The sequence below is a fragment of the Channa argus genome, chromosome 19 (assembly GCF_033026475.1).
Source record: "Channa argus isolate prfri chromosome 19, Channa argus male v1.0, whole genome shotgun sequence".
Taxonomy (NCBI): domain Eukaryota; kingdom Metazoa; phylum Chordata; class Actinopteri; order Anabantiformes; family Channidae; genus Channa; species Channa argus.
In genome coordinates, this window is record NC_090215.1 from 12,841,665 (window position 1) to 12,985,843 (window position 144,179).

The 144,179-nt window shown below is 39.9% G+C and overlaps 6 protein-coding genes across 9 annotated transcripts; 2 read left to right on the forward strand and 4 right to left on the reverse strand.

Moving 5' to 3' along the window:
• Nucleotides 1-10,765: 10,765 nt before the first annotated feature.
• slc35g2b (solute carrier family 35 member G2b) lies at nt 10,766-14,001 on the forward strand. Its single transcript, XM_067485832.1, has 2 exons — nt 10,766-11,232; nt 12,258-14,001. Exon 2 carries the CDS (start codon nt 12,285-12,287, stop codon nt 13,533-13,535), a length of 1,251 nt encoding a protein of 416 aa, XP_067341933.1. The 5' UTR covers nt 10,766-11,232; nt 12,258-12,284; the 3' UTR covers nt 13,536-14,001.
• Nucleotides 14,002-16,943: 2,942 nt separating this feature from the next.
• On the forward strand, nt 16,944-46,824 carry nck1b (NCK adaptor protein 1b). Of its 3 annotated transcripts, XM_067485833.1 has the most exons (5): nt 16,944-17,191; nt 30,061-30,113; nt 32,319-32,559; nt 42,019-42,776; nt 42,907-46,824. In XM_067485833.1, exons 3-5 carry the CDS (start codon nt 32,334-32,336, stop codon nt 43,105-43,107), a joined length of 1,185 nt encoding a protein of 394 aa, XP_067341934.1. In that variant the 5' UTR covers nt 16,944-17,191; nt 30,061-30,113; nt 32,319-32,333; the 3' UTR covers nt 43,108-46,824. The 3 variants fall into 3 exon arrangements, with proteins under 3 accessions (XP_067341934.1, XP_067341935.1, XP_067341936.1); XM_067485834.1 differs by lacking the exon at nt 30,061-30,113; XM_067485835.1 differs by lacking the exons at nt 16,944-17,191; nt 30,061-30,113; nt 32,319-32,559 and adding an exon at nt 35,540-35,779.
• Nucleotides 46,825-46,940: 116 nt separating this feature from the next.
• Nucleotides 46,941-50,812, reverse strand: bdh1 (3-hydroxybutyrate dehydrogenase, type 1). Its single transcript, XM_067485836.1, has 6 exons — nt 50,227-50,812; nt 49,777-49,887; nt 49,177-49,318; nt 48,927-49,079; nt 47,899-48,383; nt 46,941-47,617 (listed from the first exon to the last, which is right to left on the reverse strand). Exons 1-5 carry the CDS (start codon nt 50,437-50,439, stop codon nt 47,917-47,919), a joined length of 1,086 nt encoding a protein of 361 aa, XP_067341937.1. The 5' UTR covers nt 50,440-50,812; the 3' UTR covers nt 46,941-47,617; nt 47,899-47,916.
• Nucleotides 50,813-51,385: 573 nt separating this feature from the next.
• On the reverse strand, nt 51,386-64,409 carry gyg1b (glycogenin 1b). 2 transcript variants are annotated; one of them, XM_067486597.1, is made up of 8 exons: nt 64,258-64,409; nt 60,819-60,954; nt 60,518-60,692; nt 60,260-60,422; nt 55,244-55,370; nt 53,988-54,204; nt 53,405-53,443; nt 51,386-52,255 (listed from the first exon to the last, which is right to left on the reverse strand). In XM_067486597.1, exons 1-8 carry the CDS (start codon nt 64,262-64,264, stop codon nt 52,106-52,108), a joined length of 1,014 nt encoding a protein of 337 aa, XP_067342698.1. In that variant the 5' UTR covers nt 64,265-64,409; the 3' UTR covers nt 51,386-52,105. The 2 variants fall into 2 exon arrangements, with proteins under 2 accessions (XP_067342698.1, XP_067342699.1); XM_067486598.1 differs by lacking the exon at nt 53,405-53,443.
• A 1,613-nt stretch (nt 64,410-66,022) lies between these two features.
• cpb1 (carboxypeptidase B1 (tissue)) lies at nt 66,023-70,170 on the reverse strand. The gene is made up of 11 exons (XM_067486596.1): nt 70,020-70,170; nt 69,456-69,531; nt 69,055-69,179; nt 68,826-68,925; nt 68,651-68,752; nt 68,420-68,524; nt 68,221-68,331; nt 68,012-68,102; nt 67,470-67,672; nt 66,642-66,726; nt 66,023-66,391 (listed from the first exon to the last, which is right to left on the reverse strand). The coding sequence occupies exons 1-11, from the start codon at nt 70,082-70,084 to the stop codon at nt 66,204-66,206; spliced, it is 1,251 nt and encodes a 416-aa protein (XP_067342697.1). The 5' UTR covers nt 70,085-70,170; the 3' UTR covers nt 66,023-66,203.
• Nucleotides 70,171-70,451: 281 nt separating this feature from the next.
• On the reverse strand, nt 70,452-77,774 carry agtr1b (angiotensin II receptor, type 1b). Its single transcript, XM_067486892.1, has 2 exons — nt 77,478-77,774; nt 70,452-72,424 (listed from the first exon to the last, which is right to left on the reverse strand). The coding sequence occupies exon 2, from the start codon at nt 72,317-72,319 to the stop codon at nt 71,228-71,230; it is 1,092 nt and encodes a 363-aa protein (XP_067342993.1). The 5' UTR covers nt 72,320-72,424; nt 77,478-77,774; the 3' UTR covers nt 70,452-71,227.
• Between the last annotated feature and the right edge of the window lie 66,405 nt (nt 77,775-144,179).

The window sequence follows — 144,179 nt, forward strand, 5'->3', positions numbered from 1 at the left end:
CTCTCCGCTTCTGGACTCTTGGAGAAAGAACCGTCAGTCCTGTCACTATGAGAGTTATATTTACTGAAAGAAGACAAAAATACCTACATTCTGATGTATAGTTTGTTTATGTAAGATTAAAGTTGATTGAAGGAAAGAAGGAAAAGAAGGAAAAAAGTTGCTAAAAGTGGAAGCTGAAAAGTTAGAGTGCGTGTGATGTCACCCACTCTAGCTGCTCCAACATTCCGCAATACACACTAATGGAAAAGTTGAAAAAGCTCCAAAAGTTGCCTAAAACTAAAACTGCGATTATTCAAAAAGTATAAAAGATACAAAGAAGCTGATCCACCCAGAAAAAGTTGAAAGGATCTAGACCCGTATAAAGTTTAAATGAAGTTTCTACTCCAAAGTATGATGACACAAGAGGCAGATGAAAAGTGGCAAGTTTAGGGGAAGTTTTAAGTGGCTTCCATTCATTTTCAATGGGAAAAAAAGTTGATAAAAAGTGAAATATAATAAAAAGTATAAAAGTTATTAATAAGAAAAGTAATAGCATAGATCTCCTAAAAGAGACCTACGTTTAGGAAGTGGAACGAAGTTTCTACGACAAACCGTCTAGGAGGAGATAGTGACCGAAAAACGGCGAAATAATAATAATAATAAAGAAAAGGATCTCATAAGTGTGAGAGCTGTGCTTACAGCTCTCCCACTAATGAGAGCTGTGCTTACAGCTCTCCCACTAATGAGAGCTGTGCTTACAGCTCTCCCACTAATTATGAAGGGATTTGCTCCCAGACAGCCTAAAGAAAAATGTAACAAATTTAATTCTCAATGAAAAAAAACTAGAAGATGAAGATGTTTCATTTTTAGCAGGAATTAATATAGTGTATAATACACAGACCCCATTGCTTTAGTGATGAGTGATGTCATTACTCTCATTTCTACAGAAGAATAAAACAGGGATTCTCAACCGGACAATCTGACGCCTTGGTGCAAACTGCCCATTTATGTCACAAGGTTCCGACTTTCCAGTGGGGTGACATTTCCTGTAAGTGCACCTCATTTGAACATGTAATAATTGCACTGCCTAGTTCCATAGAGCCAGCAAGCTCCTCCCCCTCGCTCCATGGGATATCAGGCATCTCTTCATGGTCCATCTGTTCACATGAAGAAGGTGTATGAGGTTGTACTGTGTCCCAGTGCTGTCTGGTTCCATCTGGTAACAAGGCAATAAAGGTAATGGCCACCGGGAGAGCCAGTCACTAAGGGCTGTAGCTTGTTCTGTGGGTCAATGAGTTGAGGCAGAGGAATGGGAGCAATGACAAACGGTGGCCCTTCAGTGACTTGTACTAACCCTATGTTAAAAATATTCATTGCTGGAGGGCTCTAGTGTGGTTATTCACATCCATGTGTTTGGATATTGATAAATCTTGTGACACCTTCATTTCAACTGCAGTTTCAAATCTGCAAGACAACCAGGAGGGAATCAGTTAGGCATATGGAAGGTGTTGAGATGCCTATTTTTAGTCCCATTAAATGTACTGGCAGATATACTGTAGTGTCCCTGGAGTTTTATATAACATGCAGAAACTTTGTCAAAGTATTTTTTTCTCTGTGCCGGAAAACCTAATTATTAATTCTTTATTAAGCTTTTGACATTTCCTAAGTATGATTTTTGTCCTTCTTCTCCTGACATTACTCATTTAAATTCAGCGGTGCGCAAATTAATTTTAATCTGTTTCGGCTTGATACAGCGATGACATTTGTGGCTGAGTTTTATTACGCTGTGCTATGCTTTCAGCTTCCCTGATAAAACAGATGTTACACATTCCTGCCATGCCTGTTTGAATTGTACCTGTTTACACTAGCACTATTGTCACACATCCTTTCCTTCCTCCACTCGTTCTCATTGTTTGATACTTGTCAGCCTTTTCAGTACAAATGCAAATTTAACTTGGCAACGCTTTTTATGTCTTAGCAACTGTGTTTGCAGAGATAAATGTAATGGGCTCACCTGGCTGCTGCTTTTCCTGCAATGAGGAGTGTTTGAAAAAAATGTTCCATTCAACCAAAATCAAAACAGCCCAGTTCATAGTCCAAAACATCAACAGAGCATGTTGATGGGCATTTTAAGGAGGCACTTTGAGAGCATAATGGAAAATGCAGGCTGGCTTTAAATGTTAAATCGAAAATGCGTGTAGCTAGGGGAGATGAAGAAATGGCCTGCTACAGCCATCTCTTTATTTTTCCTAAAAGACAAATTGCATCTGAAGATTGAGCTAACAGAGAAGAAGGTCATGTTTTTTCAGTTGTAGCTACTGTTCTTTTACTAATTTCTCTTAAATCTTTTTCACTTAAATCTCTTAAAATTTCTAAAGACGTTTCAAGAAAAAAAAAACAATTCAATTGTTTTTTAAAGGCTCAGTTTTTTTAAAACAGCTGGAAAATGTACTTTTTAGCCAACATTACTCAAACTAGGGTACAGTTTAAAGGGCATTTATTAGGAACTATTTTCAGGCGTGGATTGATACACATTTGGTGTGCTGACTGTTTCAGGCACCAGGACAGTGGGACATAGACAGTGCACGAACATGCCACATGGTTGTGTCACTTATTTAATTTAATCAGAGCTAGTAACATACCTCCTCTACCAGACAGTCATGCCCTTTTCTAGATGAACAGCAATAACTGTTTTTATTACCTAACTTTTCATCTCCTGCAGTGCCATCATCAGCTCAGACATTTTGTTTCTTAAAAAGCTCTTTTTAAAGCAAAAGGTTGTACTGCTAATTGAATGTCAAGTGTCTGCATGCTAACCTTCTAAACCCGGATGGTAACCAGCATATCGCTATATTTAGAGAATGTTTGTATGTTGAGCCCACAGCTTCAGAGAGCCACTTCTATGGCTGAAGAATCGATGTATGAGTTTTGGACAACAGTGTAGTTCTCTGGCAAAAAGTAATTGGCAAATCATGCCTATGCTATACAGTATGTTAAAACAATCAGTTCTTAGTTGATTATGTTGTTTGCATGCAATTTGTTGATAATTCCATCCATCTATTCAATGTCCGTTATCCTGTTAAGTGTTGCAAAGGGGCTGGAACAGATCCCACCAATTTGGAGAGAGGCTGGGTAAACCCTGGACAGGTGATCAGTCTATCAATAGGCTGACACACAGAAAACGACAACCACTGAAGCTCACACTTACAGCTACAGGCAAATTAGAGTCACTAATTAACCTAACTGCATGCCTTTGGACTGTGGGAGGAAATGAAAGTACCCAGAGGAAACCAAGACAGGCACAGCGAGTACATGCAAACTCAACACAGAAAAGAAACGCTGACTGGTTGGTCCTCAGTGAGTCAGGAGTTCAAACCCCATCTCAACTGTGCTGCCTTGTTGACACTTAGAGATGTATTATTATCAGCAATACGTATAATAACACCAGGCGTATTCCTACAAATCAAGCAAAAATAGGAAAAAAAAATACTGTACAGATAACAAGCATCTTCAGTAGTAAGGCTGGCTTTTCATTCCTCATGAAAAACTTCTTCATCAATATAAAGTCTGTATAAATATGTAACCATACAACTATTTTATGAAGTAGCAACATCAGCAAATGCATGCAATAATGAAAATGACGATTTTGATCTGAGTGTCACTTTCACATCTAAATCTACTGTAATAAACAACCGTGCTCTCTGACCTTCCTCACTCCTACTGCTCCATCTTTGGACCATACGGTTACGATGCATCTGATGATTAATTCTCTAACTAATAATGGCCCATGCACCTCTGATAAGCTGACCTCAAATTACACTGTAATTACTGATGTGTATCGCAGTGCTTTCATTGCAGTGATAGGCCAGTTCATGAGAGGAGTCATCACATCACAACAACCTCCTTTCTCTTCACTCCTCCTCCTACTATCCAAACAGGATGCACATCAGATACTGAATTTTATAACCGTATCCAAGTTTTTTTTTCTTTTGTAGTGTACTACACAAAGGGACAGTTATTCTCATGTGCTGCCGTCAATTTGATTTCCATTTGTGTTCATTTCAGATTGATTTTTTCAGGCCCTCTGTTGGTTGTGTACACCTCAGTGGACTTTCTGTGGACTTACTGGATCTACATGCTATTGATCAATTTTGCTCTTGAATTACTTTGTACAAGGCCTGCAGTATAGAGATACTTCTCTTTCATTTGTGGTACTAAAGTAGTAGGTTAAAAGCTTCCTTTGTGTTGATCATAGTTCAAATCCATTCAAACAGGACACAAAAAAAGTAATGCAGTACACAGCAGCACTGCAGCCCTTTGAACGTAAGCAATGGAGGTAAAAGGCAGACTTTATGCTATGAAGTTAAATTAGTTTTGTTTAGTAATTTTTATAATGTAAAAATTCCTGTTCCTGTTCCTCCCCACAATATATAGAAAGAGTAAAAAGTGTCTGTAATCATTGTAATGGACATATCAACAAAAGCACTGCAAGGGTATATGTGCTGCTGATGTGCTAAATGCTAAAACTGTGAGAAAAATAAAATGTTAAAAATAGTCTAACGCAATCTGCTGTGTCCCTCAGCTTTACATAAAATAATGACCGCTCAGACAGAAAAAAATCCACTTCTAAAAAATGGATGACTAAAGAACAGGCTGCTGTCTGGTGTGTGAAATGTTCTCATCAAATCTGTTTACATATCATTCACATGAGTTTTTTTTTCCAAGTCAAGAAATCAAATCAATGTGGGTGCAACATTCTCACAAAATCTTTAGCGTTAGAGATAAAAGGACAGAAATCACATTAATATTATTTATGAGATGTCTGATATTCTTTTAACAACTATGTTGGTAATTTATCAATCTCTCACTTGTAAAGTGCAAAATCCAAAGTGTGTTGTTTCCTACTACAGTGGGCATTGGGCATACAAATGCTGCAATTTCCCACAAATGACAAGCTGAATGAGTGAAACCTGCTTGAAGTTAAAGGCCTGCGAGAAGCCTTTCCAATTAAGCACCTTTACATTTGTACTTGAAATGTGTCCAATGCCAGAGTATACGTAAATTTAATTGAATCTTCAACATAAAACCTATGTTTGACCTGATCCACATGTAATCCAGAGATGGAGCAGAAGATGAAGATGCACTAATGCAGCCTTTTAAAATGCAATAATTGTAAGATGTTAACTCCTAAATTTGATATTTGTTTTAACAACCTCGGCGTTTCTACTCATTTGTGTGTTTGATCCCTTTTCTTGAATGCATATGGTTGCTGTAGATGCATGTAGTTTGAACTGCAGATGTGAGGTGCTGATTTACAACATCACACTAAAGCTTTTGCAGCCCCTACTGTCATAAAACACTTTGATCAGTGTTGTTATGTTTCTGTGTTTTTCTGCAGGCTGTACTGCTCTCTCAAACATTGAGAGTGTGATTTATTCAGTTGCAGTTTGGTTCATGTTTCACCTCATAATTTGACTGTACCATCCTTCGTGCTCTCCATGATGGATGCATAATTTCCAACAGGCTGTTAAAGTTGCTGTACTGTGATGACAATATAAACAACACAGCCACCTCTTGTGCTTGCACACTGTCTACAGTCAGTATCCAGATCTAAACTTTATGCTTGAAAACAGGCAGGACTTTCAATAAAGTAACATCCATGGCAGCATGATGATCTATTAAGACATTTGCATAATTTTAAATCTAATAAGCTGCCCAGAACATTTTTGTCAATTGGGATCAAAGGAGAAGATGTAAGATTTTAATGGGCAGGCAGATGCAAAGAAATGAGCATTCTCATGAGATGAGGCTTCTAGTCAAGAGTGTCACATGTATTATGGATCAGCACGCACAACTCACGCACAAAGGCTGCTGGATCAGGCCTTGAGGCAGAGGCCATTTAGAAATCACAAATGTCTTAATCACTGACTGATGTAAGGTTACACCACCAGAGGCAAGACTATATGTTCCAAATGGTCTTTCCTCTGTCATTTAAAGATGGAGAAAAAGAAGAAGAGTTCTTTTTGACTACAGTACTGCATATAGCCTTACTGTGATGTTAAATGTTCCCACTTTCTAAATGTTCACAAAAGATTCATCCTGTTGAACAAGCCCAGAGGAACAAGCTCACATGTTTGATTTGACTTTATTGTGTCTGGTGACAACTGAAAACGTCTCATCCACTTGAATACTCTCATATGATGCTTTTCAAGCTGTGGAGTTGGGTTTGTCCAGCCCACTCACAACATCTCGGCCCACTGTAACTCCAAGCCTCTCTACCTCACTTCAAAATCTCAGTGCAGCAGAGCCTTTTCAGCTCAAATGTCAGACAAAAACATACTGCAGGCGATGTGGTATGCAGCGTGAGTCTGAAGTGCATGCAGTCACCTTAACAGATTTTTCACCAGGGTTATAGTCCTATACTGATGTGAACACTACTGGTTTACTCCATAACCTCGAATTAAATAATTTACCAGAAGACAGTTTAAAAGCAAAATGAAGTGTGGGTTGGACATCTCTTGGTCCATCTCTGTCCAGCCATATTCATTTCAGAATCTCAGGGTACAGCCACAAGCCGACATCAGAAAATAATGACAGTCCCCACCAAATTTCTCCCAAGTAATACAGTGAAATTTACTCAGAAACAAATGAAACGTTTTACTGACTATTAGTTTCTCACAGGCACAGTGAAGTGTCACAGTAGGACAGACCAAAAAAAATAAAATAAAAGAGACCAACCTAAAATAAAGACATTTAATTGCTGCTGGAGCTTAGGATCCAATTATGCTTGGCTTTCCCTGCTCTGAGCAACTGATAATATCACAGTAAGGGGAAAAAAAAGATGTGTTGAACTCATCATCAGCTGCAGCGGGAACAAGTTTGATCAGGAGTGTGGAGAAGTTGTTGCAAAACTGGAAAACTGCTTTAATGAGAAGCTTGTCATAGTCTAAATACATTGATACTTTTAGGTTACGTTTAGGATAAATAATTGATAAATATTTTTGAGAATTATTGTTATATTTGATTTAAAATTTTTCAACTGACATGTCTGTCAGAGGTAGACTATATGTTTTCCATCAATGTCAGATTCAAACAAACAGGCCCTATGGTCAGCTGACTTCTCGAAGTGATGTCATCCAGTGGTGTATGTTTAGGGTGATGAGTTAATACAGTACTGGAATAGAGTATTTTGGGTTATAGTTATAGTGATGTTTAGTGATCACCACCTGGATTTAACTGAGCAATTAGTTAAGAGCCTTCCATTGAATAATTAGTGCAGTAATTATCATTTCAGCTGGCAACACATTTTTCAACACTAACTGATTCAGTGAGTACCTGAATATACTGAATGACCAGGTTTTCTTATCCATTGATTTACCTTTTCCCCCCCTGATGGCTTCCGTGTGTTTCAAGATGACAATACCAGTATTCATGGTGTTCGAATTATGAGACAGTGGTTCAGAGAGCATCAGACCTCATTTTCACACACTCGAAGGTCACCTGAACCCTACTGAGAATCTTTGGGGTGTCCTGGAGAAGAGTCTGACTAGTGTCTTAAAGTTTAAAGTGAAACAGTTTGTGAAACTCTGGATGGAAATAAATGGATGGAAATTAAAAATTGGTGAAGTTGCCCTTTAACTTGAAATATACTTTAACTTGCAGCAATGCACTTTTGAAAACTATGTCGTCCCTCTGTTCAAACCAAATGCCAGCAGATGGGTCATTCAATTTCAGAAAAAGGTCAACTGTCAACTGAACTGGATTGATGAATTGCACCAGGATATTTTACTACAAGTTTTCCCAGCAGACGAAGCACCTTTTTGTGAATTGCTTCCTCCCACTGGTGTAATAGTGTTATTGCCTTGTTTATTGCTGCTGTACTTGATTTTTTTAAGTTAGCTTCACTAAAAAACAGTCACTAAATAGGTTTGTTTACCCTGCAATTACTGCTAACTTGATGAAAACTAGTAAGAAGTGTATATTTTTACTAACTGAGTGAAGTAAATAATGTACGTTAGGACCGCTATTGGACTTTGCTATTGGGAAATGTTCTATGCACCTCATTAGTTGATGCAGGGAAATTATTGTTTAGTTTTATACTGTTTCCTTTTGGGTCAGCGTGGAAGAGAATATCAAAAAGACAAGAAGCTCCCCTTCGGGATAGTAGAAATTCTCTTCTTCTCCTACATAATTAAAAAGGCTCTATTTAGAACAAACTGCTGAGTTGGCCCATTTAAGATTCATGTAAGTATGAGGCACTATTTGATTTTGGGTTCAGCAGATAGAGAGAAAACACAAGTACCACGGTGTTGCCAGTGGGGAGAAACTATTCTCAGAGCAATGTTTGCAGGTAGCATCATGCTGGTCTTTCACAACTTTCTGAACATTAACTATGGGTTTTCTCAGCCTTCAGCTTTCCCTCAACTAGCCTTGATCCGGGATTCAGTGACAATCCACTGGAATTTACATTTACAAGAAGAATCAACATAATATGCATTGTAAAATTACTGTTAATATGTATATAGATGTTATAAATTTTACATTATCCATATAGAGAGTTATCACTGATCTTGCTGTAAACAAGGAAAATGTCATGTGTGCCTGATCATATCTTCCCCCTAACACTGAAAAAAACAAGAACCGCATCTATTCTTTCACCACCCACACACAAATTGCCAATTTACAATAGGACACCATCTTCCATTTATACCACTTTATTTACTACGTGGCAGAGACAAGCTGAGCTCTCACCTTCCCTATTTTCCAAATCATATATAACTGTATAAGCCTGTCAGTCAATGTACCAGTAGAAAGAATGCTAGTCTGTTGTTTTCTGCTGCCCAGCCAATACAACAAAGATATAACTGCCTAATCGATGACAGATGACCTAAGCCACAGATGGAAGATAAATGTGCAACATGTCCATTGTAAAAGCCTTTTAAAAAGACAAGACACACGGGGGGGAAAAAACACAAGTGATCAATGCAAAACACAACACAGGGCTCTCAGATTTTCTGCAGTATGCTTTTTGCTAATCACTCCACAACCTTAAGATTATAATAAGTAGTAAAAAGGTTTGCACTTGATGCATTAGATTGCATAGTAACAAATGTGACCTACTGTTGACAGTAATTCCTTTATATTGCCATTGTTTACTCAGTAAGCTCAATTTAGAAGAATCATGGTAATGTGCGATGTGCACTGAGCTACATGGTATAGCCTACTTAGTGTTTGTGCATAAAAAGTGCAATATGCTTTTATTGTAAGGTTGGAATTTGCTAGTGTAGCCTCTGCTGTAGCTGCCTGACATATTGTAAAATGGATCTAGTAATGATTAGGGAAGCTTAATGCATGGCTATCTCTGTAGAGATGTTTAATAGAGCATATGCAGTCCCCTATTAAGTGAGATAATTAAAAAAAAACTCTTCAACATTTCATTTCCTTGAACTCCTCTTCGACAGATTCTTCAAGTAAATCATTAAAACCCTTCATGAATTTCTAATGGCAAGATTATTCACTCTAGATGGTCAAATGAAGCAAGATAGCTTTATTGATTCTCAGTTTCATTGTGGTCCAGCATTTTAGAGTTTACAATGTTTTTATTTCCTTTCACTTATTCCCATGGGGAAAAAAGTGGGTGTTCACACACACCCCAGCAGTCACTCTGGAGTTTTGCCTGTAGTAAAAATCCATTATCTTCTCCATTGTTTCCATTATCCATTGTTAAGATAATGAGACTCAACTGCAACTTTTGCTCACCAGTAGGTCAAATATATCCCTTAAAGTTTACATTGCCTTCTGGCCAATTTATGATGTCTATAAATAGGTAATTGCCACTGCATCACAACTCACCATCCGTAGTGCTCTGTACCAATTAAATCACAGTCATATTATAAAGGCAGTGGCATTGCCTGGGGGGAGCTAAATGCAAAAATGTACTTTGAGTGCTATGTTTAAGTGAAATACATGCCTGCCTTTCATCAACCTGCAGTCAGTAACATCCCCACCCCCCACCTTTAATTTTGTTTGAGGTTGTTTACATCAGCATTGACTCCAGCTGACTTCCTTTAGGCATTGTATTTGGCGTTTGTAAGTGATGGATTTCCCTAAAAACAGAGCAAAGTATTGTTCTTAGGAACAAGGACAAGTAGTGAAATCAGCATTATACTCAAGAGAGAGCAATTGGTCTCATGAGAGCCTTCGTGAAACAAATGAGGATCCCAGAGAGGATTATGGGATTGAAAGACTTCAATATGTGACACCAAATTAAATAAATAATATGCATTGTTGCAATGATGCAAGCGCGGCTAAATTAGGAGTGTCGCAGGAGGTAAAGCCCACCCTTCAAACCCGACTTACATTATTGTTATAAGAAAGGTAAGGTGCAAATTAAACCGATTTGTGTTGAAGATGGAAAACAGACCCGTTGTTACATCATTACAGCATAATTAACTCAGAAAGGAAAATCAAATCTTCCTCTTAAAGTGGGGATTGAGGCACATGTTTTCCCCTCTGAGAGATGGAGAATATGAGTGGCTCTGGGTGGTGTAAGGGTAAAATGTAGAAATGTTCATTTTTGAGATTGTGAATCTTCTGTACATGAAGTTGATGTGTTTTTCTGCTGTTATTGTGCTCAAAGTGGTGACTTGGTCAAATGCCATATTAAACAGTCCTTATTACTATGGACAATTCTCCTTTATGTTACCACATGACTGTTTGTCTCATGGTATATGTGTGGTGTAAGCCTCCTCATAAATACCAGCATGCTTCTCTGCCATTTAGGTGTTGACTGTGATCATTGGAGAATGCTGCGTTTCCCCCCACCGATCAATCCAAGAAGGCAACAGTTGACTCTGATCTTTATTTATTTAATATTCCCACCTCAGTGGGAAGCAGCGGTGGGAGGAGGAGCATGAGGAGCAACCCCTGGCTGGAACAGTGATAGTCGTTTATCTCCATCTTTCTCCTCATTTCAGCTTCATCGTCGTCGTCTTCATCATCATCATCGGGCTCAGCTACAGCAGCTTCAGCTTCATCAGATGCAGAAGAGGAGGGAGCAGGAGCAGCGTCCGTCGACAGCGCGGAGGGCTAATAAACAGCACGCATCTTCAGGAGGCGCTCCACTCCAAGGGGAAGATGGGGAAATGGCAGTTGCAGCTGACCAAATGTAAAGATCAACAATTCAAACGAAATCTTCATTTATGACATAGACCTGGGTTTATGTAACAATAAGAGATATTGAAAAAACAAAAGGTAAGATATTTTCCGATGTTTTATGTATTTTTCTTGCTGCATTCATTTAGGCTATTAGGCTGCTGTAACGTAAATGACTCATAGGCTGTAGGAGCGTCCGTTTTAACCCAAATTAAAATCGATTTAATAAAAACAACAAAAAGCTACTTTTAAAAAATAAAAGAGATGTAATCTCTTATTTCGGTTTCATCCGAAAAATAAGAATTTACCTTGTCCCCCCCACCCTCCCTCTATTTTTTTCTTTTTTGTTGAGGTAAAAATATCAGACCATCGTTAATTTGGTCATAAGCTTTTAAACACGCTTTTCCGTCAGTATAAACAAGGACCAAGTTATATTATTTTGGGTTTTGAAAAGGAGGCGCAGTTGCTGCAAATAAGTGTGTCTATCTGCCCCCTTGTGGTTTTGGATTCATGCATTGTCTTAAGGGATTGCCGTAATCTGAAAATTATTTTGAATTATTTTTAAAATAACAGCAATGGTGTTTTTTTTAATAAATGTTTTTATAATTTAAATGTTATTTTCTCAGTCTTAAATCCACTCACATATCTCTTCTGCAATCCAAACCCCACTGCTTTATAAAGCATCAGAAATATTTGATGTGACTAAAGCAACCTTTCAGCAATAATTTCTTTTAAGCTGAATTTTTTTCTAATTTATGGCGTGCAACTCCATTCTTATCATCAGTGGCCCACATTCATGTCTTGTCCCCTCTGTGGTTCTCTGTTATGTAATTTCATTCCCATCAGACTGCATCAGCCTCAGAATGTGGCTCCTGCTTTGCTTATATGAGCTCGCATGGGATAAATATAGAAGTAACAAAACATGAGTGTGAGGCTCGGCAGAGTAAAACGCTAAGTAAGATAAGTCTTATAAGTGTGTGCTTGTTATGTCCATGCATTATGCACAGAGAACCTCTTATTGGGAAAAAACACAGGAAACCACAGAAAATCAGACCACAGGTCAATAATGCTCGAATGTTGTTTAAGCTCAGTTCCACTGTAATTACTTTGATTTCATTTTTCAGATTTTCCCCTCTGACACCTCAAGGAACATGGATGTATCTTCATCCTCCCTTCAGTACGGATCAAAAAAGCGGGTTAAGATTCACCCAAACACAGTGACAGTAAAATATGCCACTCACTTCCCTCAGCCTGGTGATGAAGGGTATGATGACGCGCCCTCTTTCGAGGACTTTGGCACCTTTGCAGAAGCCAATGTGGGAAAGAGACTGGTATCAGACAGCAAAGGTGGCAGGACTTTATTTGGAACTCTGGAGACCCAGCCTAAGCAGCCAAGTGTGCAAAGAGACAAGGGGGTTGGTGGCCAGCTGGCCAGCTTTGGTGAGGCGAATGTATTGGCCTCTAGGGTGACCTGGATGGCCCTATTTGGAGCCGCGGTAGCTCATGGGTGCGTGGCCCTGATTACTCGTTTAGCAGCCGATCGTTCTAAAGTGCCATCCCTTGAGCTACTGTTCATCCGCTCTGTGATCCAAGTGCTGTCCATCCTGGTTGTCTTCTATTACCACGAGGCCCCATTTGGCCCTGCAGGCTACCGCATGCGTCTTTTCTTCTATGGTGTCTGCAACGTAATCTCTATCACCTGCGCCTACACCTCTTTTGCCATAGTACCACCCAGCAATGGCACCATTATGTGGCGTGCCTCAACCACAGTCTTTAGTGCAATACTGGCCTTTCTGCTACTGGATGAAAGGCTGTGCTACACAGATGTGGTCACAGTGGTGGGCAGCGTATTTGGTCTGTGCCTGGTCATGGTGCCAAATGTAGCAGATAATGACAAGTCCAGGCTGGGCTTTTGGAAGGAGGCCTTTGGTTACACAATGACAGTGATGGCCGGTTTAACAGCTGCCCTCTCCATGATCGTCTACAGAGCCATTAAGGAGCGTGTCAGCATGTGGACGGCACTCTTTACTTTCGGCTGGACAGGCACAGTGTGGGGTGCCTCCACCATGTTCATCATGCAGGAGCCCATCATTCCTCTAGATGCGGAGACCTGGGGCTATTTAATTGGAATCTGTATCTGCTCCACCGTGGCATTCCTGGGAGTGTACTATGCTCTAAACAAGTTCCATCCAGCCTTAGTTAGCACAGTGCAGCACCTAGAAATAGTGGTTGCCATGTTCCTCCAGCTCATTGTTCTGAGGATGATCCCATCTGTCTACGACGTCATTGGAGGCCTGGTCATCATGATCAGCGTGTTCACGCTGACAGGAGTCAAGCTGTACAGGGTGAGCAGGGCCATTCGGCAGGATTATCAAGAGATCCTAGACTCACCCATCAAATGATTTTACATATGTCAGTCTATTTGTTTACATTGTTGCTTGGTTGTACAGATCAAAGAATGTCTGAATCTTCAACTAATGATTTGTGTTGTTGTGGTGTGGAAGAATGCCAGTTGTGTAGCTGTCTTAATAGTTGTGTGTGAAATAAAAGACAAATGTTATATGGTGACAATTTCCCAATGATAATACTGCTTTGTGTCACAGACCAAAATGTCAGCAAAAAAAAATAATTAAAAATGTGTTTGATTTTGTGATTTATTTTTCTCCAATATTTTAAATCTGGTTCTGTGAGCGACATTGTAAGACAATTAGTTGATGATATGCACCTTTAATATTAACAAGGTACATCGTATCCCTCTGTTGTTACACTGCCACACTTGTAACACTGTTTAAATGTCAGCTAAGAAATCGTTCATACATACTGGGAAAACAAGAATAAAAATAAGTACAGCCACATTTCATAAAACAACTGGTATTGATTTTCTTAGCCTCCATTTTTTGGTTGCCAATATGGCATAATTGATTTTCAAATAAAATGTTGTTTTGGTGGTCGGCACAGGAACATGAAAAAGGAACGTGAAAAAGAACATGCTGAACTAATTTGTTTCATTTCTGCATAAATGTGTCTTAAAACATGATTAGATTTTCATAAAACTAAAACAAGCCCAGTCAAACAACAGCGGTAACACAAAATATACTTATTTATTTATTGTAGAAAGTTATAAAAGCTGAAATTAACAAGGCAGAAGGCCAATAAAAAAACATGTATGGGTGACTGAGATCAAGGTTGAACTTTTTGGCTTTAAATAGAAATTTTATGTTTGATAACAACCAAACACTGTACTCTCAGTACACAATACTACACAGTACTCTAACATGAGTATTTTACCCCACATGCTGGTGACAATATTGTAATTTAGGCCTGTTTTGCTGTCACTGCAACAAAACAGCTTAACATGAGAAATGAATTCTAAATTGTAAAAGGAAATCCTCCAGGAAAATGTCACCGTATCCATGCTTAAACTAAAATGCTGAAATGTGGAAATGCTGTAGAAACACCCTGAAGGCAATCACGCAACAGTTGAGGCTGTTCTGCTAGGAGAGATGGGTTAAACTATCCCCAAGCCAATTTGCAGCGGTGAAAACTGGAAATGTTTACAGTTACAGAAAGATATTACAACACAAGGGGCTCATGCAAGTTAGTGAAGGCACTGAAGGGTTTTGCCACACACAAATATTTGAGATTGGATACTTTTCAATAATAAATAAACAAATAAGTGTGCCTTTTCGTCTCATTTATTTAATTGGGTTAGAGTTTGCATGAAAATCTGATCACATTTTATGTTATACGCAGAAAGAGAAAGGGGTTCCTAAACTTAAAGTACCACTGCATAGAGGGTTTTATTTATCAGGATAGACGCGTGACAAATATACATTTTGACTTTATTAAAACTGAATAAAAATTTGCAAACAAAAGTTTCTGGGACATCAGATATTCTACAGTATCTTAATAATACTCTTTAAAAAAAATCACATACACTATTTTCCCCCAATAATATTTTTGTTTAATATTTTCTCACTGCCTCTGACGCATGTTCTGACACCAGCAGCTGGCTGATATGTAGCACTAGTGATTAGTACATCCCTGGACACTGCTTCTGTTTACTTTCAGACGCATATCAAACCAAAGCCTAGAGGCAGGTACACTGTATTGAATTAAAGTTCCCTTTAACAACACAATACCATTAGCTTTTTCTGCAGTGGAGGATTCAGTGGCTTAACCAGCAACGTTTCCTTTCTCTGTGACTGATGCAGTCAGTGTTTGTGATTTCCCTTTGGCAAAGCAACACTGATGGAATGAAATAAGGGTATAATACTGATGCAGAGTGGATGAAGGACAATGTGTGGCATATTCAAAAGTGACACATCATGTATGTTTCACAATCAGCCCAGCAGGTGGCATTCACAAGCCACCTAATTCCTTAGCCAGAGAGCAGAAGTGATACTTGATATAATGAATGTAATTGGTGGTTTATCTTGTGGTTAACTACAGTCAGCTGAGAATATTTCTTAGATAAAAATTATTTTACCACATGAACTAACACCCTTCTCTCTTTTCACTGCAAAAGAAAAAATATTAAAGTTACCGTTGACTACACAACCAGAAGTATGATAAAACTGCTGAATGTAATCATATCACATAGGATATAAACACAAATGCTCTACAATACTATGTGTTATCATCACACATATGACACTAGTACTGAAACCACACACCATCAGTCCATCACCAATATTCACAGGAAATATATAAGTGCCTTTCATTTACAACAACAACTACCATAAAACAATGATAAAGTTAGCCAGAAAGCTAGAATTTGCATAACACAAATGAAATTTTGTTAAATAGTGCTCAATGTTGAGTAATAACAATGACTGAATTGAATTTATTTTAAATTATCATTCACAATTATCAGGATAGACACAAGATGGTTAGAGTTTTATCATCTTCCCTGCATCAGTTGTACGCAAAAAGACAAATTATCACATTTTTGAGAGAAAGAAAAAAAAATACCCATTTTAAGCTGAGCTTTCTGAGTATTATTTTTATTGGGGGGAGGGGGGGGTTATACCATTTCAAACACTGTTCAATAGCCAAAGTTTATTTTTAAACTAAACAGTTGTATAAACTCAGATAGGAATTTTAATTCCCACTGTGCATGTTGTATTGCAGTGTTGTTTTGACATGGGGTTTTGTGTGCAGAAAGTAGAATGCATGTTGGTGAGGGCCATCTGTTTAAGCAGGAAACAGATTGCATCCTGCAGCAAGCTACTACAACCTTCCAACTTACAGTACCAACGTTTGCCATTTGCAGGGCCTGAATGGAATTTGATGATGACTTATTGTAGGCTTATATATGTTGACTGGTGGTGCAGATGACTGGGCACTTTTAGGAATGCTTAGAAACACCAGAAGAGAAGGACACCTAGACTTTTCCTATTTAAAATATATTTACATTTTCACTTTTATGACCTTAATATCATAATGAAATAAAGGTATAATAATAGTAAATTATATGAAATAAGGCCTGAGTGAATCGTAAGTTCCAGTCAGTAAACCTTACAGTGCAAGTTTTCTTTTGGGCAATTGATGATGAACAATTAGTTTAACAGCACTACTCCGGTGTGAAGGCATCTCTTTTTATGTAAGAATACTCTTTTGAAAACACGATTACTGTATATTAGCCATTCGGTTCATTCTTTAGAGTGACAACGCGAAAAACACGATGGATCATTATGGAAACGCAAAACATCAGCAGCTGCAGTGTGATAGACTGACATGGTGTATTGACCAATCAAAAGAAAGTCTCGCATCTGATAGGCATGTCCAGCCTATCAGATGCGAGACGTGGAGTCTGGACGGCTTGTGAAGCTGCTAGTTAGCCTAGCCGTGCTGCCGAGCAATGACATGCTCTCATACAGAAATGCAGATCCAGCGGCGCACACCATCTCCTCAGCTAGGCTAGCTTGGTGGAGAGGGACATTATCTGCCTGCTAGCTAGGATTCTGGACATCATTTGTGTGCGTCGGCTTCTGTGACGCTTCTATACATCAAATATTCCTTAAAGGAGATAGGAACAGGTGGCCTTAACTACCAGGTAAGACATTGAATGAACGTGATATGAAAGTGAGCTGCCACTGACGGCGAAGCCGTCTGACACAGGCTCCAGGTCTAACGTTTCTCAGCAGAGCTACAGGCTAGCTTCATCCCGACTCACCGAGCAACGCCAAAACTCACGTCGGCTAACTGCTAACTGTGAACCATAGACAAAACCAGTCTGTCGCCTTGCCAACATGGCCAACATGGCCAACATACCCCGACCCAGGTGGCTAACTGTTAGTTTGACTGCAATGTTAACCGAGATTTTGTTACAATTAAATTAAATTAAAGCACATTTTCCTTTTTATAGCCGATTTAACGTCAGCTAAGTTGGGATACACGTTGTCACGCTTAAGGTAACGTTAAAACATGAAAGCTAAAAGAAATCTGTTGCTCAGTAATTAAACGTTGCTAACACTTTAAATGCATATGGCTCAATGCCCCATATTTTGTCTGAAACTCCGAACGGAGAGGCGCCTTAGAGGCAGCCACTGTAAACGATTTACCTTCTAATTTAGTCGCTGCCAGCACACTGCCTTATTATATTTAGTGACTGTGTTTTATGAAACTACGTAAAACTAGTTCGGTGTTGTCCACCGACTGGACCTAGCTTTGTCACGGTCACAGTGTTGGCATTCCTTAACATTAACGCCAACTCCCTTTAATTTTGCTAAACGGGGATGCAGTGGCATTGGGGATTGTATGGTTTTTACATACGTTACTAGTTATGTTTTTAAAATGGACTATTGAGAATGAAATGAAAACAAGGTTGATAGTCAAATGTTTGGATTTGTTGCCAATTACTCTTATGTTAATCAGCTGTCCTTTAAACAGAGTTGAGTAAACTACTGTATAGTAGTAAGAAAATATCTGAACGTTCATCATTTGACAGTTTTAAATCTTTTTTCTTTACTCTCCTAATATTGTTTCTACGTCACAAAGCCAGACTTAATGTCATGCTTTTCAGTAGCACAGTCTATGATGGGTCTGTCCAGTTGTTGGCAAACTGGTCTAACTTATGTTTGTGTGGTTTGTTAAAGTGGTGCAAGACAATCAGCAGATTTAATATGGCTCAAGTATTTCATTGCACTAATCGAAACATATGGGGTTGGTTAGATTAAAATGATTTAAGGGGGTGGCATGTGTGACTTTCCAAATGCCAAAGGAGGGTCTTTTGCAGCTGCTGCATGGCACAGTTTCTGTAATTATTGTGATGCTGACTGACCTATTCGCAGTCTCTCATTAAGGTTGTAGGGAGGTGAGAGGGGGAGAGAGAGGCATTTGGTCTGCTCTAGCTTTTTCTTGGTGGGAGTCAGAGGGAGGGTAGCCACAGTTTGCAGGAAGAGCAGTGGTGTTGCCTACCATCATAATTTGCCTGAAGGCTGATGTATATTTTTCTAATGACAGTTGAGACTAATTTCTAGGTTGTGATAATGGGCAGTAGACAAGCAAGATCAACAACTTTTGGCTTGTCCCTCCAGGGTTTGCGACAGCAAAACGTGTTCTGCACGTTGATTTGGCATGACTTTTTACACTGGATACACTCCCATTTTAATCTAGGCTCGGGAATGGCACCAAGGTGGCACTTGGTGGCTGGGCCGGGCCACGCCTGGTGGGGTGGGATTTGACCCAGCCGCCTTCTGCATCCCAGCCCGATGTTCTACCCATTGAGCCACCAGCCCCCCCCAATGGCCAATGGACAAGCAATGGAGAAAAATCTTTGGCGATCAGCCACCAGGAGCTTGCATTCAGGACTGAGGACTCTCCTTGAAATAAAGCTTTTGAATACTAAGCATTGCACGTTAATGTTGCAGTGGTGTAGCCCTGTTTATTTAATCTGTATACTCTCTAACAACAATCTTATGTCAAAATTATGACAGCATATTTTATCGATATGCAGCAATGAGCTATTTATGTATAAGGTCCTACCCTTGTCTCCTTCTTTGTGACTGGCTATGTGATGCCAGTTGCTTTGAGCTGCCAAATCTGTCCACACAGCCTAGGGGAAAATGCCAACTGTGCATTTTCATGTTGGCCAAAAAATTAATGTGGCTGAAAATGCCCTGGTCAAATAACAAACTTGGGAATTTAGCCTGTTAAGAGGCATTAGACTTCTAATGAAGTTGAAGTGGAAATGTTATTCTGCATGTCTCATATCTCTCTTCACATCTCTCTAATCGAAGTTTTTGCACAAGCTCTCTTCCATTTCCTCATTTTCTTATAATTAATTTTTTTTTTTCTGTCCATGTTTTCTTTTGACTGCCCATGCATTTACACATCTGTGAAGAGTCAATAACAAAAGTGTTATCTATATTTTAACATAAGGCCCCAAGTAGAAAAGGGAACTTTACTCTTTTTTTTCAAGCGCAAAGAGCAGGAGCAATGAGTAGAATGTGAAGGGTGCCTCGTTTGACTGTGATTTTGTTTTCTTTGCTTTTTTTAAAAAAAAAAAAAGCTGTTATTGCATGCAAATGCAAGTGATTGAGCACTGCACAGTTAATGGTGATAACACTTTACAGAAGTAGGGATGGTATCTGTGGTCAAAACATTTGCCAACTGTTTTCATTTAGTAAGTGATTTGACTTCCTCAAAGAGAAAACAACTGCAGTTTCAGTGGTGTTTTCCTTTTATTAGTTCATAATAGTTTAGGGTTTTTGGTTTAGTGGGTTTGGCAGTGGAAAATGAGGATCTATGTACTGTACCCAATGCTGCAGCCTTCAGTGTGTTGACAGTGGTTAGTATGTACCTATGACTAAAAAAGCAATATTGTGCAAATGGGTATTTTAGAATACAGACCTTCGTCTTTATGAAAGTAGACCTTTGAAGCGTAGCCACATCTTTACTGTCATACACCGAAGCTATATTTAATTCGCCCACTTCCAGATATTTTAAGTAAATTTGTTGAAACAACAGACTAGGTATCTTACAAGTCTGTTTCACTGTAGATAGCTAAACTGTCTGTTTTACAACGAAATGTTTAAGCAAGAGAGTATTAAGCTGTGGTCTTGTCATTAACATCAGCAGTCATGTGTGGAGATTCAGCTAAAAACCTGGACGGTGTGTGATACTAGGCCAATTCTATGTCGTACGTATGGCTGGGGCCCTTTTTCCAAACACATACTTCTGTTGCACATGTATAGGTTGAGAAAAATCTTATCCCTATGTGGCATTTGGGAACCTGTATTACAGAACGCTAAAACTGAATAATCATTCACACTTACAGCATTTGACGTGCATATGCAGTAATATCAAAACAAGCTTACTGCAGTTTAACAATATTTTGATAGCTTCCAGTTGGGAAATTGGGCTGTGGACTGGTTAAATTACAAGACAGTTGACCAAAATCTATCACTACAAACAGAATGAAAGCTGTGTGATTGAATTAGACAGATGTTGTGACATCCCTAAAATATACCCCAGCTGAACTTAAATCAGACTTGCGCTGTCTGCTTTAAAATGTTATTCGTTTATCATTACAAAATCATTATTTTAATGAAAACAAATCTTAGTCCCAGTGTTTGTAGCTTTTACACAGCTTCTTGGTAGAAATTGGTTTAGCCTTAGTGTGAACCCTAGCATATTAATGATGGTGGCACAAATTGAATATCTGGAAAGTGTAAATATTAAACATTGTTGTATACCAGTGTCCTGTTCGACAGTATTCCTTAAAGGTACCAAAGTAAAATGGCACAAACACATAATACTGTCAATATATTGTAGAACTCTTACTTTCATAGGTAACATATCTCCCAGGGGTTAAAATGTGTGTGGACAGTGCTGCGGGATTCTAAAGAAAATGTTTTGTTTTTGTCTGTCTCCTATCAATTATCTTGTTAATATGAAACAGTCTTCTTTTCCTTTGGGCTGTTCCCTTTCAGGGGTCGCCACAGCGAATCATGTGCCTCCATCTTACCCTGTCCTCTGCATCCTCTTCTCTCACACCAACTAACTTTATGTCCCCTCACTAAGTCTCCTCTTTGGTCCTCCTCTAGACCTCATGCCTGGCAGGTCCAGTCTCTGAATGCTTCTACCGATATATTCAGAGTCTCTCCTCTGAACATGTCTATACCACCTCAATCTGGCCTCTCTGACTTTATCTCCAAAACATCTAACATGAGCTGTCCCTTTGTACTTATTTCTGATCCTGTCCATCCTTATCAGTCACAACCAATCTCAAAATCATAAAGCTCTGCTACCTCCAGCTCTGCCTCCTGTCTCTTCTTCAATGCCACGGTCTCTAAGCCGTACAACATCGCTGGTCTCAACATCGTCTTGAACACCTTTCCTTTCATTCTCGCTGATACTCTTTTTATCACACAACACTCTTGACACTTTTCTCCACCCGTTCCTACCTGCTTGTATTCGCCTCTTCAACTCTTTTCCACACTCCATTGCTCTGAACCGTTGACCCTAAGTACTTAAAGTCCTGCACCTTCTTCACCTCTGCTCTATGTAACCTCACCGTTTTAATTGTGTCCCTCTCAGTGACACACATGTATTCTGTCTTACTGCAGCTAAGCTTCATTCCTCTGTTTTCCAGAGCAGACCTCCACCTCTCTAGATTTTCCTCCACCTACTCTCTGTTCTCACTACAAATCACAATGCCATCTGCAAACATCATAGTCCATGGAGATTCCAGTCTAGCCTCATCTGTTAGCCTGTCCATCACCAGATCAAACAAGAACGGCACACAACCAATCCTTAATGTAGACCCACCTCCACCTTGAACTCCTCTGTCACACCCAGAGCACAGCTCGCCACGGTCTTACAGCTCTCATACAAGTCCTGCATCACTCTAACATACTTCTCTGCCACTCCAGACTTCCTCATACAATACCACAGCTCCTCTCTCGGCACCTTGTCATACACTTCCTCTAAATCTATGAAGACACAATGCAACTCACTATGATCTTCACTGTACTTCTCCATCAGCATCCTCAAAGCAAATGCTGCATCTGTTGTTCTCCTTCTAGGTATTAAGCCATATTGCTGCTCACAAATGCTCACCTCTGCTCTTAGCTTAGCTTCCACTACTCTTTCCCACAACTTCATTGTTTCGCTCATCAACTGTATTCTTCTGTAGCACAGCTCTGAACATCTCCTTTTGTTTATAAAAATTTGGCACCTATACACTTCTCCTCCATTCCTCGGGCATCCTCTCACTCTCCAAAATCTTGGTAAACAAACTAGTCAGAAACACTACTGCTACCTCTCCCAGACACTTCCATACCTCCACATGTATGTCACCAGGACCACCTGCCTTTCCACTCTGTCAACACATTTCCATCCTTATCTTTAATCCCCCTAACATGCTGCACATCCTTCCCATCAGTATCTCTTTGCCTCGCCAACCTGTACAATTCCACCTCTCCCTCCCAACCTAGCATACAAGTCCTCATATGCTCTTTGCAGCTCCTAAATTGTGTGGCATCGCCATGCAATCTGGAATGCCTCCTGGCCTCAGGATGCTTGCACACAAGTTCCAACACGTGGCTGTACCAATCTTCTGTCCCAAGTGGCTTCTTTAGCCCTATTATGACATCAACATAAGGCTCATGTTTGCTAGGATATACAACGACAAAGAGGAAGCCAGTATATCCCTTTCATCTCTTTGACAAAGACTGTTTGGATTATTATCTTGTGGTTTACAAATTATTTGCTATTTTGACTGTAACAATAGCTTTTCCGTAAGGCTTTAGCAGCAACAAGTGTTCAGCTACAGTACAATGTGTGGCCAGATAGAGTTTTTATGAGGATCATCTCTTTTACTGACTGCTTAATGCTACTAGTTGTTTTAAGTATCCCAACAGCACACAAAACCAAACCACAAACAGCTTTATCATACTGTAGTACTTGATGTTAGGAATCCTCCTGCTTTGTAAATTTGGATTAGTCATTGGGAAATCCCCCTTGAGCTTGTACAGTTAGTGAAGTAACTGAAGGTTTATTTGACTATTGCCTTGATCCCATTTTGCTTAGGCGTGACCATCATTGGACCTGGTAGCTATAAGCAAATAGGCCACCCAGAACAACAATTGGCACTTGTTGGGTGTGGATATGGATGTGTAGGCTCTGCTATTGTAGGTGGAGTCTGAGAAATACATGCTTTCTTACGCAGAGGTATTATGTTCAGATGGGTATCTGCTTATAAAAAGATCCAAATATTTTCATAGTCTAATGCTTCTGGCTAAGGCCAGTTGTAGACAGTTCATTTACTGTAAATAACAATAGGTAATAATTTAATAACCCGAGTCTGGCTTACATTCACTTTGGTCTTTCAAATAAGCATTGACATTGGTTATAAGTTTTAAGTCTGTTTTACAACATTGTAGGATTCCTACAGAGACTTTGCTTATGTAATTTGCTCCCAGGGCTGGTGTTGATTGAAAGCACACTACTTATGTCTTTTTATTTTATTTTTTTTTTTTATTTTTTTTTTTTGTCTCTCTTTTTCTTATTTTGCTAGTTTCACCGTTACACGCCTAATATAAACAATTTGTTTTTAGAAGCAGGTGATTTTAGGCAACAGTGTCATTTTGCCATTACCATTTCTTTCTGCGGGCTAGATGGTTACATTAAGCCTTGTACTCTGGTCGGCAATATGTAGCCGTAACAAAGGGGGAAGTGAAAATAGGGAAGTGAAAACACTTGAAGGTAATTTACCCTTATCTATTTCATGATCATGTGATATGTTAAATTGCTATCAATAGCCTCTGATGTGAGCATGTTCAGTCTTTCAGAATACTTACAACCATAGATTTGTTTAAGAAACGGTTTCTGATCAAAGTTAATTACATTTTGCTCTAGAGTGATAATTATGTATATTGGATTATACGTAATTATTTTGATAAAATTCCCTTTTTAGCTTCATAAATATGGCTCTCGTCTTATTTTTAAGAAATTTGTACAGTCCATTACAGGGGCCTGGCTCAAATTCACAAGGCATTCGCATTTTGTGTCTCAATCGCTGTAAAATATAATTTAAACACGTAAGTGTGTGTTTGCTTCTCACACATTTGTTTTGAGTGGACCCTTTGATGTGAAGCTTGCCTGAAAGCCCGAAACTTCTAGTGTTGGTTGTTGCTATGAGAGTAAATTTCTGGTAATTCTCAAAGGACATGAGCCACAATCTATTTTTGGCCATTCCCAACTGCTGAGGGGGATCCCGCGGGTAGGAGAACCAACTGCTTTCACACAGTTCATGAGCCTATATGGTTAGTCCAAAACACTGGAGGCCCCTCTGTCCTTAATTAAGTTTTAATGACACTGAAACCGTACCGTTTTATAGTTTAGAGAAATGTGCATTTTCCAGTAACAAGTGTGTCAAAACTGGTTGTAGACATCTCCGCCACCATCTCATCTCTTTAATGAGGTACATTACAGGCATCAGTGCAAAGCAAAGATGTTATCTGAACTCATCTGAAATCAAGGGTCAGGTCTGCACTCTGTCAGATTGCATCATTTTCCCATCATCCGGTCACCCTTGTGTCCACACTTCCTGTCTCACAGCTGGCCTGCCAAGTCTCCCATGACCCCTTGCTGATATGCTGCTATTTTGTTTTGAGAGAATTTAGGACAGCTGGGATGAGATGCAGTCTCATGGGTTATTGTTGCTGTGGTTCGATGTGAAAAAGGGTACAAGCATGTATTCATCGGCACGTTGCTTTCCGGCACGGTCTGTTTGTAAAGAAGACCTAGCCTTTGGCTAAAATATAAGTTTTGGTGTTGGTTGGCGGAAGTGTAGCAGTGCCAGAGGGGCTGAGTGAGCAGCAAGCATACAGAGTACATTCCTGAAGGCAGCAGAGCCCTGTGATTTTAGCAGGCTGTCACAGGGATTAGGTTACTCTGTCTGCCTCTGAGCTCATGCTGTTGCTGTCGCAGTGCCTCAGCATTCCTGCTGAGCATTGGTACATTATTTGCCCGCTCGGTGAAGAAGATTGTACTCTTGGTGTTGTCTACTGTGGTGTTGTCACTCCATTTTTACTCTGGAGCTCAATCTGTCTGGTGAATGAAGACTGACATTAGTGAATGAAGTTTTAGTCACTGGATACTAACATTATTCAACTTCTCTTCTCAAGTACACTGTATGTCTAATATTGTTTCTCTATGTCATGCGGTATCACTTGGGCCACTAGGTGTGCTGTTTGACTAGATCTCCAATTTAATTTTTCATTGCAGGGACAAAAGGGTATTGGCAGCAGCTGTAGACTGCAGGATGTGGTGAACTCATCAGGACTGTTTTGTAGGTACAAAAGAACTCGCAAAGTTGCACTTTGCATCTCTATCACACCACTGATGTGCAGTTGTTGTGGTTTGTCTGCTGCTTTAGTTTTAGTGACTAGTAAAAAAAAAAATAACTATAGAGAATCACTACTACTTTGCTTTGTACAAATTTTACAATTTAAAAAGTACCAGATTTACATTATTGGTCTGTTGCTAATGTGAACAGTGTTGGCACTCTTCAACATGAGTGAGTTACTAATAGTAATGCGTGTTGACCTGCCAGTGAACCACATTTGCTGCTATAAAGTAGATAAGATGGATCCACTATATCAGCTTGGTGTTGGTAATTAACAGTAGTGTGGATTATACATTCTCAGATGGGTTGACCTCTTATTTGTATCCTATTAAGTCTCACACTCACTCACAATATGTGTAATCCCAAAATTAAAAAATTGGAAGGAAGTTGCATGATAATGTCTGTATCCTATAATGTGATCTGTTAATGTTAAGACAGCATTGATACAAGTGTAATTACTTTTGTTGTTATTCTAGTTTGCTGGTGAACTACTGGAATGTTCTTATTATGAAGCACCTGAAGCAGGTTACATGACTTATTTTTTTTGATCAGTTACGAGAAGAAGCTTTATCTTTACTGAGTAAATGTACATTTACATGTGCATTTTGCAATAGAATTTGCATTCCTCTGCATTTAAACAGTGGGAAGCCACCAGTGGCACCTGGGGAGCTAGCTTTTAAGTGTTTAACTCAAGAACACACCTGGTGTGTGGACTGGGATTTGGGCATGCAGTTATTGCTCTACTGTCAGTAGATCACTTTAAAATATTGAGAGAAAGAAATTGTTTAAGCTGTAGTACAGTAGCTGCATGGAATTGGGAAACACATGCACTTTCTGCTCGCTACAAGATTTGACTACCTGTCTACTATTCCATGTGGTCTGGCCGCCCTTGTTGACAGCCACAAACCTGTCAAAGTTTGGTACACACAATATTTTCAGACTTGCCCTCACTTCTTCAAAGACTTAATAATACTTTTTACTCATTATTAAGGTCATACACTATTTGACTGGTAGCGGTGATCCATTATGTCACTGCATCGGTAATGCCCCTTGTAAATGGTAAATTGTCTGCAGTTATATAGCGCTTTTTTACCTATTGGCACTCATAGCACTTTACACTGCTTCTTATTCACTCATTCGTACTTACAATCTCACACACACACAAACACACACACACCGATGGGAGAGCTGCTATGCAGCTGGCCAACCGGGAGCAACTAAGTTGGGGTTCAGTGTCTTGCTCAAGGACATGTGACCAAAAGAACCAAGGATCAAACTAACAATTGCGGGATTGGTGGATGACTGCTCCTGTGCCACAGTTGCCTCTTTGTCTCTTCTCCTCTGCATGTGTTTTAGAATCGTTACTATACTATTATTGCTGATGCTGTTACTGATCCATCTCACTTTACAATAAGAAGATAGTCCCACACTTGTACCACATTAGTCTGAATTTGGTCTGTACTTCTAATCATAAAACTAGAGAGGAGGCTGCTGATTCCAACATGCTGGTATTGTCAGAAGTGTGGTGCATTTTTAAATGTTTTATTTCATAATAATTGAAAATAATTGAAACACTATCTATTGTGTATATATATATATATAGATTTAGAAAGTCAAAAGTAAATGAGTGGAAGCAAAAAAATGCATCGGACTTGGATGTGATTTGTTGAGATATGCTCTTTAACATTAAAATGGTTAGGGAGTGGGCTACCTGTTAATTCTGCCTGGCAGCAGGGTAAGTAGAGATCCGCATTAGACATGAATGTGACACCATTTGACCAGTTTGACCTGTCTGACATTGTGTTTGGTTAAGAGGCGAGTGGCCCAGGCTCAGTCTGTAGCTGTACGATTAGCAGCATCTGTTGCCTAACTTTTTGATCCTCCCTCACATCTGTCGTAACTCACTGTGGTGTTAATGTGCACTTGGTGCTTAGCACCCTAAGCGGGAACTGAACCTGGGAGAGTAGAAAGTTGGTAAAAAGATGGTTAGGGAACAGTGTTGTAAATGGAGAGGGAGTTCGTATACACACATGTCAGCCTCTTTGGCAGACAGTTATCCAGCCCAACCCAGGGAGTGGAGAGATTGTTGCCTTTGTCTTCGTGAAAGAGGCAGCACTTGAGGAGAGTAAATCAGCTCTTTGTTTTTCTTTGCAGCTCTAACATATCTCCCAGTGTTCATTAATTTAATTAAAGATGGAAAGGAGCGGGCAATAACATGCTATGAGATAAAACCACATTATACACTGTAATGTTTTTGGGTAAATGAAGTCAACAAGAACCTTCATCAGGAATTAAACCCAGACCGCAGATATCCCCCCGGTTACATTTTAATATAAACTACATGAATGACAATGCTGGTTTGAGATCTTTAAGTCACAGTCCATATTGTCTTATAGTCTTTATTCTCCTGTAGACAGTGATCTCTTAAAGGATAATCCATTGCGTCAACAACTGAAACAAAGAGGGTATTTTTTTTCACTGTTTACTTATTTTACACATCTTGTTGTAGTTGGAATGGTTCTCTAGCCAGCTTGTTTGCCTAAGATCAGGTTCTGGGCCTATCTGAAGGCCAGCTGCAGCTGAAACCTAGACACCTGTTCTTTAAATAAAAAAAAAAAAAGAAAAAAAAAAGACAGCTTTCGATCAATGTGTATAGTGTCTGGTCCCTAAAGTTAGTCAAAGGGAGGAAAGTGAAACTCTACCCACTCCCATGTTTTCAGAATTGGGCTCACTTTCTTAAAACCTTGGTATTATCCATCCGTCAATGCAGCTGTCATTGGGCAAAAGGCAGAGCACACCCTGGGCAGGTTGCCAGCCTTTCTCAGGGCCAACAAAGAGGAATGTACACAGACAGACAACCATTCACTGTCACTTTCACACCTACAGGCAATTTTGAATTACCAGGTAACCGAACATGCATGTCACTGAACTGTGGGAGCAAACTGATGCAACACGAGAAAACCCACGTAAGCATGGGGAGAACATGCAAACACCACCATTCCACCACCTTGCTACCACCTTGGTACTGCTATTTACTCATTATAAAGGCCATACCAGTGTTCAATATTATATCTTAGATTGTGAATCGATTCACTTAGGTTAAAAATAGATTTTTGTAATAATTTTGAAACTCCAGCTTCAGAGAAAACATTTGAGCCAGTTCATTGGCTTGATAATAAGCAAGGTGTTGTTGAAGGATTTATGAAAATAACGTGTAAACTATCACCTGCAGACAACAAAGCAGACCCACTGCTTGATTATATAATTTCAGCGTTTTCATTGTGATGTGCGTACATGCAATATTCTCAATGTAGGACCTGCAATATCAGGTGGACAAATTAATAGCGTCTGTAATTATTTCGGAAACAAAATTAACCTCAAACAGTTACTTTGTCAATTTTTTCATGTTGAGTAAACAAACTTGTTAAACCACTTTATTTCCCCCTCTGAAGTCACTTCAGAAGAGTAATCATAGCGCTCACCTGCTTATGTGAAAGGTGAGCTGAGATCCATTGCATAGCCAGTTTTGTGCATGGATGCGCTTCAAAAGCATTGTTTATTGAACTTGCACATTTTTTTTGCACGTGAAAGGCAAAACTTTGTTTACCCGGTGTGTGTCTCGACACACTCAGTCAGCCACAAGAATGGGGGCAAAGGATCAATGGTTTGGCGCACACACAAAACTCCATCCACTCCCATGAGACCAGAGCAGCTAAGAGGCTGCTTCTGTAGTGCCTTGCTTTGTCAGTGTTGACCCAAGTATCTGCAGTAATAACCGAAACACAGCCTGACTGTGCTGATGGCTAGATTGGTCATAAGACCAATTGTTGTGAATGTGCTCATTGTTGCACATGAACAAATTGTGATTGTGGATTACAGTACTCCAAAATTATAATTGTAGATGCCTGGGGAACTTGAAAGTTCTTGTGATAAGCATCATTACAACAATGAAGCTTAATTTGTGTATAGTTCACATTTGCATAGTCTGCATACTTAGAAATATTTATAGGCCAGTGCTAAACCTAAAATAATATCCTACATCATTAGCACTCAGTGAGGGCTTCACTTCCTGATGTAGACACACTGCTGACGCACAGTGCCCCTTTTCTTTACTTCCCCTTTACAATAATCTTTGCCATCTTCCTGGCTCCCAGGTTCATGCCTAATACAATAGACAATCGTTGGACTGCTGCTAAAAGGAAATCATCCTCCCTGTAAATTTACGAAGAATGTGAATACTGAGAGATTTGCTCTATGCTGTGGCAGATGTTAGTGTTAAAGACTGAAAGGACAACTTATGTTCTTTCAACAATACAATTGGTGGGGGGAAAGTTATATCTGAAGAGACTAAACTGTGGAAATCTTAGCTGGCATTCTGTCGGGGTTCTGGCTCAGCTGTATTTGAATAACATTGTCCATTTTTTGGCATGAATATACTATTAGGATATTTCTAAATTGGCACTACCTGAGTTTTGTTCAATAGTTAACACGGTTGAGAACATGGAACATGTTGAAGAATGAATTTATATTTGGGTTTTTTGTTTTTTTTTTTTGTTTTTTTTTCCTAGGTCTACAGAGAACTATCAGAGCCCTTCAAGTTCTCAGCTTTGATGCAGTGCAGGTACAGCGATCTATTTCCAAAAGATGTGTATGAATGCTCGACAGAGAGGTAGCTTAGTCCTATTGTCCATAGTTTGACTAGATATGTTGGATATATGTATTAAAAAATTGGATTTAAAGTAAAGTAGTAGTAGTAGTAGTAGTAGTAGTAGTAGTAGTAGTAGTAGTAGTAGTAGTAGTAGTAGGTTTTTTTTTTTTCTTGATTTGTTTTTTTATCTCGATTAAATGCTTTTTTTGTCACTGTTTCAAAAAAGCACAAAAAGTTCAGCATTACACAATAGCTACACTTACCAGCTTCTTGGGGGAAAGCCTGGATGAGAACTAGAGCAGAAGTGTGTCATCATGATATTCTCATCATTGTAGTAGCTGGTAGAACTATTCATAAAGTTGTATTTCTATTCACAGTATTATACACACACACACACACACACACACACACACACACACACACACACACACACACACACACACACACACACACACACACACACACAGTTTATTTGTACAAATTTCAGTAGACTTTTGTAAACCACTTGGCCTTAAGGGAAGTACCTGAGATGTTTTACTTCCCTGATAGCCAAACTAGTCGAAAATGTTGGCCTATTAAATGATAAATAAAAGAAATAGGGATTTGGACAATTATTATTCTATTACCATAAAAACATAAAATTAGGAGGTAATGTAAATGTTGAAGTAGCTCAGCTGGTAGAAAGGGTTGTCGACTGATATCAGGATAATTGTGACTAAGGAATTTTAGTACACCATACATTTAACAAGCTGATTAATTTAAATACTGGAGGTTTGTTCCAAACATATTAGGTTTTGCAACTTGAAACACTGACGCTACATCAATGGGGCTTCTTCATGAATATTTTCTATACTTTGGTAACAAAACGGATCATTTGCCTCTTTCACACCGTTTAAATTACTGTAGTAGCTCATGTCTGCAGCTGCCAGTCAAATTTTTAGTGTGTGACACAGGTGGCTTAAGGAAGTTGATGTAAGTTACATACAATATAACACACGATGAACACTTGGTTTGTAGTGTCGATCAATGTTATTAACGCTTTGTAAAGTTAGTTAACGGATAGGACCGTGTTGAATAAAAAATATGATCCGGTCTCTGGTTCACCTGAAATGAGAGCTCATGAATACTTTAATAGCAAGCATAGCGCAGATGTACAGGGAAATACAATTTATACTGATCTGTGGTGGGGCAGCACACATAAATCAGTGTAAATCAGACTGTCATTGTTTTTCACTTGCCATATCGAGCAAGTGCATGACACATTTCACTTGCCCAAACATAAAGTTTACTTTTCCCCAGGCAAGCAGACAAGTGTTAAAGTCGAGCCATCTTTAAGTTTTGGGGAGTTGACAAAGATCATGTTTCAGAGAGCTGCTGTGCTTTGGTCATCAATTCTTCTCACATTGAGGCAACATTTTCTGTTACAATTTGCTAGTTAGCCTATTGGTGATACTAAAATTATTTTAATCTAGTAGTGGGTATTTTATTAATGGTGAGAAAAGACCTATTACTCATTAACATTAACTGCGGCACATCTATACTGCTGTGGCAGTTTAAGAAAAAATGTTCAGACAGCTGGAACTGTGGCAGGGTTTGGTCTCTCAGATGGGAGAAGTTTAAAGACTGTTTGTCAGTGCACCTTTCAGTTCTGTTTTAACCAGAGATGGCATCAATAAGCATTAAACAATCAGCAAAATATGAAGTTACTTTGATAACAACACAGAAATTTTGCCACATTATTACTTTGATAAACCCAAGCTGCAGCTAATGACTAAAAAAGGTGCTGAAGGCCACGTCACTGCACAAAGACATGCTATAAAATATAGCTCTACAATGAAACTAGTTTATGATTGTGTGTGTGTTTTTCAGTATGTGGAGGTCAATGCTAACATTTTGGCAGGGCAACACAAATGAATCAATGTTTGGCAATGCAGTCAATCACATTTATTTTTCACTTTCTTAATTGGGCAACTCCACGACGTTGACTTTACTTGTCCCGGGAAAGCGGGCAAGTGTTAAAAGTCAAGGCCTGGCTACTACTGCTGCACATAAGTTTACATTGGCCCTAATGACATTGTGTGGTAGACTGTTTGCTCAGTATTTGGTTATAATGGTAATGTGAACTGTTTATTTTATGACATCTGATGTCTTTTTGTTCTCCCCCTCTCTCTAAATTAGTTTACCTTGTGCAAGATGACGGAAGAGGTCATTGTCATCGCCAAGTTTGACTACATGGCTCAGCAGGACCAGGAGCTGGACATTAAGAAAAACGAGCGTCTCTGGCTTCTCGATGACTCAAAGTCCTGGTGGAGGGTTCGAAATGCCACCAACAAAACAGGCTTTGTGCCATCCAACTATGTGGAAAGGAAAAACAGTGCCAGGAAAGCTTCTATTGTCAAGAATCTTAAAGACACACTTGGTAAAGAAAATTATGTCATACTTTGTTTCAGTATTGAATCCCACATGTAATAGTTTAATAATTAAAGCCCAGAAACCATGTTCAAATCTACACTACCCAAAGTTATTATTTGTTATAAAAGCTCACAAGATTCAAGTTAATATGCATAGATATTTTCACTCCAAACATTTGTATCTTCACTCATATCTTTTTTTAAGTTTATGTAAACTCACTTAAGTTTGTGCTTTATACAAAGTTGATTGATGTTGTTTAAGCCAAACAAAGTTGAGTCACCAAGTATCATTTATCTAGGTCAGGTAAACCCCAGTTTGTTTTTGACCACATTGCTGTGGTATCTAATGTACTGCATGTCTTTCTACGTAGGAAGATGGTCTCAGACTGATGCCTGATTGGCTGGAATGCTGTGAGCTACTTTTTCTCACAGCTTACTTAAAGAGTTAGTATCTGGCTGAGTGTCTTTAGTATAGTATCTTGTGTAAGGTTGTGATTTCTCCCTCTACTTTGAAGATTAGTTCAGGTAAGGTAGTAACATTTTTTGGGGGATTTCAAAGAATTTGTGGAACTTTGGACAACTAGATGATCTGTTGTATGTTATCGGTTGCCTCCTCATTCTGTTTGTGTGTAAGCATTGACAGTAGGGTTTCCTTAGCTCTTATCACCCCTGATATTGACACAGCACGTGTGTTGTCTCTACTGTTAACACAATGGCAATATTTCTGGGCACTGCCATTTGCCAAAGGCCTTGTGCTAAGCCAAATGTATCTGTGTATTTAAGCCAAGGTTACCATTTCTCTTCACTTAATTCTTCTTGATGACAACCGTCCAGAAAACATTGGAATACACATTCTGACCACTGGCATCCAGCCTGGATCACAGCCAGATAGCTTGGCATTTGTTTTTGCATATAATATTACTCTTGTGGTTTCATAAAATGTGATACTCATGGGTCATGGTATTTGAAGTCTCCTTTCAGAAGCTAAAATTCTAAATGTGATGAAGAGTCTATTCTCTTTTTTTTTTTAATTTAAAAAGCAAAAGTGAAACTCTGAAAAACAATTTCATTTCCTTTAATTTACTTTCACACATTAGAAAACTGCAAGAAAAAAAAACAGGAAAATGGCCGTTATTTAACTGGTCTAACTAGATTTTTATATGAATCTGAGAGTTTACTTGTCGGATATGTATAGAAAATCATGCAACTTATTGATAGATCCTGTCAGATCTTGTCTCAGTGGCTCTAATGGTTATCAGTCATTGATATGTAATAAAGTCACCACTGTTGCCCTAAGTGTGCGAATGTGTACCGCAACTGTCAGAAGTGCTCATGAACTCTGTTAATTCTGTTACTCATCTATTCTGCTATTCTCCTCCAATTTAAGTACCATTGATTGCCTCTAATTCCAATAAATATAAAATGTTAAGATGTCTGCTGAATCAAACATTTTAGATTTCTCTTTTGTCTGTCTAAAAAGGAAACTTCAGATACCAAAAAATATGACCGCTGCCAAAATTTTTGTTATGAAGCTTTTCATTTTTTTTAATCTTCACCCTATTTTGCTCTGCAGTGAGCAACACTGTCAAGCAAAGAACATGCTGGAATAACATTGTCTGTCGGTTTGGCCTGTGTTATTTTGATGTTTAATCCTGTTGATTGGTTTAACATGGGCTATGCGATTGTTGTGATGGGAACTGTAGTATTAAGATTCTATTGTATCATATGTATTGTTGGGTTTGGATTTGTAGTTAAGCTTAACACCTGCTCTTTATGGACCATTTTGACAGCAACACAACAGCAAACCACGCTTGTGAGACTGACAAAAGATGTGGCCTTGTATTCTTTGCCTGTCTGTGATGTGGCGATAACATGCTATAGCATGGGTTGACCTCCGTCAAAAAGGACTGAAAGAATGGGTGTGTTCAACTTCTATTGTAACTAGAAGTGCCATCAATTTTGTAACTATCGTACATGCTACAATGCAAAAGACTGAAACTCTTGGGCATGTGAACTGTGTCTTCCTGTTAGCAGCTCAGTAGGGTTTGGGTTTGTGTTGCGGCGAGAAGAGAATGGTGACATTCTGCAAACCCATGTGATCAAATGCTTTGAAAGTTGGTATAAGAACTGATAAAATATAACCACAAGTCTGTCTAGCTTGCTTTGCCCTAAACTGTGTAAGTTTATCTGGCTGTTACATGTTAGGCGTATCCATGTGTCAGCGTTTTGAGTGGGAGAATGTATTTTCATACACCATAGACATGAGCTCTCCCAACTTCCCACCTGTCACTACAGCCATTGATCAAATGACAAATAATAATGTCTCAAACAAACCCGTGGGCTCAGGTCTCACATACACATGTCCAGGAAAATAAAACTGTCCAAACAGGTGTGAATACTGCCCTTGATGTGTTGTAGTTTATGATCTACATAAGCAGATTTGGGACCTTTTACCTTTTCACAAGGAGATTGTGTTGAGATGTTTTTTTATTGGACATGTGTGAAGGAGAACAATAAGAGAAGCAGCTTGATGGCCACTAAATTATGTGGGTGGAAGAATTTATTGTTTTTTTTTTTTTTTTTTTTTTTTTTTTTTTTTTATTGAAGGCTGTTGCTGGGTGTGTAGTGGTGTCATCATTTGAAAAAATGTGAGGGTATGATCCATCTGCTGATGGCTGTGTTTAGCCGTGTGCGCTGGTGTTTCTATGTATGTTTGACGACTCATGTTTCCCGGGCTTGTTGTAACGTTATGAGTTTGTCTCTACAAAGAAATGCAGTCATGTGACACTGAGCACTCACTGACTCACTTAGCTATTGCACTGTCCCCACTGATCCCTACTTTTATTTAATTTTTTTAAGAACAGTACGCTATTACAAATATCACTATGACACTCAATTGTGTTTAAATAACTTCTTCACTTTCCTATTGCTCTCGTCTTTCATCTCTGTTCTTCCTTTGGGTCTGAGATTCCCCCCCTCTCCTTCCTTCTCTCCATGAGGCCTCTGTACTCTGCCTTCCTAAACTGGACTGGAGGCCTCTGTGCCCCACTCTCATTGGCTAGCTGTGACCACATGGTCAAGGAGTGGGCTCCTCCGCCCAGCTCTTTGGGTGTTCACATGGAATAACTCTACAGCTGCAGTGAGAACGGAGCAGGGGCCGGGGAAGAGAGAGGGGGAGAGACAGCAAGCCCAAAATGGACATGGCTAACCTATTCAAACATTTCTTTCGTGAGTTTTCTACTTTCCAAGTCTTTTGTTGAACCTTAAACTGTTGTTTTCCAATGCCGTAGTGTTCTTTTGAAGTTTGAGCAGTTCTTTTCTCTCTGGCTGTCCTCGAGCACTTGGGGTTTTTTTTTGTTTTGTTTTTTTACATTTTTTCTTTTTTCCGTCTTCTAATTTTTCGCATTTGGTAGCAAGTCTGTTTTATCTTTACATTAGCCAAATGATGTCATATTTTAAACAGGCAGAAACTGATTTTTTTTTTTTTTTTTTTTTTTTTTTTTTTTTTGTACCAACATGTTGTGCTGGTTGAGAGAGGGAGGGGGGTGTCTTAACAGCTTTTGAGGCTGTGTCTGTGTGAGCGACTGCAAAGACTGGGTGGAAATGCTTTTGAAAATCCTTCTGCTGTGCCGAAGCCTGTAATTGCCTCAGCAATCCCTCTTTCTTTTAAAGACACATACACACAGTAATCCTGCTTTTAGTTTTTTGTGTGTTTTTCCTAGAATTTGTCCTAGTGAGTGGGCTGCAACTCAGTAGATGACATTATCATGCCTAAAGAGACCCTGTCCAGCAAGTGTAGAAATATCTCCTACATAGCCAAAGTCTGTTTCCTTTAATGCTACCTTCAGGGCAAGCTCATTCACTGTGGGAGGGTCCACCCCAATGTCAGTCATGAGCTACAGTTGAAGGGATGTGGGGTTCTCATGTTGAACACTGTAGTCATTGTACTGAGAGGAGGAAAGGGTCTCGGATTGACGTGACAATCTCCTGCACCTCAGTCACTTATCAGAGGAATGTCATTCCTTAATCAGGCGGCTCGGTGGGTCACAGAGACTTTACATTCACATTGACACATTTTTTTACATTTTATTTATTTTTTTGCCCTGGCAGAAATGAAAGTTATAATCTCATTGTAACTGTTGACTGGTATCTTCTGTGTGTGTGTGTTAATGTCAGCCAGCTGGCTTTCTTGCACTTCCAGAGAACACAGACGCGAGCTAACAAACCTTTTTCTCGTTTAAACTGAGAGCTGTTAAACGGGGAGAGAGAGGAGAGACTGTTTTCCGGTTTCTTAGCCTCCCCAGCAAGCGGAAACTCTAATTTGAGCCACATTTCTCCCTGAGCTTTGGAAACATGCAGACCAGAGAGGAAGTGAGAAGTTGGGAGGAAGTTGAATCATTGTGTAGGGTCTGTCTTTTGGACTTTCTGGCCGTCTCTGTCACTCACTCCCTCTTTCCCAACTCTCGCTTCCTATGTCTAAACCACTGTTTACTGTTCACTGACCAGAGAAGCAAAAGACATAATCATAATTAAGAGATTGGTTTGGGAGTTGTCAACGTCACTTAGGCCTAAGATGTGTTTTTTTTTTTTTTTTTTTTTTCTATACCTCTATCTTTGCTTAAGATTAAGTGAACAGTGGTCTGCTCTTGTCAATGAGTAGCCAGCACTGTAAACATGTTAGTAGAAGCTGAAACTAGATATCTATCGCACTTCTCCATTATATTTAAAGATGTAGGGGTGCAACTTTTGTTTTACTATCAGCCAACGCAGGGATAATATTCAGTCTGACCTGTAATGTCAAGTAGAGCTAGATCCCAATGCATTATGTACAGTTTGGTATGGACCATTCTTTCTGTTGTACCAACCATTGTAAACGGTTGTCAGTTGCCTTACATTTTGGGTAGATGTTAGAAAAAAGTGTGTGAAATTAACGTCCAAAAGCATTTTTGCGGGATAAATAAATATCCTAAACATTTTACAATCATATTGCCACCTGTATGTTTTCCTATCAGAGCTGGATTACCTTGGCTTAGCCCCCACATTAGGCCTTGCATTGTCCAAACTTGTAAAGACCAAATAAGTGCCATCTCCTTCAGCTCTGCTCCATCACAGAAACTGATGGCTTCCTGCTTTTGATGTCTCAGACAGCTGAGGTTGACAGAGCTCTGCATATTTCCTGCAAAGCTATCAGTCAGACATGTGACCAGCTTGATGGAAGACTTGCTCTTAAAAATGAGCTTCAGACCATCCCTCCTGACGAACACAGCAACTCACAGTTGTATGCGTCCCTTTTAGTTCCTTTAGAACCTTTAGTTCCTCTTAACTATAAAACCTAGTAATACACTATATGGCTTGACAGTTTGCTTTATGTTGTATACATAACACAAGTGGGTTAAAATGGCAAGCAGGATATTCTAGTGAATTATGAGAGTTTTTGTGATGCACTTGGCTTACTACCATCAATTTTACACACACTTAGCTCTAAACTGTTGGAGTTTCCCTTTGTCGCCTAGCCAACTATTTTACTAATGCAAAATGTGTTCCAGTGATCATGTACAAGTAGGGGGACGTTCATACACTGTCAGACAGCCTGACGCGGGGTGTTGTCGTCCACAGAGGAAGAGCCCTGGAATGGAGGGAAGCTGAGGGGTCGAAAGGGCCCTGGCAGACAATGGACAGCCAGCCAGTGTAGGGAGCTCAGAGTTAAAAACAAAACTAGTTCCTGCTTGTCATTTTTACCGTAACCAACTCGTGGGTACTTTCTTCTACTGCTGCACCTCATCTGAAACCAAAAGTTTCTTCTTCATTATTTGCTGTGACTTACTGCCATCCAGTGCAAAATGATTTCCTTTCTCAGCATCCTTTTCTCAGGAAATGCACAGGAAAAAGCACGTGACGTTGAAATGGAGAACAATTTCTAGTACATGGTATATTTTTGTCTTCCTGTGTTATGGGCTTTTTTAATGCAAAGCTAGGTAGCAGCATAGTCTGTGGGTTTCAGAGGAAGCATTGAGTTGCCACATCTGCATATGCTCCTGCTAACTTCGTGTAGTATTTAGGGTTCGTGTGTGTGTGTGTTATCTCAGCTAGGAAAGAGATGAGGGAGTCCCCGTAGGGAAGGCAAGATGTTGTATGCTTTTAGTTTTTAATCTACTACTTTTACTTCCCTTTATTTTATTTCATTTTGAGCAGAATGTTTTTCACTTGTCATTGATTAAATATTTACTCATCCAATTCTGCCCTTACTCACATGGGTGTGTTGAGATAAGGACCCATAATTAGAGATTCCCCCCTTCAGCCTCATAAGAACTAGTGACATCTCTGTAAAAACAAACAGCTGTGTTCTGTTTGAAGTTCTTGATCATCAGACTACAGTTCTTTAATTTATTTTATACCATATACACATACCATTGAAATTTAACAAGGTTTGACTTTTGACAGAATAGAAATTAATTTTAGCTGGCTGCAAACATTCCTGCATAATTGTAAACTGATGAATAACTCTGTTTTAAAGCCTCATTGATAAGGTGATTAAACTGATGGAAGTTTAAAAAAAAATGGATCAGTTTATTATAGTAACCCATTTTTAAAAATATATTTTTTTTAATGGATTTATGACAAATGGCTTCCTAAATCTGAATATCTTTATCTTTTGAACCGTTTGATGGACATTTATTGAGAAAATGACTGATTATTTTAATGGATGGAAATAATTATTTGAGATGCTTCACACTTTTATTTATCTGTGGTTTGGCATTGTATGCCACTTGGACCTCCACATTTGAACTTTACCCTTGGAGATGGCTGTTACATTAATCCTCTTGGGTCAGTACTAGAATACCACCAGACATGCTTCATACAACTCTACTTATTTAAAAGGTCAGAAGCTTGTACCAAATGTTAAGCTGCATTGAAGTCAGGCCTGGCTGAAAAACACGACAAAACCAAAAGGAACTCCACCAAAATCAGTAACCATCGGTGGAGCAGAAGTCAACAGTCTCCAGCAGTGAAAATATGAAAGTGGCCTTATTTTAAGCAGGACCGAGCTTGTGTTTTCGGCGTGAAAGCGTGGTAAGATAAGAGTCTCAGCTAAATTGTAAAAGGAAGCACAAACTCACTTCTGCAACTCAATACTTGACCACACTACAACAGCATGACAGACACGCTCTTAGGGGGGAACGTGCATGCAACAACGACCCCTAATCTGCTCCCAGGATCATCTGCCTATAGCTGTACTGGAAAACCCCAACTGCCCTTTGGCTTAAATTGTCAGATGCAGAGGTCTTGGGCTTTGGTTTTTCTAATACAAAGCTTGCATGTGACTAGCTGGAGCAGTACATTAGAGTCCTGACAGGGACACTGATAAGTGCTGTCACCTGACCAGAAAGATAAAATATAACCTCAGTTGTTGCTGTTTTTAGCTGGAGCGAAAATATCCTTCAATTTTGCAGGTTGACCTCTAACGTTTGTTTTGAGTAAACCAGATTATTTCCAACTATGTAGAAGACACCTCCTGGGGCATGCACCTGCACAACCCCCCCCCCCACCCCCACCCCCACCCCCGACATGCACATGCGATGTTTTAGGTGTTGTGGATCTAGATTGTCATCCTTGAATTGTTTGAAACATTAAAGAAATTCAAGATGTTGCTGTTGATGTGGATTCATACTTTTAAGATGTCAAAATGAACTTAAAACCCAGACTTATCCTAGCTAATTAGACAATTTCATACACACATATTAAAAAAAAAAAATTATATATATATATATATTTTTTTTTCTTCCTTGACTTGAGCTGTTAAGACTGTACAGGGCCATAACTAGACATCACCACCTCCAGATGACAGCTCTTAGCACCCTGTCTGGAGTCTATAGTTACGTACAGTGGTGTGACTAATGACGGGTTCTGCCGAGAAGCAATTTGATGTTGACTCTCAGCTCTACCATGAAATTTGTCTACACTCTTTGAGTCACAGACACCTTTCGGTAACAATTTATCCGTGGTAAAACATATTCAGTGTGGCATTGTAACACATTAGTCACGTTCCTGGCTCAGAAAATAAACACACACACACACACACACTGCTCCAGTACTGTCCTGAGGACTACACCCTGCCTCAATGTATAATTTTACACTGCTGACTTTTGATTTTGCAAGCAAGTAGCCTTGCAAACGTAATCAGAAATAGTAACCACTCCATTGTATCTGGTATCGGGGCAGTCTCAACTTCTGTCTGGTTTGCCTACATCATAATCATCAGACCATAGATCTTGTGATGATAACAGTAATGTCCTACTGTATTAGCTTTGCAAGAACTAGCAGAATGGTGGATTGTTATGTAACGTATTTCCATAGTACAATATAATGTAGCAAGAGACCAAGAGTTGGAGCTGCTTACTGGTAGAAAGAAGGTGTGATCTCACCACTGACTTCTGGTAGCTATGCATGTGTTTCATACAGCTGGAAGCATGACTGGCTGCCAAGTGGAAATTCTTGTCCAATAAGACGATGACCGTGGGCCTGCCAAAGCTCAGCTTCTGGGCTCCATAACCCAGGAAAAGCTAAATGTCCTGGTAATCCCCCTTGGCTTTTGAGATGCTGCCATCAAATGCACATCTTACACTATGCCAAGAGATTGACTACATGTTAAGATGTGGTCATGTGGAAAAGCTAGTTCACTGCTAAACCACAACTGTTAAACTCTTGATAAATATGTTGTTAATCAGCACCACATTACATTGCAGTCAAATGGTCAACTCTGAGTTGATGGGGTTAGGAGGGGTGAGGGTGTGGAGAGTTTGTGGAGGCAGAGGAGAGGAATGACAAAGTGTTGGCAGAAATGGGATGGAATTTGGTATTCAGTTGCAGAGGATGCAATGTAACCGAGGTGAATAACAACAATGAAATGACCTGAATGATCTTTTGTAATTTCTTTTCTGGATGTATAGGTCCATGAAAAAACAGGTTTTCATCCTACTTAGATTTTCTTTCCTACTACAAATTTTTTGTTTCCTCAGCCTCTAGACCTAACCAGCAAGAATGTATTTGGATTTGAAGTGTGAGGTCAGTGCACTGTAATATGCAAAAGGAATGATATTCAGCCCTGCATACCCAGCCTCCCTGTGTTTCAGCACAACTCCTAATGCTTATAATCGCTGCCTGGTATTTGTGTGGGATTTTTTTTCTTCGCCCTTACATTTTTAGATGAGTGTTTTTTTTTGTTTGTTTGTTTTTTTTTTAGGTGTGTTTTTTGTTTTTCTGTTGAGACATGTTCCTCATCAGTGGAATGATGTGAAATTTTAAATTTTTTAAATATACCAAAAAAAGAAACCGAAGCTCATATTTGCCAAAATCTACATGTCATTTGCCTTGTAATGTAAAGTTTTAAATTAAATTCACTTATGTTCAGTGTATGATTAAGTTGTTTCTGTAAACTCTTACACTTTTTCTGGACTTCTTTTGTTTAGGAATTGGGAAGGTAAAGAGCAGAAAGGGGGGAATGAGAGACACAGCCTCCAACGCAGACGCAGACATGATTGCAGATAACGGCGAGCGGCTGTATGACCTTAACCTGCCTGCCCTGGTCAAGTTCAGCTACACAGCAGAGCGTGAGGATGAGCTGTCTCTGGTAAAAGGCACACGGGTGGTGGTGATGGAGAAGTGCAGCGATGGCTGGTGGCGCGGCAGTTACAACGGACGGTCTGGCTGGTTTCCATCAAACTACGTGACTGAGGATGTAGATGGGACAGCAGGGGGAGGGGGCATGGGTGGGTTCGGAGACCTGGCCGGATCACTAACGGAGAAGCTAGCAGCTGTGGTGAACAGTACCACGAATGGAAACAGAGTGCTGCACACAGTTCAGGCCCTCTACCCTTTCAGCTCAGGCAATGACGAGGAGCTGAACTTTGAGAAGGGCGAGGTGATGGAGGTTGTTGAGAAGCCGGAGAACGACCCAGAGTGGTGGAAATGCCGTAAAGCGGACGGACAGCTGGGCTTGGTGCCTAAGAACTACGTCACTGTGCTGGACTCCACCTCCTATAAACCTACAGCAGCAGGACCTGCTGGACCACCCACACCTGACTGTGACTACATCTCGCCCTCAGGCAGTGGGCGCTTCGCGGGGAAGGAATGGTACTATGGAAAGGTGACGCGCCACCAAGCCGAGGTGGCCCTTAATCAGAGAGGCTCAGAAGGAGACTTTCTCATCAGAGACAGCGAGTCATCGGTCAGTTGCATTTACTTACTCATGAAACAGCCATTGATTTGCTGTTGGTGTTGCTTTGAAACACAGTCTGAACACTGATAACCCACACTTGTTTTTGTTTCCTGTTTTTTTTGCTTGCTTGTTTTGACAGCCAAACGACTTCTCCATCTCCCTGAAGGCGCAGAGCAAGAACAAGCATTTCAAGGTGCAGCTAAAGGACAACCTTTACTGCATTGGACAGCGCAAGTTCAATTCTATGGAAGAGCTTGTTGAACACTACAAAAAAGCGCCCATCTTCACCAGTGAGCAGGGAGACAAACTGTACCTGATCAAGGCCCTAGCTGCCTCCTGATCCCTCTGTTCCAAAACTGCACTCACACACAGACACACACCTACACATTGTTACCTGCATCCATATATCTATATACAAATATATTTACACGTACAGACTCCTACGCCAGAACACACACTAACATTTAAACTCCAAGCCTGAAGTCTTAACACATCATCAGGACTTAAATGCCCAAGTTGTGAGCATTCCAAGAGGTGGTATGGAAGCAAATGCATAGGAGAGGAGGAGGAGGAGGGAGACAAAAAGGACTATAGACTCATGAGAGTTGACTACAGACCTCTTGGTCACTTATTTTAAATTATCCAGATGTGTTAGGTCATAGGCGATGCCATGTATTTCCACCTTGATATCTATTAGTGTTGCATTTAGTTTCCTTTTTTTTTTGTTTTTGTTGATAATGCATAATCTCTTATCTTTTTAAAAATTGATGATTTTGTTTTTGTTTTTTTGTTTTTTTTTTTTAAACTGTATCCAACACACAACAACCAACTATTCTCAGCAATTTTCAGATTTTGGCAGAGTCAAGAGTCTAGCGTAGAGGTCTACCTTGTCTGTCTTAATTGTTCTCTATGGTTGTGGATTCACTAATCCACGACTTCTCGTAACTGCTAATCATGAATGAAAATTAAGTGACCAAAATATATTTATTGATACAATCCTGGTAGGATTATGGTTCTAGAGACTCACCTTTCAAACTGTGCATATGCTTTTTCTTCTTTTTGTGCAAGATCAAACTAGATATTCATCTTCCTTTTTGTACAAAACAACTGCTTGTCTCACATATTGCTGTATCCATATCATGTGAATGTTACAAAGCGCGTAGGGAGAGTAGGGGCTTTGCATGCAAACGGAACAGTATCACACTTTAATCGCATCTCACAGAGATTGACAGAGTTTAACTTGTCTGAAGGTCATATGAAGAGTCAAAGTATTTTTCCTCACAGTGTGAAGCCTTCCTCAGTGCAGAGTCGTCTCTCCCCTTTGCTTAAGTGTGACTGATGGCTGATGTGTCCTCAAAGTGTTGCCAAAAAGGACATTTCTCAAGATGAGGGGAGAGGAGGGCAAAGGGGTGAGGTGGGAGTAATAATGGTGGCAGTAGTGCAGCCTCCATTTCTGTGTAGCTGGGAGGTGAATTGGAGGACCAGTTTACAGAATGTCACTGCTCCTGAGTTAGTAATCACAAGAGGGAATAGAGGAGTGAAGGGTCACACAGGGGTCATGTTTGTGTGGTTGGAGAGCATAGACATTTTGAGCCAGGAGGCATCCTCTTCCTCAAGGAGGCACAGGATCTTCAGAAAGCAGTTTCTAACGTCGAAGTACAGCTGAAAAGAACATTTGGAAATGTATTACATCAGAAATGTATGTGAGAGCAGTTTTAAGTGTTGGTAAAGTCTGCTTGTTTTTCCACACGTGTGGTCATTGTCAAGTTCGAATATGTGCATCTAAATGTGTTGCGCACACTTGATTGACTTTATATGTTGGTATACACTATGGGTATTTCTCAAGCAAAAATGCAACAAGTAGTGTTTGAATTTTGGGCAGCTAGTACCAGTGCTTGCAATGAAATGTGCAGTGGTGTTGACAGGGAGCCAGTCCAGCAGTGGGCTCATGGAGATGATGATCATAATGCCTGTGGTGATGAGTTCTCCAGCTGTGGCCAGTTGGACACGAGCACAGAGAGAGAGAGTGAGAGAGAGTGAGAGCAGAGAAGTGGATGAGGGATTTAACAAAATGGGAATGGAAAAATGGACCCTTAAACAAAAGCAATGCATTGGGATGTAGGAAGGAGACGTGGATAATCTGTTCCACTGGATGTGAGTAACTGGAATACTGCTCCCAGTCACAGTCGATCGAGGATTGCGGAAAAGATTGTGGATGGGAGTATTTTGGGAAAGCTTTTAGGAGCTAGTCTGTCCAAGCATTGAAGAAGAAAAGAAAAAGAAATCGGTCATGCCACAAAGAGCACAAAACATGGGTGTGAACCTTTGGTTTTTTGTTTTTTTTTTTCCATTCCCCAGGTGACTGACAGAGCTGTTCATATGAAAACTGTGTTACAGCAGTGTTTTCTATTTTGGAGCAGAAACAGATTGGAAATGTATTTGTTTAATGTTTAGAACTATTAAATTTAAGAGGGGTTAAATGGCTTGTTCTTGTTTTACACCTACAGCACCAGTCAGAATCTCTTCAGTGTTTATACAAGTGAAACAGGTTTTGTTCGATAAGGAAACCGTCCATGATGAAATCTCATCAGGGTTGAATAAATTTGACTACACGCCTGAAGAGAAAATGACTATTGTGTCTCATATGACTTGATTTGTTAATTTAGTTCATAAAATCAAACTTGTTTAAATTACACTTAATACCATTAGTCCAGCGTGTGGGATATTTGTGTCACGTATTACACTTGCTCTCTGCTTGTTGTATCGGTGCCACGGTGCTGACACATTATGTTTAAGTGTTTTCCTGCAGTCGATCAACTGCTGTTATTTGTATGAAATTTTGTCCCTCACTTTTAGTCCTACATGAATCTTCAGTGCTACACAGCATTAAAGTGATATTACGCCAACGCAATGTGCCCCAGTTTGAAGGAGATTTGAAAGTAGGAGATTTTAAATGTGCCTTCACAGCTTTCTGTCAACCAAAGGTTCAGCGTCCCTTTTTTTTCCCCTCTTTATCCTGTTCTTCCTACTCCTCTTGTCACTGTTGCATCTCATTTGGTTAAAGCTTTGCATGAGCATCAGTCGAGTCTGATTACTGATTTGCTGGGGTGTCTGAAAACACCCTTGTTGGGTCGGGTATGTCCTCATTTAGCACTCACTTTGTCGTCGTAGGTTGCAAATGTCATTGTTGATACTGTGTGTAGTTTCAAGTGACCTTACCATAGCTGATCTCATCAAGTATAACCTCTTCAGTGAACAGTGAACGCCTACATGTACAGTATAAAATATGTGCTGATGATCATTCAGAAACATAGGCCCAGGTGTGATGTAATCATGACCTGAATCTCATGTATGAGCACCTCAAGTAACGGTATCACATATTGTTGGTTGTGAAGAAAAGGTCATGGTTTGCAAGCAAGGTTTTTTTTTTTGTCTTTATGCATTTCATATAAGAATAGTGTAAGACATTCACTTTTGCAGTTTAACTACTTAAATATGTTTAAAAAAATCTTAAATGTCTCTATTTAAAATACAAACTACAGTATCTCTCTGCATTAATGTGTAGTAAACTGGGATCTCCTTCATTTTACGTCACTGAAGGCTGCATGAGTCCGAGCCTTGTTTTAAATTTGCTTAAAAGGACACCCAAGTCAGTTGCGAGATATTATCAAGAGATTGTTTATCAAACTATTTTCCATGATCAAGAACTACAGTGCAAGCTGGATCTCTTTTGTTTCCTGACTGCTAAACTAGCCTGAGAAAAACCCTGAAATTTTTAAGATTTCTTGATAATATTCGGAGCAAATTGTCCATGTTTTAACTTTGGTGCTTTTGTACTGCTTCTATTTCTATGGTGTTCCTTGTTTCACAAAGCTTTGTTCTGTTATGAGAGACCGTGAAGAAAACAGACCCATGCTGTGGAATGACAAAAGGCAGTGCTGTGAAATTTTGTTGTCATGTTCTTAATACTGTTTTTATGGAGGGGAGATTGTCTTCAGGTGTAATAATTTAGAGAGTTTATTAGTGTTCAAAAGATGTAATAAACATCGAAAAATGATACTGTCTGCTTTTATTTTAATTTTCCTTTTTCGTTTTGTTTTCAAATCTGCCACTGTTCCAGAAATAATTGTTAAATGTTTCACTTTTATTTTGTTCAGACATGTTTGCTGGATGTTTTTTTTTTTTTTTTTTTTTTTTTAATCCAGAAAGTGGATAAAATGTTTAATAGACAAGGCCATACCTTTTCTCTTCAAGTCCTAAATGTAAGAATAATCACTGGTACGTTTCCCTGGGCTTTAGGCTTTGCTGTAATGTGATTATGATACAGCTTAAATTGGAACAATAACATTGTCTCATAGACAGCTGATGATTCATGCATAAGCAAGGGGTGTATGGTGATGCTTGTGCACCACCTGGTGGTCTTTTGGATCTTTTTACACTTACATACAAATCTCATGCTAAACACAAACACATTTTGGTCCCTTTATTTGAAATCATTGTTGAGCAATGATTGATTGTACTGTTTTCAAAATAAAATGCTCTATTCATTGACATTCATTCTGTATACAAAATACTCCTTCCACAGAGTTGGGCCTAACAACCTTTCTGTTCAAACATGATCGTTTATCAATCAGCCGCACTGTCCTGAGTAGCACACAGGGTCTCATGGAGCTAATGACACAAAGTGACAGTGTGTAACTTTGGTGTCAATTGAGCCAAATATCACCACAGACCTACAGTTGCTGACCTTGGTTTGTTCCGGTACCAGCCACAACAGAACAGCATGAGCCTTCTCTAGAGCTCTACCAGCTTTGCTCCACATGCCAGTGGGGCCCCGGAGGATTCCCATACTGCAAAAATCACAAGTATTAGTATTTGTAACCTTGTATCTTTTTTATTTACTAACTATTTTAAAGATAATAACACAGCAAGCAATAAAGATGCAATGCTTATAGCTATGTTTGCATCATAGCCCTGCTGACTTCCAACACAAACTAGTTGGGCTTGATCAGATTTCAAAGTGCTGAAGAATACGTGGCAGAGACCCTCTGTAGTCTGTAGGGCTGCGTAGCGATATACAGTTGAAAAATGTGCTATCTATGATCTGAAGGTAAAAATGGAGGGAGCTAACCCAGGAAGAGCTTCTCTTTTAGAAATACAGTAAATCGGATATGGCGGCAGGCAGGTGGGTCATCAGCTGCACTCTGATCCACCAGTGTGGCTCCGTGGGGTTGTATCGTGTGTATGGATGCTTGGACATGATGGCATCCGAGATGTCGTCTAGAACAGGGGCCACATCCTTCTGTCCACTGTTGCAGTATGAGCGCATCAGAGCCATGTGGTGCTCAAAGTGGGTTATCCCATAGTCCTCCTTCACGTCCGAAGGGGCTTTACTCCAGAGCTCGTTGGAAGTGGTAGCTACAATGTCACGGGTCAGGATACCTGTGGCCACAATAAAGTTCCCCGGCTCAATTATGGACACTTTTACTCCCCAGGCCTTCATCTCATAGCGAAGGCAATCAGAAAAAGCTTCCACACCATATTTGGAGATACAGTAAGGAGACCGCAAGACATTTCCCATCCGCCCGTACATGCTGGCCAAGTTCACAACGCGGCCTGCAGACAGAAATGCAAGGCATTAAAATGTGCTCAAATTGTTATACTCTGGCAACCAATGCTCTCAGGATCTGTAAATAGTACATTAAAGTTAATGCAGTGCCATTAGCAACAAAGAATTGTAAAATCAAATGAATGGTCCTTGTTGTGGCTTTAAACTCAAAAAGCCTATTAAGCCTGCAGATCCACAGTTCAACTGTCTTCAGAGAAATTCTTAACGAGAACATGGCTCAGAGCAGCTAAGCAAATAATTTACTCACATCACTGTTTCTCAATGAGTCACTCATTACCATCTTATTAACAGCAAGACACCACAGATGTTCTGTTGGCTATTGTTTATCATTTTCAAAAGAACATGCAAGACATCAGCTTTTAACTAATCTGTTTGTTTTAAACAGTAACAGAGTTTTTATTGTAGCCAAGCTGTAAAAAAAACTAACCAAGTTTTTAAACTGGCTTTAAAATAACTTTATGAAATATTTCTCTGTCTAACATATCTTCTTTGAGCACTTGTGAATATGTTAACCAGTGACAGCTGCTTACCTTTAGCCCTGCGAATTAATGGCAGAACAGCTTTGGTGACCCTGATAGTGCCCCAAAGGTTGACCTCTGACACCTGTTTGTAGGTGTCCATGGAGGTGAACTCCACTTCTCCAAATGTTGAGATGCCAGCATTGTTTACCACAGCCCACAGACCTAGGTCAGAAACAGAGAGTAAGTCACAGAAGATACAAGTTCCTGGATAAGCACAAGCTAAAGTACTTTATTAGGACTGGTGCTGATGCTGTTTTACCTCTTTCTGAGTCCTCCAGGTTGTCTTTGATATATTGTACGGCCTTGTTAACCTGCTCCTCACTGCAGACATCCAGCTGGACAACCTTCATGCGATCTGAATGGAACTCCTCCAGTTCCTTTGCACCCTCTCCACCTTTGTCCTGCAAGGATGACAAGTCTACAACTACCTGCTATACTCAGTTTGTACATTTAAAAGTACACAGCAGCCTCCAAAACAAGGTAACTATACAAGCCTCTTCACTTGCAGCCATGCTGACAAACTAATGAGTGCACTCAATAGTTGCTACTTTATTAGGTAGGCCTAGCTAAACCTAATAATGTTGAATCTTGCAAATTAACTCTATGCCCATACAGTCAACATTATTGTCTTTTTGAAAAAAGTAGTTTATGGTGTTTAACTTATTTCATTACATCAAAGTTCAACCAATGACTCTTGTTACAATACAACTAGAGCGAAGACAGTGGCCTTAAGTTAAAACACCTCTGTGATACAGTAACACCATCCCTGGTAGCATTTATTGGCGTGTTGTCTGTTTGCAGGGCTGCATTGCTGTTACGTGGGGACACGTGGTGGCTGCATGCATTTTTTAACCCATACCTTTAGAAAACATCCAGCAAAGACTGTGAAGCCCAGCTTGTGCAGATGTTTGGCAAGTGCATGACCAAAACCACTGTCACAACCTGTAATAAACACAGCTTTCCCTGTCACCTACAGAGAAGGACAATGAGGACAAAGAACAAACACATGAATGCAATTTTATACAAGATTGAGACAAGATAGGTATCCATTGGTACTTTTAACAATACCCACAGTATTACCCAAACAGCCTTAATCAACTGTTTCCAGAAATGTTTACTACATAATAGGCGTATTCACTATGACAGCATCATGTTTCCTCCACGTTACTAGTTTTATCCTTATACATCTAAGTGCCATATACAAACTATACTAGGTTGCTCACAACTTTATTAAATGGGTCCTATGACTGCATATGAAACACTTTATTTCCATGTTACAAAATACAATGCATGCTGTATTTGTCATTACCTCCACCAGCCCTCTGGGAATTCGAGGCGTCGCAATATATACCACAAAAAGTAAATAGAGAACAACTATGCACTCGGTTACAGTGGCCTCCGCGAATCCCAACATCACCATCACTGCGTTGAGCAGAGAAGGCAGCCCGAAACCCAACACAACTGTCAGAAGAACAGAAAAAGTGACGAGCACGGCCGCTCGGATCGCGGGGAGCGAGGCCATCTTGACGGAATGGTGTGTTTACTTTCCTGGCGAAGCGGTTTTGCATCACCGACCCGCGCGGCCACGACACGCCCCTCTGGACCCAGGACGCGCTCGGGTTAACGGAAAAAGCTAACGGCGTGTTGGGAAACGCGTCTTCCGAGAGTATAAGCTGTAAAAGTCGTTCAGTTGTTGCTTTCGAGCGCAAATAAAATTGTTATGGCATTTGTCAAATGACTGCTGTGGTTTTTAGCGGTGAAGCGGCGGTTAATGCTGGAATCTGGACTGCACTTAACTGGCCTAAACTAGCTTTAACTAGCTAGCAGCGTTCAACCGTCACGTTTAAGGGCTAATCTCAGAATGTGTGACCATATTTCGGTTTATGTCCTAGACTTGAATACATTTAATTATCTCTTATAGGCACGATTCTGTTAGGAATCCGGATGGTTTGCTAACCTGATTGACACGAAACCGGAAGTAATCAGGGGTGAACCCTCCAATCGCTTAATGTAGCTACATTTATTCATTTTTTAAAATTGTTTTTGCTAATCAGCTACTGTTATTATTGTTTTATTAAATAGTAGCTCTTTGTTACCAACGTGAGCATGTATTAAAGTTACACAAACGCAGGTTATAACACTAAAAGTTATGTGCTATTGTATACAGACTAGAAACTTGTTCCGTTGACTGCAAGAACTAGAACAGAACTCAAAGAGAAATACCGGAAGTCAAACACGTTACTGTGTAAATTAAAACCTTTTATTCTGGCACTGTCCTTATGCTCACTAGTCAAGCAGCGCCTCTACTTCTCTGTTCCATCTATAATGTCAATCTGTGTTACATGCATCATTTTGATCTCAGGTATAAAACAAGAATACCGAATATAATGTAAAACAGACTATTTTCTGCCTTTAGATAAGCAGGTAGACCTCACAAATGTTAACGAAAAAACACTTGAGGAAATCCAAACTGTTTAATATTTTTAATATTTCCACATGAAAGATTTGTGGTACAGCCAACATCATGGTCATGTAAAATATAATAAAGCCATAAATATAATGACCTACCGAAAAGCTGGGGATCTAGTGTATTAATGTATGACCAAGCTATGGCCTTTAGAAGTGCTGTAAACATGTTGTACATCTATGTTAAAAAAAAAAACATGGACAGTCCAAAAGCAAGAGAAATCAACTTAAAATAAAATATTAATTCTCTGTAGACATCGAGATGACTGCGTAGTAGGAAAAGACAAAAAAGAAAGAATGTACATATAAGTGACTGCAAATCTAACTTGGGAACATTGATACAAATGGCCCAGTTTAGTCTCTTTTTTTACAGAAAGAGCATTGAGATGAAAAAATGTTTGCAGTTTTTAATACAAGTATCTTCAAAAAGGCAAATTTATAAATCTTTCCTGACTTTATTCACAGCGTAGCAGATACCTGTGGCATGATAAACTGAATCACAGTCTTGCACATAATAGATTGAAGCCGGAAATATTAAACTTTTAATTCTGTATTTACTCTGACACTGTCTTTGGAGGGGATACTAGTAATGGAAGAGATGCAACTCATTTGTAGTTGAAAATTGGGTAAAAAGAAAAAATGAAATTTTTTTCTTGAAAAGCTCTATGGTGACAGTTTGTTAAACTGCAAGTACTCCTTTTATATGACATTTTATTTCTCCTTTACTTGAGAAAAGTATCAAGCTTTTTCTTTATATTTTCAAACGAGTCCATTCCCATGTAGTCTGCCTGACCTTGCTCCCATTTCTCCTTTCGCTCTTCTGAGGACAGCTGTGGTTGCATTACTTGTGCATGTGAAGACAGGCTCTCACCCTGAACAAAATATAACATAATACACAATAATCAAACAAAGAGAAGGAAAACAGAAATTGAGGGACTGCAGAGAACACACACTTGTGCTTGCTGTTTTTTGAAAGCGCTGAAATTAAAGGAATAGTTTGGCATTTTTGAAGCTGGTATAAATACAGTATTGGGGTGCAGATACGTGACAACAGGTCCTGGAAACTACTGCTGTCTCTGTTTTGCCCAAACATGTAGTATTTTGCCCAGAACACAATCCTGATGAGATGCAATAACAGCTAATAGCAGTCAATAAATACACCGTTTTCAGAGACAGTTACATGGGAAGCATGTTTTCCAGAGAACATCTACCACTGTAGGAGACATACTTTGAGTAGGCGGCTTAGAAGGCGGCACAGCTGCACCAACAAACAGCTGATGAGACGTAGAGTAAGTGCAAACACATACATGCATTTATCAATCAGCTAATTAAAGATTAAAAGGCTGCAACAATTACGTTACCATCATTAGCTCAACTAAGGCTACAGTGTAACAATATATTTCACTCAGCTTTGCAGAAACAAATGTTAGCGTATGCCAAGCAACATCACGGAAACCTTTATTCTACCTTTTATATGCGTGTTTTCTGGTTCATACTGTACATGTATGCATTGCTATACAATTTGAATTCCTCCTAACTGTACTAATTGTACTGCATTTTTATTTACTCTGTAACAACGAAACCAGTAGAAGATATGACTCTGCTTCAGCTCTGCAATAACCAACAAAAACAGGAACGAGAGGGAAATTTGTCATAAATACATAGTAACCTTGAAAGACACTGAGTTAATTTAGCTTGGAGGGACTACTGAAGTTTCATAAGTCCTAACTGAAGTTAGGGGAGTGCATTTTGCACAGTATGAGGGCTTTTTATTCTGTCCATCATTTTTAAAGCTGTTCCTAGTTAAATGTAGCACAGAGTCTGGGCAGAACAGAAACAACTGAAGCTACTAAGACTTATTATCAAGTGCATATAAGCACCTCTATACTGTATTAAGACATACCTTTAATGGCCACAGGCAAACACATGCGGAGGCTTGATTTTAGAGTTAAACCAGGTGCCAGCAAACCGTTTTTGACAGTAAAGGTATATAAAATGAGCACAAATCCTTTACTCCATACCTGTTTACTCTCAAAAGTGACAGTGTCACTGTACTGGAACTTTATGAGATAAAGAGGAAGACAGAGAAGAGGTACATCATTCAGAACCATATCAGAGAAAAACAAAATACTGTAAGTAAAATGTAAGGTTGTAAAAATATACAAGTGTCAGCAAAATAGAGCTATTTATATAAATATGCAACAACCCATTTCCAAATATACTTAGATAGTAGACAACTAGAAACCTCCGGTCAGTATGTCAATGGTAAACACAACTGTCTTCTATAAAAAATTGGTTTTGTCACACTTTGGGAATCGTAAGGAGACGGGCTCTGGGTTTGTGCAGGTTGTGCAACACTATGACTTTGACAGGGTACAGCTCTTAATCAATGCTGTTAATCTTCTTCCAAGATAGCCATGTAGTTGCTTTCTGCAGGTAAATCCAGCATAAAAAAGCACAATTTCACACTTATAAACCTTGAATTTGGAACTTGTAACTCGTGTGTATTATTGTGTATTATCTCTTTAAATAAGCTGACACATCAACCTGTTTACAGTGTAAATTAAGCCTGTAGGTCCTGTAAGACAAAATGTGTTCATTCACCTCCACACATCCAGAGTGGAAAGGCTGGTCTCCGTATTGCTCCTGCAGCATGGGCACCACAGCACTGGAGTACAGGGTCCACCAGTCCAGGAGGAAGGTGGGATGTGTGGTGGCCTCATGCACACTTCCGGTAATCTGTTTGCCTTTGGGGTCAAATGTGTAACTCCATGGCTTGGTCTTTCCTAGGAAATGGACCACCTTGGCATTGCCACCATATCTGAAATCAGTCATATAGTAAATGAGGATCAAAATGTGGAAGCATGAATGCTTTATTTTGGACGCTTTATTCAGGGAAGATTTAATCAGTTGTAATTGTTAGTTAATACATTATTATGAACTGTTCTTCAAACTGTAGCTTGTGACTCATTCAGAAAATATTTTTTTATATTAAATTGCTGCTTTTCAGTTTTCAGATGACTACAGATATAACTGTAGGGGGTCTAAATGTTGCCTGCTTAATTAAATTTATGGTGATTGACAGTATGTTAGCATCACAACCCTTAGATGCTTTTATAATTGCACATTTGCCTGAAATTGAGAAATACGCCTGCCTCAACCTGTAATGTGTATTGGATTTAGCAAGATTGAAACAAAACATGAGCCGAGTGTCACAGGCATTTGTACACAAATAAAACTAAGTCTGTCCCTGTGTAATTTGTTTTGCTGCGTTTGCCAGACCTCTAAGCACTACTGCTAACAACTACCAACAACTCAGTACATGTTTATCACCCTTGTCCTAAGGCTGCCAGGAAATGCCACTCCAAAGAGCTTGTTGATGAAGTTTGTTTCTATGAGGGCACAGAGAGATGGGAGGGGGGCTTAAGATGTAGCACACAATGACCAGTCCAAGAGGTAAACATAAAGGTCTTTAAATAAACCACTCTATTTTAAGATTTGTATCAGCTGTTGGAAGCTCAGGGTGCATATCCAACCCAGAGCTGGGGCCTGCACCAGGATGCATGGGCAGAGCTGCTGGAATCTTATGTCTCATCTTGCTCGTAACCTGATGTCATGTCGTGATGTGACTACACGTTCATGTGATAGAGTGTCTGCTTACACCTTGGCGTTGCATCCCGTACATAAGAATTCAGCCACACTGATAGACTCTCTGCTGTTTTACAATACAACTGACTCATGCAAGGAAGAAAATGCAATTAAAACAAAGAAACAAATAACAACAAGAGCAAAATCATATCTCTAACTACCTGCAATGTGAATGTGTCAGAAATTTGACCTTCTAGTGTGTGAACACTTACTGCTTGAATGCTGGAAGGTAAGTGTAGATGGCTATGCTGCTGAGGTTGTATATGAACGGGAGGTGTTTGGATATATCGGCTGTTGCCCAATTACTGAAGAAGCCATTCAAAACACCTTGGTCTCCTCCTGCAACAAAGATGGGAAACGTGTCCTAGTCACAAGGTGTTTACAGCCCAAATTTACGTGGATCAAGAAAGCACTTTTATATAAAACTTGATTATATAAAGTGGCATATCCATTGAAAGATATTGAATCACAACACAAATTAACAAAGATTATTGTGATTCAATCAGGTATAGGAGTAAAAAGGTATTTGTCATGCATTTGTCAATCGAAGACAATTTTTAGTTTTCAGGAATGGAGGAGGGTGTAGAAATATGTGTTTTCTGTAATGTATTTTTAATGATAATGTGGACATGATATGAGATGGGGGTACAGCCAACGTAGCTTATGAAATGAGTTGACTCAACAGCTTTACTTTAGCATGACTACATGAATTAATAGCTCCTAATAACTGAACAGGAGAGCAGTCAAATGACCACACCTGTGACAGCCGGAATAATTAATGGAAATGACTTGGCAACAATTAGTCTTTCCAATTGTGCTGTGGTGCATAGTCAGCAATCAACTAAGATAAGTCTAAACAAGCAGTGAAAGAAATGCTCCCAAACATTCAGAACAGAGCTAAATGCCCTTCTTTTATAAACTGCTGCAGTTATTTGAAATACAATTATATGTCTTGCTACAAGGTAAAGGCAGACCTGAACATATTTCATTAAAACTCTGGTTTCCGTGCTCTATTGTGCAAATCCTTCATATTTTTATCCCTTTAACATGTACAGGACGTAAAGCTCTGGATGTGGGAAATACACAGGAACTACATATGAAATGTAAGCTACTACCTGCGCTACCTGTTCATTAATTATTTGCAGTTTGTATACCTTAGTTAGATTAGTTAAACCTAGATGTCCCTAATAAACAGACAACTACGCGTTTATTAATTAACAGGCTCTGTGCTTTAAGGTTAATTAAAACTAAAAGAGTCCAGTTGATGTCAAACACAGTCTGTATACATCCGCATCATTCGAAGAAAAGGGATAAACCTGCAGATGTGAAAACAACAGTGTCGGTGCAGTAAATTAGTTTTATTCCATAAAAAGCCTTTGTAAATAAAAATATTGTACATTTCTCAAAGTAAGATATAAAAACGACATGAATCATTGTGGTACTGAAGTTCAGGTATCATATCTGCACCAGTATTGAGTATTTTCCACTGACAGCCCTATTCCTGATCAGTCAACTTTAAATAACACAAATAGACATGAGTATTTAAAATGGTTTGTCTCTCTCGCTGTGTGCTGGTGATGTGAATTAACATAGCCCGCTGGGTCAACACTCATATTAAAGTTTGCACTTGAGTTGCCTCCTGTCCTAGGGGCCCGATTGGAGGGATAAACAGCCACTCGCTCTCGCTCAATTTGGGAAATTCAGAACTGGGGCAGGCCTTGTCATAGCCGTGGCTTACGTAAACACAGAACACACTCAGGGGCAACAGATTGGAGGGCAGGGGATACATTTGATGGTAAGTAGGTCAGTTGAACTTCCAGTACCAAAATATCAAATTTAACCAGAAAAACCAAACAAAGTGAAACTTGTCCAACCTATAAGGCATTGAACATCACCTCTGTTACGTCATTAAGTCTGTCTCTGACCAGGTGTTTTGAAACCAAGTAAAATCATGACACAAACTCATTGACTATTCACCCTGAATTGCTTCACCTACTAGGTCAATAGACTAACTCTGGCACAAGGTGAGATGCTGGCTGTTAGCATGTAGCTCCTAAAAAGCACAGAACTGTCTGTGAAACTGCAGACTGCCTCCGTTTAAAATAACACATAGCTGCTGTTTATCCAAACCCCCAACCTCCACCGGGGATTTCAAAACTTAATATAGGGCTGAGTATCTTCATTTTGAGGGGATGAGCAGGGCTCAACAAGAATGTGCATCTAACTCTGCCAGTTTGTCTTGGCAGCAGATAACACTAGAAGCACAGATGCAGAGATAGGGCCTCTGGGTTTAACCACAGAAAATGTTTTCCTGCCATCTTTCCTCGGCAATTAAAAAATAGGATCAATGATCTGCAGAGAGACGGAAAAGTGCATGTGTACATCATGTATGTCTCACAGAAGTGTGGACCTGACACAGCAAAGGGCAAAGTGCCTTCAACTCATGCCCCAGTGCACGAGAATGGCTATAAATAAGTTTTACTCATTAGCATGCCATCAAGCACACAGATGGAGACATCACATCAGAATGTTGCATATAAAATTATAAATAGCATAACACTAAATATTACAGTAACCATTGATGAGGGGGAACATTTAGGACAGTTATGCCTTTTGTCTGGGTTGTGATGAAAAGAAATTCCTGCCAAACAGACAAAAGCAGTCGCCAATTGAAAGCACTGGCGACTATTAGGCAAACTAATTGGTGTTTCCACTAAGCTGTCCCTGATGGAATCTGATTCACTGTATCACAAGCAAAAACGTAATATATTGTTACAAACCATTTGCACCCTGTTTAATTTATTCCACCACTGTCCACGTTGTTAAGTAACATTTCTGAGGTCACAGCGCTAAAAAGAAACCCCAATGTTGTTTACAGTTTGATTGTTATGTTGGCAGCGCTGCTGTTAACCCATCTATAACACGTTATAAGCATGAAAGTAGTTTAGATCACTTGCTAGCTTTAACTGGATGTTTTGACTCATTTCATGGTCATAAACTCTGAATGGATCGGCCATAGCGTTGTGATCACATGGTTGTCATGTAGATCACAAGTGGTTATAACTCCATTACAAAAGGTGAGTCTTTTTTTTTTTAATTATGTGTTAAAATACAACATGCATGTGTTTACAGTATGTTGTTCCCTAAGTAACAAAAAATTATACTGCAGCTATATCAAAGGTATGTGACATATGGTAAGTAAACTGCAATGTTTCCTGTTCACTATACAGTTAATATTCTATGTGTATCCTTTTCCATATTATAGTTCTTCTCAAAAACATATGATAGATATATTTCAACTTTAGAACGATGGCATCAGTATCACAAAGCTAGAATCGGTTGGCTTTATTGACTCAAGACACCAACATTCACAAATTTCCCTTTAATCAATTCTTCCCTGTATGTAGTAAATATGTAATAAATACTGTATGTATTGCGTGTGTTAAAGATCCGGATTCTGGTTTTAAATGTTCCTGCATTGTTGGGTAAAAAACCGCCATGTAGGTCAACATACCGCTGTGTGTGAGAGTTGAAATATATAGTATAATAATGTATAGTGTACTTAAAGGTTTGGAGTAGGAGACGATATTAACAAAGCCTACCACTAGTGAATGTTTTGTCATGCTAAAATGTGTTCTGAATAAACTTGTAAAAAATGTTTTGACTGATTCAGGATTTTTTTTTTCCTAGAAAGCAAAAACCACGATCCTGCAGTATATAGACACCACACTACTCTACGAATGGGGACCTTTGACCTTTCCAAGTGATGATCTGAGAAAAGCTCTTCAACAACCCAGTTATTGAGCCAACAGAACCACCACCATACAGTATGTATCATGAAGAAGAGTTGCTGAATGTCAACCAGTGCTCTGTGCAAAACAGGGCCTCTCAAATTTAAACTCCACCCCACCCCATTGAGCCCCTGAGAATAACTCTAGCAAAGCTACATGGTCAGTGAGTGGAGAGCCTTGTGTCGATCACCGGGCTCAATAAAGGCCTCACTTAGAACAGAAGGTAAACAAGCTCAGTTTAACTGCATGATACCAAGAAATTCATGCTATTCAAGTGGATCAAAACCTTGAGTACGACCGGAAAAAAACAAATTGAAGACTAGTGGCAAACTAGAAATATTTGAAATTCTCAACATATTAAACTCTTTCTTGTATTTGGCACTGAAATGTGAAAAGAAAAGTGTGACATATGACATAAACAAACATCCTCTAATGCCATCTAAAAGTGTACAAATACATTTTAAAAATTGCTCATTTAAACTGGTAATGAAAATATTACATGAAGGGAACATTTAATAAGTACTTTTATTTGCTTTCTTCCAAATATTTAGGTATTAAGTATAAAAGCAATAATGTCCTTTATAAGCTGAACGTTTTGAAGTTTGAATGTTGTTTCTAGCTGAAAGTAAGCTGAAGTAGTTAGGCACCAAAAATGTACGAAAGACAGAAGTCACAATAATAATAATAATAATAATAAATATTATAATATCATTACTGTAAATACTAAAGCTTTCACAGTCAATTATTTATTAAGCTACCAAGTATTTCATGGTTCATTCATTCAATTAACAAAAAAGGAAAAATGCTCATGATATGTTCCCAGGGTTGCCCAGGTGATGTCTTCAAATTGTTTTGTCTAACTATCAGTCCAGAAACCAAAAGTACTTTGTTTACATTGATGATACTAGAGAGGCCGGGATAGGGAATGTATCATGTTTGATAAAAGACTCAACTGTCCTCTAAGTTATCCATGATGTAAATTTTACGATCTGCCAAGTCCATAGCGTCTGGGCAGACTGTACAGTTTGTATCTGTGCAAACTGTCTGCACTGCTCCAACTTTGCATGTGCTAGACATACAAACCAGGTGCTCACTGAATGCACCAAGTATCTTTCGACATCGTTGACACTGTTCTCTTATTGTTTTTTTTTTACTATTACCTTTTCATACTGTTCAGTCAAATGTAACAAAAGGAGCACTTCTATTTGCTGTTAATGACTGTCAAGAGCTGCCATCGTGTTTATAATAGGCATGGGGAAGGAGGTATGTACAATGACATACCCCCATCGGCAATAGGACTAAAGGCAAGTGTGCATCTGTTGAGCCAGCATTTATTTAGTATCAGATCAGACAAGCAGTAACCATAGATTGGCTTTAAAAGGTTTTGCACAAAAGCAGTGACTATAAAAAATGCTAAGGATGTTTCTTGGGTCTTACCATCAAAGCTGCCGTTTTCTGTACAATACTGAAGCAGTTTGCCATAAGTCTCCATAGAAGGAGAAAAAACAAATACACCAGAGTTGAAGCAGTCAGGCCAGCCAGGATCAGGAGCAGCTGACAATTCTTCTCTGTCAAACAGCTCATCTATATTTGAAAGCACCTAGGATGTAGACACAAACAAAAACAGACCAAGATTCTTAAAAATATGGTGCAGCAGTGTGCTTAGCTTCAAACAAAATGCCCATTTAGGCTCACCAGTGTGTCTGCATCCATAAAAACGCATTTGGAGTAATGTGTCAGGGTCCAGCAGTGAAGTTTAGTGAAGGTGACGCCCAGGTCAGGCCTCTTCATCAGAGCCAGGTGTGCTGTGTCGCCACTGTCCAGCACGTCCACCAGCGTCACCTCATCGTAGATCCTCTTCAGCACAGACCTAGTCATTCACAACACTATGAATGAATCACTATCAACTATCCAGCTGGAAAACAAGACTTGACAGGAGCACTAGCGTGTGTGATTCAGAAATGTTGTTCCACTGGTTGCATTTAAGGGTTCTTACTGGCAAGCTTCTGACACTTGTGGACCAGTGAGTGCCACCAGCTTCTTGGATGTGTTGTGGTTACGGAGGGACTTGCCCAAAACCATGGCGCCCCTAGCATAGCTGTCATTAGTAGCCAAAGTCACAAAAGCCTGGTCTGTATAGAAAAGAAACAGGATTAAAGCTTAGCGACTATAAGGGTGAATCCAACCTTAGAGATGCTTATATATTAATATGAATTGTCTTTGATGTTTCCAGAGTTACTCTTACGATGAGGTAACTATTTCTTTTTTGTTGCACAAAGCATGGTGTGTTTTTACTGCTAATCTGCCTTAATTCATTACCACAGAGCTGCAGTATAGAAAACGATGTCTCCACACTTAGATCTGTGCAAACGGTATCATTTAATGCATTTGGTTTTCATTTATTCGTTTGATTTAATAGAAGTCGGCTTTGATGCCAGACAAGGGTCTCTTGTTAACATTGTCTACCATACATTTGTGATCCTCTGAATCTTTTTTTACCTTATTCACCAAATATTTTCAACCAAATTCAGCAAACAGTTTTTAGTCGAAATGTGATTCAAATAATATCAGTGGCACAGTGAGGACAAAGAGCGATCTTCAGTAAATATAAAGTGCACTGACTTCTTGTTAAGTCTAACAAGCAGCTACTGACGACATTTGACCGCCCATCACCAAACATTAGGTTTGACATTGATGTTTGAATCTGTTCAACGATTTTCTTAGGCTGCAGAAAATGTCATGACGTGGTGTTACATCTTCCATGTTTGGGCAGTTATCTCCAGTAATATGAAACACAGAGTAAGCAACAAAATTAGATTAGTGTATTACAAAATTACAAAGTGTGACAGCAACAAACACAAGCTGGGTGTCAAAAAGCAATATGTTCTGAACTTACTTCTTTTGAGAAAACAGAAAGAAAATGGAAAAAGAGAGACTGAAGTACCCAGTACCAGATTTAAAGTCTCAATAAAGTGGATTTTATTTGCGGTGTGGTGCCTTCTCTGTACCACCACCTCTGGCAGCAGGCAGGAAAATCTGTCAGCTACCAGCCAAGTCATGTCTCAGAACAATGACTTGCCTGTGAGAGGACATATAGGTTAAGATGTTGAAATCAGCATGGCAGGAGGAGGAGGAGGAGGCAGACTGTAGCGTGTGAGCCAACACGAATCCCACTTGGACCGTAATCACGGATAACAGTAGGTACAGTAGTTTCATTAAGTGTTTATAGGCTTCAAGTTTGTTCAGTTCTGAGCCAGTTGGTGAACTATTAACCATTAGAGCTGCCAGGTACAACTGGTCTCACCGCTTCTGCACTGTACCACACCCACTTTTTCTCACGTCCCGTTTAATTGGCAAAACCAGAGATGGAGTAGTTATCCAAGTGACCTAATGAATGTCTAATGAATAAAATGTAATAATGAAGCATTTAGTTCAACCACAGCCAAGGCTCATTGATTGAACACTAGAGGCTGGGAGAAGGCCCTGTGACGTACATCATGGTTTTCCATGAGACTGAACTCACGTCCACGCCTACTCCATCTTGTGTCTTTATAGAGCATTCCTACATGTGAGTTGCTGTAAATTCATAAGATTTTAGATTTGCTACCATTTATTTCAAAACAAACATGCTGTCAGGAAGTGGTCTAGCCATTTATACAAACATCTGGATGGTCATCACTGGCATGCACTGCTCCTTCATTCACACTGTAAAAGACCTTAATATGTGCATGAACTCTGTCTATCACGTCTGTCAGATCCTCAGATCACCTTCTTATAAAATTGGAAATGATATTGCTGTAGCCTGTCCTTGAATGCTTGGTGCAAATGTATTTACCACTTGTCACACTGGCCCACTGACAACTGGTGAGCGATTACCGTCCTGGCTTCTTTCACTGTAACACCAGGCCCTGTTGAAAACTGTACCAGTGACTGTACACAGCTCTGTCTCTTCTCCTGGATCCAGCTGCACCTCTTACTACCTCTTAGAGACGATTAAGAGCACTACACCCTGGCTTACCAACGAGACACAGTACAGGTATTTTACTGCTCTTAAACAAACCTATTTGCTTGAAACACAAGTGTGTGAAATTCTGTGAAAAGTGGAAGCTTTCTGCATCTAATGGCACATTTGTAATAAATACGAACATTCTCAAAAGCATCCACCTCTTTGTTGCTTGCCCTTTACAGGTCATGATTGTTATAGATTTATTCTAATCATGAAAAAGTTAATTAAAATAAAATTATTATGGTACCAGTAGAGGGACAGAGTTCAACTAACTTGGTTTGGAATACTGCAGCTTGAATTTGAACTAAACCAAGAATACTTCTAAAACCCTAGATGGGCGTGGTCCTTCATACCTATTTGGTCACAATACAGGTTTAATGTCTGTCCCCGAAAAAGAAGTGAGCTATTTATCCGTTGCGATCCCAAAAGACACCATACAGTACAACTCAGTCTTAACTTAAATCAAATCTTTGTTTGATTGAGTTATTATTTTAGTTAGTGGGTTAATTATTTGTTACGTCTGTGCTTGTACCAGCACCTGTTTCCCACTATTGGGGCAGTCTCAGTGTCAGTCAATCTGCTTGTATATGCAGTATAGTCCATTATTGCTGACTTTCTGAAAACCATTGCATCTCTCTATTCCTCTGTTATTAAACACGTAAGCACATGAGGCTGAATATTCATCTATTTTCTGCTTCCTGTCCTCTCTTTCCACTCACGCTCTCCCTGCGCTGGACCATTGGCCATCCCAAGAGCACTCTCCCTCCCCGCTTTGTCAGCCCTTCATTCCAGATGTTTTGGATCTGGGGTCTCAGTCCTCGAGGCACCTCAGCCTCTCCCTTATCTCGCTTCCATTCGATGTGTTTTCCTACTTCGTGTTTGAACAGCGTGCTTGGGTTTCACGTTTTTTTTTTCTTTCCAGGTCTTCATGCTAGACAGGAGGACTTGTGGTTCAGGCCCTTTCTGTTGAAGCTCTGGATTATCATCACTTTATAGTTTTATTAGTCTGTTATTTTTCTCACTTGAGAATATTTCATTATTTGATACAGAGTTGTCAAACTGGTTGTGGATGGTTGTTAGGGTTGGTGTATGATGCATGTCAAAGGGTTTTTCCTCTCCATATTCTCATTTATGGCCGCCATGCATGACATTCATGTTTCTGATATGACTGACTACTTTGAAGTCCGTTTGTTAGTACAGACAGCAAAACACTGGTGAAGACACAATGTAAAAAGTGTCTGGCACAAACAGCATCAGCTGAGCAAAAGCACAGATTCGGAGAAAGCGACTAAAACGTCGGACTGACATTTTCACCATATATAGCCACGCACGCGATACTGAGAAACAAATCCTCTGTAGCACGTAACTAAGTGGAAACAACTTCTGAGAATCGCAGTTTGAGAAAGCAAACACGCTGAAAGTTACATACCAGCCATGAGTGAAGACGAAGTTACTTTGAAGCCGGGACTTGTAGACACAGCGGCTCTGCCTGGAGAAAAGGACCGACTAAATATACAGAGGTGGATTTATACCAGCATGACAGCAGCCAGACCCAGCGTCACGTGACGGTCTCTACACACCCACCTGCTCCTGACTCGAGCCTTCACACCTCCCCAGTAAGTGCGGGATTCCAACAAAAACGCAGACTTACAAGTGTGTACAATGTGTAAAGGCACCAACAGCATCTCTGAATACGTTTTTTGTAGTTGTTTAGTAAAGTTACATTTAGTTTCCAGCTGGGGGAGAAGTATGGAACCCATCGTGCGTCAGACATAATTGTGCATTCCTGGGACAGCCTTGACCTTTCAAACAACTGTCCAGACCCCCACCCCCCACCCCCCAACCCCACTCTCTCTCTCTCTCTCTCTCTCTCTCTCTGTTTTCCCCAGGCTGGTGTCATTTTTACACGTGGTGTCAATGTAGAGATGATGGTGATGCTTTCATGAGACGCAGAGATCACTAACAACACGTTCGGTGATAAGCACTTGGTGTTTTGTCTCCATCTTGTGGAACAAGAACAGCACAGCAAGAAGAAAGCGAGAAGACATCAGAGCCAGTGGTTGAGGTCACTGGTCCTCTTACTGTGTTACACAACAGTGTAATATTTCTACTGGACCCAGCGGAGGTATTTCTCACATCAGCTGATGTAGTGATACTACTTTTAGAGATGGATATAATACTGAGGGGCTGGGGATCAACTGTAACATACAGTTTGTACATTACATGAAATTCAAATTGATATTTAACCAAGCTACTGAATGTTTTTCTTTTTTCTTATCCTGTGAGTTCAGGGTCGCCACAGCGAATCGTTTGTCCGCATGTTGATTTGGCACTGTTTTTAAGCCGGATGCCCTTCCTGACACAAATTTCTACTGGGCTCGGGACCAGGACCTGCAAGGCTGGGGTTCGGGATGGGCTGTTGGGGGTTCAGTGTCTTTCTCAAAGACAGTTGGAATTGTGGTTGGGAAGAGCGGGGCACAAGTCAGTAGGCTGCCACTCTACCAACTGACCCACTGCCGCCCCCCAAACAAGTCACTGACTATATCAACATTAACCAAATGAAATGAATTTAAATTGATTAAAACATTTTCCAATCTTTGGAAAATGTTTCATAAAATTTTAATGTGTCAAACCATTTCAAAACGCAGACACTGTAATACATATTTCTACCTTCTACTTCAGAAACATGGGCGGGTGCAGTGAACTTCCCTGCTGATCTTTGGCCTCTTTATTTTCTTCCCTCAGGCAGATGCTTGGCAGAGAGGAGACGCTGCCAAGGAGCACTCTGTGGTAGTCACGTACTGTGCTGCTGGACTAAAATCCTCAAAGAGTAATGCCCCCACCCCCTTAACCTTCTCCAAAGCTGGAGCATTGCCAGGTGAACAAGAGGACTCACCAGGGTTCAGAGCGGCTGATACACTAAATTAGTGGATCCTTTTGTTTCTTGAAGCATTGTGTCTCACTGTCCAGTGTCTCACTTTGTATTTCTAAATAATTATGTTTTATGTTTTTAACATGTGATTCTTGGTTTAGATAGTTTGCAGCGTTAAACTTTTCTGCTCTGTAGTGATAGCCTGTAAGGTGTACTATTATTTTATTAACCGTACATCACTGTTTTGGTTTTCATCCAAATAACAAAGGCTCAGTCCACAAGACACTATATTATCATACACACATAAAAATGATTCAGCATGTGGGGATGGATCATTGAGTTTATTGTTTGCACTCATCTTGACATTCTGTCAAGCACAGTGAGGAAACATGGCGGGTGGTGCCCGTATCCATGGATACGGACTGGAGATGGCTGAGTGGTTGGAGGAGCTGGGGGCTGGTGCAGAGGAGCTGCACTGGCAGGGGTCCTGGCAGTTCCGCTCTTTAATAGAGGTTCTTCTGCACGTAGGCGGCAATGTACTTGACGGCCAGCATGGTCTCCTCGCATGTGGGCTTGATCTGAGACTCGGGCAGCAGGAAGCCGTAACGACCAGTGTCACGCAGCTCAAAGGTGTAGGAATATTTTACTCCCAGGTCGTAGGCCCAGTCATCAGATCCTCCAGCAGCGGGATCTGGGGCAGAAAATGAGAGAGAGGGCTTATTTTCAGAGTTGGCTATGCTGATGAAACTGGACAATCCAGATGGGTTTTCATACAAAAATGTAGCTTTAAAGGCCCAAAAAAGCCTTTTTGTTGCCACATTTCTCAACGGACGCTAGTGCACATATAACCATAATACATATTATTAGAGTAGCAAAATAGACTATCAAGTGTCCTCTCAGTATATTTCCCCATTGAGAGCTGCTTTCATTGCAGTACTTACAGATGGTTGCAGCACCAGGTCCGCTGGTGTAGGCAGTGCCATACAGACTACGCAGAGCAGCAGAAGCTCCCTCAGCAACCTTCAGCTACAATGCAGAGGATACAAAAGTGTTAAAGCAGCACTGTAAGTGTTGTAGACATTTGCCCCATAGCATCCACCATCCAGTAAACTACTTTAAACAAAACTATTTTTGCTTATATTACAAAAAATAACAGCTTGAGTGAGTTTCAACAGGAAATGAATGCCCCTGGGAAATGCACAAGCAGGAAATAATATTTCTGGACGGGCAGATGAGTTACGATAGATCCCTGGAATTCTTCTGTTTTGCAACGTGTCTGGCAAGAGCTTAAATTACAAGTGAGTCATATAGAAGCAGAGACACATGATCTCGGTTAGTGTGAGAGCTGGAGCAGGGATGTGAGTGTCAACTGCACAGGACTTCCCAGTGAGAGGTTAAAGAGCTATGAGAATGCGAAATGAATGTAAATGATTCGCAGCTATTAGTGTGACCTTTAGATAACAGTTTGATGGCTTTAAGTTGAATTCCTAATTAAGATATTTTAATAAGTTTGTCTCATTCATATTAATAAACATCCATGTAGTGACTACTTTTACCTGTGATACATACTCTATTACTATCAGAAGAGACACGCTGAGGCAAAATCTGATTCAGGAAATCGATTTTTAGAGTATTCTTAATGTGAATGTTTCCAGCAAAGCTGTCATAATGAATAATTATAATCATTGGGATTGTGATTGACCAGGCATGTCAGTGAATACAGTCATTCAGCTGTGTGCATGATTATGTGTCAGATGATAATAACCAACCAGCTCACTGTGGTCTGCAGCCAGCTCATAGGTGTAGGAGTAGGGGAAGAGCAGCAGTTGAGAGTAGGAGTGGATGGTGATGTAGGCCTTGATGATGGACTTGTTTCTGCGAATGAAGTCGGCAACATTCTTGACCTCGATCTCAGACTCAGGAGTGGAGCCACAGTACGTGTCACTGCAGGGGTTGCTAGAGGCTCCAGCAGCTACAATTAACATGAAAATGTAAAAAAAAAAAAAAAAAAACTTTGCTACATGCCGTACATTTGTTTATGTTTTCATTTTCATTTTTGATGTCATGGTGATGTGATCAGTGCTTGAGGCCATACGTGTACAGACAGCATGGGTACCAATCAACCTGTGGAGGGGGAGTTTGGAAGATGTGGGCGTTTTTCCCTCATATAGTGACATCTACTATCAACAAGTGTTGAAATTAAAGAGCTAAGCTTTGTGCGATGTGATTCATTCTCGAATGAACTATTAAGTGGCGTTTTGAATCCCTATTGTACCCCTTTATAATTTTGCTGTACATATGTTACACGTACTGCACCATCCAGCATTGAAGTTCCTGTTGGGGTCGGCTCCAAAGCAGTTGGTTCCAGATTTCCTGGAGCGAGTCTTCCTCCACATTCGGTTCTAAAGTTTGCCATTGAACAAAAGACACATGTCAGCAATGCATCTAACAAATCCAAGTAATTTTTAATACAGACTGGTGTCTTAGTTATATTAAACTATAAATTGAATTATAGCATACGCTCTTGTGAGTGAAGTCATAACCATCAACGTTAAAGACAGGTAGAACAAAAACGTCCATCTGGTTGAGCAGACTGGTCATCTGAGAATCGCTGCCATAAGTTGAAAGAGCCTGAGGAATATAGCAAAAACATTGTGTGATGTAATCAGTGGAAACCTCTTCCAAATTCTTGTCATGTCTAAACATGTATCCTCCTTACCTCCTTGACAAACCACTGGCAGAAGGCAGGAGAGATCCACTCTCTAGCATGAATGCCACAGTCCATGAAGATAGCAGGCTTGGTGGAGCTGGACCTTTTACCAAGCTGTAGTGTGGTAAGAAGGTAAACAATCGCAACTGTTCTATGAGCTATATACATATGTAAATCTATTTAATATTTAGGATTGATATTAATATTTATCCAACAGTTAATCTTTCAGTCTTAAAATACCTTAAGGACAGTCATGGGGCGCCCCTCAAAGGTGTTTCCAATCACCTGTTTGCTGATCAGATCAGAATTGGAGGTGGAAATAGAGGCGATCCAGGACTGGATCTGAAAATAAAGGATGAAAAAATAAGAACAGGAAACAGTCCATTCATGACTCAGATAATGTTTTGCCACTTACTGTGTCCCAGGTGTTGTACTTGGTGTAACTATGGGCTCTGGGAGAAACCTTACTGTCAGCCTGGGCATCAACCGCAGTCTGCAGATCCTCAATAAGGACCCTGATGAGGGGTTAGGAGGAAGTGATGTAGATATTAAAAGCTGAGGTGGGAGACGTTTCACTTAGTAATGCTGAAGTATAAATTTGATGTACAGCGTGTTTATATTTAGATCCATGTGTTGTGACCTACTCATGCTCCATGTCACTCTGCTGCAGAATTGTGTACACTATGTCAAGGTAGATAGCAGGCACACGGATGTCCACATCAATGTCGATGGTCACCAGCTCGGGGCTTTCAGGTTTCCAGAAGTCGACCTGCAGATGGCGCCAAATTCAAACACTGAAGTATTCAGCTGTAAAAGCCAGATCCAGCACTTTGGCCTCTCATTTGACAAGTGCAAAGAAATTATTATTAAAAAATAATAATGAGATGTCAAGATATTAGCATATATGTTTGGTCTCAGCTGTCAGAAAAAAATAATTTGCACATCTGAACAGGCATTGAGTAAATTATCAGATTGACACCAAAACCCCTGTAGTGAGTGAGGATGGCAGTAAAAGGCTGGAGTACATGTGCAAGAAGATCGATACCTGGATGCTGTCAGCCAATTTCTTAATGAGGGTCACATGTTCATCAAGCACAGGCTTCAGGCGGAAAACTTGCTCTCTAGAGAAAGAAAATAGATGAGAAATGCAGCTGCTATACTGTTGGAGTAATAAAGGGGCAGTGTATTGGGTGAACAGTGTAAGAACAATTTTGTGAACCTACATAAAATGTAAAATGGAGTGTGGGTTTACCAGTTCCCAGGTGGCATCTTTAAACTGCACAATTTTTGTCCAAATTCCATACACACAAGAACCAGATTCCTGATGATGTTGGCTCTATATACCACATTTACAGTTCCATATCTAACCTAACTAAGTGTTTGGAACAAGTTAAATGGCAACAGCATGAAGCAACACCGGTTAAATTGCAATCGAAGTTTGTGAGCCATGTAGCTAATGTACCGATGTACTTTACTCGATGAACCTCTGAAGGACGACTTCTGTCATTTTGTTAGGCGACCATTGGAATTTACATACATTTAGTTAACATATAAACAAATAATCAAATAAAAATCAACATTTGCTGCTTAAACAAAGATTTAATCATACCCCTCAAAGCGGGTAAGGTCAGCCAGGGCAAAAGCCACCAATCCGAAAAGCAGGAGGACCTTCATGTTGGCAGTGTAGTCGACCTCGCCCAGGGACAGCTCTTATAATTTGTGACCTGCCAACCATCCACCAATCCCAATCTGTGCTGCTGCAGCTTGTCATACATACTCCCTAAAAGATTATATGTGTTCCTGTTTGTTATCGTTTCAGGAGCTGTGTGGAGGAATAGGGCCTACATGATGCACTGTCAATGATTAATAGATGATTCTTAGGGAAACTCAACCCAAGGTCAGTTGATTTTGATACTTTGAATAGTTAATCTCATGACAGCATATTTCTAAATGTTTTAGTAACTAATGACACATTTCTTTGTTAAATTAGGATGATGTGTAATATATGAAGTAGAGTAGTAAAGAAATGTAAATAGAACTGTATGTTTTTTCATTTTATTAATATCTTTATACATATATTCGCAAATTGTACACTTAAAAAGTAGAAAAAAAAATCTATCAACATCTTTAATTAGCACAATTACAACCACAATAGATAGATACTAATACTAAACACCCAGCCTGGAGTGTTTGCAAACAGTTACTTCCATACATGAAAACATCTTGGCATTATACAAATACATTTTCACAAAGAGCTCCTAATTCGACAACACCATAGGGCCATACAGGCACTGCTTACACAGTCAAAGATGTTTAAAAGTGACATTACATTTCTGCTACACCTTTGCAACTGTTCCACAAATATAAGTCCTGGCAGAGCATGCATGGATGGTTTCAGCATGATCCTTTTGGTCTCAACTTGTGAATGACCTGCTGAGCACACAGGAGGTTTGTTGCTGCACAATGTATTACTGCACTGTAATCGTAAGCAATGAGCCTTAAGCAATCTCTGATCAATGAGTTTTTTCTAGCATGGCAATACTCCTTTAATGCAGCTAATTTCAGAATTTCTTTACACTGACACTGATTTCACAAGTTTAACGACAAACCTTTGCCAGCATATTCTGCAGATAAAGATAGCAAACTTCTCGGCTTACTAACAGAGGGAAATGAACACAACTTTACAGGTGTTCTCCTTGGTTCAGTGCTTGGTAATACAGCTGCGGTATGAAAAGCATGGAATGTCTCCATCTCTTAGCCACACACCTAAAGAGAGAGAAGCAAGAACTTCATCCTCTTTGTTTTATTTTGTTTCTTTCACTTAACCTCAGAAGAGGGTCTACTTTTGACAGTAAGGCTAAGCGCCTCTGACGCACGGAAGGAGAGGATGCTCATCTTGGAACTGATGCTAGGGTGAGGCCTAGAAGATCCACCTGGTGAGCAACGCAACAGCCGCATAAGGTTTTTGCGAAAGTTGCGTCCCACAAAGCTGTACACAATAGGGTTAACACAGCTGTTGAAGTAGGCAATGCAGATGGTGAAGGGCATGGCAGTGTCAATGATTTCCAGAATGGCACAGTTTTCAACCAGTGTCAGCTGAGTGAGCACCTGCAAAAAGTGGAACACTTGATGTGGCACCCAGCACAAGAAGAAGGCCAGGACAGCTGCCGTGAGCATCCGCAGTACCTCGTCACCCCGGGAGTGGGAGCTTCTATGGATGTGTCTGGCCCGCAGCAGTGCCCTGCCGATGAGGCAGTAGCAGGTGATGATGATGATGAAGGGCACCAGGAAGCCCAGCATGGTTTTCATCAGGCTGATGGCCAACAGGAGCTGCTTCACCCTGATGGCATTCTCCTCTTTTGGGTGCAGAATGCCACACACTGTCGTGTTAGAGTTTGTGATGTTGAAAACATCTCTGGTCAGTGCTGTGGGAACACTAAGCACAAAGGCAAAAAGCCAAATCACCACACAGGTGATGTGTGCGTACGCCACAGTGCGGAACCTACGTGATCTCATGGGGTGCACAATGGCCATGTAACGGTCAATGCTGAGTGCTGTGAGGAAGAAGATGCTTGTGTAGAGGTTAAAAATCACCAGCCCTGCACTGGCCTTGCACAGGAATCCTCCAAAGGGCCAGTAATAGCCTTTGGCAGTGAAGGTGGCCCACATGGGCAGAGTAATGAGGAAGGTGAGGTCAGAAACAGCAAGATTGAGGACAAAAATGTTGGCCACTGTCTTGAGCTTCATGTAGCAGTAGATGACAGCCACCACCATGCTGTTTCCCACAATGCCGATGACAAAGTTACAGCTGTAGACGATGGGTACCAGGGTGAAGATGAATTCATGACTTCCAGATAAGCCGCATTTCAGATGCACCCCCTGTGTCACTCCTGCCGTGGTGTTCTGCATTTTCCCCTTTTAGAGCCAGATCCTAAGACTTTAAACAGGGGGCCCTCTTGGTGGGGGGTGTCTGTGGTGACTGATTCAGGCCTAGGGCGAGGGCCTCAGTAAGTCCTATAAAAGAAACACAAAATGTCACAAGCAGTCTAGGAGAAGAGGCATCATTACCGCTGGCATGGCCCATAAAGCTAATCTGCACGAGCACCCATGAAAATGCTCACCCTACACTAGCTCATTAAAGACCTGCACATTAAAGCCATCCTGACGCTTCGCGCTATTTCTGTAAAGTAAGAAGCCATAAAAAACAGATGTTGTATGTTACACAATATTCCAAAAATGCCCTTTGAAACATCATTATTCAAACAATCGACATTCTGCCTTCTCCCTTAAATGGTATCTTGGCTAATGAATGGCAACAGTAAAACTGTACAATGCTTGTGAAACGGCCTGTTCATCTGGGTGGACTGTCAGCACCCGGAAGGAGAACATTTATGCCTCGCGCTAGGACCTTTGTTAATGAAGACGGCACGGCAAAGTGCGAGCTTGGATAACAACACCATTAAACACTGAGGTACTGAGGGAGCGCAGAGGAGAGAGAGAGCTCCAGTCACTGTAAAAGACATGTCACGTTTCAAACCCTTGGTGTGCAGAGATACATTGTACCCAGCATGAGAACTTCTAATCAGCACACACCTAAACAAACAGGACAGCAGGGATTCAGCTCTGTGGAAAGTTTGCTCTGTGAGAAAATCAAACCTGCATGCTGTGGAAAATTTGCCTCAGGGCTAGTTTTTGCTTCATTTGTACGAGCAGAATGTGAAATGGGAATAAAGAAACTAATTCTCCTCTTTGTTGAGTGTCTTTATGTTTAATAGAACAGCTTAGTGAGCGTCATTAGTGGGGTTGATGTAACAATATTAGCATAAGCCTCATGTATATTATTACTTTAGCTGCAAAGATACTTTCTGTTACTAATTACATGAAAATGACAACATATTTGCAGTTGCATTAAGGCTAAACAGATGCTAGGAAAAAACATACTCTGGAGAATCTGGAGCTCAAAAGTGAGCAAACAGCATGTATGGATAATGAAACATTAATTTAATGGGCTGTTTTTTAGTATATGAAGTTGACTCTAAAAATGTAGGCTGGCAGAATAGAAATAGAAATCTTCTGATTATCAGATTGAGCAAACTAAGGAGGTGTCCTACCACAAGATGGCATTCTATGCATGATTTGAGTTTCTTCACTTCTCAAAGCTGTAAGATATCAGAGTGCATAATACTGACAATTTAATATAATCTCAGCCAGTCCAGATATATATTTATTTAAAAAGTAATTCAGATTTTTTTCTTGCTATTGCAGATATATGGTAGCAGCAGTTGCTGACTACTTACTGAATGCACCTTTAAAAATTTCCCCTTGTGCTTTCCTACTGCCCTCTGGTTGGCATTAAGACAGTCTGAGCTCCTCCAGTAGAACTATTTTATCTCCAAGTCAAAGAGCTCATTTTCCACCAGCCTTCAGAAGATGAATTCTTAAAAAAAAGCCCCTATTCGCTAAAGCAACAAACCTATCGCTTGCAGATGTGGACACTTTTCAGTGTGGAAGATGTGTAGGTGCCAAGGGCAACAGAATAATGAAATATCTCTGAGAGTTTCCTGCACAGACTCGAGTGTGGTAGGCTGGAGAAAGCACCAGCACAGATGGTATTGTTTGGATTGTTTTCTTTCTTGAAGGATCATTACAACGGTTGGCTGTAAATTTATTGTAAAATTACACACAACAGAGAGACAGAACACACTGGTTTCACAGTCTGAGGGTTTAACAAAGTGTATTGCTATTGACAACAAATGGAAATATGGGAAAACAAAACTAGACGCGTTTTACTTCCTGAATTCTTGGATCAGGGAGGTGCTCACAGTGATGGGACACATTTGGCGGGTTATTGCTGCCTATATTTGTAAATGAACCCCTTAACAAAGGTGGTGTGGCTCAGACAGAAGGTGACTTGGAAGCACTGGTACCAGTGATTTAGTGTGGCTTTTTTCACTGAGCTATAGCTCACTGTGAGATGGCCATAAACCCTGGGTGACCACGGGCAGGAAAGTAAACACCACCTTCACAAGGCCCATGAACAAGCTGCATCCTCTTGGATGAGACAATGGACTGTGTGGCCCTCCACTGTTTGCAAAAATAAAGCTGATTACAATAAGGGATAACATCAGGATTAGGAGGAAGTTTGGGGATATGTTTGCACCAGTTTGTAAGGAAGTCTTCCACGGACCACAGGGTCAGTGGTTCGATCCCCGGTCCCGGCTATATGTTGAAGTGTCTGTGGGCGAGACACTGAACCCCTAACAGCCCAGTGCAGTGCTGGTCCAAGCCCGGTAGAAATTGAGGAGGGTGGCTTCAGGAAGGGCACATGGCATACAAACTGTGCCAAATCAACATGCGGACAATGATCCGCTGTGCCGACCCTGAACTCACGGGATAAGCCGAAGGAAAAAAAAGACCAAAAAATAATAAAAAAAAGAATAATGGTGTAGTAGTAACATTCCCTTTATAATCTTCCTTTAGTGTGTACAAAAGCAGCTCTGTCCTGGGATCAGAGAAGTGAGCTAAACCTGGAAACGTTAAGATCTCCGTCTGGGTTAGGCGAGTTGAACTGTGTTTGGGAAGAAAAGTTCCCATCAACAGAGCTATCTGTGAGCCCCCTGGCGTGAGCACCCGGCTGCACTGACATGAGCACCACCATCTGGCTGCCCATAGAGAGAGCCACTAAAATGTGTGGTTGATGGGGTTAGTGATTTATGTCAGCCTATTATGAAGTCAGGTTCATCTTACTTGAAGAAAACCATCTTAACCTCCCTGCTCATGCCTATCCTCTCAGTAAGGTCTCACTTCGGCCCTTTTTGTGTAACAGAACGTTCTGCGACAATGGGTGCTTCCTGGTGTAGTGTGTAGTTTCCTGCATCCTCAAGCATGTTACAGGAATGTAAATTTAACACCCTACACATCACCAAACAACAGCCCCTCTTAGAATTTCATTGCAGTGAATTTGATGGCAGCAACACATCTCAAAAAAGTTGGAACGTTTACCATGTTTACCATTGTGTAGCATCCCCTCTTTGTTTACCAACTGTCTGCTAACATCTGGGAAGTGAGCAGAACACTTGCAATGTTGCATATCTGACCTGATCTGATTACTCTGATTAATCTGAGAATAGTTTTCCATTTTGCCAGTTTTGACCTTTGGCCTTGTCCCTTGCACACAGATTGCCTGATTCTATTAATCATTTGATGACATTATATACTGTAGATGGTGGAATCTTCAAAGTCTTCACAATTTTACGTTGAGGAACATTTTTCTGAAATTGCTCCACAATGTTTTGGCACAATTTGTGACATATTGATGAACCTCTGCTCATCTTTACATTCAAAAGTGTCTGCCTCTCTGAAATGCTCTTTGTATACTTAGTCATGTTGCCAATTAACCTAATTAGTTGTCAAATGCTCCTCCATTTGTTTTTGATTGGTTGAAGCTACTTTTATAGCTTTTGTTGCCCCTGTTCCAACTTTTTTGAGATGTGTTGGTGCCATCAAATCCAAAATGAGCCAATATTTTCCATGAAATTGTAAAATTTCTCAGTTTCAACATCTGATATGTTTTTTATGTTGTATTGTTAATAAAATATTGGTTGATGAGATTTGCAAATCATTGCATTCTGTTTTTATTTACATTTCCAACTTGTTTGGAATTGGGGTTGTAGGAAACTTGACCAAGCACAACCTCACTGACTGCTTCAGAAACCATTTCAGTTCGCTTATGCCATGGAGTTGACTGTAAATTTTGAAACAATAAGTAAATTAAATCTATACATGACTCACCTAAAATATGTAAACTAAAAAGACATGATTTCTGAATAAATTAATAAAAGCATATTTGAGCGAATATGTGAGTGTGTGTGACAGAAGGAGTGACCATGAATTTAATGATGGGATGTCTGCTTGCAGGATTGGATCTACTGGATAAACTGGCTTCAGTAACATCAGTAACATATATCTGCACATATACAGTTTTTAAACCTACACAATCTTCTCCTTGTGAAGCTTTTCCATTATTTCCCGTGCTTTATTTTAGAAAATTTACCACAGATACTTATAAATTCCTTTCTCTACTTATTATTATTTAGCAAAATAGTTTGCTAAGAGATAGTTTCGCTGTATAACCATATATAAATATTCATATTAAATAAAATACAGAACAGCATTTGTCTCCAAAGTGGAAACATACGACGAAAACCTATATACAGCTCTTGGTTTAAGTCTGCAGTGATTTCTTTTCTCTCTTTCTCAGCATGTTAATTCTGCAGTATCACTCTCCTTCCCTATTCTTCCATAGCCTAAACCTGTTTCTCCATCAGTGACAAGGCTGAAAATTTCATTTGACCAGTTTTTTGTCCTTTTTTTTCGGGTTGCCTTTCTCTGCTGTATTCTGTGCCCAACCTTCTTTATTTACCTTCTCCCCTTTTTCCCGTCAATTAAATTCTTCCTACGTGAGGATTCTCAATGTGTGCAGAGCTGGTGTTTATCAGGAAGCCGATCAAATTCCTGATTGTTATATGAGCGCTGCCGTGTAAACTTTGCCACAGACTGCATCCATCTTTCTCATGGTATGTTTTGCATACTTCAGTGCAGGATTTTCCCCATCCTTGCTCACACAGTCAGCTAAAGAGCTGCAGATGCACTTTTAAAGTCTCTGCACACACAGGATTTTCACATGAACAACTTGAACAAACAGCAACAACAGGTGTCACAGATCAAGTCTGTGGATACATCTAACACGTTGCTTTGTTCTCTGCATTTATTTGCTACATTTGCAGGTTCCCAGCGTAATAGCAGTGATGTTCAACTAAAGGCTCTGAAATAAATATGTCCCATTATACAGGATAGTACAAAAATATAAATTTAGAGATGATAGTTAGATACTTTATAAATCCCTGGAGGGAAATGTTTGTGTTTGCAGCAGCTGTTACACATAATAAAACAATAACGTAAAAAAGAAATCAATGAAGTTAAAAAAAGTTATAGACCTAGACCAGCAAACTTTTTTGGTATAGTTGGTAATAGATCTTCCTGTGAATGAGTTTATGTTAGTTCTTACCTTTGGTGCTGAACCAGGAGGCTGTTGATGCTTCCAGAGCAGGACACACAGAAATAGAAAGACCTCTACAGTGCGCCGCTGAGTGCCTCTGATTTAACTTAGCTGGTGGAGCGAGACAAGCAGGAAAATCACACAAACACACTCATAGCCCCCACTACTCTCTCTCTCTCTCTCTCTCTCTCTCTCTCTCTCTCACTCTCTCTCTCTCTCACTCACACACACACACACACACAAACACACTACAATGATGAATGAATTATACTGGAGCCAGTCAGCTACATATTTTCCCATATTTCCATCTCTCTCTGGCCAACAATCTGCGAACACAAACACACACATAAGACCTTACACAATAGCACCTCTGCCTGTTCTCTCCTCCTGTTCACCCCCCCTCCCCCCGCAACTCACCAAACACCATTTTTCCTCTCTCTTAATATCTCTTTTAATCACTCGGTTTCTCTTTTTAATTATAAACAGCACTTTGGTTAATCTAATTTCACTGTCTCAATCACCTCTCTTCTTCCACTGTTATCACCTTCATCCCATGACAGTCACCGATCACTTGTCCTCTGCACAACATGAAAGGAATGGCCAGGCTCTGACTGTGATGGGACCTGTCAACATACTGTCTCAAGCTCACCATTTGCTTGGATTAGAGCGGAACAGGGTCTAAAAGAGGGGTGGGGAGAGTTGGGTTACTGCTCTTCTTCCTAACAACATTCCCCATTTTCCAGAGTCTGACTCAGCTGCCATCTATGTGCCAAAGATTTTTATAGGAAGTGGATGCATTGTTAGAAGTATGTGATACCCTGTGTATCCCAGGGTTATGTGGAGCTGACAACTCCCTATTGTTGTTGCAGCTTTGTTAAGGCTATTTAAGTGTATCTGGTGCATATGCTGATGAATGTCACTATAAAGAATATTTGCAGGTGTAATAAAACAAATTTGATTGGCTTCAAAGGGAGCTGCAACACTCCAGCTGCAACAAGAAGGAATCCCTATTTATAGCATCTGCACATCCATCACACACAGCTCAGTGCTAAAGTTATTTGACTCTCACTATTCTTTTCTTTCTCAAGGACTTGACATGTGTTGAGAAATGGGTTACATCCTCACCTCTCTACTGCAGCCAGACTAACGCGACTGTCTTGGAGATGGATAGTGACCGCAGAGTGTCCGCAGTATTGACCATGAAGAAAAGACTTCACTTTGGTTAGAGACGAACAAACGAACAAACAAAGGACAACACATTGGACTAATTGGAGCTCTGATGTAGTCATCTCTTTCACAGAGATTTCTGTATTCTCACAGACACTTGGTGGTCACATGGGTTCAAATTCAACAGATCTGAAAAACCTCTTGATAATACGTGACTTGTCAGTCTTTATGCATGTCATCGTTTACAAGGTCAGGGTTGAGGAGGCGAGTAACTCACTTTACACAGCAACATGCCCATTTACACCTCCAGAGAATTGGGATCAGGCCCCATTATGTCTTCAATTACTGTGAATTATAAGAATCCTCCATTAGACGAGTGTATTCTTGTTGCATATCCTGTGACAGCAATGAACATCTGAATGGGAATTTTTTTATTTTTATCAACAATCTATATCTGACCCACGAGACCTCTCGGGAAGTGAGGAGATGGTTATTTACCAAGCTTTGAATCTCCAATTGTATTCTCCACAAAACAAATAATTCTCAGTAAAGGCAGGATGTTGTTGCAACACCACAGACTACAACAAAGATTTACGTTCCTCGAGTGCAAGCAGAAACAGATGTTGTTCGTTTAAAACTGGAGATGTGCGGTGGGGGAAAAGAAATATCTTATGGGACTGTACCATTTTAGAATGGATAGTTGATGTTTATTTCAAGGTGTGGGTTGTACATTTGAAAAGTAAAACTACTAAATTTACACCATAATTCACTCTGACAAAAAAATAACAAAAAAACTTAATGGTTATTCCAAGATCATTTCTAAATTCCTTTTGTGCAACATTTAGGAATCTTAGGAAACCATAACAAAATCCAAGGAATATGTTCATTTATCATGGATCGGGTAATATTTAAATGTCTGCATGAGTAAGGCCAGATATAGGACAAGGCTTAATCTCACGTCCTCATGTCCTGGAGGTGTGACAGTCGGCGATGTTCCTCCTAATCAAATAACTTTAACAAGATTAGCTGTGTTAGCACTTAAGCTGTAGTAGAATGAATTGATGACTGAGGTAATTACTGGTAGCACAGAGCACTGCGGGGAAGGATGGACTTTTTACACCAGAACAACACGGGCACTAAAATGCCAAACAGCACACAGCCACCTGCTGAAGAAAGACAATACTCTGTGAGGTCTGAAGACTGAGCTCCAACGCTAAACTGCTGAACAGTATTAAGTGACAACTGAGTCTTATACCTATAAATAAGTATATTTAGCATGTCTACAGTGCTGCATAGTTTTCATCAAAATTGCATTTTTACCAGCAAAAAAAAAAAAAAAGAAGTTGAGTTTGATTAAAAGAAAATAATTAAGAATATGTGATGCATGTTTCTTTTCTCATGGATGAAAAACGGAACAGAATTACTGAGCAGGGCCCCAGAGATTACAGGGCCCCCAGATCCAGGTCTAATATATTTTGTTTGAAATGTATAAACAGTTTAAAATCAAATAGCTGAAAAAAATGACGAGAAAAACTACAAAAACGTTGCCAAATCAAATGTTCACACAAACCTTTTACACAGGTGGAACTAATAAAATTAAGAATAGCTCTGTTCCAAACAGCAATCATGGCAATGTTATGCAGAAATGAATACTGGTATCATTTAACCGCGTTTGACAGGTCACAATGAATAAAGGGAAAGCTTTTCCTTTTAAGGCATTGCCAAGGTTTGTGATTGATCTCCTGGGAATTATCATTCAGAAAAAACAGGCTTAGGCTCTGTGACTCAAATGTCAAGACAACACATACGAGCCACTGATGTAAAGCCACTGCTGCTATAAAGCGACAAAACAATGATATGAAGCGGAATTAGGTGCGTCGCCGCAAGTCACAGGTGAGCAGCTGCTGTACCTGCTGGAGCACATATCGAACGCACCCTTGTACACTGAGGCGCACTGTTTGAAATGTAGCTCCGCCTCCATCTTGGCCCCTGCACATACCTGAGGAAGAGATGCAAACTCCACCTGGAAAATACCAGGAACATCTCATAATGACATGCTTCCGCTGCTAATGTACGTAACTCACCTGCCATCATTTCCGTCTCTGCTGCTTGAGGATGGGTGTTGCCGCCTCTGGCCCACATGTCGTCATTTCAGTCGAACCAGCCTCAAACCGGAACTTTAGACCATGTTTTACCTTTACCTGCACATGCTGTGGAAGTGTGCTTGTGCTCCTGAGATGCTGGTGATCACTGCTTCACTTAAGGTAAGAGCTTCCTGCTTCTGCTGTGATGTCCTGGTTCTGCTGCTGAGCTCTGACAGGTCTGTCTGTGGACTGAGGCCTCTTTGCTTTCCGTTCTTTCCCCGTGGGCACAGTTTATATTGATGTTGTGCTTTAATTTGATTTTTGCTGAGGTTTGTTGTTCTTGGCAGGGTTTACTTTTGATTGGTGAAAAATGAATACTTCAGATTGTGTCTTTTTGTTGAATGTTGCGATGCAGTTCCTTAATATTTTTTTTTGCTGTTTTGAGATCCTGGGATTTGATGCGTGTACACTTGAGATGTAACTGTTGCGATTGTTCCTGTAAATTTTGAAAAGCCAAAATGTTTCTTCATGATAAAAGAGCATTGGTTCTGGCTGACTGTGCATTACTGTTATATTAGGGTTATGTTGAAATTACCATAACCCATTTCTATGTAAGGGGGCAAACCTAACCCTAAACAAACATAACTCTGTATGTTCAGCTGAACATAGAGTTAAAGTAAATTACATCCATTCAAAGGTTTGCATTCCTCTTGATAAATTAAAAAAAACAAAAAACAAAAACGTTATTTCTGATTTAAATATTATGTTGCTGGAAAAAAAACCATTGCGTTTTTGCCCTTTCATATTTGGGGCACTCAAACTTTTGCAGCCAGCTGTAAGAAACACACACTCCATATTCAGCTCTGTTAACCACTGTTTTTGCTGCTGCTGTGCTGTTTCGTTGCAAACTCCGCCTTCAAACTAGTGCAGAAATGCTGTTGCTATTTGTATCTTGCATGTTGTATTTTGTAAACTCCAGCTCCACTACATCATCTACATGTAGAGTCAGTCTACAGTCCCTTGTGAGCACAAAGGTTTATTATCATTGCTCCCCATTCCCTGCTGCGCAAAACTTGGTAAGTACTTACAAGTGATGACGTATAAAAGTAGAAATGCCAAATATCATCTCAGAGGTCACTTAATAAATCTTCTTCATGTCAGTTGACTAGTGAACTACAGATTTGTGCAATCTTGTTGTCACCAAACCATTATAGATATAGTGGGCAGGACAATGTGTTATCATCATGTCTCTGTGCACATGTTCTTGTACACCAGTGATTACATGTTAGAGTGTAATGCCATGTAAATCTGTGTTCCAGAGGAGAGAAGGATTTAAAAAAACAACAACAAATTGATTCACCTTTTCCACATGAATGAAAAATGAATGAACACATTTGTTCATAAGACATTAAATAGATTATTTAGCCACCAAATTAATATAAATAGTTTAAAATATTTGCAGTAATTATGCTTACACAGTAAATGGAAACATGGGCTTCGTGTTGAATGTTTATCGAGGGATCCTATGCTAAATATTGCAACTTATTAACATCCATTCTGAAGGCTGTAAAAAGGTCTTTTATTCAGTTTCCCACTACAACACCTCTGATGACATGTATTTTTATCTTAACAAATCCAGCGGTAAAGAACTAATGTGTGGGATCCTGACAGTCCTACAAACATCCAGGATGACATAAATCATCCCCTGCATGGCCCACAAGGGACCTGCCCAAAGTGACTTTAACTGAGCTTTTATGTATTTTCTCTGTCTGCCACGTAGATGTTAAGGACAGCTCCAGCACTATCCCTCTGGTGCAGTCAAGGATCAGAAAATATTTACTGCCATCTCTTCAACTAAATGGACCTGACTTGTTAGCACCGTTGCCCGCATCTGCCAGACTCGCTGTACTTTGTGTGGGAGGGAGTGAGAGATGCATAAATAAAGCGCACTTTCCATTACTCTTTATCACAACAGCTGTCTTGCTTTTAGTTGGCACTGTAAGGAGACACCGATATGAACCTGTAAACACAAGGGTTTGTGACTGACCCTTGCCCTTGACTTTCAATTCCTGCTTAGCGTCATGGAATTCACTGAACCAGACGTTGACCCTGGAGATGTAAAATTATGTTGCCACCACAATCCTCTTGATCAGAGCAAAAGAACAGATATGTCAAAGGCAACAAATCTTTTACACAAACAGGAAGTGTTCAAAAGGTTGTTGGGGGGGGGGGATGGTGGGAAGGCTCTAATGGGCGTCTTAAGAGTCACAATGTTTAGGTCTGGTTTCCCCATAGTTGCTTTTTTACATTACCACACAGGGAGGGATGGGAAAGGACTGAGGGGCTCGTTGAGAGAAGCTCGCAACATCTCCTTGAGTGTAACCTCTCCCATGAATATTTGAAGCACTTTCTTAGATTTGTAGTAGATTAAAATAAATAAATAAATAAACATTCTAGTCCTTCTACTCTTATGAGGTTTATCAGTCAGCTCTAAGAGCATTATAGATAGATAGATAATGGAAGAGGTGATGCAAAGAAGTTATTATGTTGTAAAAGTTTGCTTTTGTTTATTAAAGTAGTTCCTCATTCACACAGTGTAAACACAATTTCCTTTTTGTACTTTGATTCTAACAGTGGCGTCTTTATTTTATTTTTTTAATTTGACAGCAGGGGCTTTTAAGTATGAGAGTGATAAATCAACTGCTCACTTTTATAACTGCCGTTATTGAAACTTCACTCTAAAATGATGTTTTTTTGTTGTTGTTTTTTTTTGCCTTTTATGAGGTTAGGTGTTATAAAGTTGTTTTCCTGCATAAGTGTGTGTAGATGTACGTGTGCCTTCGTCTGAATCGATGTGTGTATCTAATACAAACATTTCACACACACTAAGAAAGTGGAACCTTCTTATCCCCAGCCAGGATTTCCTTATGTAAACAGCATGCGAAACAGGCATAACATTACCAGAGGCATCTTGAAGGTAAGTCAACCCTAATTAAATGCAAATAACACTAATAAACATCCATTAGATCACACTAACTTATGCTTTTAAGAAAAATCTGTGTTTAAGTAGGACCATCCAGGACAATTTGTACATTATTGCAGATCGTACTTGCTGTCTTTATAAGTACCCTTCAGCCATGCTGTTATGCATCGGGGCTGCTGGGAAGTTTGGGGTCAGCTGAGTCAATAGCCCTGGGCCTCTCCAAACTCTGTGAACATCCAGTCCTCCAGGAAGAGGGTGACTTGTGCCATACTGACTATGTTTTGTCATATCCTCATCAGTGTAGTAACAAACTGATTAGTCTTTGAGATATTTGTTTGGGGCAAATGGTTCAGTCTTCAGCAAATCCTGGTGTACAACAAATAAATTGGTTTTTGTTTTGTTGTAACAACATATTTGATTAGAGCACGGTGTAAAATGTTGCTATCTTTTATAAGTTTCAGTGCTTACAAAAGGTTATGCTGCTGGAACAAAATGAAAACATGACATGATCCACTCCAAATTGCTTCAAGCTATAGACTTGAATTAGGTTTGACAGGTTTGTTGTTTTTCTGTACTGTGGTTTGCCTTAGCTTAGATTCCCAGTTATCACAGGGCAGTGGCAATGCTGCTTGACTTTCCAAAAAGTATCAAACTTATCAAACCTATCCTGTGCTCAGTGTGCAAATAGTCATATGGATAATACACTGCATTTATAACCCTCACATTGTGATTGCATTGGTTTGTGTACATTAAAATCTACTTCTCCTCCATTGGTCAGCAGAACTGCTCTGCCAGGGAAATTCTTTCAAAGGCTTTAATATTTAGATGAATGTGAGAAAAGAGGTGGGAAGCTATAGAAAATCACGTTTATTGCCTGAAAAGGAAAATGTAAGACTATGGTTCCACTTTCTTTGGTTTCATACACTTGTACGTCACAGTATATTGGTACACTCCACAGCTGCACGAAGAGTCAGTAAATTGCAGCAATGACTTCCTTACAGGAACATCCTAAATATAATTCTCATAAAGTTCAGTTTTTATGATCTGGAAACCGGCCTTAAAATGTCCTTCGCCTGCATCTTTCAGCCACCTCCCTCTTCGTCATCAGGTTCCCTTAGGTTTGATGTTGTTTTTTTGGAGCCTAAAGTAAGCAGCAGGTCAAACTTCATTCCAGCCCACTTGGACAGTCTGGTCGTCCCTTCAGTCCTGTTTCGTGCACTATAATCTGCAGATAACAGGCGTGTTAGAAAACAGTATTTGTTTCCATGTGGATCTAGTCCCTAAGAAAGATAGTCAGCGGAGCGATTTCCTGAACATTTTCTTTGCCTTCCCATTCAGGGCACTTTCTGTCGAAGTGGCCTTGTTAAGCAGTTTGTTTTTAAAGAAGTGCCAGTTAGTGGGTGAGCCCAAGGTCTTGAAATCAGCACCTAGTGCTGATTTATTTGTAATTGCGTTTTCTGTGTTGTTTTTATTTGGAGACTTGGTCACACAGAGATATGACATATTGAGCTTCAGTGATGTAATGTGGTGCATTTCCAAATGGATTTTGTGGCCATGGGATAATCTTAGTTGTAAAGGGTTTTTGACTTCCACCCACACGTAACCTGAATGTTTTACTGGAAAAGTGCTCAAAAAATATTATTTAACGTAACAGAGTATTTAATTCTGCATCATTGGACATTAATTTTGTTTCTTCATGTCTAAACTGGTTTAAGATTACTAGCCTGTACAGATAACCAATCTATCTAAGGGAGAATACACATAAAGCTGGTTAGTTGCCAAGTGTTTTGGATGGTGTCCCCTCCTTTCAGTGAACAAACTGGGCTCAGTTTTCACTGAGTTGAAGTGTGTGCGCTATTATTATAACTATTAATCGCGTCAAATTTTAATAGACGGCATTAATTACTTTTTGCTCGAGGATTAATGGCGAACTGATGAATAATAAGTATCTTTGTACATCTTTGCATTTTTTTTTTTGTTGTTTTTATTTTTTTATTGACTTTGAAAATGTTGTTCAGTAGTATCAACTCATCACAGAGGCATTTAGCTGCCCCATGGGTGCTCCCACTGTGTGTTTCTGAGGTCAGGTAACCCCTGCTGAGACAGCTGGAGTGGATGGGAGGAGGAGTGGAGCTAAAGGAAATAACACAGCAGCAGGGGTATTTCATGCCAATCAACATACAGCAAAGTGAGAGAAAGGACTCATGCTCACGATTCCCCAAGACCGTGTGGGTTGATGTTCTTACCCTTGAGAGGAGAGTGTGGTTAATGTGCCTGCTATAGTTAGATCATATTGTCTCAGTGGGGTTATGCTTGACTACATTAGCCTTTCATGTTCTAATGCAGTTTAATTCCCATTACTGCACTTGGTTTGTTTGAATCCCCTCATATAAGTGAGTGAGGCTCTTATTTTCTGCTTTTTATTTTTATTTTTTTGTGGTATTGTCACTATCATTTTGCCATTTTACACAGTTACCACATGACTTGAATTCCAGGGTCAATTTTCAGAGTTTACTCCCACTCTGTGTCGGCATGAGCTCTGTAAATATTTTCATCCTCTCCCTCAGCTTGTTGATAGACTAATTCCACTGGCTTTTCTAATTAATCACTGAGGAGTGGAGAGAGGCTGAAACGGGAGGAACTGGATAAGTGGCCACATGGCTGTTGTTGGAAACTGTTCAGATCAACACTGGGTATGTAGGCCTGTCCTCACATATTCACCTAACTACCCACGTACACAGACAGGTACAAAAAGCCTTATTCAACAGTGGTGAGGTTTGTAAATGTATCAAAGCAAGGGTCAGTTAGTGATAAAATCAGGGCTGGGCAATATTGAACTGTATACTGTGATAATGTATCCTAATTATTAAAACTTGTTATGTCTTGTTACGGCCAAGCTTGCACATTTGAAGAGTTAATTGTAGTGGCAAGAAAAAGGCTTCAGCTGTTGTGTGTTTGGAAATGGTTTAGCAACAAACTTAAGACATGAATCAAACATTTAAACAGCTGTGTCAGAAATCTGAACCAGGTAAAGGTAGAAACATGACTGTAATTTGTAACACTGAATTATATTGTGCTAATTATCAATCAAAAATCATGTCAATCAAAATTAATCAAAATGTCTTAATTGAATTGGGGGGTGGGGGCAGAGCAGATCTGTGCATGTGAAGCCTCTTTTCTTACTATTGTTTAAAAACAAAACACGCATTTTAATTGCAGCTTTTTATGATTTCAAAATTGCTAAATTGCGATATCAATTTGAAAACAATTATTTGTTCATCCCTAACAAATACCTGAAGGGTTGTGCAGAGCGTGGCAGATGTTAGAACATAGTGCAAGGGAGTGCTGTGCAGAACAGAGTGCTCTCATTTCGAGTATCATGCCAGCTGTGGCTTAAGTTACATATTGTAGCTTCAAACAGTCATTTATGGCGTTAAATTCTCTCAGTACTCAGTTATCACAGACATTTACATAGAAGAAACACTACTCTCCTTTTTTATAATGTGAAGCTGTATTCTTTAATAAAGATTATGTGTGTTAGGGGATATGGCAGAATCAAAACAAATATTTAACTGCACACTAAAGCGTCACTTACTGACGTCAGTAATACGGACTGAAGTTGTTTCCACAAGCCTTCTATTAAGTGTGAGTGAGCCAAGCCACTGACGAACACCATGTGGATCTTCATTACACCTGAAATAAATCACTCATTATGTTCAGACTTTTAAGTCTCTATATCCTAGAGCTACTTGTCCCAATATTACCTATTTTTCATATTTTATGGGTAACTACCAATGAAAAGGTTTGAGCGAGGGCCACATTATCGTAAAACCCTAGAAAGGAGGGTAATAGGATAGACTTGTACATAAGTGCATGCTAAACAGATGTCACAGAAAACTGTCTCTGAATTTGAAAGCTCCTCGCCCCTGATGGGCTTTAGGTGATGCAGGGAGATACTGCTAGCACAGTGCAAATCAGGTTAGCTCGTACACTGAATGTGGAAGAGGCCTGCAAATCTGGCCCCTGTTCCATTTCCCTTGGCTGCATTACCCACTTCTAACAAAGTTACCACACTCTTCTCATTTTTCATTGGATTAAAAGGGCCATATAGATTTGGACATGAGACACCACGGTACATCCATCCCCCAGGTACATCAGTCCCCTGGTGAAGAGATCATCATCATCATCATCATCATCATCATCATCATCATCATCATCATCTTCACAAACACACGTGCACACACAGACACACCTCCCATTTATCTCTTTCTCACTGTTTTCCCTAATATCTGGTTTAAGTTTGTTGCTGACCTCTCTCACAGCAGACACCGCTCATTAGCCTTTAGTCTATATTGGCTGTTAATGACATCAGAAAAAGGACAACAGTGCTAACAATGGTCGTTTACAATGAGTCAGAGCCATTAAAAGCTATAACAAGGCACACAGTGGGAAGGAAGGCTACCAATAACTGTAAACTGTTTTTATCTGGGATTTGAGCCTTAAAGGTGGAACTTTAAACCAACAGCAGAATGAACATGTTTTACATACATATCATATGTAGCATTTGCTTGAAAAACTTTTATACTAAAAGTAGAACTCCATTGTGTTTTTTCTTTTCCATTTGCCACGCATGTACATGTTTCTTTCTATCAACCGGTTTCAGCTGGTCCTTTTCACTTCCCAGTGCGCCAGTTTTTTAACAACCTCATTCAGTCAAGACTTCTGGAACTGATCATGGCCTTTACACCATTTTTTACACCATTATGTAATTCCTTGTTTAATGGATAGTCATCCATTATCATCATTTATGGACTTTTTGTTTTTGACGATGACGTCAAAAATGTATCAAACTCCATTAGCATCACTTTCACAGCTTCCCTCAGTGGATTCTCTACATACAGACCAAGCAAAGTAATTTCTGTTATTGTTCCTCCTGTAGTCACTTCCTGTGTGGTGCATCTGTTTCATGTTATGTACTGTATTTAGCACCAAGTTACACCCCCCCCAGGGCAAATTACTTGAGGGAACCCTTCATTCTGTTTATGTGACGTGTAAGGGGGGACGTCTTCCCACATTCCTCTCAAAAAGTGACATTTGGATTTTGTTATGATGACCTCTGCATTTAGTCAGGAACACGTTACCATTTCTGGACAGGCTTGTTCCCTCCATGGCAAATTTGGGGTCCCTGGACAGTGGTTTGCAAGGTTCAGCATGTCTTGAAAAAGGAAGCTTCCCATGGCTGCCTTTCATTGTGCAAGACACTTTGTAGGAATGTGGGAGGGTTTGGAAATGTACAGTACAGTACAGTACTAGTTGTCCTTCCAACAGTGAAAAGTCAAAAGGTCTATTTATATTATTTCTACAAATGTGAGCTAAAAGCTTGTGAGAGGAAGTTTAAAAAGAAAAAAATCATTTGAGGAAGCAATGGAGGAATAAATTAGTGGAAAGGACTGAAGGAATTGTAGTCTTAAGGAAGAGCTGCAGCTTAGGACAGACTCAAAAAATGAGGAATTAAGGGAAAGGGGTATTAAAGATGGAAGGGATTTTTTTTATGCACCTCACTTTATCAGCCACATTGTGCTCAGTATCACTTCACTGATTTAGATGCCATTTCATAATGTTTACATTGCATATTGTCTAGAAAGGGTGTCTCATGTTTTGACCAACAGTACTTTCAGTACTTTTTAGGGATTTCTTTGTCATAGTCAGGCCAGATAAATGAAAGCTGTCAAGCACATTTGCATCATGCTATAGCTTCAGAAAGGCCATCTACTGAGACCTTAGTCACAGTAACAAAGAGGATTCTGCTGACATTATCTAAAGGCTTTTAAAGTCAGGTCATGCATTAACCCCACTCATCAACAGCAACAGTGTGTAGATGCAGACTGTGCTGACATCACTGTAAAGGATGTAAACTGTATGGTTCTGCAGCTCATCAACACAAGGCTCCTCTAGATAAAACTGCTGCTGTGTTGGGCAGTAGACCACCAGATCACTTTCAGTCAAGATTTGTACTTTTCAGCACTGTCTGCTATGACAAAATATTTTTTATGGTCTAGGTCTTTACCTTTTTTGTGCGGAGCATTCAAATCACACAGCTTGTATGTTCAAATTATAAATGTAATGGTTTATGTGTTATTGTCCAGCATGAATTACAATGAACCAAAACTACTTATTTCTCCATGTCTCAACTCTGCCACTTGGTGGATGTGTGAATGAACCGCTAGGAGACTCTTTGTTTTAAAGGTTGGAGTTTTCTGAAGCCTTTTACTTATGTTTAAAATAGACAAATATGGAAAAATGCTCTATTTTGAAAATCCATAATAGCTGTTAAATGAGTGAGAGGTGTCCTTGAAGTTGATGAACACTTGTTGTTCGGAGGTAGTTTTAGTATAATCACATAGGCATTAATATTCAAGTGCACTGTGCAGTACAAAAATCATTTGATTAAAGAAGTACATTGGGATATAACACAAAGAATTGTAGCAATTGGATACAATTAAACCTTCTAGAGTATTTTTGGCTCAGTGGAGATCTGCCAGTCTGAAAAGCAATTTCAAAAATATACAAAGCTCTCACAAGGGTTTAATATTTTTATCCAAAGAAAATACATCACTGTTACTGTTAATCAATAGGAAGCAAAGCAGAAGTCAGATCTTGCTCTGTTTCTATGAAGTGCATTGTTCTGGGTGCCATCTGGTGGTTTGCAGTCTAAATTACACAGAAGTCAAGTAATCTAAGGTCATTTTATGAACAGAAACCGAATCAACATTTTTTTCCCCTGAGGTTAAATAGGGTCCATCAATGTTTAGTTTGTAAAAATTCACCTTTAAGTATGTATGATAATTGTATATTTGACTTGATAATTAGCAGGATAGAGATGAGGAACATTTTGTGAGGCAAATATTTTATTTTAATCACTGGTAGTTCACACAGTTTGTTATTTTTATACTTTAAAGTCTTTAACCCCGTGATTTAAAAAAACAAAAACAAGATTTGTTTCACTGTTTTGAAACACAGGCTTGCAGATTCTGAATTTTTGTCATAGACAGAGAGAAGTTATTTCCTCCCATATGTTCCTCGCATTGTGCCGAGCTTCTCCCCTACACATTAAATTCGTTTCTACTTTTCTGCTTCATGAAATTTCTCTACAACTGGGATTCTCGAAATGATGGTGACACACAAATGACCCGCTCCTTTTATGCGTTCAGTTTAAGGTGCTCAGCAGTAAAATAGCAGCTAAATCACTGGAAATGTACAAAGTGATAACTATTAAGTTTGACCACACCACTGGAGTTCAATTGATGTGTTGTAGCATGCAGTTAGCAGCTGAATGTTTGCAAGTCCCATGGTGAGAAGTTAGGGATGCTAACTCTGCTCCTGCACACCAAGCACATCAACTAGCTAGCCTTGGGCAAAGGAAGCAAACACGCTGGAGTATTTGAGTCAGTTTGCATCCCTAATGTCAGAACAAAACGGTAGCCCCGGCGGTAACACTCAACGCTTTACTTGTTTATTTATTTCTGTATTTTTTGCCCCCTTCTAATCTCCTGTTCCCGAATTAATTACTCAATTAGCATAGTAAATTAGCAAAACAATTATGATGCATGGAAAACTTCCAGCACACACCATCACAGCCAGTCTGGATACATTTAGTGAAGTGTGGAGAAGGGGGGGAAAAAAATAAAATAAAAGGGGAACAAAAGCAGGCAGGGTGGCTTAGAAGCTAAAGCCAGAGAATTGGTTTGTAGTGAAATAAAACAGAAATAAAACATTTTAACCAACAGCCTTGCCAAATGAAATGTGATACCCCTCCTCTTAGTGTGAGATATAATAAACGTAGCAGGGTAAATTTATTAGCAGTGTATAAAAGTGGGAATGAATTAATTCTTTGTTTCTTAAATACTTGCATGGAGTGCACAAAGAATTAGGCGCTTTTCTCTTCTAATACCCCATTGCTCACATGCACACACGGACATGGGGGAGGTGTGGCTAACAAAAACAATTTGTTATTTATGTTATATTTACTTATACAGAAAATGCTTTGTGTGTGTTTTTATACACCACACAAGGCACTTCAGTTTATTTAAATAGTGCAAAATCACAATAAAAGTCATTTCAAGGAACATACATAGATGATTAAGACTTTAGCAACATTTTATTTATTCATTTTTTTAAACCAAAAAGAGTCCCTGCAATTTACCCTTGAGCAAGCATTAGGTGGCAGTGGGGAGAATTACTATTATTACTAACAATTTAATGAAAGAAACCTCAGACAAGCTCTGGGTGAGTGGCCATCTGCTTCAGCTGGTTGGAGTGGGTCGAAAGCGGGGAGAGAGAAACGAAGAGAAACAAGAAGCAGCCAACAAAACACTCGGCAGGTTGGTAAAACCGGTGACTGCACGTTGAAAACCCACAGAGCCAGAGATAAATGCAGAAAGGTGGCGGTGGAGGGGAGGGAGGGTACAGAGGAAAATCGGTGTGCATCCCTTATCTGTGAAATTAAGCATCTTCATATAATTCACCCGAGCATTGGTAGAACTGGCCTTTTGTCCCACAACTGGATAACAGTGTAGCCCCACACTTAGTCCCTGCTCATCCCAGCTACATGGAAAGGAGGAAGACTGCTTCACTTCAGCAGAGATACAAGGAAATGTTAGTAAACCAAAACAGACGTCCTTCACAACCTTACACACACAAAAAGGAAAAGGGCGACCACACAGCCCCAACTCTTCTGACTCTTCCGTATGTAACTATACACCAATCAGCCACTGACGATCTTAATAATGTCATGGTGGACAAGGGTCAACATGATTCCTATGAGCAGTCAAATGTGATGTACTGTGTGCAAGAGGTGGTAGAAGTACACAAGTAAAACTGCAAGTACCACTTTAAAACCTTTACTCAAGTAAAAGTAATTAGCAGATTATCCACATTTTGCTTAAAAGTAAAAGTTCCCATGAGGAAAATCGTGTATTTTAACAACACTGATTATAGAAATGATGGCAAAACATTTACAGTGATTCTTAAAAAATAAGTCAAAGTTTACTGTAGGTAGTTGTGGTGATTTTAACTATTTTGTTTTTGTGCTGACAGGTTTTTAACCCATAATTATTCATCAGCATTTATTAGTTCATAATGGTATTATAAAAAACATTTTTATATTAAAACCATCAGGTGGTATTAAAGGTAAATGGTCTGCAATTATCTAGCGCTTTTCTACCTATTGGTACTCAAAGCATTTTACACTGCTTCTTATTCACCCATTTGCACTCACAATCACAGACACACACTCATACATCGATGGGGGAGCTGCTATGCAGCTGGAGAACGCTCAGTGTCTTGCTCAAGGACAATTCGACATGTGATAGGAGGAGCCGGGGATTGAACCGACAACTGAGAGATTGGTGGACAACCGCTCTGTCTTCCTGCACCAGTCGCCCCTAATGGCTGATCAGTGTAGACTGACCCCATACATCACATTATGGACTTTCAAACCTAAATTCTTGGATACAGGTTTGCTTTCCAACGTTTTAAGCAATAAGATTTGACATATGAAAGATGGAAAACATAATAATGCCATTGTGCAGAATACAAAATGAAGTACATAACGACACATGACAAATTAATCACTGTAGTTTAGTGTTGCTCCAAATCAGGCCATAGCTTTTTTTTTTTTTTTTTACCTGTTCCAAACTCTCCCCAGAAGCATTGTTTTCTGCACTTTATTCACGCATCAAATTCCTTGTTAGGAAATCTATATAAAACTTCAAATCATCAACTATCTATACAAGTTTTTAGACAAATCCTTGTTTCCAAAATTAAGTGATTTTTTTTTTTTTTTTTTGCTGGTTAATCCAATAGCCTGAAACTTAATATTTAAAAATACAAACAAATAGGTATCTGAGACCCACAAGATTCACTCTTGCCAAAAAGATTCAGCTAATTGACATCTGGACAGAATGCTTAGCTTGAATAGAGTAATCTTCACCACTCTTAGGTCTTGTAAGAAACCTGGTGGCTCTCGCATTTAGCATTTCTTATCTTAGTCTGAAATGACAACTGGTACATGAGACTGCTATCTGAACTATGTAGGAAGATGAAACAGCAGGGCATGCATAGGAGGACGCTCACACTGCCTGCACCACATCGACATGAGGCAGCACTGTACCAGCCTGCTGTGAAGGTGATAGGAGGGACTAACTGTATGTGAGTCATCCCAAGGCTCCTCCTGTGTGCAGGAAGTTGCAAACCCAACACCATCTAGTACAGCAGGCTGACATCAATGATCTTGATGTCAGCGTAGCTCTTTGCTAGGCCCTTACCAGCAGTGGAAGTACTGATGCATGTACACAAAGTGGCTGAATCGCAGACTACGACTAGAATCCTCTCTGTACAGAGGGTCAGCTACACTTAGTGATGTAACCTCATCCCTTGTGTTCTCTCAGCAGGAGATGTAAGCTTCAGGAATGCTTGCTTGAAATAGTAGTTTTTGTCATTGTTGTGGGAATTGTATTCCTTATTTTCTAGATCTACACTGGATGTCAGCCCACTGAACGCTGGGATGATGCACTGACTGTAGGATTTCTCTGGGCACTTGTAAGTGAAATATCACTTTGTTGTGATTGTTTAGTGTCTAGTGGCCTCCATTTCTATAGTTTTAAAGTAAATTTAAACTCTCGTGATAATGTGTGATTTTTAATGAAGACAGTCTGTGGATCAGGAAGTAGAGCAGCTTGTGAACCCACCACAGCTCCTATAGTCCACATGTCCTGTGTGTCCTGAAGACACTTTGACACTGAATCTAAAATTTGCCCTGTGTTTGTGTGTGTGTGTCACTTTGGCTAAAAGCATCTACCAAATGACTAAATGTAAAGGAGAGAACGTGTTCAAATTTGTACTGCTGCAACACCGCGTGCACCATTGCTCATTGTTAACAATGCTGCATGACCGAGATTGACTTTAGGCTGCTTTGACTCCTCTCTTGGTCACTGGAACTGCAGAGCTGCAGTACACTTAGAAGTAAAACTTTACTTAAATTAAAAATTTAGGAAGAATGAAATGTTTTTCAATTTTAATGTTTTTCTATTCTTAAGTTAAGTGTGTAAGGCTGTAGCTAACAGTTTGACTTAAAGTCTGTTGTATAAATGCCAGGAGCTGCAATGTTCACGACACTTTCTTTACACAAATATTTACAGTATTAGCTGATCCCAATTTCTACTAATTGCAGAATACACCGAAAATCTTAAAAAATGTTTATCAATTAATGTCTTCTGAGCGTGTTTCTCATCCAGCAAGCCACTAAGCACAAATTACCAATTAGTCAAATTGTTCTGAAAAAGCATAGTATGGGTTTTTTTAATGCTCTGTTTGAATTTCAGGTGTGGAATTGTGGCAAATTTCCATTGGCATGTTCCCAATGGCATAAGTTCCTTGTGAATATCATATACCTCATTAGGCTCCTCTCAGTTTAGGTTCAATGTGTAATTAGTTTAATGAGTGTTGTCCACTGAGAGTACTGTGGAGGGACTCATCTCCTAAGCTAATGTATTTGCATGACAATATGAGAGGCGAGCAGATTGCACATCATAGTCTAACAGTAGGCTACTCTCCTATGTGTAATAAAAGATCAAGAAGTCACTGATGGTTGAAGTGAGTGGACTGACATTTCATGCTAGACAGCTCTCTGCTTTTTAATGGCATACAGTTTGGCAAATATCTGCTTTAATTTGTCCAAGTTTGTGTTTTTTTTTTTTCTCCCCTCCTTTCATTTATCTTTTCCAAGGCCGAGGCAATCTGTTCAGTCTTGTCATGTAAATAAAAGCTGCATCTTGAATAGAGGAAATTAAATTCAAAGTATCCCACTGGCTGCCTGGCAGCTACATCTAATGGCTGAAACAAGAACCTCTGTTATACTTTCACTGTTGTGGTTTGCTTAAGAGCTTAAAGCCACTACAGGGATAAAAGTCAGTTTGGTGGCTGAGGTGAAGAAAGACGCAGAAGATGATGATGATGATGATGATGATGAAGTAGGTTGGTTAAAATACATTCTGTGCATTTTTGCTCAATGTCCAGTATAATCCTATGTTTTCAAAGGCTTTTAATGCACAAACATGTGACGTTACTGTGAGCAGGAGATAGATATATTATACAGTAACCTCTTGTCTCTACGGCAGCTGATCAACTCAAAGGTCTTGCTGAGACAGTCAGCAGTATGAGTTGTCTATATTTGAGAGCTAAAAGTTCAATTTAAATGACTAAAACCATCTTCAAGCTGGAAAGAGAAAGTCTGTTACACTTTAATTCATAAGCCATCTATCTTGCTAAACTGTGTTTTCTGCTCGAAACTGCAAATTCAATAGTGTCCTCTCTCTCGCCTCTTTTATTTATTTATTTATTTATTTATTTTTTCTCCCCGTGAAGACAGTCAGCCGTCGGAACGTCACCAGTCTTCGCCTGTCAAGGCTGTCACAGCTGGACTCCGCTTGTGAGTTGATTAAAATAGGAGAGTCCATAGCTAATTAAAAAGCTCTTCCCTTTTAATGCGAGAGTGTTAAATAAAGGAGCGGGAGAGGGGATATAAACAGCCTCCTGACAGATCGTTCATTTGCAGAAACTCCAGGCTCCCTGTTGGTTTGAGTGGAGTGTGTGAGGAGAGTGTTGATTTGGAGTGGAAATGCAGTGTCAAAGGTCACCTTTACGGAGACACTGTGCCATTCCTTAATTGAGTGTCTTCCCCGGGTATCTCCAGTGTGTAAAAGTTTTATTTTGTGATTTCATTTCAGGTTTTGACATTATAATATGCTTTTTATGTTTTTGTTTCCCCTACCCACAGTGATGATGGGAAAGGAGGCTAAAAACTGGCCTTCCTGTTTGCATTTCCTCTCCTGGCTCAAAGGACAGGTAAAGTCTTCAGCCGGAATTTTGTGTTTATTTTACAAGCAACCCCTGTTGTTGCTGCAACTGCTGCTGCTGCTGGCTACAGATCCCCATGGAGGTGGAGATGATGGGGTGGGCATGGTGTGTTTTCCAGTTTAAAGTTTTTACCGTAATTCTTCCTTTGCACTTTCAGTTAACAGACGTCCTTTAAAAAAAAACAAAAAAACCCCACTTTTTAACAAAGGTTTTGATGCTTAACTTTCTCTAAATTGTCATCATCTGTAGCAATAGATGAAATAACACAAAGAGCGTGTTTGAATTTCATGGCACCTTTTTGCCTAAGAAGTGAATATGATGAGTTGGCTGGAAAGTTTTACATTTTCAACACCAGTTACCCCAGAGGCTAACGGGGATTCGTGGAACCTGAACTTTGAGATTGTTAGTCAGTGCAGTAGTTTATTTTTTTAATTTTTTTTTTGAACTAATCACTTTTAGGAATTTTTATATAATTTTCGTTGCTTCAATGATACAAAGGGCTCTTATATTTTTGCTTTAATTGAAATAAAGGGTTTTGCAATATTACTAGCGTGGGCATGTTTTAGCACTGTCTTTGCCCAAAATATAAATAGTTATACAAAATAGAAATAAATTGGTAAAACAAAACACGAACATTGTTGAATTAGGATGGCAATGGTATATAAATGTTTTCAGATCTTAAATCTTATCCAGTCATTACATATACAAAGCTGTGTAACAAAGGAAGTATTGTTTTTGAATGCAATAAAAGCCGACAACTTGACTTCGGTTTGCAGTTGCATAAATAAAGCTGGCCATACAAAACAGCGGTTCTAGAGCTTTTGTGTGGTTGTGTGTTTTATGATCCTAATTCTTGCGCCTATATTGCCAAAATAAATATGGCACCTCACCGCGGGGTTCTCCATGGAGGATCGTTAAGACCAAGGCTCGGCAGCAACAGGTTCGGATACACAACTTTTACTGCCAGCTACGTGAATTTTTCCCATCAGTGCCTTCTCTGCATGTTTTGGTGTAAGCAGAGGCCGCATACAGAGTGTCCTTCAAAACAATTTGGTTTATTGTAGATGATGGGAGAGGATTAAGAGCTCAAACACAAGAGACTATTTACTCTGCCTGTGTATCAACATTTTCTAATTTAAAATACTGACTATGTGCACAAACTTGAGTGACAGAGATTTCTCGATTCAGTGTTTGTCATAGGGTATGACAGAGTAGGGATACAAAAGTGGAGCATTATGATGACAAATCAAGCTCATATGATCATCTGGCAGCCAGAAATAGATATCTTTATTAGAAGACTGGAAAGTACAGTAACGTGTAAAGGCTCTGTGAGTGCTACAAATGTCACTGAAGTAGAAATCAACACCTGTTCATTGCAAAATGATGATCAGTATTCTGCTTTATCCAAAAGATTTTAAGTTTTCTCATATTCTGTTTTCTCAAAGTCTGTGAAGCACAACAGGAAAAAATCGGTTGACTATATCATCATAACCCTTTGGCAACAACACTGTGGTGGGTGATTCAGAAACATGTGCTGCCATTTTATCATGCCGAGGGCCAAGTTTTGGAGCCTTAAACACCCCGCCAAGGCTTGATAAATCTGGCTTGAAAAATCTCATTTGCAGAGAGTTAGGCATCTGCAACAATATTTATCTTCTTCCCTGTCCAAGGGTAATGGGTTAGGCAGGATGGATGAGGGCACAGTCCTCTTGCCTTCAGGTGCAGCGATTTCGCAGAGGACCCGTAGACAGGCTGCTTATGACGAAGCAAAAGGAAACACATCAACTCCCTCAGTAAACATATCACCATGGTTGAACAATTGGCTATTAGCATAATTAGCCAGCCTGATCTTAGACTTTTTGCGCGTGTGTGTTTGTGTTTGGAGGGGGTGGCTGTTTTGCTGTTGTTCCACAGCAATTAAACTCATCTAATTTCAAGAAGAACAAACATTCTTTGGTGGCTGGGGGAAAGCTTCGGGCACAGAAACTTCAGGAAAAATAAAGTCTTTGGTGGCACCAAGTCTTGTCTGATGATGTTTGCTAATTATACAGCCAGGCACTTCCTGGGAAAAACACAAAAAGTAATAGGCGAAGGTCTGCGCCTGAAGCTTATCAAGAAACAAGCAGGCAACTCTATCTGGATGTGGCCTTTTGTCTCTCAAACCAAAAAGATGAAGGACGACAGAAAAAGAGCGAGAAAGCAGAAAATCTAAAGGTCAATTTGCAGTGAAGGACTCTGTCTCAGATGTAATTAACCTTTTGATTTAGGACACTTTGTCTCGTAAATAAGCTGGCAATTAGTTTATTTGGCTATCATGTGATAGTAATGACTCCCATTAGCATGACGTGACCTCCTCTAATCTGTTGCCTTCCAGACTCTTTACTGGATTTCTTGTCTGGCCCCATGAACTAGCGTCTGAAGACTGCTGATGTGATCCCACTGATACAACACACGAGTCAAAGTGTTTCTGTGAAGTCAGCACTTCTCTCATCTTTTTCATTCATACTGCATTCAATCTTATTTTCGATCCATCGCTGTCTTTGCTCTTTTCTCAGATAATCTCTTATCTGCAGAAAGGAGGGGATGTCAGACTTTAGCTTTTGGCATGTTCTTTAATGGGAAACACACGACAGACAACACATGGATGAGCAATTTGTTTCAGTTAGTTTCCAAATCACCCCAGAGACGCCATTTCTATTGTTTTCACAAAAAGAGACATTGGCTGGTAAAGGCGACTCCGAAACTGGTTTTATTTTTGGTTTTTTGGCACCTTTGCTGAAAAATTAAATTGGGAAACAAAGTTGAACAGATGACAATCAAGAACCACACGGCAAAATGTCTTTTCACACTATCAGGTCTGACTAAGAGTTAACGAGGCGGAGCATACAGGAAAATGTGGAGAACATGGACTCTCAGACTGTAAACCAGGAAACCACGGGGTAGTAAGATGTGTGAAATGGTCTTCCCTGTGCAGCCTCGCTCAGCAAGGGCCACAGATGTAAAAATATAACCTGTTTTTACAGCACACTGACTTTATTGGTGAATTTTGATGTAAATGGTGGCAGCAGTACTTGGAAATTGTTCACTTTCTCAAGGAAAAAACGTTTTTATGCTGTTGCTTGCTTTGATTTTTTTTATTTTTATTTTTTAACTAATATTTTTGCAAACCTACAACCATACGCATGGTTTACTGTCTGTCACTCTAACGGATGTTGGGCTATTATTATCCATAATTCAATTACTGAACAGGCACTAGAGACACTGTATATACATTTGAAAACACTGCACAAAAGAATAAATGTGATATAAAAGTCACACACTGAAAACAGAAACACTTTGCTGTGTGTGTGATTGCAATATATCACAGAATGCTTTAGGGTGACAAGCTGCAATTAACCGTGGAGTGAGAAGACATTTATAAGCATGTCATATCTCATTAAATAAGTGTATTTATTTGGTATAAAAGGATCTTTCTGTTGTCAAAGTATTTTTTTTTTACTAACTGATAATTGAAACGCTGCTGTTTACGGTGTTATGTTGAAAACTTGAAGACGATTTTGAAGTTAATAGTAAATGTACAGAATCTTCCCTTAAGTCATTCCTTTTCATTCTGTGGAGGTAGCAAACGATCTGTACAGAATAATCTTTGCGAGACAGCGATTCCCTCTGAGACAGATACTCGACTGATTTAGAAATAAAAGATCACTATAGAAATTGTTTCTTTAGGCACTGTTTTGGAGTTTCTCCGTCCATATCCGTGAAATCTGGCATTGGCTCTGAAAACGGCGGTTATGTGAAACAATAGCCGAAGAAAAAAAGGCAGCAGTAGGTGGTGGCATAAAACTGGTGCTTGAGTAAATGTCAGCGGTCAGGATTATGGCCTATAATGGCTCTGTAATAAAAGGACTAATAACGAGCTGATAGGAAACGTTTCATCCGAAGGCAAGAAGGTGTCTCTGTGTATCCTTGTTGGGCATGTTTGCATTGGCTCTAGCTTAGTGTTCAAATCATCCTCCTCGAACATCAAAGACGTGTAGCTCCAACTGAGATGTTTATCTACTCCAAGTCTCAAGACTTGGAGTAGCCAAAAAGAACAATAGTGTTTTCTCACCACTTCAGCGTCCTTTGCTCTGTTACTGTATTCCTCAATATCCCAAAGTTCATCGCTAGTCCAGCTAAAAATCTTACAAAGCTTCTCTTCCATAACCGCCCTAAATGAAGAGAAAATAAAACTTCCTCATGTTTGAGTCCAACTATGTTTCCAGATGTGCCAGGGGTCAGGGGTTAAAGATTAAAGTACCAGGATGTGGCTTACGCCAACGAGAGACTGGTTTGCAGTGTGTGCATTCCACACTGGAGGGGGGCGATGAGCGGAGTGCCTGGTGTTTCTTCTTTCCAGCGCTCCCAGCAAGCGGCCTCATTTTGCTGAGGTGAATTATGACACCAGGACTTTCATGCTTGCTACTTTGCCAATGTTTACCAGGGGCATCAAGGCGAAATGTCATTTGTGCTAAACGTAGAGGGGTGAAAAACAAATGGGGAAGTTGTATTTGGCTCTGGCTGGCGTAGAGGTCTCAGACTTGCCTCTGACCTTCCTCACAGGGAGTCACAATGAGTGTTAAAATATTCCACATCTTTCTTTTCCTACAAAATGAAATCATTTTGCGCCACATCCTTGATTAGATATTAAAAAAAGGAACCTAAAGTGTAGTTTATAGCGCACCAAACAGAGAGCAGTTTGACTGATGTCTCTGACTTAGGACCGGCCTTTCCACCCCCTGCCTGGTGCTGAGCAGCAATAGAGACATCACAAGTTATGTATAAGAGTCTATTATGTCGATTTGAGAAGGTCTCCCAGATATTGGTCTAATTTTACAAAAAACGCTAATACGATTATTTCCAAGTGTGTCATAGGCTTAATAAGTGTGGAAATTGGCCTGTCATATAAGACCTGAGAGTGGTGGTAAATTGTGTGATTACAGTCGCAAAGCCTGGTTCTCCCTTATTGTTTCTTTACATATTGTAATCTGCTAAATGAAAATTGACTGGACAACTTCATTAGAATTATAAAAATAGTGGGTAACATTAATATGACAGAGACAACTTTATTGCGGTATTAGGAAAATAATGAGCTTTGGAGGATCTTCCAAAGATTACACGTCCCTTGAGATGGCTTCTTTTATTATTAGGCTCTGAAAAATTGTTTCGTTACCCCCCCCAAGCCTCCGTCAGAGTGGTCCTGCAGAAGCATGGACACAGTGCACATACTTATTGAAAGGGTGGGGTGGGGGGGGCCCAGGACACTCACAGGACATGAAGATACAAAGAACTCTACATTGGACTTGCAGACATGTCCCAGGAGGTTAAATATGTTTTTGAAATTGTTCAGAGGATCTAGAATGTGTGTGTTTGTGTGTGTGTTTGTATGTGTGTGTGTGGGTTCACCTATAGGGGGACTGTGGCTTGGAGTGGAGTGATGTGCGTGCTGAAGCGAGCCTGCAGAGCCACTAGATGGAGTTAGATCCTACAGAAGAGCTTTGGGACCGAGGCAGAAACAAGACAATAACAGTGCAAGTGAAGCACAGGACACGCATCTCTTTCATGTGCTCAGACCTTGGGAGGCAAGAGTGCATAGTTTTTCTGAGACCACAGCACAATTTTCCAGTGGCCTGGTCTTATTTAGTGTCCTAGCAGCACGCGTGACTCATAACTAGACTGCACACATACCATACCATGGGAGCAGCTACCTTTTATTAAAATGAAACTGATAATCACCTCGTGTGCAGCCCCCAGCCTTCAACCTCTCTCATACAGTGAGCTAATTACCTACGCTAGTGTTTGGATTATCCATACAGCTATATGTAAGTAGGCTCTGCGTGTGACTAAAATTAGATTTTGTGTTTTCTTACTGTAAAAGTTACTAAATGAACAGCAGTGACTTGTGTATTTTACACCTGCATTAATCCATTTGAAGTGCAGCACTGCTGGAAAAGCAGGAACACGTTTTCTCCTTTCAGCATTAAAGTCTGCCAAGTTAGTTAATTTAACAAAAGTGTAAAATCCACACATCGTGTGATATATTTTTTTTAAATTTTAGTAAGTATTCCGAGAGATGAACCTCCGGTTTCATTATTATTATGATGGGGATTATTTCCTTTTTTGGGGTGGGACTGAGAGCAAAGGAGAGGGGAAAATGAATCAATGCATCATGAAATGGGCTGACGGCATGCCTTACTGTGTGATATGATAATGCTGTTATAGATGCATGTCCTAGTCTCTAATGGAGAGAAAATTATACAGTTAGATACATCGATAAGAGGAAAGTGACATGCTATTCTTTTAATTTTTTTTTAGCCTCTTTTTTTGTGCTTTGAATCCAGAAGAAGCATTTTAGTATTAATGATGGTTAAAAGCAGAAACATTATTGTAATTGCAGCCTGTTATCAGGCTTTACACTGATACAAATAGGTATTTTTTTTTCTCCATTTTACTATGTTGCATTGCATTTAGTATTAAATGACATCTCTTAGAATCACGTATGATGTGAGAGAGACTACATGCCACCGCTGCACTGCATACAGGGATTCAGTGTCTTGACACAATATAATGTTAGACTGAAGGAAAACAAATTTAAGTGCTAGTCCCACAGGAGAGAACATGAACTCTGTCAACAGATGTTTATTGCTGTGAAAAGGCAGAAAGAAAAAAAAAATCACCATTTCTCTTGATGTCTCACGTGAATTGCACCATTTAGCATGTCGCAGTTGTGACAGGTAATTGACTTCAGAATCCATTGAGGAGTATTTGTGTCATGGTAAATAATGTATTGTTTCAGAGCCTGTATGAATATTCATAGTTTATGTTTACCGAGAATCATTAAATAAATGCTTTTATGTAGGTCAGTTAGGTAAGTCAGTTTTTGCAACAATTAAGTTCTGATGAAAACCAGACTTTGTTTGCTAATTTCAGAAAATCCCTTTTCCGTTCAGCTGGCTTGCCTGTTCACTAGAAAGTCGGCTTCAGCAGCTGATTATTTAAAATACTGCAATGAATTATCCATTGTTGTTGGATGATCCCATTTACATCCTGCTTTGAGCTCAAACTTCTAATTCTCTTTACGTACTGAAATATTAAAAGCCTAATATGTCATCTGTCACGACTGTCATTTATTATCTTCGCTGCAGCATGTCCTGTGGGCCTGTAAAGATGTCATTCAAATCACTTTTTATTAAATTGCCAGCATTTGTTCCTGTTTATATGCATGCCCTTCCATTTCATTTTCAACTTGGCTCCATTAGCAGCCGCCTATCTGCATCTTGAGGTTTGCCCTTCCACGCCTTCATTTACCAAATGACCCAACATCCCTGTTTCTGTCCGGCTTACACTGCTGAGCTGATTAAGAAGTTGCCTTTTGAACACTAATTTATTCCACTCCACAATTTTTGTTATATAGCCATTGTTTCATTTAAAGTTTACGCTGCTTCTCCTTAGATGGATGTCACGCTAATTCTGATTTCCTTTTGGAAAAGCTATTTAGTCTCACAATGTATGATGGATCTGATTAGTCATTCAGGCTGGCCTCTGCTTTTATGCTTACATTAACTAACACAAAGAGCCCCCCTACAGGTTAAAGTTTAAATGTGGATTAGCAGATAAAGCAACTCCTGATTAGGTTACTGTGGGGCTTAGAGGGGAAAAATGAATTTCCCCTGCACATTATTGCACAAACATCTTCACTCTGCCTGCTTTCTCTCTCTTTTCTTTTCTTCTCCGGCCTCATCCTCTCACACTCACTCCCAGCATGGATATCTATTTTGGCGCAAAATCTTTGAACAATTATGCAAATGCGTGTAAGGCAATGCACAATACAGTATGGAAATGGCTTGGAGAGAAAATGGACTCATTAAGGACAGATGGCAGGAGTGCTAAAAGCCATTTGTTATGGGTGCAGGAAGACATTTGAGACAATGTCAGACCTGAGAGACATCAGATATGTTTTTCACACCAAGCACTATTTGTTGTGGTGTGTAGTTCTTGATTATTTCAGCATGTTGATGATTATAAATGAAACAAGATGAGGCAGAGACTTCTCTTAATGTGTTCCGACTGCGGCATATAGATCCGCATTTGTCGGAGTATATGTTTCATTTTTTGCTTAAGCAATGACAGACTTTTAACATATCATCATCTCGGCAAATTTGCTTCCACTGTTGTGTTAAGCGATATCATTGATCACTACGAGACCTTTAACAAAATTACGTATGTTTGATTAAAGCAGCTGTATGTTAAATATGGAAGCATATACTGTGATAAGATTGCTGAGGCCAACATGAATAGGAATGTAGAAGCTGTCAAATGCCATATGCACGACTGATATTACATGTTTCATTGTCACTTCCTGCAACATCATTTGAACTGCATATAAAGAAGAACCTAAACGCTTGCTAGAGATTAGTTTCCATATATTAAAACGTGCTTTTGAAATGGTGACCCATGCAACACACAAAGTGAACAGTGGGGTTTTTCACAATTAGGAAAATTAAGTCTTTCTTTTTGTCTGCTAAGGATAAGATGCTTCATTATCACTGAGGCCAATGTTAACCCCAGGTGGGAGAAAATAATTTTCAGCAAAGATTAAGCTTTACAATCTATTGCAGATGGCAGTATAAACACACCAGCATGGATTCAGGGTTGGCTGTGAAGACCTGCAGCAGTAACACGTCTCAAAGACGAGTTCTAGGTGGAAAAAAGTGGGCTTTGACACAGCCACTGTTTATTTTGTCTCTGGCCCTCTGTGGGCTTCCCCAGTACCACTGTCTGGGCCTTTGACATCACTGAAGTCATTGTTGACTAGTCTCTGCTGTCTGCCTCAATATCCATCTGAGCTTCACATGGGACACAGAGGAGAAAGGCGAAGACTGCCATTTATTTCTACACTAATTTTCCTTTGTGATGGATGGCTTTCTTATTGTGTCATTTGTGCCTTTTCAAACATGCTCCTTGGAGCAGAAGAAATTACCAACTTTCAAATCATACACAAGCACAGTTCTCTGAAAAAACGCTTGAGTACAGGATACAGAAGACTATCTATCTAAAATGGTGTAAATGATAGAAGAAATTATACTAACACAAAAATGCTTTTATTGCTTAAATTAATGCATTTAACAAAATCTGTAAAATATAAAAAAGTTGTAGGTTTGGTTGTTCCAAACAATTTTTAGTGTTGATTTTTTTTCTATTGTCGAAAATTCAAGAGTTACTACAAAATATCATATTTCGCAATATAGTACACAATGAAGAAGCATTTATAATTGAATAGCCATGCATAACCACACAAGTAGTACAATGTGCACGCAGAATACAGAGGAAATAACTTTGTAGTGAAATTTAACACTTTTCATCATTACCTTTTTGTGTAAATTCTAATTTGGGAATCATATTTCGTCATGCTTATTTATTCTTGAAACTCCCATAATCAAGTGTCAAGCTCCAAATCCAAATATTTTTGCATCAAATTCAGCCATGAAAACCAAATCGCACAAAAAGTCACAGAACAAATAAATGAACGGTATCAAAGGCTTTCAAACTCAGGACTTTCTCTTTGTTGTATTCAGGTTGTCTTTTGTCCGTCCCTCCACTATTGTGACAGGACACAGAGATTTCTAAAGGCTAGAGTTTCTTATTAAATTATTTCTGGATGAGATGAACGGAGCCTGAATAGAATCATTAAACTTCACCAGTTATAGGAATGCATGTGCCGCGCTGCCGTCTGCTGCAAAATGAAAAGCTGTGCATTTTCATGCTCTTTCAAAACCTTTAACTTGCCATGAAAAGATATGACATCAATCCTGGCAAAAACACAAGGGAAAATGAATGATACCATTGTGGTCTCTAAACATCAATCATGCTCAATACTTTGGAAAAACAATGCATTTTTGTTTGCATTTCAGAGGTGACAAACAACACTTGTGACTGGCTTAACATTGTCAATTCCCATTACTCAAAACCTGAAGCAAATCAGAATTAAACTGTGGCACTGTTGCTAGGCAGCTGAGTTCTCTTGACATGGTGGTTAGTTTTTCTTTCATTGCTTGACAAGAGCGAAGTGAAAGGAGTTTAGAAAAACTTGCTTAAGGCGCTCAGAGGAAGGGGATAATTGGAGTCTGTGGATTGTGTAGTGGCCCTTGTATGGAAACTTCAGGGCTCGAGACAGAGAGAGTCGGACGCAACAAAATTTTAACTCTTGTACACAAACTTGACCCCTGTACTACTGCTGGGTTTTCCACACTTCATTTGCAGAGTGTTTGCCCCAGTGTGGCCCAGGGCCCAGTGTCAACATGTTAAGGAACAATTCTGGAGAGCAGGTCATGACAAACACAACAGTACTTAAGTTTTACCCACATTCTGCAGTGCAGGGGAAACTTGACCATTTCTACAGAACATTTGGGTGCTGTGAGAGAATGCACGTAACGTAGTTCAGCTTCTACGCTTCCTCTTTCAAACAAAACCCAATCAAGTGAGGTCATCAAGATATTGTAGCCATGGTCAATTTTATTAGTCTGTCTCTTGAAATATAGAGGCTCGTTAAGTAAACAATGAGAAGAGGTCTGTGCCTTTTAATGACCCGCGGAGGAGCCCAGCCTGTGAAAGTGCACACCCAGTATAAGAGGGAACCAATTAATGCTGGATTAACATTCATGGTTATTTACAGTTGCTTTTGTGCTTGTTTCTGCGCTCCGACTTCCACACAGAGGATCGAGAGAGAGAGAGAGAGAGTGTGTTTGTGTGTGTGTGTGTGTGTGTGTGTGTGTGTGTGTGTGTGTGTGTAAGGGAGAGAGAGTGTCGCTTGGAGAATGGGGGGTTGTTTGGACGCAAGAGGAGCAGTGAGGTGGCTGGGTCCATTGTGAGGACACCACCTCTCTCATTATGCCCTCTCAATCAACACTCCTGCTCACAGGAAGCCCCTGTAAAGCCCATCTGCCATAGCTAATCTACAGGCAGCCCTGTGCTTGCGTCTGGGCCTGCTACCCTTAGCCGCATTATTCTCAGATCCAAGGCTTCGCCAGGGATCAGCCAAAGCCCATTAAAGTAAATAATAGCCAGAAATGACAGGCTTAGCGAGGATTGGGGAGAAAGTTGAAGACCAGTTTGAGCTGTGAGCTCTGATTAATAGAGAAAAGCATTTTGGGGGAGAGAGGGGGTTAGATGGAGAGAGAAAGTGATGGAGAGAAGGGGGGAGATAATGGGGGTGGGGGGGTGGGGGGGAAAATGACCTTAGTCTGCTGCATGGATTTACTCAACCTCAGGGTTGTTAGAAATAGTGCTACCATCTAATGCATTAGCAATCCTTGAGCTACTTTTGCTTTGAAGCTCAAACAAGAGGGGAAGAGAACAGGGGATAAGGCAGGGGTAGGGACACATGCACGGTTGACAAAGGGTCCCAAGACCAGGATGGGGCAATAGTCAGCCTCAGAAGTTGCAGAAACTTTTTGGGTAAACATGACATTAATACCACAAACAGCCAGGGTAGAAAGTTAAGTCTTATTAGTTATACCACAGTGTTGCTGTGTGTAGTGGGAGGAAGCCTGTTGAATTGTCTGAAAGGGCCACTTTGTCATGGTCAGCTTGGGGTTAAACAATTAAAGCTGCTTTCTAGAGTCAAGTTAGTGTCAAGTTAGGCACGGAGACAAATAGTTAAGTTAGTGAAAGAGGAGGAGGAATAATGGGTAAATAGCTTGACTTGGTTAATATTTAATTGACCTGCTGACACCTTCAGGCAGCACATCAAACATGACCCCTGATAGTTTGATAGCCTAACTTCATAGAGCAGGGATCCACAACAGCATACAGTAAATGCTGTCAGAAATGGTGTTTTTGTTAGCTCTGAATTATATAGTTTAGTTACATTTGGAAAAAAGCACAATAAGTCCAGGGAAAACAGACACAAATTAAACATCCATTACCACAAGCTGTGACATGCTGGGTAGAGGATGTTGTGGTGTACTGAGAGGATGGATAACACAGATCGCAGAAGTGTTTGCGCTGTCTGTAGTTGGATGTTTATTGCCACAGAAAAAGCTTATTCCACTTTGTGCTCAAGCTCAGCCTGGGATTTAACATGATTTGTCACCGGGCCGACAGAGGAGACGGTCTAAGCGAGATTATGTGAAGCAGTTCCACCTCTGCTTAACTACTGTAAAAATTGCTTATACGCCTGTGAAGAAATTGGAATGCATTCAGGAAGCGAATGATCGGGCTTGTGGTCGGTCGGGCCGCCTCTTATGGGATTCGCTGATTGGACGGACGCCCCAGACAGTCGGGGCACAGGAAGAAACACGTTAGCGCTGCATGAAAGGTATGCTCGCTCCTCTAAGAATATTGTCTATTGATCTATCAGTTACCTGAATCTTCAAAACATTGCAGAGGGGGAGGAAAAAAGACATGTGGAGACCTCTGCCTCAGATATGTAATGAAGAATTTAAGATCCTCCGAATGTTTTATTGCCAGGAGACTGTAAACAGATATGATACGTAGAAACCAACATGGCCTCTGGGGAAACACTTAGGGTTTCTTAAAGAAGTGTTTAATGGTATCGATTTTTATTGTTCAGGGAACAGTGTGAAGCCTTTGACTGGTTTATTGAACGGATTTAGACACATGCTCTTAAGCACTGAGAGGAAGAAGGCTTTCCAGTTCCTTGGATTTAATCCATCAAACAATGTGTGCATTGAATTTTGATAAGCTTTCTGACTGTAAGCCACACTCTACACAGCTGTGCTTGAATTTCACATGTTGATGTTCTGCTTATTTTACAGTAGCTGCTTCCTCCACCAGCCTATTACATTATAGTCCCCAGTGTAGGATGTGGTTTGTTTCCCATTAATGTGACAGATGTTAGGACCTCAGCAGCCAGTAGAGGCCTCTCATGTCTTATGCAACCTTTGATGCAACTCACAGGAGTGTGTATATAAAATGTAAATGGACACTTCGGCATGATATTGTGTAAATGATATTCAAAGAAATTGTCACTTTTTTTTTTTTTTTTAAAGGAAGTAAAACATGTTTTACAGGCTCCTCAGACAAGCCCCAGCCTTCGAAAGGCTTGTTGCCTATTTTAGGAATGAATGAATCAGTCACCTTTCTGTTTCCGCCTTGTGAATTCAGTGGTTTGAGCCGCATCACAGCTCTTTGACCAAGGCCTCTCTTTCCAGCCTGATCTTTCCTCTTCAGAAGGCTGAATACTCATCCTTGACCGGCTCGCCTAAATGAACCCTGCTCTCCTCATGTTCCACAAAAGTGCCACTGTGTGGTGTCACCCAGGCTTTCTTTCCAAGAGACAGTGTGATTTCTATATCCGTTGTCATGGTGATGTGGCGAGGAGGGAGGAAAATGGAGCTCTAACCTCTGGCTTTAGCTGGCTCCCAGGCCAGACAGTTCATTTTGGAGAGCAGGAAACAGCGCTCTGCCTGTTTGTGTGCTGACAATAGCGGCACTTGAAAAAGGTGAAACGGGGACATAGTGACGCTATCTCTCAAACACCATGTAGCGATCATGAGGCCATACCTGGGGAACATGTGATACTGTAAATGGCATTACGTAGTCGGGTTTCTAGAAAACTACCATAAAAGCAATTTATTCAAATATTTTGTCATAAAAAAGTACGAAGACATCATTGGAGGGCAGAGACAGGTTCTCTCTATATCAACAAGCCTCAGTGAAAGCAAACCCCTTTTTCATGGAAGCTCATACAATTCCTCAGTTTCAGAGCATTGCTCTCAACCACTCCTGACAGATACACCTGATACTCCTCAAGCAGGGAATCTAAAAAAAAAATGAGAGTTTTTTTAATCTAAATTCCTAAATGGGGAAAGTGTGTCTGAGGGGGAGGTGGGTGGGGGGGTAGTGCAGTTACCTCTTAAAAACACAATTTAAGTAGGCTTGGAGGCAAGACGAAGACACAGGCATTATTAAAGTCAAATCAGGAATGGCTCACATGCACTCCCCTCCTAATGACGTGGGAGTGCCACGGACAGTCAAGAGGAAGAGAACACCATTCTCTATTCATTTGGCAGCGTGCCCAGATCTCATTCAACCAAAAAGTCTTCTCAATCCAAACTTAATCCCAGCCAATTAAAGACGACGTTGCTTTTCCTCCTCTATCGTTATGCTGATGAGGATGCAGTTCATCATCAGGAAGGTGGAGGTTTGTTTTCTGGAGGGGGCTTATTCACATGGCTTGAAAATATTTATTATTTGAATATTTGTGGCAAAACGATCATGACACTGGCCTGATGAACCCTCATGTGTTGCAATTTAATGATAAACTTGAAAAGGAATTGATCTGAGAGCCAAATGAATATTTATTGATGTAGAAAAGTATGCTTTGTGTTTTTCCCTGGCTCCTAGGGAGAAGGTGTGAAATCTAATAAAGCCATACTCAGGAGGGGTGGCTTTGATCAGAGATTCTCTAAACAAGCAGCAAGTCCCATGTGAACATGTGATCTATACGCTCCGACATGTGCTATCTTTACATCTCAACTTCTGTTTTTGCTAAAAGAGAGCTGTTGTATTGGAAACAGCTGAACCATTTCAATTTCAGCCCGGGGCAACATTCTCCTCTCAAAGAAGTGTCGAGATGCACCGTATGTCAGGCACATTTTCCATAAAGTCTGTCTTCTATTCCAATACAGCTTCCCAAGGTGCAAATGTGCTATTTTTCAGAAAACATGTTTTATCATAATGAGCTCACATATGTATTTGAACTGTTCTATTATAAACAACCAAATCTGTAAAAAGTAAAAAGACATTGTTTTGTAAATAGTGTCGAAGTGTCTCAGTGGAGGTTATAAAACAAGTATAAATATGTATATACAGTAGATTTTCACACTCAGCAACACACACTAATTACTGAAAATCTTGAAAATGAAAATGATACATTGATGGGTTTAAAGTAAAGGCCACCGCACATAGTCCTCTTCCCTTAGTACTATTAAACGTATTTGCGTAGTGGCAAATAATGATGGCACTCATCATTTACATTTATAAAATGGCATAACGCCAATAATGCAAAGATAAGCAATTATAGGACAAGTCGGGGTTAAAATTGCATGCAAGAAGAGCCAAATAATGTGGTGGAGGATGGTGTGTGATGCAGCAGAAAGGGAGTGATATGCTGATATGATGACGCAGAGTGGGCAGCGTTGGCTGTTGCTTCATGCAGAGTTGATGTGCATCTTACTGTGGCTCCTCTCACACTCCAGAAGGTCACACAGGAAGTGGCTAACACACATGCACGCACATTTTGGGCCAACCGCTTAAAATACCCATAGAAGTCTTCGGCTTCTAGTTAGGCCACAAAATATCTGTAAGGTATGAGACTATAAAACTTAAAATGTGTCTTGTGTTTGTTATTGTTTGAGTGAAAATAAACTTGTTTTTTAGCAACGTAAGAGGAGATTAGGTTTTACATCACGGCAGAGAAAACACTCAGATGTTTGGGTATGTAGTTGTGGACCGGCATAACCCCCCCCCCAAGGTAAAGTTATACGCCATGTTATGTTACCATCATCATTAAAGTGCAAAACATCTTGCATTACAGTGGAACTCCAGTGTTCTGTGTGAAAGTCCCACAGAACACTGTCCTGTGTAGAAACCACCTCCCTACGAAACCTTCCCTTTATACACTACATCATTTATTTAGACATCGAAATTTGAAGTGTCTGGGTTTCAAGTGTAATTGACTAAAAGCTCTGTGGTCACCATCAGACCATCAGAATGTTACGCAAAAGGACCCGGACAGAGTGGCACTTTTTGACACCTTGGGAATGCGAATGGTCTGAAATATCTGTTAGAATATAGAATAATTATGTGAGAGCTTGACAGTATTTAACTGTGCTTAACAAAACAGACTGACTGGATGGGAGGGGTGCAAAGCAACCACAGAAAATGTTCCAGTGGGATAGCCATGCAGCCGTGTGATGGGGCAAACACACTTAACTAACAACTTCCTTCACATTGGATGCACTTTGACAAACAGCCCTGCTCCTCAGCGCTTACGCCATGTGCCTCAGCATTAATGCGAACGCCCCGTGGTATGGTTGGCTGGACAGGCACTTGACTGATGGCTCTATTAGAGCCCCCCACCACGACACCTAGTCCTGTCCTGGGCTTTTCTCTGGACTGGACATGCTGCTGACAACGCACTGATGGGGAAGACTAAATGGAGGGTCTAAACACACCAACGACCACATTCAGAGATGTGCCAATAGTCCAACACACATAAAAACAGACCCAGGCACATGTGTGTGAAGGGGGATCCATGGACGCGGCTGTGCGGACATGCACACAAGAACCATACAAGGAAATAGAAAAGATTTAGCCATGCTTCACCTTTTGCATTTGGTTGGAACAATGGCTTACACAAATACAACACGCAGCTGATCTGCACCCCTCCGATTCCGGCTCTTTGGTGGCTTGTTCCTGGGACCACCATGAAACATGGAGGCCACTGAAAGGCTGGCTCTTGATAATCAGCTCTGAAGGGGGTGGAAAATACAATTCATATCTGTAGTCTTCTTGGGAAAGCAACCACTGGAGCAGGAAATGACAGTGGATGTTTTAATCTTCAAACGGTGAGCACTTCGCTCCCTCAGGCTAAATGAAGGAATCTGCTCAAATGTGACGGAGCAGCCTATCCATGCTCACTGCAACAGCTCACACCACTTTTGAAAATGTTTCCAAACATTTGAGCTCTTCTGGAATAATTTATATTCACCCATAAATGCTCTTTTTCATTTTTCCAGCCTCCATCACATTCATTATCATGCCTGTGTGGAGTGTCTTAGGCTGTACAATAATGTAAAGCTCTTTGGGTAAGATTGGCAGACACTCTCTCTCTCCGAAGGCCCAGGCTGGCTCTACTCTCCTGTGCAACACTATCAACTCCTCGCCCCTCTGGCACCTGTCATCCACAGATGCCTGCTCCCTTCCAAGAGGACTCAAAGTGAATTTGCAAGGTGGAGAAATTATATGACAAACAATTATATCCCAACATCCCTTGACAAGTTCTAAGACTTTGCTAATCCAAAAAAAAAAAAAAACAGTTTGGATTTGGAAGGTTTCTTTTAAACTTTACATAGCCTGAAGTTAGCGGAAAACAAAGGGAAAAAAAGTGAGCAGGGGAAAAAAAGTAAAATCGTGACATTCAACCAAATAGTGTCTCTGGTCCAAATTCGGATCAAAATGAGCTCAATTTATCAATGTCAATAACAGTGGCAATCCCCGGATAGAGAGACATGCATATTAATTGAAAATAATCAGATTAAGCCACTAGAATCTGACATTTTGAAATGGGCACTTTATCTTCAGGGCTGGAGAGATACAAGATTGCCTACGTACAAATCAGAGAACACTCCTTAATTGCATGTTATCACCCCATGATTGCCTTGGCATTATATAAAACAGTATGGTAATTACTCCACAGATAGTGATGTAAATAGCCTCAGGCTGCTGCTCCCATAAGAGGAAGTGGAGTAAGGGCACAGAGCTGAACATCTGGGCAAAGAGGTAGCACAATTTAGATGTGTATAGTCAGGTGATTAGCTCCATCAGTGAGGCGTTAGCAGCAACATATATTTGAGAGCAACATTCACTTTTAACTGTGAACACTTGTCTCCGAGTCTTAAACAGTGTCTGTTTCAAGAGCTCCTTAAATTTAAACAAACTAGTTAAAAACTAGATTATATAGGAGGGTGTGTGTGTGTTTGTGAGAAAGAGAGGGAGCACAAGAGCTTGATGGAGAAGGATGTAAGTGGCCCTCATGGTGTCACTGCTGCCCAGCCCAGTGAACAGATTCACAACAGGCCAGCTGGATGTCCCCTCCTGCAGCAGAGCCCCCCCCCAGCCCTGGAGGAAACACAGCTCTGAGGGCTGCCGTCATATGTTTTCAACGTTTGTACAACGCCTGATAAATGTAATGTAAAAGGGGCTTTGTGTGCGGGGGGCAGTGGGGGTTGACTGTGATTGCTGGTAATAACTGACTAATAGAATAAAGCAATAACGTACAGCCTCAGGGCGAGAGCTCTGTACCGACAATTTCATACTGCAGATTTATCATTGTGTGCAAATTAGCATTTCAGTCTGTTCACTTTCCCATCTGAAGGAGCTCCGTCATGAGACTGTGTGCCCTGAAAAGATGTCTGTCGACTTCAGGTCTTCTTCGTCAGAACCCTCCATAACTCTAACACCCCATAGAGAAAGCCATCTTTAAGTTGACAGCGGACAGGAATGATGGGAGATTTGCAGTGTGGCTTTTGAAGGCACTTCATAAACAGACTATTAAAAACAATGCTAATATTTGGCACCAGTAAGAACACGATATTTAAAATACATATGCATGCTTTAATATACCAATATAAGTATATCACTCATTCATTCATCAGTCTACTAAAATCTTCATTTAGCAACTATTTTGAAGTTGTTACTACATGTACCACTTCAACAGGGCTGCTTGTCCCAGTATACACAATCAAAGTCGGGTTGGTAAATGAGATCTAGCCCTTATTGTTTACTGGGGCCTGCTTAGCTGGGACAAGTAGATGAGAATAGTGGTATTGGTAGTGAAAAGGGTTTTAAAAGCTACCTCTTATTTACTTAAAGTTCCTGTTAACAGTAAAGGTCATTTCTATTCATGGCAAAATTACACTTTAAACCATAATGAAGCCGTATCAAACCAAACGTCATTGAAATGTTTGGCTAAAACCCCAGTTGGGTGTTATTATTATTATTATTATTTTTCAGATATTTATGTACTTTGGATGTATAAAAAGCAGAAATTTCAAACCTGAAAAGATGTTGTGGTTGTCTTTAACTTATTACATGTTGTTCATTTTCTCCAGAGGGGATGTTTCTCACTAACAGAGTCAACAAGCAACTGAATGAATAAATGATACTGAGCGGATAATTTTGCTTACAATTTTCCAGAGGCTTATGATTAGAATATTAATTAGGGCCATCCATGACGGTCAGATAATAACAATGTCAGCGGGCTGAATGGATTCTGTGACCTGTAAAAGGCCTATTCACAATCTCCATTCGGCTTTGGTTCATTCTTTTGGCTACAGATGGCAGACTTTTTCACACCCTTTCTAAATGTTCTGATTGTCCCAAATATGTTTAAAAAAAAGTGCATGTTTTATGTCAAACAAAGTCAAGGCTACAGCTTGTTTGGAACTTTTTTTTTTTTTTAACTTGACATACATTTTCTGAAAATGTGACAATTAGGATTGACTTTGGGTGGTTGGGCCTTTGGCTTTATATGACATAGATCCTGAACACCAATGCATAGAAAACATCTTTTCTACACCCAAAGGCTATGTTTAGTTGTCCTTTCGATGAATTAGGGATGAATTTCTGGAAACATTTTAATAGTAACCAATAATTAAAGATGAACCTTTTATTAGTTGTAAATCCCGTTAATTTAACTGTCATCACACTGAAATCACATTAGATCCACCATAATGTGCATCCTGCACCCTGCAGAATATTTCAAAAGTAACAAGAATCCCTTGTTTGGCCTATTAATGTGAGAACATTACTCAAGTTGTGTCTCCCGGGATGTCAGTGCATGCCTCTGTTGAGATGACGGGATGCCTCGGTTAGGGAGGCCCAAGACATTTGCTGTACAGCCTACTTACAGCAATCTGAGCACTTAAAAAAGACAGCTAATAAAAACACAACATCCTTACACAGGCTAAAAAGAAGGGTTTTAAGGTTCAGTAGGTTCATTGTATGTATTATTGTTAAGTCTCTTGGGAAAAGGCAGGATAAGCTCTGTGTGTGTGAGTGTGTTTGTGTGTGTGTGTGTTCTTTTTTTTCCTCAAGCTAAGTGACAACATCCCATGAAACGAGATGGGTGAGCTATCTTTAAACCATAGGTAATCAGGAGGGGAGACCCTGCCCCCCCCAGATCTACATTTTTGTATCTGGATTTTATTTCTGCCTGTTGTGTATTGAGCAGTCTGATTACTCATATTTTCTTACCCCTAATTAAGCAATCCTATATTCAGATGTGTCATGGTACTGTGGACAAATATGGTGTGGAACTGAAAGGCTAAAAGTGGAGGAGTTGACTTTTGCCAACAGCCATCGAGACAAATGATATCCAGCAATACATACTATTTTTTACTGTTGTAAGTGTATATTCCTTTTCTTCTGGTGTAAGTGATCTTCTTTATGACTTCTTTATGTAAGTGATCATAACAGAAAAGCATCAGGGTGGCATTTGACAATTACTTTCAGTATGGCTTCATCTGCCTATTAATTTCTTAGTGGTTTTATCTATAATCAGAAAATATAATCAGAAAATCCTGATCACAATTTTCTAAATCTCTAAAGGGACATCTTTAAATTGGTTTTGTTCAACCAACCATCCAAAATGCAAAGATATTCAGTTTACTGTCATGTAGGACTAAGAAAAACAAGTGTCACAGTCGAGAAGCTTGAACTCAGTAATATTTGACTCTCTTTTTCCCAAATAAAACGTCATTTATCAATAATCAAAATACAGTTACCAATTAGTTTTTTTTAATGAACTGTTTCAACTTTACATAGTACTGCAGTGGAAATATATTCATCATACCACAGCCAAATCACATTTGAAGACAGAAGAGTATAAAATACATTTACAGTAGCAGCAAACAAGACCCTCAACTGCTCTAAGCACAGTTTCTTTAGGACTAAATCCCTGGTGTGCATTGGGCGTAACTCAACACATCACCCCCACCAACCCCACCACCACCACCACCCAAAAAACAAAATTTTTGTAAATCGAGTCAAAGTGGCATTTTTTTTTTTCCTCAATTCAGGAACATTTAGTGTTAAGTTAGAATTACTAGGCTGGCAGGCATGTGGCTAGTGGCAGTGGACTGCGGTGAATGAGTTAAATCAGCCTTCTCGTGAACTCGAACCTGTGTCGTCACAAGAGGAAAGAGGCCAAAGATACACGCAATGGGAGTAATCCAACAGTGAAGCCGGTGTGGCAGCGCTGCTTCCCGCTGGTCCCAGAAATTCTCAAATAACTCCCATGTGCATCCAAGGAGACGGGAGGACAGGCATACATCAGAGGGGAGCTGGAGGTTGAAGGAGTTTCAGAGAGATGTTCCAATTGCAGGCTCCACCGAGTTGCTTTAGTGTCATCAATTCTGCCAATAGTGGACTCAGTGACTGTTGAGGTGATGGCTGTGTGTACTGTCTGCAGTCATAAAGATTGGTTACCGTAGGTCTGGCCAACTTCTGTTCTTTCTTTTTTTTTTTTTTTCTTCTTTTTTTCTTTAACTGTTTTGGGGCATTCCTGGATTATTAAAACTATATTTTATTTGTACTGGATAATTATGAAAAGCCCTTTAAAACAATATCACACAAAAGATATAGTCATGTGATGCAACAAAATAAATAGAAATTCCAATTAGAGAAAATCACAAAATACTGTTCAAGAAATTGGCTATTAAAGCTATTTCTTTCTTTGGGTTCCCGTACTTTCGTTCAAACTAGTTCCCCAAATTTTACACAATAATTTTAGTACCTTTTATACTTTATGGTGACACAAATCACGTTGTCACAAGTATTTGTATCTACTAATTGCACCAACTGTTGTGTTCCAATAATTTATCTTCTTCAGTCAAGTATCTATGGTGTGATGGCTTAGTAGACTAAATCATTTGAACTGAACATTTTCCAGAGCTGCTTTTCCTTCCTCTAATGAGAGACAAGTGCCAGTCAAACTGTGAGTCATACTGCTGTCCAACATTAAAATAGAAGCCTTCAGCAGTTTGTCTGGGGCGTGACGGGGTTTGAAGGGGGTGATTGCTCTGACCAGCAGCCACCACCTGCTTTGCTTGTTCACGCTGTCATTGGTGCCCTTTTTTGGTGCGTGCAGAGTCTTTAAGAGTTTAGCTATGCTTTTGATGCCTTCTTTGATTTTTAAAATATGCACAGGATCAATAAGGAGCACGGATTTCAAAGCACAGGCACCTGCTGCTGGTCACCATTTCAGAAGTGTTTCTAATCATGTACAGAGACTAAACAGTCAGTAGGGGCAGGATGGAAGCGGACTTCATGATCAATAAAAACTAATACCATGTGTGCGGAAATGTGACACCTTGACCAAACAAAATGTTTTAGCCACTTGAGGTTGGTTCTCATTTGAACATTACATTTCTTTGCATAGAAATCAGAATTAAGCTGAAATTTCAAAGTGATATCATCCAAGACTCTCCCTAAAAATAATTTACGGCAATGGCCTTATTTTACCACCCATGATATGTGCTTATAATTCCACTGTAGTAACATGCACACATGACACTTCAAAGTGCTTAGATTAATTTATAATAATCTCCAAGAACCACAACGGTTTAATAAGTCACTCAGATTTCCCTAATATGTCACTCAGGTCTCAACCACTAAACATTGTATAATAATGCTTTTTTCCCAATTTCTACAAATCTAGTAACCTAAGTGGCAGCAAAGTTCAAAGAAGCAGATTGTAATGCATGTTATGGAAATAAACCCCGGGCTGATTATCCTTTAAATCTCTGGCTGCCCCAACCCCCTCTAAAAATGGCTGTCATGATGAAATGACTATCCTTTATTACATTCTTCTCCCTTAATCCTCCTCAATTTATTAGAGGGGGAGTGCCTCGACACAACAATGCCAAAACTCATTTCCATGGGAACCCACACGGCATGATGTCCATGAAGGGAGAGACAACTGATTTCCTATGCAAAGGGTCCTTTTGAAATGGGGGGGAAAGGAGACAACTGATTCTTTTATTGCAAATGACTTCAGTGTTTTGTTTAGGGGGGTTGAGTGTAGTGAAGCCAGCATGACTTCTGCTCGCACACGTTAATTCAGCTGATGCAGGTGTATGGCTAATTGCAGGTGTGGCACTGGCCAGCCTCTACCTCCTCCCTGTATCTCATCATGCACACACACTGAGACGTGCACTCAGAAACTTGGCTTTCTGTATAGACATTAGCCAGGTACTGAGAGAATAGATCAGCAAGCACCTCATTTGCATTTCGCCATTCAAAGTCTGCTGTAAGTCTTAGAGAAACTGAAGGACCCTATTCAGAAATCTTAATAGTCTGGTGGATATCACAGTGTGGGAAAGCTAAGCACAAACTTTCTGTGTGAGGAAAATTTACAAAAGACTAACAGTAAACTGTTGTTTTCACTGAAACAAATAACAGGAGGAAATTTGCTATACATTCTAAAGAGGAGTCTGGAATATGCATGGCAATTTTCAAGTCCAGGAGCAAATTAAGGGGAGCAAACTGAACAATAGAGCGCTTTAATTTCCATTTTGTCAGTTAAACAGGATTTTAACTACACTCAGTTTTCGTCTTTACTCTTTAAAATGCTTAATTTTTGTAGTATGCCATATTTTTTTCCTCCATCAAACCCTCTCTTTTTGTTCAATTATGCTCTTAAGAAAAATGATGTGAGAAATACTGTTAAAAATGAGAGCAGAAGAAAAAAACTTCTAAATGAAATCTCTCTCTCTCTCTCCCTAGCCCCCCCCCACCCTTTCTTTCTCTCTTTCTCTTTCTCAAATGAGAGGAAATTACTCATCAAGTGATTATGAAACTGTTGGCATTATAAAAATCAGAGGGAAAGAATGGAGTCAGGAGGAAAGGAGGGAGGTGGTTGGCAATTTGTTCTCAATGGACAGCAGATGAAGAGGTGGCAAGTTAGTTTCCAATCTGAAGGGTCTCCTTGTAAAGCTAATTCCAGTTAATGGCCAAAGGAACAAGGCTCCACTAACCCACTGTATCTGACGTCCTGGCTCCAGGTAATCACACTGACATTAATGCAGGCTCCAAAAGAGACACCTCGTCATCAGGAATTTTCCTCATTGCCACCGAAAATGCCAGGCTGCACACCTCTGACTGCGTGGCCCCCACATCTATTAACCTTATTGATTTGGAGCCCTGCTGAGCCCCTCCAGAGCTCCAGCCCCCCTGCTGCTGGACTGAAGTGGATCAATCCTGCGCCAAGGGCCACAACTCAATAACAACCCAGTGCTAAGAGACTACTGTTTACAACCTGAAATGAATACGCACATAGATGCTGCTCTGTATATTCACTACTGACACTTTTGTCTGAAGATGGTTTACAAGTTTTAATTAGAGCTAATTATTTCCTATTAACGGGTTTATAACAATACTAGTAACTGAGTAGTCAAACCTGTCTGGATGTGTTATTGTGAATAAAAGGGATATATAAAAACACCTCAACTTAAAAGGAACAAGTCTGTAATCAAAGGAGCATATACTGTACTGTAGATTAACCTCTGCTGGAAGAGTCAAAACTATTTTGTTTATAGATTTTTTTTATTTTTTTTTGTATTTGTTATATTTTTTTCCTTGTGCAGTTAATTAGCACTAACAAAGTGCTCTTCACAGTAAATATTCTGCATCAAACACTTGAGACAATCAGCAAACTCTGCCCCACAATTGTACACTTAAAGTTTAATCAATGCAAATTACATGTAACAAACTACCATTAGGACAATGCCTGTCGAAGCTTATCATGGCAAGTGCTTTTCACAGTGGAAGGCCACATGACCATACATTTCATTCAGCGCTGTTCAAAATAAATCGCAAGCTAAATAATGTATTGTTGTTGTTTGCTGCCTCTCCAAACAACACATAAATCAATATATTCACTAAAACTGTACAGAATCCATCAGTTTTCTCACAAACACGCGCGCACACACAAAACCCTAAACTTTACAGTGCAATGAGCGAAGTTCTAATTCTTTTTGAAGTCAGGTCTCAAGGGGGGAAAAAAAGCATCTGTGAAAACAACCATCTGTGTCTTTAAACTTTGAGCACATTCTTACTGACCAGCTGTAACAACTCCAGCAGTACAACAACACTAGGAAGCCACTGATACTGGTGTAACACTATGGGATGTTCATTTGGAGTCTACCATGAACATCATGACTGATGTTTAATTTTCCCAACATTTCATCTTCCTACGCTCTGTAAAGCCAGGCAGCTCTGGGATTCAGCAAGTACAGCTTGAGAGAAGTGGCAGCAGCACTCAGGTTTTCTGCACATGTAAATAGTTGGTAATACTGTACCGTTTACTGTGCCGGAGTGGAAAGTGGTGTGTGGCAGTATAGTGCCGGATGCCTGTTAAGCCACTATAGGCTCTGTGTGATGGAAGCGTAAGCATCAGTGTCGAGAACGGTTGGTCTCATCTGCAACTCATCAGCCAGTGCAGCCCAGCAGGGGGAAAAAATGTACACCCAGGGCAAATCTGTAAACACCAATTTAATCTGCATGGAGAAAGTTACTGTCATCAGCTGTGACAGCAAAAGCCTCTGGGCCACGCCAGTGCGCAAAGAGTCACTCTTCTTTCCCCAATATCTCTGTCAAACGCAGACATTAAGCCATTATGGACGTCAAAAATCTGCCATTGAGAAGTTCTTTTCTCTGCCAGTCAGTGCTGCAGAATGGATTTTATAGGGCCACAGTGTAAATGATGTGGATGCCCTGCAGTTCCTTCTTTATATTAATTGCTGACAAATTGCTATTGACCTTTGGAATTAGAAATAGTACACTTAGCATTTATCACCATATAATTATTCATCTTTCACAAGATTTGATGTGAGATTGTTTTGACACTAAGGCAAGCAGAGGCGAGGAAAAGTTGTATCCATTAATGGTACGATCTTGTAATTAATCTAGGGTCATACTCGGATTTAAGAAGATTTTCCCCATATCTAACTAGGGGCGTAACAGTCGTGTTGTTTCTTGGCAGTGCAGCCAGACTGAGGCAAAGTCAACACCAGGGACGATGAGCATTTAACAATAATGAGAATTACTAGTGGTCCCTCCCCCGTTTTTCATACCCTAACATCCTGATTTCATGGGTGACACTTAGGGACCCCCCAGCCTCTCTAATGTGCGCTTGGGGACCCACTGCTTTTTATAAGACACAAGGATAAGTGTAGCAGTCCGGGGGGGGGTGGGGATTCTTTGATTTTGAAATAGTGTAAGTGTCATGCAAACTAAATGTACAAACATGTTGAGCTGTTTAAACATAAGAATAGGACAGGGCGTCCAGATTTCTATTGGTCCTTTCTGAGTTGGCATTTTATTTAATTATCAGGACCAAACCCCTTATTATCAATGCGACAGCTTCGATGTAGAAGTTTTCCTAACACCAGTAGAAACTGATGTCAGTGGCCTGGTGGCTTAGCATCCACGGTCTGCGATCTGTCAATTCCGTTTGGGGTCACCATGCTTGCAATGGCAAGGACTTACACGGTTCAGCTGGCTTGGGCCCAGAAAGGGAAAGGGGGCAGGCCAAGCGGGCTATCACACTGCCCCCTGGGGCGGCTACTGACAGACTAGGAACATCAGGACAGATTTGGGAAGGCAGTGCCGACAGGGGAGCGTTGGAGGGTCCGGCAGCGAGGGAGCAACCCTGCAGCAGGGCAGCTTCCCAGCTTCATTATTCACAGCTAATTTACAAACAAGGAGAAAACCTGGCTGCTGGACAGACTTCAGCTTTTGGCCTCCTGCTATTGCTGTACACTAGTCCTGTGACTTCCAGTCATAGTTTGGCCAGCTCTGGGGTAATGTAAAGCATTTGAAAGTTTCATATGAGTTTATGGAGTTTATACAGGGGATGACTTATTTCTTTATCACAATCTTGTATGCTTTGGCCCGTTCTCAAAATCAACTAATGTGGGAGCACATTGAGTGTATCCTTTCAGTGTCTGACCTTACAAGATAGTCTATTCATAAACGCGCATACATAGTAGGTGATTTAATTTACCTTACCATATTATTTGTATTTAATCAAATTTCAGTCTTGCGGGCCCTTGATTCATTTTAAAGATGCTTGAGGTTGGGGAACATCTCCAGGAGGAGCCACATATTGTATCACCCCTGCTGCTTTAACCCATTTACTTCATATCGCCAAGCCAAGGCCAGGGATTCCAGCACGACAGTGGCTTTGCACAGCGCTGGGCTAAAATAATTAGATGACACCTTCAATTGTCTCGTCACCCCCTTTAATCGAGACATTCACAGCTGCTAAGTGAATGAGCTGAAAGGAAGGGAAGCCCCGACAAATCTGATATCTCGTAAATCTTCCGTAAACATTATTTGTTGGGAAGAAATGGTGAATCCCATGCTGTTAAATTCCTTAGGCCTGCTGTTGTCGATTAAAAGGACAGTCAGCTGGGCACCCCTATCCTACTGTGTAATGGTCAGTGGCCAGGCCAGTGACCCCTGCTGCTTTGAGTAAATTAACACTAGGCAGGACATTTTGTTGTTTTAAATCACTATACAAATGCATGAGACAGAATGTCAACACAGGGAAAGAAATATTTTTTGGAAAACTATCATGTAAAGAAACACTGCAGAGTTTTATTTTGTCTATGTATTTTTCTCAGTAGCTGTTGATTAGATGCTAACTGAGAGAATGTTGTCTGGGACGGTACAGGATTAAAGTAGCGTTTAATTGAATATTTGCTGTTGCTGTAATGTGCAACATGACCTTTAAAATGTAAATAGATGGTCCCAGTGTCCATGCTGTAACCTACAAAGAAATTGAATTGCACAGGGATAAAGTATAATTAGATACATTTAAAAAAAAAAAAGAGAGAGAGAGAGAGAGAGAGAGAGTCTAATTATTGGTGAAGCAGCTTAAGTTGCTTTGCTCCTTAATTGAAGAACATCATGAATGCAGTGTGAATCTGTCTTGGCATGTTCAAACCAAATCTAAATCTTAATTAAATTTTGTGCAAAAGAAAGTGTTAGAGTGGAGCCTTAATCCATTTAAGGAATGATGGTGAAGGGCTATTAGTGGGTGTTAATTCGTTAATCAGAACTTTGTGTGGCTATCCTTTACTACATTGAAGTCTGCACTATACTTGAACCACACAGCGGGAGGTGTATACAAACAACCTCGAGCCATTGTGGATGTAGGTGCTGGGCCAGGAAATTACAAAAGGCATGGAGTGAAATCAGAAAAAAATAAAAGGTCTCATGATGGTGTAATATTCTCTTTTTTATGTGTTTTCACCCATTTTCCATCATGTTGCCCTATTATGCTACTTTGTTGATATTTTCTATTGAAATGGGATCATCCTCAAACAAGTACATAAGACAGGTAAGCCTTGAGTGGCCATCATAACAAAGGCTCCACAGGGGTCAAGTTCCTGTGTAAAGCCTTGTTAATGACATCATAATGGACAGAGGCTATGGCCTAACTACCGACTGCAACTTCAAAGTAAGTAAGAGATGGAGAGAGAAAAGAAGCTTAGAAGATGATACTTTTCTATGACCACGTCCATTAATGGAAACGCCATCCATCCTCATGACACAACATGGCCCCTTGGTCTCAAAGCTTCTAACTGCAACACAAATATATGCACAGAAATGCACAACAAAGCCAATTGCTTTTAAGCCTGCAATTGAATGTTCTACTGCTAATACAGCTGCTAAAGAAGCAGTGTGCTATTCATGATGCTTTACTGCCGAAAAAGAAAAGTTGAGGACGCGTCCTTGACAAAATCCTCTTTTCAGACTTAATCCACCTAGCACCATTTTACTTGAGGACTGGAGTGCGTAACATCTGATCTTATCCCAAAAGCTATTCAGCACTATGTAGTACTGGGTTGATTATGTTCCTGGTACACACAGGACCCTTTCAGTCCTTAGTACCTTCCCATCACACCTGGGATAATAAAGAGGATTTAAACAGGTCTGAATAGGTTAACCAGGTGTTGAAACAAATAATGGTTTCAAATTGTAATTAACATGGCTTGAATAGAGCATTGCTCTTGGTAAAGGTCTCCTCTGTTGAATGACTTTGGTATGCAAGGGAACACTAGACTGAAAAGGCCCTGTCTTTGTCATTGGGGAGAATAAGGAACTAATGGGGAATTAAGATCTTTACAGCCCGTATGCTTCTGTTATATGGTTTTTCCCCTTTTCTTCAAGGATGTAATGCCACAGTTCATAGTCCTGTCCTGCAAATTAGTTGCACTTTCTCTAAATGTTTAACTGCTGCCAGTGTGCTACGCTAAAAACTTACTTAATTAAAGGGGCATGTGCTTGCTTAAAAGCAAAGTAAGCACAGCGCAGTTACTCCAGAAAACACACAAAGACCAGAAGACAAAGCTTTTTGTAATTTATCCTACACAAACAGAACATGTAAAATACGTTTTTTTGCATTTGTGAAAAGCAGAATCCAAGAATTTGCGTAACATTCTCATGGCAATTGTCAAGCATGGTGTATGGCAGGACATTTTCAACCCTTAGCTAACACTTATACATGGAAATCATTAGCATTTAAATGGCTTTCTATTCTTAATGTGGGCATTTCATTATAAGCCTCTGTGGTCAGAAACACATGCTGTCTGTGTAGCCAATGTAGACACTTAGAGGTTTAGAACAAGAGGTTGGTGCATAGTCATGATGTTGGGAGTTCATTTTATTACAGCTGCAAAAACTTTTGTGTGTGTATAAGAGTGATTCCTTGTGGGATAAATTTGGAACAAAGTAAGTCCATGTTGCTAATAAAAGTCAAGTTTTCATTGCTTTTCAGCTGCAAGTAAGTCAAAGCCAAAGGGTCACATTCTGCAAAGTTTCCAAACATCAGCCATAGAACTTCCACACGGTTCTTCATTTCTTCTGAGTGTTTTGAAGCCCCCCATGGAGAAGGTCCTAATCTTGACGCATCAAGCAATGAACAGAGAAAAAAGGCTGATTGCGAGTGATTGACAGGCCATGGTTACCACAGTAACTCCTTTTTGGCTTTCTATGGAAGTCCAATTCATCATCAGAATTAGATGACTCTAAAAGGGCCTATTATCATAAGGGTGCACATGCAAGTGGTGCAATCAACTACCTGTGAATTGATCGAACTGTCTGAGTCAAGCACTCAACATGTGTTTTAAAAATAAGGCCAAAGTGTGAGGAGAATATACCACATTTTCAGAGATTGCACTGTATTTTATGCTGCTTTATTGTTTTGTGATATATTGCTCTTCAGCAGCTGCACCTGAAGGTAGTTTCTTACTTTTAGGTCAATTCTGCCACATTACAGATCATGGATCACGTAGATTAGATATTTAAATTTAGTTTGGTGATCAATGAGAGGTTTTACATCCATACACAGATTATGTCACTGAACTATTAGTGGGATAAACAGCACAAAACAATTTTATTTTTTTTTTTAATTGAAGAAGTTTTAATGACATAACGCAAAAAGGCATCCATTTGACTCCTGCAGCGGAATAGGTAATAAGCAAACACATATCCAAATGCAGCCTCTCCTTATCTCCCCCTCTTTCTCACCCAAACGCACATTTTTGGCACAATACAGATCTGCTGGATGAGAAAGTTTTCTACGATAAAGAAATGTGACTATTAACAACTGGTAGTTGTGCAGTAGTCCCTTCATAAGGGCTTTCGTGTCACGTATGCATTTAGGTACTCATAAGCACTCATAGATGTTAAACCAAGTGGTGTCCTGTGATCTGGTTAAATAGAATTGCATGAATTGGTTGACCTGCAAAAAAACTCGACGGAAATATCTACCGATTGAACGCAGCTCCAATGGGCGCAGTGCGTACGCGTGTGTGTGTGTGTTCATGTGCCAGTGTTTGCATGGTCAGGAAGCAAGCCAAAGCAAGCGTCAGCGTCATTGCTGAGTAGCATCACTGTGTCAGAGGCAGCGGGGGTCGTGGCACCCATGCAGGCTTCTCATCATCACAGGGATGGAGCTGAGTCGGCCAGACAGCACCGCAGCATACTCCAAACTTACTTAGTGTAATTAAAGTTGAGAAAGGTTAAAGTTTGACACTGACATGAGGTGAAGGGTTATTTCTCCCAGGCAAGAGACTATATAGGGTACCTCGTCAAAGCAGCTAACCACTGAAGCTGCGGAGCCTCCTGGAAAGTAAGGGAGACACAGTGGAAATGCAGACACACATCCAGTATCATGATTAGGTGTTAGTTCTTGAGAAGAGGGGACAATTGTGTGCACATGTAATTAAATTGGCCAACCTTTTGTGGCACTCCTCCTATTCAGGCAGATCCAGGAACACCCATCCGGAAGAAGGAGTGTGTAATAGTCTGTGATCCATGTCAGGAAGGGCCGTGTAGATATGCTGAAGATTTAATCCTTAGAACAAACGCAACAAGATGTAATGTCAAGTTGAGAGATTTTGTGAATTCAACAGCCACAGAATGGCTGGTCAGCAATTCCCAAGTGCCAAGCTTTGAGACTAAAGTCACAATTGTGTAAGCCGGCTTTCTGATGTTAGTCAAATGGCCTTTATTTGACAAACTTCTTTTTATAAAAATGTTTTTAAAAAGTGTTGTTTATTAGCAATGGCTCTCTGTACAGATCGGGCAAAAATAACAAAATACATTTCTGCAAAGACCACAATAGGAAATCAAAAAAAAAATCACAGACATCATTGCAGGCCAGCACTGTAAGTGGAACATGGATTAAATCTGTGATTGTGATCTGTGATTTATACATTTCTTCAACTGTTTTTGCATTAAATTACAAAATGTGTCACAGGTCCTGTTTGTTCTATGATGATGCAGTGTTATTTAGAGAAAAATTGCAACTGAAAGATTGCAAATCCAAAGAGATGGAGAAATTAAAAATTCACTTTTTTTAGGAAATATTAATGTTCACTGTTAAAGTTTTGAACATGTTGAGTAGAAACTTGTATTTGGATCTGAAAATACAAAGTTAATACAAAACGATTTTGTGAATTTCAGTCTTATATAACATAGTCTATGTTGATATAGAATCCACAGTATGTGTACACCAACCACTCACACCTAAAGTTGGTATTTTCTAAATGAACTGTATTTTCAACAATCTGCAACTTTTTACAGCCATCTGAAGTAAACAAGAGTTAGCTACTATGGGGTCAAAGTAAGGTGATTGAGTTGAGTATTTGGGGGATACATTTTCAGTTAGAGCTTCCACATTGGCCCAAGAAAATCACAACATTAACATCACAAACTGATTTTTAAGGTGTGTGTGTACCATATGAGGATATATATGCTTTTTTTTTACTCACAGGAGTGTGAGCACATGCATGTGATCACATTGCCACATTGTGAACATGGTCTTCTCTCTTTCAGCTTGAGGACATGGAACACATGTCTCAGGCTTTGTGAGTGTCAGGAGCCCATACAGGAAGCCCACCACGTTTTGTTGATGTGTCACTTGCATCCTCTCCCCTCTTGTTGCTAAAAACCCACTTTCTGTAAATGATGGTCCCCTTTGTCTACCATCAAAAGGACTCCTTTACTCTGTGCCATTCTTCAATGAGTACTGGCAGCTGACATGCAAAGCCAGTGAATATCATTAGAAAATAAATCATCCTATCTGTAAGAAATTACATTATTTCTTTCCTTTGAATTCCCTCGCCACTGTCCCCCCCGTCCACGTCACTCCCCATCACAATTATTGCTCCTAGCAACAATCTATAGATCTCTGAAAAACAAACAGCAGACACCTCAAATCATTTGTAAAGTGAGCAGGGATGCGTTCTAGAAACATCATTAAAATCATACATTTATTATGCTGATGGAGTTAGTTATGTCTGTCCAAATGTCTGCATTACAAATGCCTCAGTTGATTAACTGTCAAATTTGATTACAGATGGATTATATATTTAACAGCTGTAGGTAGCTCACATCCTGGTGCTTTCCTTTATGTTTTCTGGTCAATCATTAGCATATAATTTGTAAGTGAGGTGTGTGTGTGTATGTGTGTGTGTGTGTTTGTGTAGCGTATGGAAAAATGACTTGTTTTGTAGGCAAAAACAAAAGCTTTAATTATTAAAACTAAACTCTGGAAGAGTTATGAGGACTATATTAAAAAAGAAAAGAAACTCCCAAGGCTTCAAAAGCACCGTCCCATTTTGGGAATGAAAAAAGAATATGGCTCACTGCTCAATCTGGCACACACATTCTGAGCTCCAGCAGATATTAACATGTAATATGCTAGCTCACACCTTTTAAAATGAAGAGGTAATGGGCATTTCTTTTTGATGTCTTGTCCTTTAACTCTTCAGTCTGGCATTTTTAATCCAGTTCAGATACTCAAGCTCTGCAATATAAAGCTCCTAATCTCTGATTCCAAACCGCAGAAAATCCTATTACGATCACCTTCATTTTAACACACACATTGTTATAAAATGCAAAATATGCAGCTTCACCAGTACACTTTTAATTGAGGGTAAAGTGCCTCCGGTAGAAGGATACTGCACTGTATGCAAAACCATTAGAGTAATTTTAAGAATGTCTGTCAAGTAGAACTTCCAAACCACAGACTCTCTCTTGGGGGCTCCCTCAGGATTGAGCCATGGGTGGGGGGCACATGGGTTCAGTGGGGTATCATTGGGTGTCTCACAAGAGGTGTCAGCTTGGGAGGATTTGACTGATTAGGTAATATTCCTGCATGTTCTCGTGTAAGCAACATTCTGAGAGCTCATTTCCAGGCGCCTATCCCCCTGTAATTCTTGTCCTCGCCGTCACTCTTTCATGGCAACTTTCATCACTTAACATGGCGACTCAGTGCTTAAAGGGCTGCCTGTGACAACAGCCTTGATGGCTGTGGCAGGCGTCAGCTTTCTATCGCAAAGCCACTTACCCAAGAGGGCACCCCCCTGGTGGATATAGTGATGTTTAAATTGCCTACATGTCCACCATAGCAACCATGCGACGACATGGGAAAACACTTTCTAGGCAGAGGTTTGCTACCATTTATCACCATAACCCACCTGTCCCCCAGAAATGACCTTGTAAATGCATCCTGCTCATCGACTAATGAGAGGTTTCTAACCTGTTGTTCCTGAATGCAGTGTCAGTCTCCAGGAGCATAGAAGAAAAGCCTTTCCATCATCACCTTTGATCATTTTAATGAAGATGTTTAATTGATGGTGAAGATGTCTAAAAATGAAATAAAATGAACACGTTCAAATGCAACAAAACCATACACTTAACAAGTGTTGACATCCCAAATTTAAAAGCATTAATCCTCTATAAAGTAAAGCAGCACCTGCAAAAAAAATTAAAGCCCAGCAGTGGGGAAAAAAAGCTAATGCAATTTTGAAAACATACATGAGCACTTTATAGAACATAAAAGAGCATGTCAGTTCACTTGAAAGTCTCTGAGGACATCTGACGGCCTTTTGATGCACGGTGGACTCCTAGCGAAGCATTCTTGACTCCTGAGATAAATATGGATTGAAAGATTAAACATAGCCCCTCATTTGAAATCCTAACATCGCACTTTGCTTTCCTGCATTATTAAGATACAATTACATGCCGCATCTTGTATTCACTGCTAAATAAGTGCTTCACATCTTTCAGTACCTGCAACCCAGTGCAAATTGCTGACTTCTTCCACTGTGTGTGTGTATAGTGTGTATAATTCTCTCTGATTTATACAACCGTAATTGAACAGTAATCATATTAGTAGATTATCTTTTGTAAGGAATGAAAACTGACTTGGAAACAGCAAGTAAAGCACTCAAATGTAGGCATGGATATTATGGGGGATGGGGGCTAGTTAAGCTTTCTTTAAAGCATAACAGCTTTGGTGAGAATAGATGAGCCTTTTATTCCTTGGATTTGCGATTCATGGATTTTAAGAGATGCTAAACCCCATTTCTGGACCCATCTTTCATATGAGTATGTGTTGATATAAACAGAACGGTGGTCAGCCATCTGTTTTAAAGATAAACGTGTGATCAAAGGGCATAACAAAATGTGTAAGGGCCTTTTTTTTTCTTCCTCCCCTTTTTTTTTTTTTTTTTTTTTTGAAGGAGAGTTTAAAGAATGTGGAGCGGTTTCCAGGGGATACGAATGAAAAGCTTTCGGAAATGTGGGGAGGAATTGAGCTGAAGGGGCAGCTTCTGAGAGAAATTCCCCTGTAGCTTTTGGAGCCATGTGAGAAATCACCGGGGTTCTTCTTATCGCACAAAGGAAGGGAGAGATGTGGTAATATTCAGTTAGGGTGCTACCCAGTCTTCCTTTTATTGAATATTGTTTATTAATAAAAGAGGCAGCAATACACTGGCGCCCCTATTCGACCTTTAACCCCTACTCTGTCCACTACAATTGCTATTATTATTGCTTTTTTCCATTTCATTATCTGTAGGCTTAACTGTTGACTTTTGTAGCCTATGAGCTTGAAAAGCAAATACACAGTATACGTGCAGTAAGGAAATAGACTATAATGCATTTTGTTGCTATTTATATCTTTGATTACATTTTTGCATCTTTAAATAGAGGAATGCCATCAAAACAAGTTACATGATGATAAGTTGAATTAGTAAATAGTGAACATCAAAAACCTTGCAAATAAAACTGCACAAATGTTTTGTGTATTGCCAAAAAACATTGGTAAACTCACAAAGAAAAAAATTACCTAAAATGTGGCATTCTCAGTTTGCTTTGTCATCTTAACACTGATGAATTCCTGTGTGACGCTGCCTTCCAGCTGGAGGCTTTTCAAAGCCAAGTTCTGTGTTACAAACAACTAAAGGTGGAGAACTGGAGAGTCTCTTGCCTTCAGTGTTTCACCAAACCACTACAGTAGGCGTCTGCCTGCCTCTTGACCCTCTTGCACACAAAGGATTAAAGAGGGAGAAACATCTGACAGAACACACGCCAGCCACGCTCAGGCTTGGCTTGAATTTCTTCACATATACACACAGAGATGTCTGTGTGCACGCACACACACACACTTCGTTTAGAGACATCCACAGATGTCCACAATATGGACAATAACATCTTATTAAACCTGCAGATCATAAATTAGCTCAGAGTTTCTCCGACTTTTGATGAATCAACGCTACAGATGCTGTGTGTTAATATTCTTCTTTTTCGTGTGTGATTCGAGGTAAAGGTGAGACCTGTATTGGCAAGGTTGATGTAAAGAGCTGTGATTGCATAAGTGCCCACTGTGTTTGCAGTCACCTTAGCAACCAATCAATCTGAAGTAACACGCTGCACCATTGTTTACAGCACACAGAGCGTATTTTGGGCTTCACACCATGGATATTTATGTATATATTTAAAACAGGAAGTCATCCTCAGCCTGAGATGTTCTCATTATTGTTGATCATTCTTACCCGACTGCCCTCATTAAGTCTGACAAGTCACGCAGTGATTAAAAATTGGAATGCTGCAACAACAGTGTAAGCATTAGGATCAGTGACTGCGTTATCTCCCAGTGACAAGGAAAGCCTGGCCAACGACTCCTCTCCAGTCAGTGGGAAACCTTCAGCCTGGCTGCCTTCTGCCGATTCAAAGAGACAGCTCCTGAAAGTGTAAGGGAGACTGCAAGTCCAGCAAGGGCTTCTGCAGTGGGGGATACTTTTTCCACTTCTTGCTTCTGTTGCTATGTGGGTTTAATCAGCTACAACACGAAAGCATACACCCTTTGCACTAGTGAAGCTATCACTCCACTACCATCTTGAATGGAAACTACTGTGAATGCCTACACCATATGCTGTTTTTGCAGTCTGTGCCATAACAAATATTCAGGTCGACAGTTGCGAAGACACCAAGCCAACTTTGGTATATCATTGCTTCCTGGCTCCAAGCGAAAGTGAAGAAACATGGCACTGAGAGAACGGAAAGATCTGTTTGCATGATTATCCTCCAAGTTCAAGGACTATAATTAATCATTTCTGGAGGCGACTTCACAAGTCCGACAACTTGCTGAAGTCCTAGTAAAACACTGATGGTGTAACTCCACTGAAAACAAATAAAGCCAGAGTTTGAACATTGACATGACAATAATAAGCGTCACATCTTTAATATTCTCATTCTGAAAGGCTTTTTCATAGCAGGTGCATGCAATAGTGTCACTCAAAGAAAAAATAGGTGGGTGGGTTTAGTTTAAGTTTATTGTGGTCCTGATCAGTTTGTCGGCAAAGGTGTTAGATTGTTGGGAAACAGCCAGTGCATAGCAATGCCTCCACCCATATGCTTGTGATGGTAGGAAGCAACTGGGCAAAGGCACAGCACGTGCCAGCCAGGCTTTGGCCTGTCATCAGACCCTGTCATCACCCTCACCTGCTGGGAGCAGAACGCTGCATGCAACTATTAACTGAAGCTCTGGATTTCAAAAACAGAGCTTGAGATACCATGACCAAAAAATTATTTTAAAACATAGCAGTCTGTCAAATGTAAAAGGATAAACTTGATGGCCCTTGAAATGACACGGCAGGGTGAGCTGAATTTACTGATCATTCAATAAATGCAAGCCTAAATATCTATCCATAATCTGTTGAGCATTTACAAGTGGTCTGATGGCATTTTAAACATTTATTTCTCTTTTGTTGTTTACGTATTAAAACATGACAACAGGTTCTTATCAAAGAACCCTTATTGAGTTTTTGACCTTTTAATAGTGAAACAGAGCAATGTACAACCTTTGTTTCTTCAGAAGAAAAACCACAGAGCATCTTTAAATTTCACCCAAAACAGTTTCCGGGTTGAAAGGCCTAAAAAAAAAAGAAAAAAGTTCTTGTGTTATTCAAACTCAGTGTGGAGCAGAAACTGAGCTGAGGGAAGGAGACTGTAATATATTCCAGCGCTAATAGTTAAAGCTGCAGCTTGGTTTTCTCACACTGAAGGACCAAACACAAAATGTGGTGCCATCTTGGATCTAATACTTCAGTCAGTTACCGCCCTTCAAAATATGGCCTTACATACAGTGTCAGACTGCCAATTAATGATTAAATCATAGCACATGGATCTACCGTACCCTGCTCTGGATATTCATGAGAGGAGGGGTGAAATAAAAGTCAAATCTACTTGTGAGAACAGAGCAGAAATAAAGACATCTCTAAACACTGTGAAGACAGCATTGAATAATGTACAGCCTCACACTGCACTTCCACTATTTATGTATTTAATGAATAGTGCTTGCCGAGCATAGTGATTTGAAGTTCACAGCAGATTCCTGGTAGACAATTTTGCATTCTTATTTCCCTGTGTCAACGTTTTTAATTATATGTTGGCAGGGCTTAAGATCTCATTAAATTTGAGAGTATCATTTGGATGCTTGAAAGACAGCTTAGTGTCACTCAGTGCTATGGTGATGGATATAATAAATCCCATGCCTTCTAATCCCGTGATGTTAAATTCATTTTCCAAACCTGCAAATAAATCGCTAAAGACAACCCTCTGAAATGCGTAATAGCAGATGTCAACGCATTCACAGACAAGTTGGAATACCCTTATTTCACAGGCGTCAGATAAAGACTGAGAGAAGTCAAAAAGGAGAGCAAGGAAACAGATTGTCACCCTGCTCCCTCCAAAGTAAGATGCACTCCCTTGTGCATCACCACTACCAGCAGGCTTTTTAACATTCAGAGTTCAGTGTGCTGGGTGATAAAGTATTGGTAGTTTTTGTGCCACCACATGCCACCGGAACAGTGTCAGTGGACCTTAGCATTGAACTTTGAAAGTATGAAATCCTATTCTTCTGTAAGCTATTCACTCATGTAGTGTTTTGATTATGATGCTGGAGAGCAGTGTCTGACATGTTGGTTCAAAACCTCCAGTTGTGAAATGTGAATCATAAGCTATTGCTTAAGTAGTGTTGCCCTGTACCCCAGCAAAATGACCCACACAGTGCAGTAAAGAGAGCCAATGGATTCACTCACTGTCGGGGTCAAGCATTCAGGCCTGTAAATCTCTCTTGGTGTGTGACACACATGCACATTGTCCAGTTGTTGAAAGTGTGTCATCAACAGTCCCTGTGATTTCTGCATGACTGCACTTGAGAATGTGCATTGAATTTTTTGTTTGTATTTATTTATTTATGTCTAAAGAGGAGATTACGCACAGCAGCCCTACTATAACATCTTTCTCTGGACAGTAAACCTGTATCTTCTGTATGACCTCATGCCATTTGTGAGTCGTTATCAGCTCAAACTTATGCACATTGCTGATAGTGCTGCTGCTGCCTCTGCTAATACTGATGTTTATTTTTAGCTTCTCTATTGTATCACATCTGGACTGGTTTTACACCTTTCTTCTCTGCTGTACTTGTGTTAGACCCTAGAAACTGTCAAACCAGTCCCAAGTGATCCAGGTTTCTTTTTATGGATTCATTTGTAAGGGAGTGTGTCAAATGTTAGTTTTAGAGGAAGTTAATAATTAGTTTCGCTTATTTGCAGAATCCATAGTAATATAAGCAGCAGTTAGACACATAAGCATTAGAAATGTTCAGAGTTTCTGATATGTCTGAGTTTGTCCCCCCGATACCACAGAAATATCTGAAACCAAAGCAAATATGAATGCCTCCGCTCAAACTCCAATATTTATTTAATTACATCTGAATTTAATGGATAAAGTGTTATAATTTCAGTGGCCAGTGTTTGAATTCTGACAGGATTAACACAGTCTTTACAGTTTTGATTAATATGCGAATCTGTCCATTCTATAATGAGTGTGGAATTGAAAAAGCTTTATGTCTGATAAGTTTTCTTTTTCATTTTTACATTGTTAAAACATTTTTAAAATTGCATGTTTCTACACAAAGTCATGCTTGAATCAACAAGCGTTAAGTAAATGAACGTGAAAACTTGACTCGGACATCATTCTGGTTAAATGCCAAAGTAAAGTAACTACAAAGTAAAACGTGCACTTTTTTGAGTGTGGGGGACTTAAGGTCTTTTTTTTTCTTCTCCTCTCTGCACTATAAATATGCTATGAGACTCCAGTGCTGCAAAAATAAAAACACTCAGACAGCTAAACCGCTTCAGATGCCTTTTTGTGCCTGATTGCTGCTTGGTCAACCTTAACCCAAAGCTCTTCAGTTGTTTGTATTTTTGTAGAAAAACAATGAACTGCACCACTTTTTGTCAGAATCCTTTCTGCATTATCCATTTGTTAAATTGAATGAAAGGACAGAGAGCGAGAGAGAGAGAGAGAGAGAGAGAGAGAGAGAGAGAGAGAGAGAGAGCTGGGCCTGAGGAGTACAAAGCAATTAAAAGAATCAAACCTGATTCCCAACATCTGTCCAGTCACATTAGAACGTTTCCGGGTTTCTCAATCAGCGAACAGAATAAGATTAAGGGATTGTACTCATTGAGCCAAGGCTAGTATTCACTTAGAAATGAATGTGGACTCAACAGGTAATTACTCCACCTGGTACTCACACCGGACATTGATTTTTTTATTTTATTTTTTCCCACTCACTAGGCTGAAGTAAGATTACTGGGTTTCTTTCTTTGAGCTTGCATGTTGATCAGTGGGGATGGCACTTTTGTGTAAAAATCAAAATTGCTCATTCCGAGGCTGCTGTGACAGAATTAATCAATTTTAAATCAATATTCATAATACAATATAGATTTTTCCATATATATGGATGGTCCCCCTATATTAGCAGATGTAGGAAGACAGGGCAGAGTTATGACATACATAACCTTTCTACATGTTGATGGAAATATGATGTTTTACTGTAGGCATGCATTTACCTCCTTATGACTTAATTTTCCAGTATTTGTACATTAATTGCTGCTAAAATTCCTAATGTAAGTTATGAAATGGTCACGATCTATAGAGTTCTTGCATAACACATAAGTCCCATAAATCTGCCGTGTGTTTGTTTGTGTGTAACCCATCATGACAAGATAGACCAAAACACCAGGGGGGATAATGCACTAAATCCAAAGTCCTGCATCTTGGAAAGTTTTCACCCCCACTTACATCAACTAAATTACTAAAAACAAGTGAAGCAATTACATTTGCTGGACAAGATATGATTTATCTGGTCAGTAAAAGAATATAACCCACAGATCACCAGAGTGAACATAGCTCCTGAATGTCTGTTTTGATGTGTTTTTATTTCAGATTTTAGGTTTGTTTCATCTGAGCTCTCCTTTATAATGATAAGAAACTAACAGAGAAAATTTTATCTCATATTGGCTACGAAATGATGAGAGCAGCACCTTGTTATATCCAATTGATGGCCATTTGACACTAAATATACTAGAATTATAATAGATAAACTGTTACTGTGCGGTAAAAATCGTAAACCACACAATCCTTCTTCTCAATGAGACATTGGTGTAGTATCCATTTCAAAATAGATAACGATCCCCTGCTGTTTGTTTGTATTTTAGAGCAGGCCTATATACCTAAGAGTGTTTTCTCTCAAACTCCAAAATTAGATCAAAACAATATAAAACACACAATCCCAGAGCCAGTGGTCCAGAAATGCAATAACATGTTTTTTCTCATTCCCGCATTAATGAAGTTCATTCGTAACAGTTTAGTCTAATTCTTACAAATTGAAAGATGGGCTCCGCATTAGCAGCAGTGAACAAGTACAATGACAACTTCATTACCATAAGTAGAACTGTGCATCATAAAAATCATATTAAAAATTGCTCCCTAAATTGCCATATTAGTTTCTTTATGGGGTAATTTCAACACTACATGCAGTAATAGAATATTTTCTTCACCCTCCAGTGCATATTAAACTCACTTATCTTCCCCTATAAACTGTAGGCTTTGTAAATTTAATGGTGAAATCGGAAAAGTTGCCTCCTTTCTTCACAGAAACATATATTTACAATAGGAAATTAAGACTAACACTGGCTTCTATAGATGCAAATATCCATTTAGATGATTATCACAACATAGTAATTTATTTTTATTAGAAAGAGCAGTGCCTATGAACACAGTGAAATGGTTTCCAAATGGACGTGTCTGATAAAGCGCGAATAGCACACAGCTCCATGGCTTATAGGCCAGATTTGGATGGATGAGGCAGGGAGTCAAAGAACGCCAATAAATGACTGATAAATGATTCAACCCTGATTAGAAATATTGCTATTTTTCACCGCTGTCAGTAGAATAAAGGCATCAGCACAATAGAGTAGTTACTGCCTTTTTCATAATTGAGACTAGACCTTCTAGCTGTGCCCCACAGCTTATCATTAATCAAGCTGAATGAAGCTGAGGCGGTGTGACAGCTTTGGACAGCGTTGGATGGGGTAGGTGCTTTTTCAGGTAGCCAGGCAAACCAGAGAGTCATTCATCCACAACTCAAGCACTTAATGGTTTCCTGCTAGTTAAAAATCTTCAAAGTGTACTTTCCTCATCAATGTTAATTGACTTGTGTTACTTTGCATAGTTTTATTTATATCTGGATGCTATAGAGAACAAATGTGGGTCCCTTGGTTTACTCGTTTGAGTTGTTTTCTGCTAGTTGGTACCAGCTTTACCCATCTCATTCATCCTTCTATCACCCAAAGACTGCAGAGCTTCCTGAAGCATTTTAGATTTCATTTCAACAGCTAAAGACAACTCATGATCTCTACTTCTCTTATGAGAAAACCCATCCTCTTTAATCAAAAATATTCCTGAAAACATTCAGTCAACAAGCTTTTAAGCCATGATGTAACAGAAACCCAGTAAATCTACAAGTTGACAGTGACGGGGTGTCCTAAATGGGTTGTCGCTAAGAAATCAATAGCCTGGCCGAATGGCAAAGCCCATTATTGTTGAAAGATGTTCATTAATTATGTAATTTAATTGGATTTAGGCAGGTGCACAATGATCACCTCAGCCAGGGTGGTCAATGGTGGGAAAGGCCTGAGCGTCACTCCTCTCTTTTTCTATTAGGAAGCAGCATGTCTCCTGCCTCCTGGAATTGCTGTGCTCTTTATTGATTAATGACCCTAATTTATTACAGAGAAGAAGGCTGTAAGTTGTACTAAATGTAGTATTAATCAATTTTTCAGCATCAAGTTATGAGGATCTGTGTTGAAAATGCCACTAGGAACACAGGAGACCAAGTGGCTGTTTCCCCCAGCTCTGGTAGCAAGAAGTCCAAGGTGCTGATTTTAGCAGGAGTTAAGAGTCTTTCATTGCTCTAATACCTCCTGTCTTGTATGACAAATCTCTCTGTGAGAAACCGAACATAATTCCTCTTGATGGAGTGACCGCCATGTTCTTGCCACAATTCACAGTCAAGCCAACTAGAATAATGAAACACCTGTCCACACCCTTGAAGACCATCTATTCATTTCAGAATTGGAGCTGGAAAATGCCTGCAGCTTCAAATATATCACAGATAAATCAACAATATATTAAGCTGAAAACAGATAAGAGCTTAAAGAACTGGAGGCAAGACTACAATGAAATCAGCTCTCACAAGTCTGTACAAGGCTATTATTTACAACTGAAGGGAGACGTTTATGACACTTTAAATCCAGCCTTGTAAAATCTACAATTGATCATAATTTCTGAATGCGTTGCCTAACGGGATACAACCAGTAGTTACTCAAAATGCATTTGAACCCTTCAGACGTATAATCTTTTTTTTATTCAGCTGTGTTATGATGTTAATACATCATAATACAATGCCATGAGCAGAATTTTACAATTAACCTCTTAAGCAGATGGAAATTATCAGGAAGTACTGTAAACGTTTTAACTCTAACTAAGGTTATATTTTTTTTTTGGTTTACTATGCTGTAAAAGCTGTAGGTGCACTAAGGACCCAGGCAGATTTTAGAGGAAAAAAAATGATTCACTTTGAGTTTTACATCTACAGTTGCTTTAAAAGTGGCTCACTTGCATAAATATCCCTAAGTCATGTGAAAATGCTGCAGTGATGAGGAGTGTTATATACTTGGTGCGTAGAGCAAGTGAGCTGATTTTGCATATCACAAAGAAAATTTAGTTTTTGTTCTGTTCAGTGTGCTGTGTTGCCATATGGCCATATATAGAATTTAAATAGATTTTGAAAGATGTAGCAAAATGCATATTGTGGCTAATCTTTGGACTCCTAATTTGTCTAATAGCTGATTAGTTGATTGTCAGAAAATTACTCTGCAATTTTTCTTTGAAGAAGACAAACAATTTGGTTCCAGTTTCTAAAATATGAGCTTGTTTATCCGTTTGGGTTTTAAGCGGTGGGTTTTGGGACAAAACCAGGCATTTAAAGTCATCTTCTTGTGCTCTTGGTAGTTCACAAAGTGACTGAGTACAAGTAGATACTTTAATCAATTAGGTCTCTAGAGGCAAAAGCGAGAGGTTAAAGGTAATTGTAAACATACTGTTATCTTGTTAGGATCAGGATGCATAATCCCCTCAGGGCAAACCCTGGTGTCACACACAGGAACAAAGTCAGAGGAAGAGTGGCAGCAGAAAGAAATCAAAAGCAAAATGTAAACCATATTCCCCAAAATGACTCCCATATTACATCATGACAGGAAAAAAGCTGATCCCTGGTGATGTATGCTTCAAATGATGTGGAAATATTCGATTTTATTTTTTTAGGGACAGTAACCTTCAAGCTCATTTTTAATTTCCCGAGCAGCTCACACTCGGAGCACTGGCAGGTGTGCCTGATTTTTTTCAGGCTGCCTGCAGCATGCATGGCTGAGCTGCGAAAAAAGCAATGTCCCATGATGATCGGGGACAATCCACTGGTTTGTCAAAACCTGGCAGAATCTTCGGCTCCAGCAATAGCACCTTGTTAGATTGAGGTGCTCAATCAGGGGAGTGCTGGAGTGCCCAGCCAGGTTGAGAGTGGTGATTACCGGGGCACGGCTGTCCAAAGCCGGTGAAATGCTCCACCTCTCCACAGGAGGCCCTCTGACATTCAAGCCTGCATTTTCTGAATCAGTCTTGAGTGATTAGGGCAACGACAGGCAAAAGGACAGTTCAAACAATTATTCCTCCTCACCCTCGCTATCCTTCTGACACATGGCAGAGCAGGAACAGTGCAACCATTTTAATCAGTTGTAATCGAAAAGAATATTCGTTTGTCCCTTTTATATGATTTTTCTTCACGAAAAAATGTTTTAATTCATTTTTAAAGAGAAAGATCACACGTTTTGGCGTGAAAGGCCAGCTTGTGATATAAAAATATAAATGAAACAAATCTATTTCTCTGTACCTAAGCAGCATTGAAAGTGCAAATAGTGCTTTAAAACTGTTATGGAAAAGTGATATTCTGCCAATCTGTAAGAATAAGAGCTAACTACGCTCATTCAGAGGCAGGAAAGACGTACTTCATTGATGCAGTAGTTATACATGTTTTCATAGCCTTCAGATTCCAAAAGATCAAGACACTAGACAGCCCTCTCAATAGATCAAGCGACCCCTTGTTCTTGGCTGCTGTGTATGAGCGGCAGGGACATGCAGCAGTAAAAATTAGCCAGCGTGAACACAGAATAGGGAGTACAGTGTGTTTCAGAGCACAAGAGGGCAGTGTAAAATCCCTCTGACAGTCATCCAGCTCACTAACTTGCCTCCACCTGAAACAACAGCCATAAAACCTGTTGTAGGCTGCCAATCTCCACTGATTGTTTTCTTCCATAAAGCGCAGGCCTGAGATCTGATTACAGAGGGAAAACTGGACCACAGGCTGCTGCATGAGACAGGGTGACAGTCTTGTATAACCGTTCAGCAGGACTCCACTTTGATCTTGGGGGGGATGACTTTCCATCTGTGTGAATGTGTTTTCAGACATAACAACAAATAGTATTAGCAAATTACAAATGAGAAAAAGGAACAAGATCACATTGTATCGCTTTATGAGAAGTTTAGTAAGGAGGAGATTATGGGTATTGGGTGGGAAACGGTACAATTCGAGGAAAGATCCTAAAGTATTTTTTGTGAATGCTCTGCAGAGTATAAAATACAGCATAGAATACCCACCTGTGTAGAGGAGATGAAATGGAAATACGGTGCATCTTGATACTGTCGAAAATAACAAACTGCCTTCTCAGCTTAGCAATGATTACCTATAACAGCAAAGCCTTTGGGCGAACTAATCCTGGTAGGGGATTATGTTCTGCACAGCTTTAGACACGTTGAAAAAGACAAACATTTTAGTAACTGTACACATCATCGGCTGGAAAATATAAATCATAGTGTTAGCAAACAAAGCTTAATACAATACATATCAAAATAAATGTACCCACTGCTATATTTTGAAGTGAAAAACATCGTGTCCTGTGTGTGTGTATATGAGAGAGAGAGAGAGAGAGAGAGAGAGAGAGAGAGAGAGAGAGAGAGAGAGAGAGAGAGAGAGAGAGAGAGAGAGAGAGAAGAGAGAGAGAGAGAGAGAGAGGAGAGTAGAGAGAGAGAGAGAGAGGAGAGAGAGAGAGAGAGAGAGAGAGAGGAGAGAGAGAGAGAGAGAGAGAGAGAGAGAGAGAGAGAGAGAGAGAGAGGAGAGAGAGAGAGAGAGAGAGAGAGAGAGAGAGAGAGAGAGAGAGAGAGAGAGAGAGAGAGAGAGAGAGAGTTCCTCTATTCTAAAGTGGCCTAGTGCCTCAAAGGGGGGGGATTAGAGTTTTTATTTTTTTTTATCCTATAATTAATATGACTAAGAGCAGCAGCACCTGAAAACTGGACAGAACAGCCAGTTTCCCGCTGCGGCCAGAGAGCACCCCACTACCCACAATGCATCACAAGCCGCCCCCCATCAAAGACACAATACCATGTTCACCCCATGTATTCACTGAACGGGCTCTTTTTTTGTGTGTGTGTGTGTACTTTTACTTTTTACCTATAGTGAATTCAGATGTGTGGTTTGAAGACAGCAAATGAATAAATACAACACATGCATTTTGGCAAATTTAAATGAGTTCTGTCACTTTAAATATATTCAGGGGAAATTCCTGACATGTTTTTTGGCCTGTAACCCTTGTGGGTCGTTTTCATTTCCCACCAAGTGGCAAATGACGGGTCCTTTGAAGCCTGATCAGCGGCATGTTTAGTTTCTTAAGATACTGCCAAGTCTAACTCAAAATTGGTGGATTTTTATATGTAATGTACGCATCAACAATAACAACTAATCTATTTGATCATTTTAAGGGTATTTTAAAATGGGGGAACAAAAAACATTCCACATTCCACCTAAGTAAATATGCCCCTCTGTTTTATGACATACACCATACTGTATATTTTGAATCAGACTTTTCCCTCTAGTTGTCTCATGCCAGAATACAGGTGAAAGGTTACATTGCCTTCAGAGGGAATGCTGATTTGGAATTGCCAGCAGTTGTTTTGGAGAATTCCCTGGTTGCTTTGAAGTCTGCACCCCACTGAGTGTCCTAACTTTGACACAGAGAGCCATGGCTGCAGCTATTTATACATCTTGTGGAAGAATAGGTTTCCCCCAAGTAGCAGAGTTTTTTGTTCCATTTTTTTTTCCTGTGAGGCTGTGCCTAGAAGTCAGCTGGGTCTCAGATATTGGTGCAGGATTGGTGTGATAATCGACAGGCGTTCAAAACCATCTAGTCCCTGTTGTTTTTACGTTGTTATTTCTTGCCTTTGTTGAGGATCTTAAGTGCAACTTCACTGAGTCTCATGTAGGAAAGTAGCAGAGTACAAACCAATGCATCTCTTACAATTCTCACAACTGATTCTCCCTCTGAAATTTATGTTGCTTTTTGGTGGGGCCCCTACTGTGGTCCTCACTGCTCTCCCACAGGAGGGTCACAGTGACAC

Bases quoted from the DNA above. Each gene is read 5' to 3' on its own strand.
- slc35g2b (XM_067485832.1), top strand. From the start codon at position 12,285: ATGGATGTATCTTCATCCTCCCTTCAGTACGGATCAAAAAAGCGGGTT.
- nck1b (XM_067485833.1), top strand. From the start codon at position 32,334: ATGACGGAAGAGGTCATTGTCATCGCCAAGTTTGACTACATGGCTCAG. The intron at 32,560-42,018 runs GTAAAGAAAATT...TCTTTTGTTTAG, and splicing joins GAATCTTAAAGACACACTTG to GAATTGGGAAGGTAAAGAGC. The intron at 42,777-42,906 runs GTCAGTTGCATT...TTGTTTTGACAG, and splicing joins TCAGAGACAGCGAGTCATCG to CCAAACGACTTCTCCATCTC.
- bdh1 (XM_067485836.1), bottom strand. From the start codon at position 50,439: ATGGCCTCGCTCCCCGCGATCCGAGCGGCCGTGCTCGTCACTTTTTCT. The intron at 49,319-49,776 runs GTATGGGTTAAA...TCATCCTTGCAG, and splicing joins TTGCTGGATGTTTTCTAAAG to GACAAAGGTGGAGAGGGTGC. The intron at 49,080-49,176 runs GTAAAACAGCAT...TTTCTGACCTAG, and splicing joins CCTGGAGGACTCAGAAAGAG to GTCTGTGGGCTGTGGTAAAC.
- gyg1b (XM_067486597.1), bottom strand. The intron at 60,423-60,517 runs GTGAGCCTAAAT...TCTACATCCTAG, and splicing joins TTATGGATGCAGACACACTG to GTGCTTTCAAATATAGATGA. The intron at 52,256-53,404 runs GTATGGAGTAAA...TATTTTGTTCAG, and splicing joins TCACTTTTGAGAGTAAACAG to GGTGAGAGCCTGTCTTCACA.
- cpb1 (XM_067486596.1), bottom strand. From the start codon at position 70,084: ATGAAGGTCCTCCTGCTTTTCGGATTGGTGGCTTTTGCCCTGGCTGAC. The intron at 67,673-68,011 runs GTACGTGTAACA...TGTTAATTGTAG, and splicing joins CTTCAATGCTGGATGGTGCA to CTGCTGGAGCCTCTAGCAAC. The intron at 66,727-67,469 runs GTTGGTTATTAT...TCTGCATTGTAG, and splicing joins CTGCAGACCACAGTGAGCTG to CTGAAGGTTGCTGAGGGAGC.
- agtr1b (XM_067486892.1), bottom strand. From the start codon at position 72,319: ATGCAGAACACCACGGCAGGAGTGACACAGGGGGTGCATCTGAAATGC.